The following is a 141581-nucleotide window of genomic DNA, read 5'->3' on the forward strand; positions in this document are numbered from 1 at the left end:
CCATCATGCAAAGACTTACAATGCTATGTCTCTCTTCTAAATAACAAGAAACAAGTTCAGACTTTAAATAATAATGAATTCCTAATAAAGAACTAAAATTAGCAAAATAAATTTTAAATGTAAGACCAAAAATACCTCTAGCCTTTAAGTAGTGCTTCCTATTTACCAGACTATTCATATAAATTACCCGAACAACAATACTAATCTTCTAGCTTCCTTTACAGATGAAGAAATGGGTATGGAAAGGTCAGATAACTTTCCCAAAGTCACACAAGAAGCAAAGTCAAAAAATGTGAGATTTGAACCCAGATTTAAATTTACCTTATACCTAACATCATTCTTCATTCTTTACAACACACGCCAGTTAAGAATGGGGACCTGAGCCAGATTCCACTCAAATCCCAGAGCTAACCTTAGGTTAATCATATTATTTCTCTGTGCCTCAATTTATTCATCTGTTAAATGGAGATAATAGTACATTCTCATACAATTGTTGAGACAAAGAAATGACTTAATGAACATATATAGACTTAACAAACATTAGCTGTTACCATTATTATCATTATTATTATAATTACCTCAAGGAGGTAATAATAACAAATAATTGTTCTTTTCAGAACCCCTTTAGTGTCTGTTCATTTTGTATTTCCTTCCTTACACCTTCTCAGTCATTACTGTTCGGTGCCCTAAAGAACGATGAGTATTCCAAAATTCTTATTGCTTTTATCAAATGTACTGAATTCCAGGGATTTCTTTCAGGACTCTTCTGATTTCTAAGACATAATACCCATTTGTATAAATTATCATACAAGTAAAAAGGGTTTTATATTAAAGAAATATAAAAGTCATTTCTCTGGTTCTAATTCTACTTGATTTTCTATAAATTTACTTGGATAGAATTATTAAATAACTACTAAAACATCTTATATAGAAAATTGTAGTATTCCCAAATGCCATCTGAAGTCTTTTCATTTTTTAAAAAAAAGAGTGTTAAGATTTTTCTAGATTCAGCTCAAACTAAAATTTTTCAGGGAGCATTGTATGAGTCCCGTCAGTTCTTTGAGGATCAAATAGAAATTAATCAATATAGTCCTTACAGTCTCATGAAGAATGTGGACCTCTACTACTGAGAACTAAGACAGTGAAGATCTATTTCAATTATAAACATTGACTAATAGGGATCAGTTCCAAAGTTTGTCATAAAATGTTCTCTGTAAAATGATTTCCATTATAACATTTGAAATATATTCCCACAGAAGGGAAAAAAAAAAAAAAAAACCCTCAATTTAAAACTTTTGGCAAAGACAGAGGTAAGATATGTCCCAAATCAAAAAACATTTTTGCTTTAAATATACTAACTGGCAATTTATTTTTCCTTTTGAAGATTGCGTATAATTTCCCACAATTTTTTTTTTCACCTTTACCATCCAAGTTTCCTCATTCAACAAACATTCACATTCATGGACCAAGTACTGCTATAGGTAGGATGAATACGGTTACATCCTTACCCTCTGGTAGATTGGGCAAAAATATTTCTCTTCTCCAACAGAATCACTGTCTACTTTGATACACTCCACTTCGATACACTCCAAATTCAAAATGTATCAACTTAAATACTTCAGACAGTAGGAAATGAATCAAATCTCTACTTGATTAATTTAGTATTTTAAAAACATACATCAAATTTGCATATAAAAAGGTATGTGGTATTTCAATTATATTCTTATGCATCTGGGGAAAGTTGTTCCTTTTCAGAATATAAGGTTTTCAATATTCAGTATAGATATTTATTATATAAAACCGGAGCCAGAGGGTAGGTTGGTAGAGCCATTATATATCCTGACATTTTCATGTTATTATCCACACATTCATTTACACACTCACGTACAATAATAAATGAATGTATTTCATTTTAAACCTAGGGTTTCAAATTCTTTTCCCATCTAGGTTACTAAAGAATATTGAGTAGAGTTCCCAATGCTATATATACAGTGGGTCCTTGTTGGTTATCTATTTTAAATATAGTAGTGTGTATATGTCAATACATGTATGTATATGTATAACTGAATCACTTGGCTGTACACCTGAAAATAACACAACATTGTAAATCAACTATACTCCAATATAAAATAAATAAAAATTTTTAAATGTAAAATAAAATCTAGGGTTAAACAGATTTAAATAATAGGGTAACAGTGCCACCTCGTGGACTCATAAAAATTGGATGCTTGTCATTTTCATTCCATTAAGTTTTGCATACACATAAGCTTATCTTTTCACTGATACAGGAATTAATAATATTTAGTGCCCTAGAGTAAATGTCTGACATCATGGAACATCTATAAAGTATATTATAGGGGGAAATAAAGAAAAACAAGTAAAGAGAATTTTAGCAAGTGATCATTTTCAACTTACGTTAATATGTCCAGTATAAAAGCATTAGATATTTTACAAATATTAGTTTATAAATACTATAAAACAGTAATAAGATCTTTCATTTTAATGTACTATATTTCTATATTATATATTAAATAATCTCTTGCATAAAGGCATGCAAGCCAAAAAAAATTTTTTAAGGCCTTATTAGTAAATAGATTAAACCAAAGACCAAGGATCGCAAGTCGTCTGAGAAGGGAAAAAAGAAAGTCAAGTTTTGAGATGTTAAATATTTAGTGAAACATGAATGCAGCATCTCACCAACAAGCACATTTCTACAACAAAGGCAGGCAATCACTCTTGAGGTGATGGAGGCCAATTTAAGATCACTGAACACCTGGCGACTCCAGTTTGTCATGCTAAACCATAAAAGGCTCAGCAGGTTGCTTGCTAAATCTCCCAATACGTGTTATAGACATTTCATGAAGTCATTTACTATAGTACCCCAGCTCCAAAATCTGACTCACCATCACCTCAAAACTCATTAGTCCTACTTACATTTCCAGTGTCCCTCACTCTGCTCATGTGTTATCATCCCTCTTCATCTAGCTTAAATTCCATGGCAAATCAACATAATCTCTCCCATTCATATGTTCCCTCTCCCTTTTGTCACTTTGTTTACTTTCTTGGCAAACCCCAACCTTAGTTATTTCCAACTCTCTGTCAGCTTTACACCTACACCTATGCAGCTGAGCTTGGTGTGGAGAAAATATACAATCGTGACTTTTTTTAATTTAAATCAATTTAAATTCATTATAAGAACTGAAGTGGACCCCTAAAGTGGCCCAGGAATCCTACTACATTTCCTAGTCTATTCACACTCTCTCCTATCTCCGCCTCTCTCCTCAAATACCCAACACTCCCTCCCTCATCCTCACTCTCAGTTGATGACTTTGCTTTCTATTACTCTGAAAAAAGGGAAAAAATTAACAGAAGAGACCATTCAAAAGTTCACACCAGCACATCATTCACTTACCAGTATCTGCACCCTGCTACTCCTGCTTCACTGGATGAAAAATTGCTTGAACTACCATTTAGACTAACTCCTACTTTGTGCACAAGATCCCACCTCATCAACCAAGACATTTACTAACTCTCTCCTGCATAACCAATTTTTTCATTTCTACTGGATATTTCCCATCAATACAAAAACACTTTACATTCTCCCATGCTTAAAAAATAACCCACCCTTGATCCTACATCGCTCTGAGGTACTGCCCCATTTCTCGTCCCCTTTATAGTAAAACTCCTCAGATGAGTCATCCAAATCCATTGTCACCAACTCTGCTCCTCCCATTCTCTCTGAAACTATTCTTTTTTTTAAAATTTATTTTATTGAAGTATAGTTGATTTACAATGCTGTGTTAGTTTCTGGTGTACAGCAAAGTGATCAGTTACATATATATATTTTTTCTTTTTCACATTCTTTTCCATTATGGTTTATCACAGGGTATTGAATATAGCTCCCTGTGCTATACAGTAGGACCTTGTTGTTTATCCATTCTATTTATAACAGTTTGCAGTTTGCATCTTCTAATCTCAATTCCCAATCCATCCCTCCACTGCCCCACTCCCCCTTGGCAACCATAAGTCTGTTCTCTGTATCTGTGAGTCTGTTTCTGTCTGAAATTATTCTTAACAAGGTCCCAAATGACCTCCACACAGCAAATCCAATAGTCATTTCTCAACTCCCATCTTACTTGTACCATGAACAGTTGATCATTCCCTCTTATTTAAAGAGCTTTCTTCTTGTCTCTCAGGATACCACACTTCTCATTACCTCACTTCTCAGTCCCCTTGGCTGGTTCCCAGTATTTTTCCTGTGGACCTGCCCAAGGGCTCAGTCTTTGATCCTATTTTCTATCTATACTTTGTCTCTTGGTATTAGCATCCCATCTCACGGCTTTAAGCACCGCCATGACAGCTCCCATATTTGTTTCTGCAGTCCAGACCTTTCCCCAGAACATACGCATATACTGAACTCCCCACTCAACAACTCTACTTGGATGTCTAAAAGGCGTCTCAAACTTAACACATACCAAACTATCTTCCTGAGTACTCCTCCCAGCAAACCTGCTACTCCTTAGTCATCTCCATCTCAGCAAATAATCAAAAAAGCTTGAAGCCATTTTTCTCATACCCCTTTTCCCTTTCTCTTATATCCTATATCCAATCTGTCCTCAAATACTATCAGTTCTACTGTAAAAATCTATTGAGAGTTGAATCGTTTATTTACTCCACTGGTACCACTAAGCCGACACTGTTCTCTCATTGTATTATTGCACCAGCTTAACTGGTTTACCTGCTCCAACCCTATTCCCCACCACTGTTCTGTCTCTCTTCTCAGTAGAGCTTCGAGAAAGAACATGTAAGTCCAAAGTCACATCATGTCATTCCTCTACTCAAAACTCTCCAGCGGTCACCGAGGTTACTCAAACAAACAAAATAAAACCTAAAAACCGTACGATGACTTATAAGGCCCTAGGTAGCCTATTACCTTTCTAACTTCACTTCCTATTTGCTTACCCCACTCCAGCCAAACTGGTCTCATTTCTGTTCCTTGACTACATCAAGTATATGAGTTATTGATTGCTGAATAACAAATTATCCCAAAATGTACTGACTTAAAACAACCTTATCTCACATGCTTTCTGTAGGTCAGGAATCCAGGTATAGCTTAGCTGGATGCTCTGCTTCAGCGTCTCTGACAGACTGCAATCAACAGCTGGGGCTGTAATCATCTCAAGGCTCGGCTTGTTAAAGATTCACTTCCAAGCTCACTTACCTGGCTGTTGACAGGATTCAGTGGCCTATTATTGGTCTGATAGCCCCAGTTCCTTAATGGACGTTGGCCAGAGGCCACTCTCTGTTCTTTGCCACACAGGCCTCTCCAGCATAGGAGCTTGCTTCATCAAAGCAAGCAATCCAAAGAGGCAAGAGAAAGAATGGGAGCAAGACACAGATCAGAGTCTTTTATAACCTAACCCCAGAAGTGACATCTCATCCCTTTGCCACTCCAGGGAAGGGGATTGCATAACGGAAGGAGTGACGTGAGGTGGGGATCATTAAGAGCCTTGTAAAATGCTGTCTACCACACAGGTTTGGTGCCACTCAGGAAGCACTGGTTGCATAGAACATTCTTCCACATATCAGCATGTTTCACTCCCTCACCTTCAAGCCTTTGACATAATGTCACCTTCTCAGTGATATCTTTTTAAAATTACAATTGCTACCCCCCAAACACTCCTCATCCCCTTCTTTATTTTTCTCCACAGCACTTACTGACTTTAATGTACCATATAATTTATTTATTGTGGTTGATTTCTATTTTGTCAACTTAGCTAAACTAGTACTGCATTTTCACTTCCTTCCTTGAAGAGTTCCAAGATAGCATGGACCACAGAGACATTCTGCCTGAGATTTGGTAGGTGGAAGTGACGCAGAAGTCCTATACTTTTATACGAGGAAGGCCAGTGCAGGGCACGAGGCAATGTTGCAGATCTTGCACATTTGTCACCTCTTCTGCCAGCACATCCTGTAGGTGTTGGGTAGCAGTCAGGTCCAAACCTTCAACTCCTGCCAGATCTTCTCTTCCAACTTCAGCAACTCTTGAGTCTGTGACAAAGGACTAGCTCCTTCTGCAGATCACCTCCATCATCAAAGTTGAACCCTGGGAACCAGGGAGAAATCAGCGCAGATTCCAGTCCAGTCTCGCGGGTTCCAGTTCATCCTTGCCAGTTTTCCTTGCTTCCTCCACTTGACAATTGTGATTTGACCTTTTGCTAGTACTTCTGCTCCTCTGATAGAACTCTAATATTCATTTATGTGTGTTTTCTGCCATTAAAACATAAGCTCTGTGAGTAAAAAGTATTGTCTGTTTTGTTTACTGCTCTTTCCCCAGTACCTAGAACAGGGCCTGGTACATAGTACAACTTTTTAAAACATAAGGCACAAGAATAAATATTAAGGGTGGCAAGAAAAGGAAAAGACTAATAGATGTTCTAGAAGAAAGGTTCCTGTAAAAATTAAAAACTGGAATGTGTCTTAATGGATGGATAGGTAGGAAATACAGTTTACACTATGAAATAGCATGAAAAAAATCGATATGAGCATGCTAAGTGTAACATACACTGTATGTTGTCCAGGGATGAGGAATTTGACCTGGGGAAGCCATTATCATTTCTGTAGCAAGTGACTAACCTGGAGAAAATGCTATTTCAGGAAATTTCTCTTCCAGGAATATACTCAGGTGATTGGAAAGGGAGAATCAGAAAAGTAGGGATACAAATCACACATGTTGTCTTAGATTACTAGTATGATAATAGAGAAAAGGAAAAGGTAAATATAAAAATAATTGTTAAAAGGTTATAACATGGCAACTGTAGAAATCATTAGTGCTGTTTATTGATATTTCTGATTCTCCTCCTAAACACATAGTAGGGTTCCATTTTCCCACCTTTTCGAAGTTATGCATGGCCATGAAACTTGCTTTAGTCCCAGAAATATGAAGCAACATGACAAGTGCCACTTCAAAATGGAAGACTTTAATAACAAGTGTGATTCTCTACCTTCCCTTCTCCCTTCATGTTGCCTAGAAATATTACAAATGGTGAAAGTTTCATTAGTCTGAGTCTCTAAATGGCCAAGAGCATTACAAGAAACAAACCTTTGTGGTTTTAAGCCACAAAGACTTTGGATTGTTCATAACTGCAACACAACCTCACCCATTCTGATTGTGGCAGTTTTAACTGGTGTTGACAAATATTTACATTCCCCTCTTTAAGAGATGGAGCTTAATTTCCCTCCCTTTTTGTGTGAGCTGAAGTTAATAACTCATTTCTAACAAGTGATGGCATGTAACTTCTCAGCCTAGGTCTGAGAAAAACATTAGGACTGTCTCTTGGATCACTCACTTTGGGGAAAACCAAACTGCTGTAACTTGAGGACACTCGAGCAGACCTATGGAGATCCACATGCTGAGGAGTTGAGGCCTCCTGCCAACTATTAGCATTAGCTTGCCAAGCTCAGGAGTGAGCCACCTTGGAAGAGGATCCTACAGCCCCAGGCAACATCCTGAATGCAACCTCAAGAGATACACTATGACAGCTTAGCTGCTCTTGGATTCCTGATCTGCAGAAATTGTACAAGATGATAAATGCTTACTGTCTTAATCCACCATGCTTTAGGCTAATTTGATACACAGCAATAGATAACAAATACATTGAATGATATAGAAACACACTAAAAATTGAACATTGAGGATAGAATGAAATCAAAGGTAACTCCTAGGCTTTGAGCTTTGAAAAGTCTGGAAAAATTGTGGTATCACTGACTGTAAGTTACTCAATTCCATTGTATTTTTGAGGCAAGGGCCATGTCTGCTCAATAAACATTTGCTGGAGTCTTGTAAATGTTTAACAACTGAAAAAAGTGTTCAGAACTGAAAAAAATATTCCACTACAGACAGGGGAGAGCTCTCATCTCCTCTTGTCTAGACACTATACTTCTATTACAATTTTGTTCCCAGTAGTATCACATTGCTAGTACACACCAACTGCAAGCTTAAGTTCCCAAAGTATTTTAAGATGAAAGTAAGCCCACAGGCGATTTCCTGACTATATTTCCTCCCACTTATCTCAACAGTCATATGAGAGATATGCAGTTATGCTACTTTTGTTTCCCTGATGATTACCATAGTTTCTACACTAAAACCCTAAAAGGAAAAAGGGAGAAGTAGTATAGTTGAAGAATGAGTATTCTATAATGAACGGTTTCAGTTCATGTATCAAATGCAGAATTGAAATATTTTCCAGCCATCGTTTTATCAGTCTAACAGCTTCACCTCACAGTCTACCTTTAAAATCCTTAAACTAACCTTTATTTACAATCAATTTTTAATCCTTCTATCTATTACCACATTATCTCTCCTGAGAACTCACTCTAAGCCTCAAAGATTTGGCTTGAACAGTGGCTAAATCTATTAGGTATGATCTCGGAATTCCCCCAAATTTAGAAATATTGCCATCTTAGCCACAAATTGCACACTAACAGTAGACAAAAACCATCACTAAAGCACCACTTGTTAAAATGAAAACAGACTATAAAGTTATGACTTTTATTAAGCTTTATTTTTAAACAGTTTCAGATTTACAGAAAAGTTGCAAAAGTGGTACATGGAGTTCCCAGACACCTGTCGTCCAACTTCCCCTATTGTTAACATCTTATAATACCGTGTACATCTGTCACAACTAAGAAACCAACACTGGCACATTACTATTAACTAAATTCCACACTTTATTCAAATTTCACCAGTTTTCCATTAATGTCCTTTTTCTGCTTGAGGATCCCAGCCAGGATACAACATTACATTTAGTCATTATGTCTCGTCTCCTCTGGTGTGACAGTTTCACAAACTTTGTTTTTCATGACCACAACAGTTTGAGTACAGTTCAGGGAATTAGTAGAACGTCCACCAATTTGATTTTGTCTGATGTTTTTCTCCTGAGTAGACTGGGGTTAGAGCTTTGCGTAAGAATAACACATAAGGAGGTGAAGTGTTCTTCTCATCACATCTTATCAGGGTACACACTATCAATATGACTTACCACTGATGTTGATATTGATTACCTGGCTTAGGTAGTATTTGCTAGATTTCTCTACTGTAAAGTTATGCTTTCCCCCTCTTGCCTTACCCTACCCTTTGAAAGCAAGTCACTAAGCACAGCCCATACTCAAGATGGTGTTGGGGTAGGAAAGGGGGATTAAACTTTATCTCCTGGAGAGAAGTGACTTTTTAAAATAAATATAAAATTTACTCAATTCTTGAAGTACATACTGAGTACCTCAAAGCATCTGCTAATGCAATTTAGTGCCCATTTAATGTGAATCACTCTGCTAGGCACTTCAAATAACAGTTAGAAACAGACCTGCATCATGAGGAGTTTACAATATAGTGAAGAAAATATACCACAAGAAAAATGCTAGTTAAGTACTATAATGCTAGTTAAGTCACAAAAAGGGAAAAATCAAATTCAGTTGGAGTTATGAAAAGTTTCATAGAACAAGAGATATTTAAGCAAAGTATTTAAAGCTGAGTATAATTTTGACAGATGGAAATTCAACAACCATTTATGATTTTTAAAATCTCAAAAAAGTGCGTATAGAGGGAATGTACCTCAATATAATAAAAGCCATATATATCAATCCCATACTTAATATCATACAGTGAAAAGCTAAAAACTTTTCATCTAATATCAGGAACAAGACAAGGATGCCCACTCTCACCACTTTTGTTCAACATAGTATTTGAAGTCCTAGTCAGAGCAAGTAGGCAAGAAAAAGAAATAAAAGGTATCCAAATTGGAGAGAAGTAAAACTGTCACTATTTTAGATGACATGATTTAATATATAGAAAACCCAAAGATTCCTCCAAAAAACTGTTAGAACTAATAAACGAATTCAGCAAAGTTGCAGAATACAAAATCAATATACAAAAATCTGTTACATTTCTATACGTTAATAACAAACTATTGGAAAAAGAAATTAAGAAAACAATCCCATTTACAATTGCATCAAAAGGAATAAAATACCTAGGAATAAATTCAACAAGGAGGTGAAAGACCTGTACACTGAAAACTATAATACACTGATGAAAGAAACTGAAGACACAAACAAATGGAAAGATTATCCACGCTCATGGATTGGAAGAATATTGTTATAACATCCATACTATGCAAAGCAATCTACAGATTCAATGCAATCCTTACCAAAATTCCAGTGGCATTTTTCACAGAAATAGAACAACAAACCTAAAATTTGTATGAAATCACAAAAGACCCCAAATAGCCAGAGCAACCTTGAGAAAGATGAACAAAGCTGAAAGCATCATGCGCCCTGATTTCAAACTATACTACAAAGCTCGAGTGATCAAAATAGCATGGTGTTGGCACAGAAAGAGACACATAGATCAACGGAACAGAATACAGATCCCAGAAATAAACCCACACATATGCAATGAGTTAATTTATGACACAGGAGCCAAGAATATACAATAGGGAAAGGACAGTCTCTTCAATAAATGGTGTTGGGAAAACTGGAAAACCACATGCAAAAGATTAAAAATAGGCCACTATCTTACACCATACACAAAAATGAACTCAAAATGGATTAAAGACTTGAATGTAAGACCTGAAACCATAAAACTCCTAGGAGAAAACATAGGTGGTAAGCTCCTTGACATCAGTCTTGGTGATGATTTTTTTTTTTTTTCAGTGCCATACAGCATGTGGGAACTTAGTTCCCTAACCAGAGGTTGAACACATGCCCCCTGCATTGGAAGCACATAGTTTTAACCACTAGACCACCAAGGAAGTCCCTTGAAGATGATTTTTTGAACCTGACCCCAAAAGTACAGGCAACAAAAGCAAAAATAAACAAGCAGGGCTACATCAAACTAACAAGTTTTGGCACAGCAAAGGAAACCATCAACAAAATGAAAAGGCAGCCTACTGAATGGGAGAAAATATTTGCAAATCATATATCCTGCTAAGGAGCTAATATCCAAAATATATAAAAACTCATACAACTCAATAGCAAAAACAAACAATCCAATTTAAAAAAAATGGGCAGAAGATCTAAATAGACATTTTTCCAAAGACATACAAACAGCCAAGAGGCACTTGAAAGGATGCTCAATGTCACTAATCATCAGGAAATGTACATCAAAAATATAATGAGATATCACCTCACACATGTTAGTATGGCTATTATCAAAAAGACAAGGAATAACAAGTGTTGGTAAGAATGTGGAGAAAAGGGAACCCTCATGCACTGTTGGTGGGAATGTAATTGGTGTGCAGCCACTATGGAGAACAGTATGAGGGTTCTTCAAACAAATTAAAAGTAGAACTAGAAGGTGATCCAGAAATTCCACTCCTTGGTATTTACTCAAAGAAAACAAAACACTAACTCAAAAAGATATATGCACCCCCATGTTCACTGCAGGGTTATTTTCAACAGCCAAGATATGGAAACAACCTAAGTGTCCACTGATGGATGAATGAAAAAAGAAGATGTGGTACACACACACACACACACACACACACACACACAAAGGAGTATTATTAAGCCATAAAAAAAGAATGAAATCTTGCCATTTGTGACAACATGGATGGATCTTGAGGGTATTATGCTAAATGCAGTACATTGGACAGAGAAAGACAAACACTGTATGATCTCACTTATATGTGGAATCAAAAAAACAACCACCACCCATAGACTCATAATATAAACTGCCAGTTATAAAATAAGTAACTCCTGGAGATGTACTATACAACATAGTGACTATAGTTAATAATAGTGTATTGCACATTTGAAAGTTACTAAGAGAGTAAATCTTAATTCTCACCGCAAGAAAAAAAAAATGTAACTATGTATGAGGATGGAGATTAACTAGACTTACTGTGGTGATCATTTCAAAATATATACAAATATCAGATCATTATGTTGTACACCTGAAACTAATCTGACATTATGTCAACTACAGGAAGAAAAAAAGAAAATAGATAGAAAGACATTCAAGATGAAGAAAAGAGCATAAACAAAATATGAGGGTTCTCTCTCTCTCTCCCTCTCTCATTCATCCAGTGTTTTAGCACTTTAACGCAACACATTCATCTTAAGATCTTCACTAAGTCTTACTAGGTTAGCATAAGTGAATGGTGTTAGGGGTTATATTGAGTCCCCCCGAAATTCATTATGCTTAAGTCCTAACCCCCCAGTACCTCAAAATATGACTATATTTGGAGAGAAGGTCTTTAAAAAAATAATTAAGGTTAAAAGAGGTCATTAGGACAATATGACCGGTGTCCTTGTAAGAAGATATTGTTATAGATAGGCACAGAGAGAAGAGGATGTGAAGAAACAGGCCCATCTACAGGCCAAGAAGAGGTCTCTGAAGAAACACACCTGTGGACACCTTGATCTCAGACTTCCAGTCTCCAAAATTATGAGAAAATAAATTACTGTTGTTTAAGACATCCTGTCTGTGGTATTTTGGTAGACCAGCCCTAGCAAAACAACACATGCTCAGTTAGAGATTCTAAATCAAATCTAATGTGGCAAAATTCCCCACTGTGATTTGTTATTTAAACCTTATTATTGAGTAGTTCTTTCCATTCACTAGTATCATGAAGAGAGTAAAGTAAGGTGAAGAAAGGAAAAAGTGAGCCTTAAAAACAACTTTAGTTCTTTCAAATTTTATGCCCTATAAACTTGTCCATTCCAACCCTAACCATAACAGAAATTTTTGCCCTAAATCCTTTCCCCTAGAAAAGTATGTAGTGTTCATGAAGCTTCACAGATCTCTCTTGTAGCACTTTATTCACCAGATCGCTTGATAACATTATCCCTGACAGCAACTGCTGCAACACAGGGCCCCAAATGGTCCACTACTAAGTAAAAGCTTCACCTCGATCCACCTTTTTGTCTCATACCGTAGGAAAATTAAAAGGGAAATAGAAAATAAATTTAAATGGCATTTAACAAGCACGTATCTAGGACTAAAAGTATTCCTAAACGTCTGTAACTCCCCTTTTAAAGAAATAGACCTACCATTTATTTAGCTGCACCCCCAAAGAAACGTACAGCAGGGAAGTTAAAACCCAGGTGTCCACTTGCAAGAGTCAACAGAAGCTCTGGAGCGGCTACATTGTGGACCACAAACCACGGGTCCGAAGGCAACACGGGAAACGTTCACACACGCATGTAAAAGGGTCTCCCGCACGCTCGTCCGGTCTAATACCCTTTCCTTTTCCTAATCTTGTGTTTACAAAATCATTTGGCAAGGCTTTCAGCAGAGTGCAAATACTCCTAAGAGATTAGACTCCCTCAAAACAAAACAAAAACTGATTGCAGACCACTGACACCTGCGCTTCAGGAACAGCAATGTCGGCGGAACACGGGAAGATACGGAGTTTTTTAGCAGAGAGACCAAAAAAAAAAAAGTCAGCTACTTCCATGAAAATCAACCAACCAAAAGGTTAAGAAGCAGAGAACTATCGAACCTGGTGCTTTGGTAACAAGGGTGACTTCTAAAGTAACTCTCTAACAAGACAGCCCTTCCGCCTTCTTCACTCAGCGGACGCGCGAGTCCTGCAAGATTTCCTGGTTTCGCGAGAACTTTTGGCAGCTCTGAATGCGCACGCATCAGAGTCGGAGGCCACGTGAGCAGCCCAGATCTAGCGCGGGGCGGGGCGAGGCGGGGTGGAGAAGCTTAGGAAGGGGAGGGGCCATCAGGAAGGCGGTGGCCAACGGATGGGGTGGAACCTCAGCGGAGCTGGGAGGGCGGGGCGGAGGGAGAAAGCGCGTAGGCCCCGCCCCTCGCGGCGCTTCCCCGGAATAGCGTCACCCGCTCTATAAGAGAGCGTGTGGCGAAGGATTCGGCCTTTTACATCCGGGAAGCGTCGAGTTTAGGTTAAGGTACGGCGTCGTGTTTCGTGCGCTAAAATACTTGAGACAGAACTTTTCGGCCAAGTTTAAAATGCAGGAGATGCAACAGTCTTGTAGAAGTAGATCGACGTCAGCTTGGAAAACCTCTAGGTTCAAACGCCTGAGTGGACTTAAATGTTCACTGATTCTCGGGGCAGCCACGTTCAGCCGGGGGCGCTGAGTCGGAAAACTAGCGCGCGTGGGCCGTGGGCCTTCCGGCAAAGTTTAAATGCAGCTGATGACTCCGGTGAAGAAGGTCATTAGTTCCGCTGTTGGTGTCATGTGGCCATCTTGAATCTACTCCGCCACTATTAAATAGTAACACCGCATCCTGATAACCCGCCAGTTTGATCCAGGTGGTGAGTAGTATCTGTAGTTGTCCTTGCTGGTCTTTTCTGGGATCGTGAATCTCCATGTATCTTTGGGACCTGTCAGCTGTGGCAGTCTCCCTTCCTAGCCATGGAAGAGCATATTCTTGTTTATTGGCAAAGCTGTCACCATTTAATTGGTATCAGATTCTGACTTGCACAAGTAACATTCTTCACTTTAAAAATCTGGAGGGTACTGGGTTATTGGGCAAACATCTAACTACTGTTCAAATGTTTTTAGGAAGCTGAGCTAATTGTTCCAATGGATGATGCAAAACATAACAAGGTACGTTCCTGTTTTATATATATATATATTTCTGAATCTGAAACCCTTAGTGCTAAGGATTTGGAAGGCTAAAATTGGCATATTTTGCTGGCATTTTGTAATTCAAGAGTAAATAGCCAACTGAATAGAAAGTAACCGAAGTAGCTGCTAAGACTCAGCACCATGAGGTAAGTACACAAATCAGAGTTTTATAAAGCTGGTTTTCTTCTCTTGCAGAAGTCAAGAAATCCAAAGCGATATGGGTGAAGTCTTACTTAGCATCCTGAAGTACACGGCCAAATGTGATTTTAAATCTCAAGTATGGTATTTAAATGGAGAATAAATAAGTGCTTCCTTGCTATATCAATAAAATGCTTGATTTGTACAGATGTCAGTGTTCCCTGACTGAATGACCAATAAGTGCAAAGGTAACTACAAGTAGTGAACAGGCTGTCTCCTGTTCCACTGTTGTGGAGCTCGAGTGGAAGTAACATGAATTAGTATTGTTGTGTAAGGTATTATTTGGGGAAAACTCTTATACGTAAAAACCAGTTTACCCCTGAGGAAGAGAGCAGGGTCATTTAATACCACACAGAAGATTAAGGAAACTGCACGGTGAAAAGCTATGCACTTTATTTCACAGATGTGCACTGAACACTTGCATCTTTAAAACTCACACTTAACATTTAACAAGAAAAAACATTAAGCTATAATAAAGGCATAGTTTATGAACCAAGCATTCTACCTCAAGGTTGAGCAAACTGCAGGCCATCTGTTAACTATCTGTTCTTTAAGTTTGCCAGTCTCTGGTCTAGTTAAAAAGCCAATATAAATGTTTGCATCAGCACTGTAGTTCAATTACAAGGATGGCCCATGAGAAACTTTCAGGAAGATAAATTTTCTGGTTTTTCCCAAGCCCTTGTGCGTGTGTGCACCGTCTATAGCTCTGTCATCTCTATATGTAAATGCAGTTTTTCCTTTATCAAAGTCATGAGTGTTTAGAAAACGTTTTAATGCTATTCTACTTGAACTGCATTGCAGTTCTGCAAAGTAGTAAACTATAAAGCACTTTCAGGTTAGCACCAGTTTTTTTACATAGCTCAGAATTTATAAAAGGGATGCAATATGATACAGAAGGGAAAGGGATGGGGGTGAAGTCCCTCCGTGGTGAGTTAGCCATTTAAGAGGATTACTTAAGCATTCTTAATCCTATAGTTTGCACTTCACCTTTTTTTTACTACCTGGGATTTTGGGAAGGACTCATGATACCTCTGATAAGGATTACTCAAGTATCCTGAGGGCTTAGCTTTTATATTTGGGCAAAGATTTTGTGCTGCTACCAAGAATGCCCTGTAGGATACATAATAAGCAGCTATCCCTTACTCCTTTGGGAAACAGCCAGAGGGAAAACTTACCTTTAGACAGGAGAACCGTGGGTTAGAGGGGTGGGAGGAGATGCTTTTGTCTGCATTGGGACTCTTCCTGTTCTGGAGTTTGGATTCAAAGCCTTTCAACAGCTGTCTCATCTTGGCCTCTGCCTGTTAACCCATTTGAAAACTAGAAATACTATAAAATCTTACCTACCTTTTATAAATTGTCAATGAGGTGCATAGCCACCTAGCACATAAGTGGTATATGGATTAAACATAACAGTTATTTTAGACTTTCCCATACTATTGACAGGGAAAGCATTTTTAAGTCTATTTTTATTAGATGGGACTGTATCAGGATAGTCTGCAGGTTTAAGTTAGTTACCAGAAAGTTGCAATAGGTGGCACTCTTAAATCATGGTCGGGAAAACAGTGTGATGCTAAGGAAAAAAACATTTTTGTTTTACCAAGCTGTAAATTTGAAGTGATTAAAAGTAATCAAGCAGATTGAATTAGGTTGTGCATTAAACAATTTGAAGGCATTCTTTATTATGTTATCAGGAATGCTGAATTGTGCTAACAACATACAAGGTAGCTAGAATGTTTTTCTCTTTAGTTGCCATAGTGCTTGGTACAAAGGCTTCATTCAGGAATGTATTGTGACAATGATATTCCTTTCCAGTCTGTTTATAATAGAATTCCTTTATCTTTTTTGGCCTTCAGTTTTCTCACGAAAGGCCAGAAAGATGTGGTCTGATTTTTTTTATCAGCCTAAGGAAAAAAATCTGAGCTTAAGAAATTACATGAACAGAAAACAATGCCACTCTTATTTTGAGTATAGTAAAGAGTATTTTCTTTGTGTGTCAAATGTAGGCTCTTTATATGAATATATACCATATTGATTCAGTTATAAAGGAGTTCTCAATCCAAATAAATGTAAAAACAGCCTGACTGCACAATCAATATACAAAAATCTCTGGAGAATGCTGAGAAATAGGCAGAGACAAGACTCATGAGAATAATGAATTTAGTGTCCATTAAACTAATTTGGGTAGGCGACAATGCTAAATAAGGATAATGATTACTACACTGAGGTATCTGTAACCAAAATGTTCACATCACACATTCTCAAGCAGCAAAGGGGTACACAGTTCTTATCACAACACGAAACACAGAAATACGGATCTCCACTCCCATTAGTTGGCATCTCTGGCTAAATGCCAATGTTGGAAGGTTTCCAACAGATTCTTTAAATATTATTTTCTTGAGGTTTCCATGAAGGATTACAGTTTGGTGACACTCTTTATCCAAGGTACAAAGGCTGAGACTTTGGTATAAACACCAGGGGAATCCTTGACTCCACAGCCATATCCCCAGGAGGTCACCCCATATACAACCCAGCTCTCTCCTGGCCGTTCACACATGAGTGGTCCTCCGCTGTCTCCCTGGCAGCTGTCCACACGTTTGTGTTCATGGAGGTTTCCAGCACAGAGCATCCTTCCTGTAAATCGACCCTTATAACGGTCTTCACAAAACCTCTTGGGAAGTAAGGGGATGGCTGCTTGTTGTAGAGTTCTTGAGTAGGCTCGTCCTATGCAGGCCAAATAATTGAATTAGATTCCAGGTAAAGATGGTAGCGAAAAGAGCTACATGTAACAGTTTAATGAACATTTAATAGCCCTATTAAAAAGCCCTATTGTGGCATTAGTGTAGTTTAAGTGAGTGATAACTATAAATGGTATTTTTTTTATTGTTTGCACTTAACCATACTCTAACCCTTCACTATTCTGTTTCTCAGTACTGCATTTTTTGAAGAATACTTTAGTAATGCTTACGGACTTGCCCAGTAGAAAAAGGTAACCTACAGAAAGCACATTTGTGCAGGCTTTAGAATTTGAATTCTCTATATTAAAACAGTGAGGGTGTATTCATGCTGGTTCTGTATTAGCAAGTCCACTGCTCTAGAACTCATCTACTTCACTGACTTTTGAGGATTAATTATAAATAACAATTCTATGTAAGCACATAAGGTGGCAATTACTATCCTCAAGAGAAACATGGTATTTCATAAAGATGATTCAGAAACAACGTTCTTACATAGAAACAGGCTGAAGTTTAACCACTTGTTAACGTATTCTATTTACTAGTAAGCCACTCATTCTCTGTTTAGTGGCTAAAATGTATAATTGATAGGTTCTCCATGATAGCCTTTTCTTGGATCTAAACTCCACATTATTCTCCAATCCAATTTACTCAACTGGAGTGATTCATCCATAATAAAACATTCCGTAAAATGTACTTTCTTTGTCATCTCTATTCAGATGTAGTGTGTAAAGGAAGGTGATTGATTCACTTCCCTGATGAAGTAATAATTCCAGCAGCTGTACTCCAGCCTTCAGTTTGGCTCACAGATCAGCATAGCGTCGTGAGAAGGCATGTACTCTGCCCTGATTCTATTATATCATCCAGGAAATGTTTCCACTTCTTAAGGTTTATCTCAGGATTGGTCGCAGAGCTTTTTCAGTACTGTATATCTGCTACAGATGTTCTACATTTTGCTGCTATGAAATAATGTAAGTTTAAAGCCCAGATTTAATGTAGCATGGGATAAAACGAAAACAAATACTTATATTTACTAAATATAACCTTATTGAAATTATCACCTGTAGAAATACTTATCTGATGTTCTTTTCAGTGTTAATTACTTTTAATGGAGAGCAGTCAACCCAATCATTTCTCCTTACTCAGTAGTCATTTGTGAGTCGAGCACCTAATCCAGGTGAGACCTAGATGTTTCGAAGACCATCCTGAGCAAGCACTAGCTGATGTTAACTCTAGCAAGACAATACAGAAAGCTGTTTGCCTGAGAAGAGCACAAGCTGAACACCATCCTGCTCGGGGACGGGGAGGTGGGAAGAATAGAAGGGGGTTGTGGAAGGAGAAACCCAAGTGAGCTGGATCCCTCCACTTGAACCTCAGCGGCTCTGATTTTTGTCTGTTCTTCATTTAGGAATTCTGCATAAGATTTACTTTGATAAAGGGCTCCATTACAAAGAAACCATCAAACACCAAAGCCCTTTGCTGGGGTAGCTACATCAAAGTCATTAGGAAAACTTTTTAAAATAGAGACAGCTAGGCCCAAGTCCTGAGTAGGATGGGAACCACAGTACCCTCAGGGTGTGAATCCAGATTACATGCATGCATCTCACACTTGGCGGAATTTCCAAACAACTAAGCCTGAACCCCCTTTAAGATTTTGCTACCCACTGTACACCCAGATGTATGGATAATCCCAGACACAAGCAGGTGCCCAGATTTTAGTTGTTTCTTTGGGTTATTTGTTACCTGTGTCTCCCCATCCTGTTATGTAACAGTTGGAGGCTGTTTTCTGTGGCCTCTCCCTCCGGAGTGGCAAACAGGCTGGCAGAACGTGGCTGCTGAATCTGGCACATTGTTCTTCTGGTCCTTGTAACCTAACCAGGGCGATGTCGTAGTCGCTGCTGTCTGGCCGATACTCCCGGTGGATCACGATCCGCTGAACTCCAATTTCTTCTTCAAACTCCTCCGGCACCAGAGTATGATAATCCCCAACCCGAACAGCATAGTTCCTAGTGCTGTTACCATACCTGGGAGGCAGAGAGAGCTAATGGGAGGCTTGTTTCAAGTGTTGTGAATTGGTAACTGTCAGCCAGGAAGGTTAACAGAGATGCTTGTAAGCCTTTCTTCCAAATCATTAATCCCTTTTATAAGTTTAACCTTCCTTTCCATTTCTCTGATCCCACTGCTCTCGGTCTCACACTCTAAACCCACTGTCATCACTTTTTTTCTTCATCCATTTCACTACTTAACCCAGGTTATCACCTAACTTTTCTGAGAAAGAGCAAATGTGGGAAGTAAGGGCTAATCACCAACCTGTCATTTCCCCACCATGAAAAAGGATCAAAACAGGAACAAATAGTACAGGGCAAAATTACCATCCTGTGTTTGCTGTCGTCATTTTTCTATCATTTCCAAGATTGTTAGTTCCACGAGGGCAGAAACTATGTCTGATTTAACTCTGTATCCCCCAAAGCACTTAGCACAATCCACTTTACTCCCCTTTTCTGTGAACTGAATACAAACCAAAACTATCTTCAGGGCAACATACATTCATTATATGCTCTCATCTCTTAAATCTTTGTTCAGACATCACCTCAGTAAGACCTACCTTGACATCTAAGATTGCAACCCACCCTTGCTTGTGCTCCCATCCCCCAGCACTCCCAATATCCTTAATCTGCTTTACTTTTCCTTTTTTATTATACACTACTTTCTAACAAATTATCTAATTTACTGTTTATTATATTTATTGTTCTGTCTTCGCCCTCCCCCGCTTGAACAAAAGGTACTCAAGGGCAGGGATCTTTGTGTTCACTGATGAATCTTACACATCGAGAATAGTGATGCCAGTTAAGTAGGAATGCAGCATATGTTTGCTGATTTAGTGAATGAATGAATGCTTATTTTTAATGAATGTGTCTTTTTTCCATAGGAACTATTCAATTAAAATAGAAATACTATATTTACTTGATTGACAGTTCTCAGCCTGTTTTTCAGCCAACATACCTTGATTCTGATACATCTGCCTAAAGCAGTTTCTCAACTTCAGCACTCGTGACATTTGGGACCAGATTATCATTTGGTGTAAGGGACTGTGCTGTGCATTGTAGGATGTTTAGAAGCATCCCTGGCCTCTATTCACTAGATGCCAGTAGCATGCACACTCGCATACACACACCCCAGTTTGACAACCAAAAATGTCTCCAGACGTTGCCAAATATTCCCTAGGGTGCAAATTGTCCCCACTTGAGAACCGCCGACCTAAAATACATCATCCAACCCACCTCCTGATACTTCCTCTTTCTCACTGAAGAGTATAGCACCTTGCTCACTTCCCCTCTATAGCTACTTAAAACATTCTCAATGACTTAATTCCCAGCACCTTTCCCTTTTAGTTCCGTAACCTCCTCACCTGCAGAGAGTGTTTTCTCTGCTTGATCTCAGCCCCCCAACTACAGCTCATACTCACCAAATATTACACATTTTTGAAATCTTGGTTTCAAGCATCTCATCTTGACAGTTTGACATCTCTACTCATAATTAAGTACCTCCTATCTTTACAGTTTTACAGCTCCATCCACAGCTCTTCACCCCCACTGGACTTCAATCTGTCAGCCCCACTAGTTTTTTCATGTCATTCTCACTCTGCCTATGACTTCTTACAAGGCTTGGATTCCATCATCACTCTTTTGCAAAAACTCTCAATCCTTCTTTCCCTGATCTGCCAAAACTCCAACTCTGGTTTCATCAACTCACCACCTCCTTTCCGCTAGCATCTGACTGTTCAAAGGGGAAAACATACTTTAACAGCTCTCACCTTAATTTTTTTTTTTTAATCAAAACTTCAATATCTTCCACTGGAAATGGGGCCTGTACTTGAATGTGAATTTAGAGAAGTGGTATTCAAAAACTGGAACTTTCTAGTGACTGCCTATTTGAAATAACCTTTCATTTATTCCTATAAAATTTCTGGAAGTTATAAGTTGCTCAAAGATTCTAATAGCCCTAAGTAGGTCTCTGACAACATTGCAATGTATAAAGTGATTTTCTTAACTATGTCAGCTCAAAAAACTGAACAATGCAACAAAGATGATTTAGCTTATACAACCACCTACTAGTGATCTGTGAAACTAATAATTTCCTGTGGTTCCTTGAAATTCTCCATTACCTTAAATTATCACATATCTTTAAAGTTCAGAAGGCTTTTCATATATTGTACCTAGAGACTATCTTCTTATGGGTTCCACTTCAAACTTTAAGTTTAGGATTATTTCATATCCTGAAACTCTAAAAAGTAATAGTCATGAAGAATAATCAGATATTTAAATAACTCTCACTTCTACTTTCTGCGTATTGATACTAATGTATTATAAAAATTCAATATGACTCATTAATATGTTCAGGTTTTAAAGCAAAATCCCAAGTGATTTATGTTTCTAACAAGAATAGCTGTCAACGCATCCTTGAAAGTGCTGCTGAAATGTTTCATATATCTTTGGAATGGAATTTAAGAAATTATCTCAAGCTTCACTGTCCAGTACAGTAGCCACATGTGGCTAATGAAGCGCTTGAAATGCAGTTGGTCCAAAATGAGATGTGCTAAAAGTACAAAAATATGCACAAGATTTCAAATATTTACTATGAAAAAAGAATATAAAATATATTGTTTCTCTAGATAATAAGACTATCAAATATCTCAATTTTATATCCTATTTTTGCAATGATATTTTAGATATACTGAGTTAAATGAAATATATCATTATATATAATGATATATATATATCAATATATCATTATATAACCAATATACATATGGGTGAAGTTAATTTCACCCATTTGGTTTTTTAATCTTTTAATGTGGCTACTAGAAAATTTAAACGTATATATATGATTTGTATTTGTGGCTCACGTTATATTTCTAGTAGATAGCACTGGTCTAGAGAAATACTATGGCATAAAGAAGGCATCCTATTTTTTAATTTTTCTTTAATGCAGTTTCTTGTGTTGCTTATAACTTTTAAGCTCGAGTTATGAGACATTCCCTTCATATGTCAACTTTTTATATTTAAGATAATTACATTACTGTTCAACCAAAAATAAAAAAAGTTTTATGGCAACAATATTTCCATTCTTTGAAAAAGAGCTGTGACACTTAGCTAAAATAATCCTTGCATCTAAACTGGCTATATAAATATATCCTACATTATCTAAAAATTGAGTCTTCAGCCAGTGAACAAAGAAACAGGACATTACTACAGCAAGGAAATTTATTTTTTAAATATCCCAGTTTTAAGGTCTTGGGAAATCTTGCCTTAATGCGTCACTTCATGCCTGGATTACTACAAATGGCCTTGCTGCTTCAAGTTTCAACTTTTTCAAGCCATCCTTCACATTGCAGCCAGAACAATGTTTCTATCTGATAATATAACTACTCTTCTGGATACCGTTCCAGATAGATACCCTTCACTGTCTACATAGTAAAGTTCAGATTCCTTAAATGATATACAAACCCATCCAAGAATGGCCCTTGTCCACCTCTCTGATACCACCCTCGTCCTCGTGTCTGTGTCCCTGTCATTCTGGCCGCTTGAAGAGGTATCTGACAAACCTGTCTTTATTCAGACTATTTGCAATATCATTCCCTCCACCCCTCATCCTAATATGGCAAAAACTGATTTTATCTTTCAAGTCTCAAGATCTTCTAGGAAGCTCTTCCTGCCCTCCCCGAAAGCTAGCCAATCCTTCTTTTGAACACTCCCAATAGCACTGTCAGAGCGTTTACAACAGCTTCTACAACTTGTTAAGATGTCAGGTCTCCCCAGTTAAAGGCTCCTTAAGTGTAAAGACCATGTCATGCTCACTTTTGTATCCTCAGCACCAAGCAAAGTGGTTTGCACAGAGAAAGCTCCTAATAAATATATGTTAAATGACTTCTTTTGGAAGACACGTTCTGTTCACATACATACACTCTGATCCCGAACTTACTGAAATGAGACCTCCTCTCACCAATTCCTATGTTATAACAACACCATCACAAAAGTTACTTTTTAAAAAAAGTCTCCACAAAGATCTAATGTTCTCATTAATACTGGCTGTTCATCAGAATCACCTGTACCACTTTTAAGAATACAAATGTCCAGGCCACACAAACTCTGAGAACATTAAATTAATAGGGCCGATGTAGGACCATGGGTGATCCAAATTCACAGTCAGTCTGGAGAACCACTGAACCAAAGACTTAAAGGCACGGGCATAACGCCCGCCTCTTCATGCCTGGAATTTCACTGGGTGAAGTGAGCATCCTAAGAGATGACTAACAGACTGCCATAACACAAACACGTACACATTCCATACTTATACTGTGTTCTCAGGTCAGGTAGATTTCAGCGGGTATTTTTGAGTATACTCCCAAATTAATATGCTCACCAAGCAGGAGTTGATATTAACCTGAGAATAAAAATAAAATATTTACCTGACAAGAAGGAAAAATGCATCATTCTTGTTAAAATGAAGTTCCTTATTAGAATCTATACTTTTAAAGTCGTCCTGATTTAAGAAATGGACCAGCTAAACCCAAGCAGTGATTCCCACACTCCTTTCACTCCAGTTATTCTTAGAATAGATTTATGCTTGGAATTTGAAGAGCATCCGACACAAGACTAGATTAGTTTTCTAACCAAATATTTGTCTTCCAGTGTCACCTCTCCTAGAGAGTGCGATTATATACTTCAGGGATAACACTTTGGCTGAGGTTACCAGTATGATTTTGGACTTTGAAATCATTTTCTATGGTTCTAGTATTCTCAAGAAAAATGTATCAAGGAATTCTTTTTCAATGCATTTTAAGGTCTTTCTAGTTGAGCTTTTGTTATTTTGATACACTTTATTCAAAAATGCTTCTAAAACAAACATTTCAGGTTTTGGCTGACACGCCATTCAGTTGTTTGCTTTGCTGAAATGCTTTCAACTCCCCCTCAAATAAAAATTGGATGAAATTCCTGGACAAGCTTGAGCAAGAGAGGATCTGAGACAGGGCAGTTAGTAAAATCCACTATTCCAATTTCTCTGAGATTCTGGAATTAAAATAAACTACAATTAAAATTTTCTAGAATTAGAAGAGTTAGTTCAGGTGACGGTCATTTTCTTTATGATAGTCATTTTCTTTCTTTATAGATTCATCTCTTCAAAAAGACAGTATTTTACATCAGCCTGTACACATCTGCTACTTCTAGAATCTTTTTTTCTCTGTTGTCTGGATGAAACTCAAAAAGTAGTTGACTGAAATTGCTTGTGTAAATGGTTCCAGTTGCTTATGGAGAAGAGACCTTCTCTGTAGAACCTCGCACTGTCCCTTACATACATGTCGTGTGTGTTCAGGAAATGGTTTTAGCATAGTTGATGGTATTGTATATATCACCAAAGACCATGTTCTTAAGAACTCTACCATATACTAGGTCATGGTGGAACATATGTTAAGTACCGCACACATTTTGTTCTTAAAAAGAAGTCCCATTAACTCTGTGGCTCATCTTTCTAATTATAATGTCTAATAATTTAGATATTTCTGATTTTCAGAGCAGCAATCTCTGACAATTTCCAGCTTCTTTGGTGATTCTAGGCAAAAAAGTCAGATAAAATCAGGTAAAGCTATATTCTTGATCAAATCAAATTTGCAGTAGAATTACAGAAATGAAAGAATCCTTGTTTTGGGTACATTCTTTCCTCCAAAGTGGTGTTTGTTATCAGAACAAGCAATTAAAAGAAATTAGTTTAACATTCAGGAATTTTTCTCTCAATTATATTGCCATACCACCATAGAGAGAGGGTCATTTTACAGTAGTTGTAGTAATGATTTAAAGTAGAAAATAGTGGGAGTTCACTGGCGGTCCAGTGGTTAGGACTCCATGCTTCCACTGCAGGGGGCAGGGGTTCGATCCCTGGTCGGGGAACTAAGATCCTGCAAGCCACATAGCGTGGCAAAAAAAAAAAAAAAAAAAAAAAAGTAGAAAATAGCAAAAGCAAGCAATTTATATTGTGTAAAATTCATAGGGCAACTGCAGAAAAACTTAATTTATCCAAGTTTCTGCTTCAAACTGCCAATGGGATACTGCATTCCAAAGTCTGTACTAACACTAGGAAAAATGTGAAAAATGGGATAGAAGGCCTTTAAATGGTGATTCACCAACTACCTCAGTTACCCTTGTTAACGTTGGCATAAAAGAATGTTTTGGACACCTCACAATACGTGAAAGCTATGGATGTAGAGCTGGATTACTAGAACTCTGTCAGCCTTCCAGTAAGGTACCCTCATCGTACAGAGACAACTCTATAGGAAATGAGTGTAACAGGATGGTGGACGTGAGTAACTGTGTTCTGATCTCATTATCCCCAGGCCATCATTCCTAGATTATTCTGATATAAGGATTACATAAAAGAGTGACTACTCTGTGAAGGCAAAACAAATAAACATAAAAAACTGTCATCCCATAGAATAAAGTAACACAGAGGTGATAGCAATCTATGCCTGTTGTTCAGAATGGCTGTTCAAGAGCACTGGCCTACATCATCACTGCAAGAATTAGGCACCAAAGGAGGCCCCATGAACAAGAAACTATCTTATATATTGAAGTCCAGTAGTTAAAGCAGCAGAGATACAAACAGAAAGGAAATGGGGGTGAGAGAGATAATTTCAAAATATGAAATCTAGGTCCCCTGCCAGTGGGTCTTAAGTTAGACTCCCAAGAAATCTAAAAGAAAGGTAACCTCTCAGAACCTGACCACATTGCTTCTGTACTACAGTATCTACAATTCCAGAGGAAAACTATTTTTTGCAAACTTCAGAGTTTCTGATGATTAAAGGAGGGTTGTTTTAATCCAAAGTCCCTGAACCCAGAAGACAAAATTTGGAGTTTGTTCTAATCACTGGTAACTGTCCTTATGGCTGTCAATAAACTTACTGTAATAAAGACGTGAGTTGTAGCCTCCTTGGGCACTTCAGAACAAGTCTATGAAATCCGGTAAAGGTTACAAACCAAGTCAGATGAATTTGTAACACCTTTGCAAAACAATTTCCTCCCTACTCACATTGAAAGAGTCTTGCGGTCTAGCCAAAGCACATCAAAAAGTTGCATATCATAATCTGCTCCTCTGTTTTTTAATCAGCTGTCTTTTATACCGCACAGATAATGGGAAGAAACTCAGAATGACGTATGGAAGGAGTTATCTGTTGATCTAGGTTTAAAATACCACCATCCTCTAAAGAGTCCAACATCCTTAAATATATCCACTACCTGGCAATCGAGCCCCCACTTTCATCCTGCATCCATCATTTAGGAGGGTCTAGTATGTGCCAAGTAATATACGAGACACTTGGTTTATAAACACAAATGAGACCATTACTGACTTGAAGCAATAATCTAGAAGGAGCAAGCCAAGGGAGGAATAATGACATGTAAACAAACAAACCCAAACATGTACCTAAAAAAAAAAAAAGACCTTTGAGGGAACTCAAAAGTCAGATCAAAGTTTTCAACCTCAAGTGGAATTTTTGGGCAATTTCCCGACTTTAATACTTTAAGCCTTGAACCCCTAAGTCTATAACTTTTAGCAGAGAAAGATTTACTTGAAAGAGAAGGAGTCTTGAACAAGAGGAGAAAAATCTAAATGGAACGTACTGAATTATTTTGCTTAGATTCTAAGCCCAAGACAGGCTTCTCCAGTTTCTCTGCAGTTTCCTACCTCATTTTTCTCCACTAGTCAGTGGGATAAAATCATCCTGAATTCTCTACTTTTGCTCATAATAATCTTTGATTCCTTTTTGTGAACCCCAACATAATAATAGACAACATTCATTTTGAATTTTACAGTTTATAGAATACTTTCACATACTTTGCAGATCATTTGTTCCTCACTGTAGAACGTTATTGCCTTCATTTTACAGATGAGAAAATTGAGGCTCCCAGAGGTTAAAATAATCTCCACAAAGTGAAACAATTAACAGTTGGAGGAGCTGGAACTGTAACCTTGGTCTTGACGGCCAGATCCAAGTCGCTGGTTACACAGTACCAAGTTCTACTGATTTCTATCAGGGTCTCTACCTTCTCTCCCTCCTTTTCTTTTTTACCTTCTATCTTTATTACAATAGCCTTATAACCAGTCTCCCTCCAGTTCCTACCACAGTGGGTTTAATCACTTGGTAACATGGACCAATTTGAGTCACTCCAGAAAAAGGCACAGAAGCATGTATGCAAATATTTTTCATATAATCTGAAGCTTGTTCACAGACCCCTAGATTAATAACTTTGCTTCCCCCCGCCACCCCAGATCTATCCCATACATCTCCTAAAACTCCTCTTTGATCATATTTCAAGGCTCAAAAACCTTTAGTGGTTTCCCACTGCCTAGTGAATGAAACAGAGATTCAGTACCCTGGCATTCCAGACCTTTCCTGCTTCTTTACTGTAAGTCCGCTATACAAATTCCAGATCCACGATCCTAATAACTGGCATCCTTCAAATATGCTTTCTTTCTCACCACTGTGCTCTCAACACGAAACGTTATCTACCTCCAGCCTCTACCAATACACGAATCCAGCCTGTCTGCTTGAACAGACTTCGTAACAGAGCTCACTCCTCCCACATACAGCCCATCCCAGCTTTGTCTTGTGTTAAAGAAATAAAAAGGAAACAACAGACCTCTTTCCTATGTTAAAATGAAAATTACCTCCCATTAGCATTTGTGGAATTTGAAGTGACAGGTAATGAATTTAATCTGATTCCACACACTCTCCCCTTTTCTGCTTGCCTTCCTTAGTGCACCATGTCACTTTTTCAGAGGATGGCACTCGGAACTGAGCAGTTTTCTCTGTTTGATAGCGACAGTGCTTTTGCCCCCGACAACAGCTTGAGCACAGGACAGAAGAGCAAGCAACTTGTTGTGTTGGCGCTGTTCTGTCAGGGCTGCCCAAGGCTGATTAACTTTGTGGGCAACCACATGGCATCACTGACTCTATTAAGGTTGCAGGATGCTAAAACCCATAAGGTCTTTTTCACGTGTGCTGCATTCAAGCCAGGTTTCCTGAACTAAAGGCAGCATTTTACTTCCTCTTTATTCCACATTACTTTTTATTAGAATCACCCTACCAATATTCTTTGCCACCATGGATCCTATCTTCTAACATATTACGTGTCCCTCCCAATCTCCTGGCATCAAAAAATATGATTAATTTATCATCAGTGTCCTGTTTCAGTTTAGTGATTAATATGTTGAATAGGGCAAGGATAAGTATCCTGTTAACTCCATTATATTCTTCCTCATCATCAGTCTTCAAAAGTCCAGACCACATTCTATTCTATCCAGGAGCAAGAGGGTCTTAATGTTTAATGTTCATGAGAATCATCAAAGATGCTTGATAAAAATGTAAACTCCTGGGTCTTAGCGCCAAAGATTCAGTAGATCTGGGATAGGGGCCCAGAAATCTAGATTTTTAATAAGCTGAATGTATTGGGTTGGCCAAAAGGTTCATTCGGGGTTTCCTGTAACATCTTACAGAAACACCCGAACGAACTTTTTGGCCAACCCAATACCTAATATTGTGGTGAAAAGACCACACTTTTAAAATGGTGCTCTAAACTTTTTTTGATCCTATATGTCTCCCTCCTCTGGGTTCCTATAGCTGCATTAAAAACTCATGGTACCAAGGGTCCTTCCTATCCGTCTTACTCTCCAAGATATTTCTAGCACATGGCACATTCCTGGGAACATTACAGGCTCAATAACTTTTTGTTAAGTTAATAAATGAATCTTTATTGTCTGTGCCATTCATGTAACACAGGACTATATTAAACCCACTGGTATATAGGTGAACTCTCAAACTCAATTATTACTGCAGAAATGACAAAGGCTATGTAAAATACAGATTTGTGTCTTCTGCAGCACCTTGAACATGGAATATTACTCCATAATATTTATCAAAATAGACAAGAGGAAGTGAATAGAGATTCTAGAAACAAAGATACATGAGAACTTGGCAAACAACACAGTTGACATAAATCAGCTGGTAAAGAATGGCATGTTTAATTTTAAAAAGTACTGGGAAAACTAACTATCCATAAAGAAAAATATAAAATTAGGTCCCTTCCTTATACCGTATACCATACACACACACACAAAAACTGTAAACAGATTAAAAATCTAAATAGGAAAAGCAAAATTGTAAATTTTTTTGTAAAAAACTACTATCTTCATATGGGGCTAAAGAAGAATTTTTAAAATAAGATATACAAAGCTTTTATACGACTTTAAAAATTGACACATTAAAATATATTAAAATTAAAACATCTTCATAAGAAAAAGACCTTAAACTAGTGAAAGGACATGCCCCAGATTGAGAAAAGTTATTTGTAACACATAATAACAAAGATTCTGCACAAAGAATATATCCAAAAAAATGTTTAAATCAATTACAAAAGACAATCGAATAGAAAAATAAGCAAAGGATGTGAACAAATAATTCATGAAAGAGGAAGACACTAATCAGGAAAATAGAATTAAAAAGAAATCCAAAAACTCTAAGACTGGCAAAAATTGAAAATGTTGATGGTATCAAGTTGGGGTAGGGATGTGAGGAAACAGGAACTTACACATTGCTCTGATATAAACTGATACAGTTACTTTAGAACGTAAGTTAGTAGTGTCTAGTAAAATTGAATGGCACCCATACTCCAGAACCCAGCACAATGCTCCCACATGTCTGTACCAATGAGACATGTAATGGATATCTAATGCAACATTGTTGTTTAATAATGAAAGAATGGAAACCACCTAACTAACCACCAGTAGGAGAATAAGTAAACTGAGGTTGGTTTCGTCTTACAATAGGAGTTAACACTCATATGGCAGTTAAAATCTACATGGATGGATTGTAAATACACAATGAGGCCATATATTTTCACAGATGAAAAAATACAAAACAAATTTTTGGTTGTAACAATTTTTCAACACTATGGTACATGTTTTACTTAAAACATTTTATGAGTATTTTTAAGTACACAGAATAATGAAACCCCTTGTACTCATCACCTTGATTCAATAACTATCAAAATTTGCTAAGCAATGGTATACATCTTTAAATACTAAAATTCATGCTGAGGAAATGGCCATTAGCCAGGGCCCACAAAAGAGCACAGGACAAGGAGAAAGAACCACTAGGTTCTAGTGCAGGTGCTGTCACCATAAGCAGTGTGACTCTGGCACACTGAATCTCTCTGCATGGCTTCCCCTCTGAACTGGGAAAACTTCAGATTGGGCTGATAAAATTCCTGGGACAAACGGAAATAATCAGGATGCAACCTGACAGGTACAAATAGAGAAATCTAAAAGACACAGAACAGCAAGAAGACCCAAAGATTCTAAAATTCAAATCAAAACACCAAGTCAAAACACTAAACCTGGACTCCCTATTCCTTACCATTCATAATCAAATAATCTGAGGTCTCTTCTAGCTATATGGGGATATGATTTCATCCTCAGATATGTCCTTGGGGGAAGCACTAACACAGCCGCCTCCCCTTCAAAAACCGATCTTGTCTTCTCCTTAACTCTAGAGTTTGCTTTAACACCAGGTAGCAAGTAACTTCCTGAGAGCTCTGTTTGCTCCTGATGTTACCCCCTCACTTCCACAGTGCCGCTGGTGGAGACAAGGAAGGCCTATAGCCTGGCTCTGACACCCCAAGTTTCTAGCACGCTGTAGAGCAGGAAGGGATTGGAAGAGCTGGCAAATAAGAGCCACACCGAGTTGTTTGGAAAGGCGGACACATACCTCTTGAAGCAGTGTGCTGCTGTAAGGACCCAGCAGCTACTCAGGAGTGTGGCCCCGCAAAGGAGTCTGCCGTCTCCATGGGATGACTTGAGCCGGAGGGACACTTGCCAAGGCCAACCACCCCTAAGAAGAAAGTAAGCCACTCATTAATATCCATAAAAGGCCGAAAGGCAAGGACAGTCATCCAGCAAAACAAGGACTTAGAAGGCTTGCAGGTGGGAGGAAAGAAGTAAAAAGGGGACTCTAGGATGTAGACTCCTTTCCTACTTTGAGAATGAATATTCCTACAACTTTGAGCAGACCACCCTGAAGACTTGCCTATAGCATCTGTATGCATCCCACCAAATTCTGACGTTCTTGGAAACAATCTGTGTCTTCTTTATATTTCATGATTTGAAGCATATTTTCTCCCTCACCTAAGCAGCCTGAAGAAGTTGTTTTTTGTTTTGGCTTCTGAAATCTTAGTTCCCCGACCAGGGACTGAACCCAGGCCACAGCAGAGAAAGCGCTGAGTCCTAACCACTGGACCGCCAGGGAGTTCCCCAGAAGAAGTATTTAATAAGCAAAGCACTGGTTTTCCACTAGTAAATTCAACAAATAAAAAAATTATATTAAAATGAGTCAAGTCCAAAACAAATATATTCTAAATTAAACGAATTTGTAGTTATACATTTTTTTCAGATTTCCTGTTAAATTAGTTTGTTTCTGCCACATAACTTTTCAGCAACCCATCTATCTCATAAATCAGGGGATAGTGATTTGAAGAACACGGTCTATATAAAGTGAATATAAGTCAAAGGACAGTGAAATTATCAGTGTAATCTGTATTTGAAGAACCTTTTTACCTTAAAGAATTTTTCCCACCAATGATCCGCTTCTGCCGACGGTGCAGTAATCTCAAACCACAAACAGATGAGAGAGACTCTGAAGCAGAAAGAGATTTTTAATTAAACTATCATATTGCTGATAGTGGGGTAAAGACACAAGTGACACATTCCCCTGATACTTCTTCCTCTGTTTTAAAGTGCTTTTTCTCTTCAAATTGTAGGCTATTTTTCTTATAATAAAAATTAAAATTTTTTAAAAATTTATTTATTTTATTTATATAAATTATTTATTTTTGGCTGCATTGGGTCTTCGTTGCTGCACATGGGCTTTCTGTAGTTGCGGCGAGCAGTGGCTATCGTTGCAGTGTGCAGGCTTCTCATTGCGGTGGCTTCTCTTGTTGTGGAGCGTGGGCTCTAGGCACGCGGGCTTCAGTAGTTGTGGCTCGTGGGCTCAGTAGTTGTGGTACATGGGCTTAGTTGCTCCGCAGCATGTGGGATCTTCCCGGACCAGGGATAGAACCTGTGTCCCCTGCATTGGCAGGCAGATTCTTAACCACTGTGCCACCAGGGAAGTCCTATCTTATAATAAAAATTAAAAGTTGTTTTCTCATGTAACCAAGGCAACAATAATTCACAAGTAGACAAGGAACTTTATGAGGTTTCCTACAATCAGCTCTGAAGAGGTTTCACAGGCTGCTGAATGATTTGGCCCTGTCTAGTATATCATCCTTGTGGTACCCACATCTCCTCCTCTGCTGATTATAGAGATTGTTCGGGAGTTCAGAAATATTAAATGAGAGAACTACAAAAGGCAACAATGCTCTGAATTATTTGATTTTCACAGACAACACTCTTCCAAGCCACATACACAAATATAACTCATAAGAGCAAAGCACATTCCCAGGATGAAATTCTGACATAAATTTACATTTACTCATATAGCATGTTAATATATGGAAAGGATTTACTAAGCCAATTTAAGTGGCAAATTGTATTTAAGGATATATATAGTCAAACTTCTCAAGATAACAGATTTCGGGCTTCCCTGGTGGCGCAGTGGTTGAGAATCCGCCTGCTAATGCAGGGGACACAGGTTCGAGCCCTGGTCTGGGAGGATCCCACATGCCGCGGAGCAACTGGGCCTGTGAGCCACAACTACTGAGCCTGCGCGTCTGGAGCCTGTGCTCCGCAACGAGAGGCAGCGACAGTGAGAGGCCTGTGCACCGCGACGAAGAGAGGCCCCCGCTCGCCACAACTGGAGAAAGCCCTCGCACAGAAACGAAGACTCAACACAGCCAAAAATAAATACATAAATAAATGTATTTATTTAAAAAAAAAAAAAAAGATAACAGATTTCTGTCAAGAGCATAAAAAAAAAAGAGTTAAACTAAAAATGTATGAAAAGGTAGTGTATAAAAGAAGAGTAAATAAACTATGACTAGCTTTAAAAATAATTTTAGAAAGTAGGAGAATATATATGGGGATACGCTGTTTCTTTGGTTAAGTACACGTGTATAAAGTATAGATATATACTGTTTTTCTATCTGTGTAAGAAGAGAAGGGTAGGAATTGTGCCAAGACCATGAAAGTCTAGTCAGCACTAATGTTCTTCCATAATAACCAGGTAGAAGGGAGCCCAATATGGAATCAGCACTAGTTATTTCTTCATGGAGAGAGAGGTTCAACAATGTGTACCAAGATCATTAATTTGCCAAAGGATCTCAGAGACATGCTGTCAAACCTTAATCCTCATCTCTTAGGATATGAGTCCTCTACATGACACTGCAAATTATAAGATACCAGAAGAACAGAAGTTTCCAGTAATGTTCCAAGTCAGGTCAATGTGTATAATGCCATGACAAGGAATGATGTAATACTAAGCAAGCAAAACTGGAAGTTTACATCATTCTGGGGCGAAGAACCAGATTGCAAGAAAGTAAAATCTATTTAAAGCCATAAAACCCACTATTATAAAAAAATTATAAAGTAAAATGAAATTCATTTATAAACGGATCCCATCAGATGACCAATAACCAATGGCTTGGGTTTGAATCACCTTATAGAAGTTATTAGGTCTTGAGCCTCCACACAAAGTCAACAGGTTAATAATAAACCAGATTCAGTAATCCAGCTGGTCTAAGATGAAATTTTTTTATTTCAGATATGGTAGCATTAAGACCATGGAAAGGTATCAAAATAAGCAGTGCTACACCTTTGGTGCTACACCATTAAAACAAATGTATTAGTAATGAAGAAATAAATATGGTATTTGATATTTTAAAATAGGTTTACATAGAAATATGGTAGAGCATTTTACAATTACTGAATTTTTATGCTTTTCTGCTACTTAAGAAATTGTCCATAATCCAAAGAATTAATTATGTTCACTTTGTAACTGCAGTTTAAATTATTGGAGGGAATTTAATAAATTAAATTATAGTCAATACTTAGGAAAAATTGGCTTACCAAATCATATTTATTTCAGGTAATATATATGTGTGTATATATATAATATATATATATATATATATAAAACAAAGCACAAAGGGTTATAAGTATTCTTCTCCACACTCAAAAGACCCTCAGATAGTGAAGAATCATATTAACAACATCCAATTTATTTATTGCATTGTCTTTAATGGTTATTAAAAGATGTTAGAAAAAGAGAATGCTCAGATATAGATGCACTTGATTTTAAGAAAATCTTAAGTATCAAAACCATGGATTCTTAATCCACATAAATAAATGACTGTTCTTTTCATAAAACATAACCATAGTTTTCTCCAAAAGAGCTAGTTTTCCCCCTTATTCATTTAAAGCAGTATTTGTTTCATAAAAATTAAACTCAGAGCTTTTAAGAACTCTTCTATTTATATATGTATGACACATCCATTACTGTATTATACTAGAAGATTACTTCTCATTTTCCTTACATTTTTATTTTTATTTAAATTTTATTTATTTATTTATTTGGTTGTACCGGGTCTTAGCTGCAGCAGGCGGTCTCCTTAGTTGCAGCTCACGGGCTCCCTAATTGCAGCAGGCGGGCTCCTCAGCTGCAGCTCGCAGACTCCTTAGTTGCGGCATGCGAACTCTTAGTTGCAGCATGCATGTGGGATCTAGTTCACTGACCAGAGATCGAACCCAGGCCCCCCACATTGGGAGCGCGGAGTCCCATCCACTGCGCCACCAGGGAAGTCCCCCCTTACTTTTTTAAATTTCAGAGAGTAGAATCTACAAAAGATAATTTTCTTTTTGCAATTAATTTTAAAAATTATCCCTGCTGTTTAAGATATTAATAAGAGTGGAAGAAGTGCCCTTCTCTGATTCATCTTTAAATTTTCATTTCTTCTTTTTATGAAGCAAATATAAATTCTGAATCTTCAAGAATACCAGCAAGTTTGATAGTTTTATTACAACCAGAGAAGGAACGGTTAGAAATGGCTAAGAATGTCAAAAGGGGACAATCTCAGAGATTACAAAATCCTGTAAATCCACTCCTGCCCCTGAACCCTGCTCTCCCTTGTGAGTCCCATCCAGTAAAGTTTGGCAAGAACCACTGCCTCTAAATACTAGCAGAAGAACAAGGGATTGAGTATATTCTTATGGAGGGGAGTTTCATTATCAAACTACTGCTTAGAATAATGAAGTGTGGCTTAGTATTCTTTGACTTCTATAGGGCCCAGAAGGTGACTTACCTTTATTACTGTTACCTGATGCTTTATTGCCAAAATAATCACAAATAACTCCTGCATCTTCACCATGGCGGCAGTTGTGTTTTCCGATATCTTGTTTGATACAGTCAGCCAGGGACCTCTCATTTCCTGTGCACTTCACATTATCCATGTGGATGGGTCCTTTTCCTTCCCCAAAATAAGCCATGGTTCTTGCTCTGGCAGGACCCCTGGAAACAGAGCATTCTTGAGGATGTGGAGAATCAGTCAAACATACAATTGAATAAATCACAACATATACCCTCATTCAATTATATTTCTTAACTCATACATTAAAACACTTATTTCATGACTCTGTCAAAAAAAAAAAAGCTTGAGAGGTAATAACTATACATTCTTTGTTTTCATGTCTCAGAACTTTTTGATTACATCTTAGCTCCTACTAAGAAAGTCACATTTAATGGCATGTCAAAAATTTATGGTAGTCTTAAACTCTAGTTTAATCAGGAAAAAAAATCATCTCAAAATTTTCTACTCCCTTCCAGAGCATAATACTCTCTTAAAATTGGTATAGTAAGACTTCCCTGGTGGTGTAGGGCTTAAGAATCTGCCTGCCAATGCAGGGGACACGGGTTTGAGCCCTGGTCTGGGAAGATCCCACATGCCGCGGAGCAACTAAGCCTGTGCGCCACAATTACTGAGCCTGTGCTCTAGAGCCTGCAAGCCACAACTCCTGAGCCTGCGTGCCACAACTACTGAAGCCTGCCTGCCTAAAGCCTGTGCTCCACAACAAGAGAAGCCACCTCAATGAGAAGCCCGCACACCACAACGAAGAGTAGCCCCCGCTCACCGCAACTAGAGAAAGCCCGCACGCAGCAATGAAGACCCAACACAGCCAAAAATAAATAAAAATTAATAAAAAAAGAAATTGGTATAATATTTCCAAGAAAATTACGAGAATTAAATAATTACCTAGGGAGCTAAGAATTTTTAAAGCCTACTTTAGAAGTACAAAAGCACAATTTTTAACTGAGAAAGAGAACACCAGGAATCATGAAGAGAAGGCAGACTTACTTTTGGTATATCACTTTTCTTTGGTTTCTGTTTTTTTAAATAATATATTACTTCTTTTTAAATATCCAAATACAAAATCTTTTTAGTGAAATATTTCAAACTAACACCATATTCAAAACTCAGTTCCTGCTAAATTAGTGACATAAGAATGGAAAAGTTTTAAAGTTTGAATTATAGGAAAATTATCCTTATAACCTCAAGTTAGGGAAAGACTTATTAAACAAGACACAGATGTATACCTTAAATTAAAAGATTGATAAATTCAACAAAAATTAAATTAAGAATGCCAGTTTACTAAAAACCACCCACAGGAAAGTGAAAAGATAAGTTTTAAAGTTGACGAATATACTTGCAATACATATATATATATTTATGTTGGTGGATGCATTCTCTAATAGAGGGACATAGCATACACTATACAAATAACTCTCAAATTTCATTTTAAAATAAAAAACCAACAACCCAATAGAAAAACAGGCAAAAGACAGGTTTTAAATCAAAAGAAACTGTCTTATTAAAAATGACTATTTGGACCAGATTTCTAACATTAAAATATTCTACTTAGTTAAGATAAGGTTATTATACTTTCCTTATAGTTATGCAAGGAACTCAGGCAAAGTAGTTTACTGATATGAATTATCTGAGGAATTTGCTTGAATAATCCTCTTTCAGCAATGAGACCTGACCTCACATGCTTGTAGTTGGCAGTACACTCATTTCAGAAATATACCCCGTCATTTCTTCTGTACTGATAACGGCTACTCTGACATAAATTGCAAATAAAAATAAGATTTAACCCATTAGAAATGCTTACAGTCATGGAAGATCAAACAGGTAACTCTAAAGTTACTCTTTTTTGAATCTGAATTGACATTTCTTCAAAGAAGATATACTCATGTCCAACAAGCACATGAAAAGATGCTCAGCATCACTGATTATCAGGGAAATGCAAATCAAAACCACAGTGAGACACCACTCACGCCTACTAGGATGGCCATTGTCAAAGAGATGGACAATAAAGAGTGTTGGTGAAAAAAATAAAGTTACTCTTTTTTAACATACAAAACTTTTAATAGTTGTATAAGTAATAAATGCTCATTGTATCAAGTTTGCAAAATAAAAGTATAAAAAAATCTCAACAACACACTGCTAGCATTTGGTACACATTTATGGGGAAAATATTGCATACTAACTACAATTTTTAATGGTTAAAAAAATTCATTGTACAGATTAGTGGATCTCAAACTAAGTGGGTGAGTCTTATGCAGGTGGTTCTGCATCAAAATTTAGTGTAGAAAAAAACAGAATTCATTTCCCTATTGTTGCACATTTATTTTAAGAATTTTAGACTTTTTTATAATTATATACATCCTTATACGTAAATCTTTGTGGGCAGCTTAGATTTCTTCCCAGAAGTGAAATTTTTATTCAACAGGTATAAACATTTTTTAAGATTCTGGATGTGTGTTGCTGAATACAGAACAAATCTTTGGAAAGCAAGTTATGCATTTAAAATATGTATAATTAAAATGTAACCATTTAAAGAAAAGGTATTTTTCTGTTTTACTTTGCATATCACAGTTCTGATGTGTCTGGAATTTATTTCTGTTTAGTATTAGTAAGGGATCTAGTTTTAGTTCTGTTGCTAAAGTAACTGTCCCAATAACTCTTCCTGCTGATTTAAAGGGCTTTTTTATTTACTTATTTATCATGCTTATAAGTACACAAGCCATTTCTTGGTCTTTATAGTTCAATAATTGGCTACACATTAGAATTACCTTTGGGTGCTTTTAAAATATAGCACCACCTGAACCCCACCTGATGTCAATTAAAGTAGAATTAAGACATCAAGTAAAATGGGAGTGGGGCGAGGCAGGGGTAATACTTTTTAAGTCCCAAAGTGATTTCAATGCACAGCCAAGGCTGTTAACCACTGCGGTAGTTGGTATCACTGACCTCTTTGCCTAGTCCTGTGCCAATATCCCATGGATCTGATTTCAGATAAATTTGGAAGTCCCCCTCCTCAACCAACACACACACCAAGAAAAACAAAAGATTTTTATGAGGATAGCATTTAATGTATAGATTAATTTCTATTTTGTCTTCCCATTCAGGGTTGTAGAGTATCACTTATGAAGTCTTCTAGCTTTTGTAAAGGTTTAGTTTTCTTCACACAGACCTCAATTCTTGTGAAGTTTATTCCTTGATTTTTTTTTTCAGTTTTGTACTTTCTATAAATGAGATTTTAAAAAATTTTCAATCTAGCATATAGGAACACTATTGCTTTTTTTTTTTTAATTTATTTAATTTATTTATTTATGGCTGTGTTGGGTCTTCGTTTCTGTGCGAGGGCTTTCTCTAGTTGCGGCAAGTGGGGGCCACTCTTCATCACGGTGCGCGGGCCTCTCATTATCGCGGCCTCTCTTGTTGCTGAGCACAGGCTCCAGATGCGCAGGCTCAGTAGTTGTGGCTCACGGACCTAGTTGCTCCGCGGCATGTGGGATCTTCCCAGCCCAGGGCTCGAACCCGTGTCCCCTGCATTGGCAGGCAGATTCTCAACCACTGCGCCACCAGGGAGGCCCACTATTGCTTTTTAAAAAATATTTATACTTCATACTGTTACATTAATAAACACTAGTTCTAGTGTCTTTCCAGTTGATTCTCTTGGGTTTTATAGGTGGACATCATATTATTCATATAACAATTCTGACTTTTTTTTCAATACCAATACCTCAATTCTTAATGATTAGTGGAAACTCCAGACAATATTGAGTCATTGCAGAAATAGCAGGCACCCTTATTTGTTCCTATTTCATGCTTGTTTGTGATATAAAGTTAAGGTAGTTTTATTTTATCCTCAGCTTCCTAAGAGATATGAGGAAGGAGTGTTGATTTTTATCATGTAACTTCTCAACATTATTAAGATGATCATATTTGTTTTCACTTATAGACAACAAACTAAAATACACCGATTGAATGCCTCAGTTGAACCACTCTCATATTCTTACAATAGACTCTCTTTGTGGGATATTGTTCTTTTAATACACTGTTGAATTAAATTTGCTAATGTTTTGTTTAGAATATTTAATGTAGATTCATGAGTTTTCTTTTGTGTATGTGTACTTATCTTGTCTAGTCTTGAAATCAAGTTATATTAGCCTCACAAAATGAATGGAAAGATTTTCATCATTTTTTTTTTTTTTTTTGCTCTACAATAATTTACATAACTCAGGAGTCATCTGTGTCTTAAAGATTGGTCAAAACTCTTGGTCAAAAAGTCAGAGTCACTTCTTCTGTCATCATTAATTTATTTGGCTTTTCTAGATGCTGAACATCACTAATTATTAGAGAAATGCAAATCAAAACTACAGTGAGGTACCACCTCACACCAGTCAGAATGGCCATCATTAAAAAGTCTACAAATAACAAATGCTGGAGAGGGTGTGGAGAAAAGGGAACCCTCCTACACTGTTGGTGGGAATGTAAGTTGGTACAGCCGCTATGGAAGACAGTATGGAGGTTCCTCAGAAAACTAAAAATAGAATTACCATATGATCCAGCAATCCCACTCCTGGGCATATACCCAGACAAAATTATAATTCAAAGAGATACATGCACCCCTATGTTCATAGCAGCACTGTTTGCAATAGCCAAAACATGGAAACAACCTAAATGTCCATCAACAGATGAATGGATAAAGAAGATGTGGTACATATATACAATGGAATACTACTCAGCCATAAAAAGAATGAAATAATGCCATCTGCAGCAACATGGATGCAACTAGAGGTTATCATACTAAGTGAAGTAAGTCAGAAAGAGAAAGACAAATATCATATGATATCACTTATATGTGGAATCTAAAATATGGCACAAATGAACCTATCTACAAAACAGAAACAGACTCACAGGCAAAGAGAACAGACTTGTGGTTCCCAAGGGGGAGGGCGGGGAGGGAGGGAGGGACTGGGAGTTTAGGATTAGCATATGTAAGCTATTATATATATGATGGATAAACAACAAGGTCCTACTGTATAGCACAGGGAACTATATACAATCTCCTGGGGAAAACCATAATGGAAAAGAATATAAAAGAAAAGAATATCTCTATGTGTATCACTGAGTCACTGTGCTGCACAGCAGAGATTTACACAACATTGTAAATCAACTACACTTCAATTTAAAAAAAAATTGGGCTTTCTATCTTTTGTATCAATTTTGATAATTATATTTTTGTTGAAAATGTACAGTTGCCTAGATAATTGTTCATTTCATCTAGATTTCCAAATTCATTAGCTAAAAGTAGTTCATAGTATTCTACAATTTTTAACCCTCTGTGTATCTGTGCTTATATTCCTTTTCTCTAATGTTTACTTGTATTCTCTCCTTTTTCTTAATCAGAATTGTCAGGAATTATTTTATTAATCTTTTTAAAAAATGGAAATAATTGCTGATATGTACATGTGTCATGTAGAGCAACTTAAAATTCAAATAGGAATACTTTGAAGAAACTTAAAAACTAATAGCATCCTGAAACTAATATCCCAGATGATTCCCATCAGTTTTGGGTGTGAGGATGAGTAGAGGTAGAAGGTAAATAACAGTATGCTAAATCTCTTGATGTTTTTCAGGAAGGAGAAGTTACAAATAATTTTTGAAATTGGTAAGAAAATATGCCAGTATGTTTGCTAAAAATTTTTTCAAATTTCTAGTAAAACAACAAGAATGCTGAAATTCCAGACAACTAGAGAAAGGAAAGAAAGAAAACTGGATTGCCTGCAAATCAAAAAACCAAAGATTACACAAAGAACAGACAATAAAGCATGATAAATAGCATAAAAGTAGATGACAGGTGGAAGTAAACATGTAGAAAATAAAATTAGACTCATTAAATAAAACAAAAGGATGATTCCTTAGCAATTTACCAATCAATGCACAAACTAAAGAGAATGCACCATTTTAGATATATCAACAAGTAGAATTAGAGAGCATTTTAACTAATGAAAGTACATAATTAAAGACATTTTCAATGATATAGTGAAATCTAATAAATTTTTCTTTGACTTTTTAAAAAATAATTAAGGACTGTGTCACCTACAGAGACTTCTCACTGGACTACAAGCATGCAGTAATTCATAGCTAAGAATTCCGATGAGACAATAGGCTCTAATACATTAGTCTTTAAACTGAGTATCAAGTGCTCCTGGGAGTAGGTGATGACTTTCCAAGGGATATAAGGACTTTATGGGAACTGATATGCAGATCATCAAAATCCACGTGTATTCTCTCCTAAAACTGGTCTTGCTAAAGTCAAGGTCAACTTCTCTTTCAAAATTTCCCTTTTCCCACTGAGCAAAACAAAGGCATGTCTTTCACTCATTCCAAAATCCAATCACAGTGCATTGCTCCAAGATTTAAAAGACTCTAAAGTGGCCAAAAGAACAATTCAAAATAAATTTTATCCAAGGACCAAAAACCCAACCCATCAGTCTAGGAAATGGAAGCTTTGGTCAACTTTTCTTTCCTATGTTTAATACTTATTTATCAAAATTTATTTTTTGTTGTTGTTGTTTTTAATTAGTTGTGTACTAGAAGTCATAAAATCCTGAGAGGAACTTGTTAGAAGAATTTAATTTCTCTCTTTCTCACTCTCTCCATGTGTGTACAAACACACACATTTTTAAAAACACAGGACATTAGGATTCTGTGGGGAAAGAAAATTTAAACTACAATTTCAAGGAGAAAAAGAAACTATGTAAAATTTGTGAAGGTCAAAAAAGAGCTTGCTCATGTGTTTTTTAAATGAATGACAGAGTATCAAAGCACTATATTTATATTTTATTGGATATAATTAAGAGTAAAGTAACTGTTCTATTTTTAAATGTCATATACAAATATGCCAGAAATTAAATCCTTTGCAGCTATTTAAATGTAAGATAAAAATTAGATATACTTAACTTTAGGTCTCTACTAAGACAATAGGGGTACATCATTTTTTAAATTCTTTTAAGGGATACTACTCTAATAAATACACAGTTCAAAAACAATGTCATATTGAAATATATGCTAATGGATTCACACAAAGTTCAAATAGAATGGAATTTCCATCATGGCTATTTAGTCTTTCTTAACGAGGCTAACTGATAGCAACACATTTCACATTCAACCCTCTAAAAACAATGTGCTCATATGCTAGACTTTGTCAGACATTATGTAATACATCATTAAAGAGTGCCTTTTACTTTCTGTTCACTCTAAGCATATCTATATTAGTTACCATTCACGTTCCTGGTTTTTGTTACTTCATTTCTGTTTCTCCCATTATGAAAAAGCTTTCTAATGTTATTTTGATTCTCAGTGTTTCCAAGGACTAATCCTCAAGTGTGATATAGCTGGCTGGGGGACAGGTCTCTGGAATTCTTATTAATAAAACTCAAGCCTTTTGACAGTTTCAAAGTTTTCTGGATTGACTTCTACAAATAAATTGCTTTATTAAAGACTTTTATTAATTCGAAGTAACATGGGGAAAAAAACTTTTATTAATTCAAAGTAACATTCTGTTCTAATCACATACCTATTTACAATTATATATATGTTTTATATGAAATTCCATCTCCCCTTGGTGAAAAATTATAAAAACATTCAAGTATATTTAGATTGATCAAATATCGAAATGATTTTCTTTTAAATACTATTTGATGGCAAATTGTAGCTTGTGCACTAGAAGATGTCTATCCAATTTGTCACAGTTACATTAAATTACTGAATTATGTGTTAAGAGGCTTTATTTTAAAAATAATTATGAAGTATGATCTTCCTTCAATGCTTTTCTTGATAATTGTTACAGAAATAGTATTGAAAATTGCTACAAACTTTGTTCACTTAATCTAGATTGCTCTTACCTAAATTCACCATTTGAGTTGAATGCAAAATGGACTAGATGATAAGTAAAAAGCAATGAAAAATTTAGAAAGAAATCAAAGTGAAAATGCATTGATGAATATTCTTACAAATTTTTTTCTCCTTAAACATGACTTAGACACACAATTCAAGGATCAAATTTGACTTTTTCTTTCATATTTTCCTTCATATTTCCAAAGGTAACACTAGGTTTCTTGGATCACCTCTACCAAAAAAATAAAAGTAAGCCAAAAAACCAGTCTCAAGCAGTATATACTTTAATGGCTGATTTTAGGTAAGGAAATTCACTGGGCATGTAATGTAAGAACAATAATGTATATATGGAGAACGAAATGTTAGAAATGTAGTGAGCAAAGGAAACTTAAATAGTTGACTGAATTCATCTAGGCATCTAATGTAGATGCTTCCTCCCTTCCTCTACTACCCCATATTTTGAAAGCTGAAAATATGTCACACACCACCAATTTTGAATACTGAAAATCTATATTACAAATAATGGACCCACTGACCATAGGACAACTGGAATTGCAACTAGGTCCAAAACTGAACCGTAAATTGAAGTAGTATCTGAGTAACCAAAAACAAACTCTGACTTAAAACTTTAGGGAAAAAAAAAAAAAAAAATTTTGAACTTTTATCAAAATAGAAATAATTTTAAAAATAAAAATGTATTCTGCATAGGGATAACCAGTTAAATTGATCAATATTTAAGATACACATAGATGTGTAATTAAGGATATATTTTAAAATCCAAACCACTATTAGTAATCCAATATAAACTAGGCAAATTATGTATATTAGCTTAAATTTCATGACCCTCTAAACTGTAACATGTTCCATATATTTGCAACTCCAAAATCAATCAGCCCTTTCACAGTCATTTGCAGACATGCGTAGAGTCTCAAAAAATTTGAGTTGCCCCGCTGAGGTCTCACAAGGAGATAAACTGCCTTTCTAGTTCAGCTCTCAAACTGGAAATAAGTGTCCTTTCTCACCTCATTTAGTGCCACATTTTTCGTGCTATAACTCATGCCTGAATGAAGCCCATTTAACACACTTATTTTCTCTCTAAGGAGTATCACAGCATTCCTTCATTCAAGAATGTTAGACAGCACTTCAGCAAAATTCTTGGGGACCATTTTAAACAGGGAAATCATCAACAAAAAGGTACAGAAATGGAAGAAAAAAAAAAGCACTAGGAGACTGCAAAAAGGGCAGTCGTTTGCAAGCACAAGAGCTAAAACAAGAAGGCAGAACATGGCTTGGTTCAACCTCAGCTCTAGAAGTAATGGCTCAGTATTTTCTAACTCGATGTTCACAGTAACTTTACAGAATGTAACTACTGCAAATAACAAGAACCAACTGTAATTTCAGTAACAGTAGAATCCCTTATAAGGCTACTGTCTTACGACATAAATCACAGAGAAAAGGTTAACATCTTTGGCTGACAGAAGCAGTAGTATGAATAGTCAAGAGTTATTAGACTATTTGTTACTAGATAAAAGCTACATTTCTTAAGTAACATAATGTATATTTCTTGTGAGAAAATAGAAAATTTTAAAGAGACTCTACTTCGTATTTCTTTATAATTCTGAATCAAATAAGCATGCTGCCAGTATTTTCAATTGAATCATAGAAGTTAATCTTAGGCAAGAACAAGGATAAAAAATCAGAAATTTTCATCAGATGAACATCCCAAATAGTTAGGTTTTCCTTACTTGTAGCCAAGCTGTCGACAGATCACAGTTGCGTCCTTATCAGTCCACCCATCATCACAAATTGTTCCCCACTGGCCATGGATAAAAACCTCCACTCGTCCTTCTTTCTTATTTTCTCCATCCATCAGTCTGATTGGAAAACCTAAGTCATGATTCAAAAGTATTAGAAAAGCCAAAACAAGTAAACTGATACTAAAGCATGAGAGACTTTATAAAGTACTATTTGTTTGTAAAAGGAGCTAAAAATCAGCTGGGCAATGAGAGAGAGAGAGAGAGAGAGAAGAGACGAGAGATACCAATTTTTTAAAAAACTGTATCTACTTCTGCAATATCTTCTGTAGCCTTGAAGTCAGAATGCTGATCTTGCTCAACTTTGTATTCCCAGCCCTTGGAGCGGTGCCTGGCGTTATAGTCTAGAGAGTACACGTAATAGCTGTTTCTTGAATAAATGAATATATATCACTGTAAAATCGTGGATTATTTTATTACCACTAACTTTTACTTAGTAAAAGACATTAACTTGGAGTTGTTTTTGTTCTACATCTACTCACTTATCCATGAACACACCTAGAAATTTATATTCCAAAGCTAGGATTTTTAGGAAGGATTTTTAGATATACCCTTGCATGCATGAGTAACTTGAATGATGGAAGAGGAAAAAAAAAAAAAAAAGGCAAGCACAAGGACAATTTCTATCTCAGCCCTCCTATTTACTATGGATTCCAAAGGAAGGGCTTAAATCATAAAAATTAAGATGTAAAAGTTGAGAAACTGACCTCTAGCAAATTGGGATTTATCTAAATTATGCAAATAAAGTGGTTTATAGAGTCTTTCACACATCTCTATCAACACCCATAAATATGGTTTTGTTTAATCAAAAGCCCTCACTATGGCTTGCATACTGCCAGGGGTTGAATTGTGAAGTCATTAGAGGGGGTTCTAATCCAATGTGTGCACAGAGATATACAGAAGGAAGACAGAGTGAAGAGACATAGGAGAAAATGGCCACCTGTAAGCCAAGGAGAGAGGTCTCGAACAGAACTTTCCCTCCCAGCCCTCAGAAGGACCCAACCTCTGTGGACAACCTCAGTTTTGGACTTCTAGATTCCAGAAGTGTGAGACAATAAAATATCTGTTGTTTAAGCCACCCAGTATGTGATACTTGATTACAGTAATATACATACTTTAGATTACCTAGTTACTAGAAGGGTCTCCAGCTTCGGGGCCCCTAAGATTGACTAATAAGGATTTAGGGAATACCATCAAACATAGTGAAATTAGCAGAACCAAGGAGGTGAAGTAAGCAGCTAATGAACAGAGTATCATTCTATATGTGTTTAAACCAACATATGTAATCACTAGACAACATTTGTTAACTGAAGGAAAATACTGATGGCAAGATGGACACATCCTACTTTGATTCCTCTGATTCTTCTTTGTTGCCCCCAGAGTTGCTGGCTCCCTAATTTCTGTCCCTGATCATACTTCATGGAACAGGCATCACAGTAGAATCAACACAGCAAAGTCAAAATCAACAAATGTTTGTGGAGTGCCTACTCTATGCACTGCTTACATTAGCTGAAAATCTTGGTGTTTTAGGTGTGTCACAAAACACAGTGTATTTGAAACTTAACATTTCTTATTATTGTATCTGAAATTTGGTGATTCTTTGCAAGAGGAGCAAGGCAAAAAAGTGATCCTCAACGAAAAAATTTAAACAGATGAAATTCTTAAAATTTTCAATTTTTACATTTTTTAGATCTTTGGTGCAAAATTAAGAAATCATATGTACATGGAATTAGACCTCCATATTCCACCCTAGTTGTTTTATGGGTAGCTTTTCACATACCGTAAAAATAAAAATGATAAAGTGTTTTTAAAGCCTAAGTTGCATACTTTATAAAAATAATAATACAATATTCTGAACCTAATTTTAGCCATCCATTTTATAAAATCACTGGATTTTCAATGCCTGAAGGGAAACTGAATGACATAAGCCATTCTATCAATACCACCACACCGCTTAAGTTCTATCTGTTATGGCAATAATAATATACATGTTTTATTTCTAAAATCTTAAATAAATATAAAATGCTTGGGAAAACTAAACAGTCCTGTGGGTATACAGCATCTTTAATTATATACCTCAAACTCTGATTACAGTAGAGTTTTCTTTATTTCAATTTTCCTGTAACACTGATTTAATACATTATCTTAAGAAAATAATATTTTTCCTAGAAAAAAAGATAAAATCTAGCATAAATGTAAATTAAAAATCAAACTTTGAGTAAGAGGCACTCTCACTGTGAAAGAAATCTCTGCTAAGATTTAATACTCTAAACTTTAGAATTAAAGCAGTATTAAAATGAGAAATCTACATATTGACCACCCCACAAATTTCCCCCAATTCACATAGGCATTAACTGCATTCTTACTAAAATTACTTTTACTGACCTAGAATATTGCTTTTGAGCATTCCATCTACCACACACCCAAAATTAGAAAGTGTCTATTGAACTACTACTAATTTTGAGAAAAGTTTCATTCACATTTAAAGTTAAGGTCCACAAGTTACCCTTCAAATAGTTGAAAACTCTAATAGTCTAACAGCTCTTATCACAGTGCCAAGGAAGTAAAAAATCTCAGTTGCTTTTAAAATGATGTTGTTTATACCACTATTCCATGATCTCCTTCTTTTTTCATTATGCAGTCCTTTTTGTTAAGTGGGAAAGTAATGATCTCTTTGGATGAATAAATGGTAATCTGATTCTATTCCAAAAGGATAATTTGGCTCAGATATAATGTCCTTTGGACAAATGAATGGTTAATAGACATATTACCAAAATTAGGACCAAAGAATTCATAATAATGATCCCATATTTTATTAATAATTATCACCCTCAGCTTTTTAAATTTTTAAAAAATATATCTATAATCCTAGAAAATTAAAGATTTTTAGGGGAACTGAAAGGATTAGATGTCCTAACTGTACGTGTATATTTAACCACACAGGTCTTCAGAGAACTCAGATTATAGTATTTTGTATTTATAATATTTCATCACCTGGAACACTGATGGACTGTGCCTGAACATATCACTCCATGATCCAAATACCCGCTATCTGGGGCTAAGAGGATCCAGTTCTAGCAAATAGGCTCTATCTCCCCCAACCACATGCAATCATTCATCACATAATCCTGGGAGAATCATAAATCCTTTATAAGAAGAAAGGAGCAAGGGAAAAGAATAAACAAAAAGAAACAAAATTGAAAATATGACCCATAAGGGATGGGGTAAAAGGCTGTATTTCTACCTGGTATAATGCTAGATTAGTGCAGTGAGTCACTATGATCTCACAGGATAGAGTACAATGAGGAATCAACCACGTACTTTGACAAACTTAAGTATACAAAACAGTTAATACTGTGGGATTCAACACGTTCCATTATTTTATAATGTGAAGATTCCAGCTTCACGGTCTCAAAACAGGAGGATACAAAAAGGGCTGATTCAAGCCTGAGGTGAAACTTAAGAACCACCTGTGGTTATTTTAACATCTATGCACCAAAAAATACATGTATAGATACAAATAGAGCTATGGTAGAGTCCTGGCATGTCTTTTGAATATGTCCCTCTATATTTTTCATTCATATTTATTCTGCCCTCCTTGTTGGATGTTAAGTCTGTCAAGGATATATAGTTATTTGCTCTCTGCTCACAAAAGGACCTTCATGTACAAATATTTAAGACTGTTAGATGAGCTAGGTACCTTTTATCCGACCGTAAGGCTGAAGAAATTTGGAACTAGGGAGTAATAAAGGACACTAATGGATTTTTAGTAACAGGGTATCTTAGAAAGATAGGTGGGCTATTTACTCCAATGAATCCACCTAGGAGCCCAGTGAGAAACTTGAAAGATCTAGGTTAGGACAGAGCAAAGGCTGGTTGGTAACCAATGATTGACAAGGTCTCAGGACTAAAGAAGAAATAAATCATGGAAGGTGGGAAAGAGAGCTATTGTTTTGTTCTGATTTATTTTTAATCCTTTCTCAAGTAGTTCATTAGAATTCAAGGTAAATGAGAAGCAGAATAGGTGACTAATCAGTTGGGGAATGGACACTGTGGCTTCTTTAATCCATCTTTCAGATACATGAGAAATTTAGGCTTACAGGTAAAGAAAAATTAGGAGTAGAAATTTATAACATTGGCAGAAAGACTCAAAAGACTATTTTTCTCTGAATGCAAATTATTAAAAATTAGAGCATTTGGGGAAACAGACAAAAAAAAAAAAAGCCAAAGATGAGAAATGCTTCACATTCCAGACCAGTGGATAGAGGTGCAGTGGCTACTGAAATACGGATACTCAAGAGCTGTGGCAGGACCTCACCCAGAGACGGTCTGTGTCCATCCCTGCCAGGGTAGCAGGAGATAGCAACATCTTCCCGATGGCTGCAGTCATGCCTTCCCCAGGGTCTCCGAGAACACTGAAGGAAACTGGTTTCCTTTCCTGAGCAGTTGACATCATCCAACCATATGGGCCCTGTGCTTTCTTCAAAGTGGTTTGCAGAGGCTTGTTTGCCATATCTGTGGCAATAAAATAAACACTGTGCATAGAACTTTTGTCTCTTGTTTCAAGGAACCACAAAACATAAAACAAACCACCTAATTAAGCGGCATGACTTCAGAGGGTAAGTATTTGTTCTTTCTCCTATCTTGAGAACTCAGTTCTCAGACCAGTGTTCCGCTCCATCACATATTTTGATCATCTTAACAATGTTGGTTAACTAATCCACTAGTTAACCAACAATGTTTGGTTAACTAGTGGAAAATTAATCCTTTTTTCCCAACCATTCTTGTGTTTTGTCTACAATTTAACCCACCAACCAGAGAGAACGCAGACAAAGAGATAAACCTCAAATTCCTGACCATGGAAATAACACAGTGGACCAGAAAGTAAGAACGTGTGTCTTATATCAGCCTCTGAAGAGCCATCAAAGCCCATTTGATTTCATTAGCTTCTCTAGGCCTCTTTGGGATCCTCTCTTCCAAAATAAAAAGTGTGTATTAGTTCAGTGATTTCTCAAGGACCATTTCCAAACCATGATGAAACTTGGATTTCAGCCCATCAAAATCAGATTAATGACAATGTTCTTAGCTTTTCATAACGTTACATAAATCTGATTTTTAAGATTTTTATAAATTATATTTGTGTTTTAATTAACTTCATTTGTAACACCGCACTACAAAAATTCCTAAATGTATTAATAGAAATAGGAAAGATCTGCAAAATTTAAAATTGATAACTAAGTCAGTCTCTACCTTCATTCATCCTCCCCTCAATTTTGTTTTCTTTTGTTCTGTAGAATACAAACAAACCTCCAGAAATTCCTGGGCTAAAAGATATTTGAAGTGTCTTTCAGTTCTCGGTCTATATAATTAAACTCTTACTCATAAATTTTATGTCAGTCACTTCCATCACTGAATGTTTTTATTATTTCTGTACTAAGAATATGAAGAGATCTTTCTGTTTGGAAGATGAATTTTCCTAATTGTTTCCCCATGAATTTTCCTAATTGTTTTACCATGCACTTATTTATTAAATTTATTTAACAAGATAAACATTTCAATAAATTAAAACAATTCAACTTTGAATGAGTCATTCTAAGACTTCTATTGTGCTGACTAATCAAATCTTAGATAGAAAAGTAATTATCCCGAATCCCATATTGCTATCACTTTCAACTTATACCATGTTTCCACAAAATGCATCAATCTGATTATCATCTGTCCATATCAACTATATAACAGACAGCAGATCATTTTACTTTAGGATTTCATTTGTATGAAGAAACCCAGAGTTCACCCTTTCTCATTCCAAAAGAGTATTCTCTTTCAGAAACTCCTCCATAAACTAAAATGTAAATGTAGCACATGCCTATTCTACCTTCTAACATAGTCATTTAGAACTTTTAACAAATATTGAGAACACTTTTAAAACCATTAAGTTCTGATACTCTGTATATGCAAGAAAAACTGAATGTATTTGTGAAACAAAATAAATAAAATATGGGAAAAAAATCAGTCACTCAATTGTTTTAATTAATAAGGAAAAATACGAAAATAGTAAATAATAGTATTTTTGAATCTTTCTAAGTTTGTGAAAACAGGATACAGTTCTCAGACTAACAGAGATTTACTCAGATGAAATGATATTTTTAAGTAATTCTTATTAATTAAACAACAATATTTATTTGGCTGGCATATCATACCCCTTGACCTGACAATTATATAATAATGACTGCACTGCCCATGAAAATTCAAAATATTAGTCAATAACATGCATCTATATCTTTATGATGTCATTATTTATAACAGGAAAAATTAAACTAATCTAAATATTAAGTAAATTATAGTATGAACATTCAATAGTTATTATGTTATTAAAAACTGTGACTGTGTAATAATATAAAAGTAAAAAACATGAATAGAAAAATTACATATCTACTACTAGAGCTGTTATAAAATTATACACACAAGTTATAATAATGATGGTGTAAGAATGGAAAAATTAGGGGTAGTTTTTTATTTTCTTTATTTTCCAAACTTTATCTAAAATTTTATATTACTTTTACAAACTTAAAAATATATGCTTAAACATGGTCATACCTAGCTTGAATGAAAGCATATTTTTAAGGTTTAATAAATATTTGCAATTAGCTCTATCTCAAGCTGAAATGAAATAATTTTGCTCGTTTTTTCAAGCATGAGACAATTACTTCAAGCATGACATAGAAGTATGGAAAACAAGAAAGAATGGGCATTCATGGGTTTCATTCAGATATTAGCTCAAAGGCATCATTTGCAGTTATTTCAACCAACTTAAGTCCTTACTCTGGAATGCATTATGTGTGTGACATGAAATATATTGCCCAAAGCGTGATACTCAGTTTTTAAGAGAGTGAGGTCAAGGGTGAGTTCTAAAGGTCATCTCATGACAAGAAAGCTGTTTTTCTCAAATAAAAGTGATAATTATCATCACATTCTGAGAAAGGAAATAATGTAATACCAAAGCATTTGACACTGGACTTCTCTGCAGTTTTAGATACAGTGACGTCAGTACTAACAACATCCAATAGTAGTGAAGCATCAGAATAAAACTGAGCACTCAAAGCATGCAGTCTTACTTGAACAGACACAATGAGACCTAAAAGTCATCCATGGCTCCATTATTCAAGAAGAGGGGTGGGACTTCCCTGGTGGCGCAGTGGCTAAGAATCCATCTGCCAGTGCAGGGGGCACGGGTTTGAGTCCTGGACCGGGAAGATCCCACATGCCGCGGAGCAACTAAGCCCGCGAGCCACAACTGCTGAGCCCACGTGCCACAACTACGGAAGTCCGCACGCCTAGAGCCTGTGCTCTGCAACAAGAGAAGCCACAGCAATAAGAAGCCCGCGCCCCACAACAAAGAGTAGCCCCCGCTCGCTGCAACTAGAGAAAAGCCCACGCTCAGCAACGAAGACCCAATGCAGCCAAATAAATAAATAAATTTATAAAAAAAAGAAGAGGGGTGGTGGCAGGAAAGGCAAATGAGATAAACAGCAAGATATGGTTATTCATCATCAAAGAAAATGTTATTGGTTTTTTTGTTGTTCAATTTCCATATAGAGAAGGTAGATAAGGTAGGTAGGAAGGTAGGTAGAATAGATAGGTAGATAATGATTGTGAACATGTATTTTTAGTATTATAGAAATTACAAGTAAGGATTACAAAATGAGACTCTTAAAAATATAACTTGGCATTTAGCTGCCTCCCGTCAATGGATCTTACTTAAATCCCAGCTGTCGGCAAACCACGTATGTACTCAGCTCAGTCCAGCCGTCGTCACAGACAGTGCCCCACTGTCCCCTGTAATACACCTCCAGGCGACCCTCATGGTTGCCTTTACCACCTGCAAGTCTGATGACCCCATCTGTGACAAGAAGGAGACATAGAGACTAAGCAAATAATTATCAAAAAAGGTAGAACAACATTTTAATTGCACGAGAAATATCACCCTACTCAGATCTCTCTCTAGGCCTTTCGTTAAACTTCCATTAGAACTGTGCTCAATGACCTGAGGTCACTGGATTGTTTCTGGAGTAAAAGTCATAACACATATCTGTCCTAACAAAATAGTCTTTCCTTTTTATTTGTACTCCTATTTCTAAGTAGAAAAACATATTCTGATATAACTCCAAAGTAGTTATTTAGATTTTTCCAGATTAAATAATATTTGGGAAATTTCCTATGGCTTCAATCTCCTTAAGTATGAGCAGTATTAGTCATTTAAATTTAAAAAGTTAAAAAAAATAGTAACTCGGAAATAGTTCAAAAATTTAACTGTGAATGAAAAATATTGCAATATGGAGACAGAAAAAGCTATTCTGGTTAAAGAGTGATCTATCATGTCAAGGTATTTATTATTCCTTGGGCATTCATAGGTTACAAAACTGGGGTTCATGTTTTCCCTTTGTTCTTTTATCAATAATACAAATCTGAATTTGAATCTCGTGAATTCAATGAATAATTAATTCCCAGAGAATTCCATAAAAAGCTTCTAAGCAGATACACAATACAATAAATTTATTCCCAAAAAAGTATATTAAAAAGCTATTTCCATCCAAAATAATCCAAACACCCCCCCCTCCACCAAATGAAACATAAATAATCGTGGGTAAAAGTCATACTTCTCATGACTTTCTGGGATCTTTTAAACTAAATGAAGGTCTCCTAGCAACAGAATCACTTACAAATGTAAAACTTCACTGTCTGCAAAGCACTGTTACACCTAGTATCTCATTTGACCATCTCAGCAACATTACAAGACTATCCTCATTTGAAAGAGGAAAAAATGGAGGATCAAGAGAATGAAGTGCTCTGGCTTACAATCTGGTATAAATTTTATATTTCTATTGTGTATAAATGTGTTATTCTAATAAAAACAACAGTGTGTATAGAACTATGTAAATAAAAAAGTAGAACTTCAGCATTTCACAGTCCCTCAGAAGTGTTTCACTTGATTTTTTTAAAGAAAGATTAAAGCCTCCAATTTTTTTCTTCAAGCTCTTTTTACTATAGAAACAACAGATTTGTGATGACCCAACTTCTCTTGCCTCTCCATTTCCCTCTTCTTCCCCGCAAACATATAAGTACATACACATACACTCATTTGCACTCAGAAATATCCTTCTTGCAACACAAGATATATCTTGACAAGCATGCTGTGATTTGGAATAGTCTGAATATTGAGCACAGCAAAGGTAACTTGGTTCTTTAATAGTGTGCTTTAATCAACAATCCCATCAATATGGTTTTACCAGCTACAAACACATTCCTAGAATCACGATAGGTTAATATATGAATGGACTAAATATAGAATTATAATACCTAACACATGAAATTTATCACTGCACACTGATTTTGACTATTAGGTACTATATATTGCAACAAGATCTTATTTTCTGACCTAGCTTTATAGGACTGTATAGCTTGCAACTGAAAAATTCAGAAATATCTATGAATAAGGAGATAGCATTTTAATATATCATTTGTATTACTTTTTTTTTTTAAGTTTTATTTGGGGGCTTTATTTGTAAGCTCATTTAGTAATATCAGCTAAATTGAGGAGAAGGGAAGGTAAGCCCAAATGGTGCTGGGGGCAAGAGTTGGTTAAGATTAACGGGGTGAAGCTCTTACCTGTTAGAGGGGTACAGGACACTCCAGCATCTTCTTTATGGCCACAATTATGCTCTCCCCAGGAACTCTTTGGACACTGCTCAATAGAAAGCTCATTCCCAGTGCAGCGTACTTCATCCAACATTACTGGGCCAGATCCTTCCCCAAAATATGCCTGATTCCATGCTTTGGCAATGCCGCTGAACAAACATAAGAACATAAGTCAGACCAAAGGTTGGTCTGACTTTTTTCTTTTGCCCCTGGCAAAGGTAAAGTTATGATTAATTCATAATTTCCCTTATCAATTCACTCCATAGGTCACACATGACTTGCTCTATTTCTTTTTTGTTTGCTTGTTTGTTGATCTTTATATTTTCAGCTATCACAAATCTTTCCAAGACTGCTAGTTACTCTCCAATATTTACTCCCCTTTTCTTCATTAGTAATGGAACCTCAGAGTTTTAGGAGGACAATGGCTACCCAGAATAAAGACCACATTTCCCACCCTCCCTTCCTTACAGTGAAGTTTATTTGTTTGTTTGTTTTAAAATATGCATAACATAAAATTTACCACTTTAACCATTTTTAAGTGTACAATTCAGTGGCACTAAGTACATTCACCTTGTTGTGCAACTATTACTAACATCCATCTCCAGAACTTTTTAATCATCCCAAATTGAAGCTCTGTACTCATTTTATATGACTAAGTTTTGACCAATAACATTTAGGTAAAAGTGTCATGTATCACTTCCAGGAAGTATCCTTGTCCCACTTCCTCCTTCCTGCTGACTGTTAGGCAGAGGTGATGGCTGGAGCTTGAGAAGCTATCTTGGTCCATAAGGTGCCACACTAAGAATGAAAGAACTGCAAGCAAGAAAGAGCCTGGGGCCCTGATGACTGTGGAACCACCATACTAGCCTTGAGCTATCTCTGGTCTCTTGAGAGAGAAGTAAACTCTTGTCTTGTTTAATCCACTGTTATCTTCAGTTCTCTGTTACTCATGGCCAAATATCTCTTCACTTAAATTTATTTGACTAAATTTACTTCTCCCACAATTCAACGTGGGAATTCATCTTCTAGAACCCCAGATTTAAATGAAGAAGATCACGATTGCCTAACAAAATGGTTAATGACTTCAGAAATTGCATCTTCAGTCCCTTTTAGCCTATTAATTTTTAGACTAGAGCATTTATACTTGCAGTTTATTTTTCAATGATTCTGCATCTATTCCCCATTATTTAAGTTGCCCTTTTCTTATAACATTATAACTATCTTAAGAATTTACAACCAAAACAAGAATATAATTTTTATATATGTAATTCAAATTTTACTGTCCAGAAATAAGGTTTTATTGGAACAAAGGCACACTGTTTCCCAACTTATTGTCTGTGGCTGCTTTTGCACTACACAAAAGCTCAGTTGAGTAGTTGGAAAGTCTAAAATACTCACTATCTGGCCCTTTACAGAAAAAGTTTGTTGACCCTCGCTCTAGAGGAAAGAGATTAATGAAAGCAAATATGGAAACTGATTTAGAGAACACTGAAAGTTGGAGAACAGAGGAGGAGGAGACAGGATGACTAATGCAGGTCATGGGGAAGCCAGATAGGAAAGCTTTGGAGAAAGGCAGATTAACAGCCTTCTTGGATCTTTGCCCTGGGATAAATGCTAGGAAAGAAAAAGATCTGTTAAAGAAAATTTCAGTGGGTATAATTCATTGAGCCAAGATTAGGTGCTATAAGAAAACCAGGGACCAATATGAGAGAATATAAAATTTGATCCTAAACTCATAACAGAAACAAAAAATAAACTCCAGATGGTTTAAAGACCTAAAGTGAAGGGAAGGGAAGGGAAGGGAAGGGAAGGGAAGGGAAGGGAAGGGAATGGAAGGGGAAGGGAGGGGAGGGGAGGGGAGGGGAGGGAAGGAGGAAGGAAGGAAGATGACTAAAAAGTTAATATAATGAAATAATAAGAACATAGTTCTTATAACCTTGGTAATAAGAGAATTTCCTGAGCAAGATAAAAAAAAAAAAAAACACCCAGAAGTCAGAAAACAAAGACTAAAAAAGTTAAATTTAATCACATATAAATTTGGACTACTGTATAGCAAAATACACCATAATCAGTCAAAAGGCAAACAAACTGGAGGATATATTTGTAAAACGTAACCACAATCAAAGAAAAAAAACACTCCTAGAAATAAATAATAACTTATTATTATCATAATGAAAGACAAACTGACCAACATAAACAGGGCAGGGGGCTTCCCTGGTGACCCAGTGGTTGACAATCTGCCTGCCAATGCAGGGGACACGGGTTCGAGCCCTGGTCTGGGAAGATCCCACATGCCACGGAGCAACTAGGCCCGTGAGCCACAACTACTGAGCCTGCGCATCCGGAGCCTGTGCTCTGCAACAAGAGAGGCTGCGATAGTGAGAGGCCCGCGCACCGCGATGAAGAGTGGCCCCCACTTGCCGCAACTAGAGAAAGCCCTTGCACAGAAACGAAGACCCAACACTGCCAAAAATAAATAAATAAATTAATTAATTAAAAAAAAAACAGGGCAAAGGAGAGGAACAGGCTATTTACAGAAGAAGAAATGCCCATGGCCACTGACCATATGGTAAGATGCTCAACCTTACAATGGTCAAATTAAAACAATAAGAATGCATTCTTACATATCCTTAATATCATTTTCATTAAATATTTAGGCTAAAAGTTTACAAACTAAAGCCTTTTTATTCCCCAGAAAAAAATAACAAACCAAGCCTAAAATATTCGTTAGTTGGGAGTGACTTGAGATGGGCTGGACAGAGTAACTGAAATATATTGTATTTCAAATATGTTAAAGATTATGTGATAGAGGTCCTAGGAAAAAGCAAAAGGCCTGATTAACTGCCTCTGAACTGTGTCCCTTCCTTAAGGGAGGACCCAGGATGGGAGAGCAGAAGCCCCAAACAGTGACTCTGGGGAAAGTCATCTATGTTATAATGCAGTCTTTTTTTCTTTTTCTTTTTTTTAAATATTTGGCTGCATTGGGTCTTCCTTGCTGCACCTAGGCTTTTCTCTAGTTGCAGCGAGCGGGGGCTACTCCGTTGCGGTGCGTGGGCTTCTCATTGCAGTGGCTTCTCTTGCTGCAGAGCATGGGCTCTAGGCGTGCGGGCTTCAGTAGTTGTGGCACACGGGCTCCATAGTTCTGGCTCGCAGGCTCTAGAGCACAGGCTCAGTAGTTGTGGCGCATGGGCTTAGCTGCTCCGCAGCATGTGGGATCTTCCCGGACCAGGGCTCGAACCCGTGTCCCCTGCATTGGCAGGCGGATTCTTAACCACTGTGCCACCAGGGAAGTCCTATAATGCAGTCTTAAAACAGCATTTGGGTGTTTTATTTTCTTCCTTATATATTTCCATATTTTCCATTGTTTACAAACATTATTTTAATGATCACAAAAATGTTTAATTAAAATAAACTAATCAGAAAAACTAATATAATAAATTCAAGAACCAGAAAAGAAACTTACTGGAAACTATGATGTAAAACAAACTAGGTTTCCTAGCTAATTTTTGAGTCTATTAAAATTAAGATTACAGTATTTATAAATACACACATTCCTTCAGCCAGTCACTAGTATTTCCTGGTGCCCTGGACTGTGCTGGCTCTCAGGGGAACACCAAAGAAATTGATGACTCTGCCCTTCAAGAGACGGTGCAATACTAGGGAAAGCAACATAAAACTCATGGGTTGTTAAATGCAAATAAGTGCTATGTGAATTCGATAAAGCTGTGTGTTCTCTGTCCTTCCTTTATGGAAATTATGTCCACACCAGCCCTGGCAGTTCATTTGTAGTAATAGTCCCAGTGTTACCTACTCTCTTACCCTCTGACCACAGAATAAATTTGTGGGGTTCTCTGATATAATACACTGATTTATTAGGTTATTTTCTGTAAAGCTGTTTGACCTACATAGCAGCAATCCCCAATAAACACTGAATTGATTCTATGTCTGATCTTTATTCAAAACATTCCTAAACCTACTTAGCTAATCTGACTGTATTCATATAAAGTTTGTTTGTTTTCCATAGAAAAAAAAAGCAAATAAATAGTACCATCTGACTAACTCAATCCCCAGGCTTAGCCACTACTTTGAATAGACACAATAGAGTTAGGCGATTCTATCGCACAAGATAATTACTTGTTAGGTTATAAAAGACTGGTCCTTTTACTGCAAATATCAGTTTGCGGCACTTGTAACATATGGATGAAAAAAGCTCATTTTTAATGATCAATAGCCTATATTTCTCCCTGGAAAACAACCCCCTCCATCTCTAATTATGATATTTGAAATACACGGAATGATTACTGCATGCCAGACACTGGTCTAACAGCTTTATATGTATTAACTCTTTTAATCCTCCCTACAACCCCATGATGTTATTATCCCTAATTACAAATGAGGAAACTGAGGTCGAGAAGTTAATAATTAGCCCAGCATTACACCACCATGAGATGGTAAGGCTTGTCTGGCTACAGAGCAGACCCTGAAACACTTGGCTTTCTTGCAGTCTCCTGGGGCATCTTCAGTAAGGTGGCTATGGCACCGCAAATACAGTCTGTCTAAAACATGTTCATCATTGTTTCTTCCTACAATTAACTTTTCTCTCTTGACTTACCTATTTCTTTCAGCCCTATATTCATATTTATTCTTATTAACACCTGTCTATTTTGCAAACAGTGTAACATGAAAGAAAAAAAATCCTACACTGGAAGCCATAAATCTCAAGATTCTGGCCCTCACTCACAGTATGATTTAGGGGCTTTGAGTAATCTCAGAGGGCCTAACTTTCTTATCTGTTATATAAGGCCTCTTTCCTGCTCAATAATTCCACATACCATTAATGTTTATAAAGTATTTTAGAAATTAATAAACAGTAAAATAAGAGAACAAAGAAACATTTTTAATTGTACCAGAAGAATTTTTATTCTGACCACTCAATAGTATGGTTCTATATGATAATTTTATAGCAAAAAAAAACCTAAGAAGAAAAAGTGTCAAAAAATTTTAAATTCTATGTAAATTATGGCATATCCACACAATAAAATATGATGTCACAGTTCTATGCTACGCTTTTAAGAGTTCTAAAAGAGATAGGAAATGCTTCAATGTTAAGTGCACAAAAAGAACTCCAATTAAAATGTCTCTACCTGAAACTTCACTGTGTACATATGCATTCTCAAGTTCAATTTTCTAACATCGGGCTGCCTCCTTTCCTGCTCCTCATCTTTCTCTGAGTTCTAGGCTAATCAAATTTAAGTATCTTAAGTCCAGTAATTCCTTTTGTGTTTTAGGAAGCTTGCCAGCTACCAAAATCTACAGACACCATTAAAAGGTGCGGGTCAACAAAGACAGCATCTCACAAAGAAATTGTAACTAGCACTCCAGAGAGGCATGGTGTAGTTTCCCTTTGGGAATTCGACAAGGCAAGTATGACTGAGATGAAATTTGCTTAAGAACAAATCATAAATTGAGATAAGCTATGATTATGCTGTCTGCTATCAAACTTGTAACATTAAAAATTATTTCATCTGAAAGTACTGTGTCTTTAAGTGAGCAAAACAAATTCTAGGAGACGAGCAGTTGCAGAATATTGCTTTGTTGCAAGCTTATGAGAGAAGTATAAAATCAAGGGAAAGAAAAGCAAACGAACAATGTCAGCTCGAGCCTAGAGTACTTATAATAAAAACAAATCTCCGCCATGCTGGATTGTTGGTTATTACATAGGCTTGTGGAGGATCTTTGCTGCCTTGAATATTTGAAGATATTTTTCCTTTTAATCACTTTTCTGAACACAAATCTCCTCATACAAAAGATAGCAGTGAGCCAATGCTTGAGAAAGATGTAAACACTTTACTCAACCCACGCATGTGTTCAACATTAATATAGTCTTCCTTGTGATTCTATCTCTGTATTCTTTCCATGTAGTAGACTACTGTTTGCAACACGGTCTTTGTTTAACAACAGTTTATATGAGTGAAAAAAAAAAATTTGGCTCTCAAGAAAGAACTCTACGTTAAAACATGAATTTTTAGAGTAACTATAAATGTAACTAAAATTTACAGTGTCATTTAAATTTTCTACACATTTTTCTAAGCAACAAAAGCTTGCCTTTTCCCACAGAAATATATAAATAATAATAAATGCCTTATACCTTAAATTTAGAGTAATCTATACTGCAACTTGTAATGTTAAATATGCTATTACTATGCCCTTAAAATTCTTGTATTTTTGGCAAAGACATTGATTTCTTAGTAAATAACATGAAAATCAATTAGCATACCACTGATACCATAATTGGAAACACAGTAAATACACATATACCCACATTAGAGTCTTTTAAAAATACGAAATTCATAGATACAGCTAACTAAATAGAAGTTCTAGATAGAGGAATGGTGTTTGATGATCTACCAAATGTCCAGCTTACTTTGAAATGTTTAATAACATTTTTCTTTGAATGTTTAATAACCTCTTTCAGCTATAACAGTCCCCAATTATAGTCAATGTATACTGTATACCTATTATGTGTGCTAACTGCTTTATAACCACTAAACTCTCTACATCAGGAAATGTGTTATAGATGAGGAAACTGCAACTAAGAGATATTCTGCAATTTTTCTTATCTCCAGAAATACAACTCAAATTCAGGTCTTTCTGAGTACAGGGCACATGCTCATAATCGTATGCTATGCTGACTCTGACACCATCTAAAATTTTGAGAAAAATTGGTCTTGAAATTGATACCCAGTCAGAACGTTTTGAAAATCTAGTCTCAAAATTTAATGACTAATAACAGTTTTTCTCAAAAAGAGCTAGTTGGCCCTATTCCTGACCCATCCAAAGAAAATGATCATACCAGTCAGATCATACACCACCAGTAATTATAAGCCCTATGGACACAGGACTTTGCATGCTTATTCCTTTCCCATGCATAAACTGTGAAAGAGCATTTAGGTTGCAGAATCAGTTACAGGGGGAAAATGTAACCTACAGTGAAGGATTAGGCTGATGCCACCTTAATCCAGTGCTTAACCTTATCCTTATCAGTGGGGAAAACCAGAGCTGTTCTGTGACTCCTAATGAGGTGCAAGATGAGAACATATCACCTGTGATGGTTTCTAGCCAAAATACTTGATTGATTTGATCTAATCAAGCTGTTGGACCTCACCTCCCATTTCAGGAGTTACAAGAACCAGAGGAGTAGGCTAAATGACACCAGGAGGAAGAAATGAGACAAATCCAGATGGTAGTTTAGTCTCCAAAACAACTGGCTTGGTTTTTGGTCTCTTCAACAAGACAGTGTCATGAAAAACAAGAGGCTGTTCTAGATTAAAAGAGATTTCAGGAACATAACATCCAGATGTACTGCAAGGTCCTGGACTAAATTCTGCTGTGGACAAACCATCTGTCAAGGACATGGTGGGAACAACTATAGGAATTTGAGTATGACAGGGTATTAGACAATTTAAGAATGATTACCATTTATATTAGTTGTGATAATGATAATTTGGCTATGTAGGACAATGTTCTTATTTTTAAGAGATGCACACTGAAGTATTTAGAGGTAAAATGTTGAAACGTCTTTATTTTGCTTTAAAATACTTCAATATTAACATACAGTTTTGAAAAATAGGGGGGTCAGCTGCCAAAACAATTGCAAAAAAATTACTGTAGATGGTTCAAGGTGCAAAATTCATGCTCTAGTGTCAAAGATTATGCTTAAATGGACAAAATGATACATGGACAGAGAAGCTTTAGAAGCCTCCACATCCACCCACCCCAACCTGCCACAACATGCTAAATAATTTTTTTTCTAATTTAAAGTAAAATATCAACTTTCAAAAGATTCCCTAATATAATTTTAGAGAAACTTTTAGGCTTGCTATATCAATGTTCAAAATCACTACAGACAGGGGTTAGAGGATCCAAAATTATAACATACTATTCCAAAATAATCACAACTAAAGCAACATTTAATGTTGGTTTTCATATTGCTGTTTTTATCGCACATGCTTCATTGCCATATCCTGCATAGGAATTATTTCCTTTCTACATTAATAAACATCCTTTGTTCTAAGCACATACCTCACAAATAAGGAGGCGAAGGTCAAAAGTTTAGACAGTATCTGGGGGAAAGGAATTGAACTTCAGTTAAAGCCTAACAACTAGTTTCATCATATGACTGGTAATTCGCTACAGCTGACAGTGTTAGTCATTACCTGGGAGTAATGTAAAGGCTCCTGATGAAAAGTGGTAAAAGGCTTAGATTCTTAGGGATATGAAATCAGCTGAATTCAGATACAAATAGGTTAGACCTAAGAGTACATAACCGTTCTCTTCAGGGAGCCTACAGCCTAATACAAAGATCAAAAGGTGGCTTTTTCCATTTGTTCAAAGAAATCTGCAATTTAAACACACCTACCTTTGGGTATGGAAATACTAAACTCAAAAATTCAAGCAAAACAAAACAAGAACAAGAAAGACCAACCTCAGGCCCAGCTGCCTGCAGACCACTTCTGCATCTGCATCATCCCACTGGTCGTCACAGACAGTCCCCCACTGACCCGCGTGGTAGACCTCCACTCGGCCCTCACGCGCACTGCTCCCCCCAGCAAGGCGTAGGACGGGGAACGCAGGGCCTGCACAACGTGAAATTAACAACAAAGTAAACCTACGGATTCACACTGGGCGAGAAGATCAGGTATAGTTTATTTCTTTGCCATTCTCTATAATTAAGTTATATTTATTAAGTGATATGGACATACCCACGCATGTCTAATATATTTTATGGTACTCTCTACCAATTAAAATACTCCAACTTGAATTATGCTCATATAAATAGCTCTCAAGAGGAAATAGTCTAAATTCACTTTCCCCCAAGGACCTCAGAAACCAGAAAAGACACACTCAAAACTGCAGTTATTGGAAACCCATTTGATTTTTACGGGGTTGCTGACACCATTGTGGTGGTGGCATTGGTTTTTTATTTACAGTAACTTGAGCATTACCAATATGTAATTATTAAGAATGGCACTTATGTCTATAAGATACTTGTTTTCAGCATAGAAATATTTTTACATTTGTAGAAATCAAGACAAAGTTAACATCTAACACATTATAACAAGTTGGTGGACATCACAACCCGCACCTTCAAAAAACAATATTGAGGGCTTCCCTGGTGGCGCAGTGGTTGAGAATCTGCCTGCCAATGCAGGGGACACGGGTTCGAGCCCTGGTCTGGGAAGATCCCACATGCCACGGAGCAACTAGGCCCGTGAGCCACAACTACTGAGCCTGCGCGTCTGGAGCCTGCGCATCTGGAGCCTGTACTCCGCAAAAAGAGAGCCCGCGATAGTGAGAGGCCCGCGCACCGCGATGAAGAGTGGCCCCCACTTGCCGCAACTAGAGAAAGCCCGCGCACAGAAACGAAGACCCAACACAGCCATAAATTAATTAATTAATTAATTAATTAATTTAAAAAAAAAAAACAATATTGAAAATTCATTTGGGTATGAATCAGTTCATACTCTGTGAAGAACCACCAGAGGCTTCTCACTGCAAATTCCGTATTGTAGTCTACAGTGCCCTTATCTAGCTTCGTCAGTTTCTGAATTTCTCTCTCCCTCTTTTTTTTTTTTTTTTAAATATTTATTTATTTATTTGGCTGCGCCAGGTCTCTCTTGTGGTGTGCGGGATCTTTTAGTTGTGGCATACGGGATCTAGTTCCCTGACCAGGGAACGAACCCGGGGCCCCTGCATTGGGAGCACGGAGCCTTAACCACTGGACCACCAGGGAAGTCCCTGAATTTCTCCCTCTTTATCCTGGTCTAGAATTGAGGACACAGGGAATGCCCTTCCCTTTTGCCCATGTACCTCAGATACCCAGCTATACAGAGGCATGTAATAAATATTTGTTGACTGAGTGGATTGGCAAGTGATAACTAAAAGCCTAGAAAGGATATCCCAAACAAGGAAAAATAATTAGCAATATCTGTTCATTCAATTCAGTTTATTAAACAGGTATTAGGCAGAAAGGCACTGCACAGACACTACCCTCAAGAAGTATACTGCCTCAGGACATGGACAACATGAGTACAGACGAGACAGCATCGAGAAGACCCTGCAGGGGTTCAGGTGCAAGGGCTGCTTGCTCACCAGTGGGGGTAATTAGAGAATCTCTTCTGAAGAAGTTGGTAGCTGAAGAGGGCCAAGACGATGGATGGGAGTTCAGAAGTCAGACATGGGGGAAGTGCAGTTCAGGCAAAACGAACAGTATGAACAAAAACATAGAAGCACAAAGCTGTATGTATTGGGGAAACAGTATGGCAGTCTAATTTTTCTGGAATAAAGGATGTGAGATGGTAAAAGATTCAGAACAGGCTGGGTCCCTATTAGGAAATTTAGTTGCGTCTTTTGCCAAATGCTCATCATTTATCCACATGAAATATGCTAATTCTTCCACAGTGTTAGTGGCGTCAATAAATGGTATTTGGACATTCATATTTATATTCAAATATCACACTCGAGGAGGGATTTAGAATAGTGAACATTTGCATCTACTCATATACTAATACTTGTAATATAGTTTTCTTACATAAGTCAACTAGCACTTGTAATTTGTAAAAGGATAAAAGACAGGTTTAATAAACATAACTGGTCTCAATATTGTATATTAGCTTCTCATAATGACTGATCACTGAATTATGCTAATAAACTTAAATTTGTGTGTTATTATGTTTATTTTTCCTTTAAGAAGCTTGGAAAATATAGAAAAAATGATGGAAAAAATGTATAAATTTCTTAAATTATTATATTCTCCTCTACCTCCCCTCCCCCCATCTCCATGGTAAGCTTGGAGAAAACAGAAAAAAAATTTTTTAAGAGGAAATTTAAAATCACCTACAACCTAGAAACATTATTGCATATTACCTTACATTTTTTTAAGGTCGTGTTTTACTTTAAAACATATAGTTTTTCCACTGGTTGTATAAGTAATTGTGAAAATATAGAGAAGCTCAAAGACAAAATTTAGTCAACATCTCACATCCTCCCAACAAATACACGCACACAAAAAAAGCATTTGAAAAAGATTTCAGTGAAGTAATTGACTCATATTTAACTTACGGATAAATAAAACTCCCAGATGTTTCATTTAGATTGCTATTTCCTATGTCCAGTACTCACACACGATCTTCTACTTTGTAAGCGTTGGAAAAGTACTAGATGCCAAGACGCCAAATGTAAATTCCAAACTAAAAGAATGTATTAAAAGTCCACCGCTATGCCTTAAGATGGACTCCATGTTTGCTGAGCTATTTGCTTTCACATTCTCATTTAATTTATCATAAAAGCATCTTTTTTCACTCTCACTTCTAATTTATCTCAACCTTCTATGTTTTATATATGCTTACAACCGACCTTAAATTTATCTTTGCAACCAGAGAATAAACAAGTGGATAGATCACAGAGAGTAGACTTAGTTTTCTTTTAAAGTAGATAGAGATCTTGGGAAAAAAAGATTGTTTTCAAGATTTTACTTACTTCACTACTTGAAAAATGTTAAACATATTTTATCAATTGGGTTGAACATAGAATACAAGCAATATCTACAAAACGCAGTGCACTGTTTAGCCCAATTCACAGCATCCCTGATGTAGCAATGTGTAAACACGTATTTGCCAAAAGTAGCATTACCCAAAGGTGGAGAGGCAAAGGAAGAAAAGGAAAAACTTACAAAATATCAAGATGTAACATGCAAAAAAAAAAAAAAAAAAAGATGTAACATGCACCTTGCCTACCCACAAAAGGATTGTAGCTCTCCGAGCACACACCTGTACCATATCCTATACCATTTCCACTGGTTCTTTCAGCCAATTCACAGGAATGACCCTAAATTGGGTCTCTGTATGTTTTGCAGTGGAAACTTTTCAATTCCTCCCCTGATACTTGCACTCAAACAGAAACCACTGCCCTGCGCTGGCTGCTGGCATTCTAAGACCTGGGACATCTGGTTAGGCTGCTGTCTCCAAGGAAAATGCAAAAGGGATACTGTGACAGTGTGGTAGCCTCAGGCTGTGGTCACACATTAAAACAACCATGGACCCCAGAAAACCCATCCGCCATTGTGAAAGGCAACTATTCCCTTCTCTGCTTCCTTTCTCATGAACATATGCATACCTGTATACTGAAACCATACTCTAATCACCTCATGCCTAGTATATGGTGCTTAGAAGGAGCCCTTATCCAAGGTAGCAATTTGTTTTATGAAATGTGCCATCTACAACTCAAAAGAGAACACTGGTACCATGATTCTATTCCATTCTATAAAGTGAAAATATTTTGTTGTAGTTGCTGTATTTTATATTTGGTTTCAAGATGATTTTTAACTTGATTCCATCCCAATTTTCCATTACTAAAATAACTGTTTTCATATACAGTATATAATATTTCTATAAGCAAATTAGATAAAACAGAAAATACGTAAAAAGTGAGGTCAAATGGAAAACTAATTGTTAGATGAAATCCTATTGAAGACTATTTAATTAGACTGTAGATAGACTATGATGATTCAGACTCAAGTCTGTATTTAAACTCTTTTAGGAAATGATTTAACTGAGACACTTTTATTATCTGGAATCATGCTGAAACCACAATAACAGGAAAGTAAGAGAATAAATATTTTGTTTTACCATGGGAAAAGCTACACGTGACAGCAGCTGCCATCTTCTGAGGACACGCCCCACCCTGCCAGATGTCTTTTTCACAAAGCAGTATATTTTCTTCATCTCCTCGGCAACGGACATTGCTCCAATAAATGGGAATAAGGCCCAGTCCAGAAAACGGGGTTTGTCTTGCTACTCCTTTACCTCTGTAAGTACAATGATCAAGGTTAGGTTTATCAAATGTAGGCTAATTTTTATCAAAGCACTAGGACTTTTAAAAATGGAAGAAATCAATAAAGACAGATATGGAAGAAAAAGAAAAACAATGCATTATGTAAATTTCAAGCAAATCAAAACATCAGATCAGAACTTGGATTGATTACCTATGGTAATCTTTTAAATTAATCTTGAATAACTAATGGTAGGCATGTGCCTTTACTATCTATGGCTGATTTTAGAAGAAAATAGGCAAATACTACAGATATAAATAAAAAGGGAGTCTGGGTGGCTTTGTGGAAGAAGAGTGTCATGTGGCCCAGTGGGACTTGGATTCTAGTCTGAACTCAGCTGCAAATCACTCTAAAGTCTCTCTAAGCTCCGCCTTCTGATATGTAAAAGAAGTCTGGATGCTTGAAGAGTCTTTCCTACTCCAATATTTCAGGCTCTTATTTTCAAAACGATTATTATTACCACGTCTAAGCAAGATAATATCAAGAGAGGCAATCCATTCACATTTTTTTAAACTTTATATATAGTATTTGCTAGCAAGACTTTGAAACCAATTAATAAGATAATAACCCATATAATCTACATATTTTTAACTCTGATATGTACAAAATTGGTATTATGTTTTTAAAAGATTAAATGCTTATCCAAATAACATGATAATCTCTAGAACTGTCTTCATGCAACAGCTTCCATTAACCAAACAGTAAATATTTGGGGTTTATCTAAAATATGAATATGTCTTAACAGCAATAGAGCTGGGTTGCCCTGCTCTTATTGTGCAATCCTTTTTTATTAATGGACTACTAAGAGATGATAGAAGGAATCAGATCAGCTTACCTGAAGTTTATGTTTGCAGAAAGATAGTTTACATTCTTTCATCAATCAAGAGACTAGTAACCTACCACTGTAATTCACATCTCCATTGCAATGTTCTTGTTTTATTTTTTTTTATTTTTTTTTAATTTTTAATGGAGTATAGTTGATTTACAATGTTGTGTTAGTTTCTGCCGTACAGCAGAGTGAATCAGTTATATATATATAAATATATCCACTCTTTTTTAGATTCTTTTCCCATATAGGTCATTACCGAGTATTGAGTAGAGTTCCCTGTGCTATACAAGGTCCTTATTAGTTACCTATTTTATATATAGTAATGTGTATATGTCCATCCCAGTCTCTCAATTTATCCCTCCCCCTTGTACCCCCTGGTAACCATAAGATTGTTTTCTACATCTGTAACTCTATTTCTGTTTTGTATTGTAAATAAGTTCATTTGTACTTTTTTTTGTTTTATGTCAGAATCTCATAGAAAATTTTATTCTACCCTGATTTTCAGGGGTAATAAAAGCACGGGTAGAAATGTACATAAAGGAAGATACTGACACCAGCCTACAAATTTGTTACATCTCCAGGCCGGCAAAAGAAAAAGCAGCAAGTCAACATTCTTCATGACTTGCCCACCTGCCAGTGACTGTTTACCAGACAAAATACTCATGGATAAAATCAGTAATTAACATCCTAAACACCATTAACACTTTGTAGTCTTTCCCCTTCTTCCTTCTTTTATCCTGATTTATTCCAACACTCATTTTTTAAGATTAGTTAACTAATCAAGTACATTAACCCTATTTGTTACGCTAATAGCATCAAAAGTCTGAACAAAACTTAAGCCCTCAAGGTTTGCCTTTACTAAATACTCATTCCCCACCTTCCTAGTGGGAAGACAGGAAGTTGGCAAATTAAAATTCTTACTGGGACTTCCCTAGTGGCGCAGTGGTTAAGAATCTGCCTGCCAATGCAGGGGACACGGGTTCGAGCCCTGTTCCAGGAAGATCCCACATGCCGCAAAGCAAATATGCCCGTGCGCCACAACTACTGAGCCTGTGCTCTAGAGTCCGCGAGCCACAACTACTGAGCCCGTGTGCCACAACTACTGAATCCCACTCGCTTAGAGCCCATGCTCCGCAACAAGAGAAGCCACCACAATGAGAGGGCTGTGCACCGCAACAAAGAGTAGCCCCCGTTTGCTGCAACTAGAGAAAAGCCCGCGTGCAGCAACGAAGACCCAAAGCAGCCAAAAATAAATAATTAATTAATTTAATTCTTACTGATTTGACTGGAGTTGACTAACCTTTTCATTTGTGTCATCACATTAGATATTACCACTGATTATTAATCCAAAATATTTGCAAATTGAAAACTTTTCTTTCAGTCCTTTTAACCTTCATAACAAGATCTTTTCCATGCTTTCTAAAGATCTCTGGTGATAAAGACCAAGAAAAATATAGGGCATGTATACTTAGAAAAAATAAATGAGACACAAAAACAGAACAATAAGAATAACAACAAAAACCAAAAACGTTTGTTCCAAAATGGAAACTTCTGCCCCTGGGAAACCCCTTGAAACGAGGCATAAAGGTGCAGGGCCTGGTGGGCATCAGCATACACCAATCTATTTTAAGAAGAGCGCCTACAGTCGTGGAAGGGCCGGCAGCTTCTCAGGACAGTGGATGCTGCCGGGGCTGAGGGAAGCTGCCATCTATTACAGGTCCTCCTCGGCACAGAAACCTATGTCCCAGGATATCACCCCTTACCCAGCACGGGACAAAAGCACGAGTGAACCTCACCTCCTTCACACACACAGAAATAGAATTTGTGGATGGCTCAAGGTAGAAAGTTAAAAGCAAATGATAGCAACCTCAGGCTGCACAGGCTGCTGAGAAAGTAAAACTCTTAGGACCAAATTCCTTGCTTCCTAGCACTGAACAATTACTTTGTTAAAGCCAAAGACCACAAGCTGCTTTGAACTTTGGACCACTTAGCATTTGCCCATTTCCTAGTCAGTAGGGCTAGTAACAAGTGAAGTGCATTTGTATGTAAAAGAACTCACTCCTTCCATTTGGGGACCTTTCTTTACATCTCTTCTGAGAAAAATGGGAGTGAGGAAAGTGAGGATGAGGAAGGAAGATGTAACCTCTCCACAGTAACGACGGGTGCCCAGCATTCCTCTCGGGTATCAGCAGACAGATTTGGTCAAGGATGGGCGAACTCACCCCAGCTGCAGCTGGTGACAAACAACCGATGCATCAGAGTCATCCCAATGGCTGCTACAGACTGTGCCCCAAACTCCATGTGCATATACTTCCACTGTGCCTTCAAACTCGTTTTTGCCACCATGAAGTCGGACTGACCCTAAAGTGGAGAAGAATCCCAAAATCCTTTAATAGCAAATAATCATTTGAACATACTGAACATACTGATAACATGATTTTTCCACTGAAGTGGTGAGAGATCTAGTCTCTCACTGTTCACAGCATGTGCTTCTTTCTTTCTTTTTTTTTTTTTGGGGGGGCTTCCAGCTTTTTTATTTTTCCCCTTTTACACAAAACAAAGTAGAAGAAATAATACAGGATTAAAACTGCAAAAGTAGTTAATTGGTAGAACACACATACACACAAAAATCTAGGAAGACAAGCTTATTTACAATGAGGAAACACATGTAAATTACGGTAGTTTGTATACGAAACATTAGAAAAGTCAAACATATGCTACATGGGTGCCACTGTTTACAGCAATATTGAAGGGGAGAAAACAACACTTATTTAGGAACAGATATACCACAAGGTCCAGGTTTTACAGCATCAGTGCAATAAATTCACAAAACTATATTACAGCTAGTTAATCAGTTTAAGAATTGTTCCCAAATATGTCACATTTCCAGCCCTCAGAGGTTCATTCCTACAGATTTCAACTACTCCATCTATGGGGACCAAAAGCAGCCAGTGTTACCATAAAATGAGAATCTTGAGGCTTACCTTTAAAGGCTTATTCTGGTCTTGAAAAACTAGTAGGATTTTCTACTGAAATGAATCTTGACTAAACACAGGATGAGTTTTGTTCTTTATTGGCTGGTCTTGGAGTGAAGGTCATAGACATGACTCTTAACCTATTCTGTACTTTAGTTTCAGTGAGCTGAAAATCTGAAATTAAAAGTATGCTAAAAATCCTAAATACCATCTTGCGTAAGCCTGCTACTAAAAAGCCCTTAAGGATGTACTAACTTCAAGTTTAAGTGCACGGGAACAAGAGTTCTAAGCCTGTCAGATTCCCCATTTGGGAGGAGGGATCAATGTTTCCAACAAATTGCTAAATTCTGCACAAGGGAGAAGCCAACACATACTAGGCCATGGAATTAGTTTCATTTTATTCCACGAGGATTCTTCTCCCACGGTATCAAGACAGAATGAGGAATGCATCTTAATTGGTCTCTTCATCATAAGTGGTAAACTTGGTTTGTATATTCATGAAGCCAGACAGTTGTTTAAGCAGAGTGTGGAAGCAGACAGTGGAACCAGCTTCCTGTACTCACAGACCACAGTCTTGTATCCAGCTAAAGCTAAGATCAACTTGAACAATTCTCCCAAGCCACTGTTAACTGTACTAAAGGATGAAGTTCACCACTATATTATTTTAAAAGTAAGAGTTCAATTAACCCTGGGTGAGAAAAACCAAGACAAGTGGTAATGATGAATGAGTTGTCCATATAAGGCCAGCTGATGACAACACACCCTTGAAGACACTGGGCATAAAGCCTTACTTGGCAATTCTGAGTTTCTACTAACTAAGGGCAGAATGAGGGACAGCAAAGAGCTACATCTGTAACATTTTAGCATCCAGACAGCATAACAGACACTGTCCCCAAGGACAATGTATACGCCATTAATCACACTGAATAAAGCAGATGTATTATTCATTTTTCTTTTCTTTTTGTTTGAGAAGCTTGTTTCTCTCTCTTTTGGCCATTCCAATGTACTTCGAGATGATTCCATGTTGGTTTAGTCCAGGAAGCAAGAGTAAGAAAGTCATTATCAGGTAGGTGAGAAGGAGGTTGTGGACTTGCTGTCCTACCCAAGCAACCGCAGCAAGAGAAATGATCATGGTCATGAAGTACATTTTAGGCTTTTCTTCCTTTAGCGTAAAGAGGCGTTTCCACCAGCCCACAGCTCTGCGTCGAGTTTTTACTAGATTGCTGCAAATTTCATGGAATCTCTGCTGTTGCTCAGTGGTCCATTTATTGGAGCCAAAAATTCTAGGCACTAGAATGGGAACAAGGTAGTCAGCCAAGCACAAAAACATAACAAAACAGGAAACACCTGACAGAATGGATGGATCTAGATAGTAGATAGTCAGAAACACCAAAGAAACCACACCCATGATGGCAGGTGGAAACCAGCCTCTTTCCCATCGGAGGACTTTATCTGCCATCAGCATCACTTCTCCCCATCCTTGCAGCTGCTCTTCCAGACTTGCAGTCTCTGCAGCCAGCAGGTTGGTGCTGCGATTATCTCCTTCCGCCGTTGTTCCCGAGGTGCCCCCTCAGCGAGCGCAAGACGCCCCCAAAACCCTGCCTTCCTCAGAGGCACTCACAACAACCCTAGCCTGCTTCTTTCTTTAAATGAGGATTTAGCAGGCTCTTTTTTTTTTTTTGGTAATTAACATCCTGATGTCAATGCTAATGATACTTTCTTTTATCTAGGCAAAGTCCAATTATGATTTTCAAAGGGAAAAATTGGAAAACTATGACTAATGGCTGATAATTGCATCCCAAGTATTAGATTACATTACATATTAAGTTCTTATCATTTATGGATCACTTTCCATCTTCACATGAGGTCATAGATTAAAAAAAAACAGAGAAACTAAATTCAATGTTCTGTTTATAAATTACCTGTTATTGGCTGTTATATCTTCCTTCTATCTGATTTGTTCTTCCACTAAAGAAGAATAAAATGCTTTTCCCCTTTTAGCCTCCAGCACTAGTCGTGACAAGTCTAAAGCTTATGTCTATAAGTTCAGAAAGATGTTAAGTGTTGAAAACATTGCCTAATGTTAGTCTTAGGGAAACTGCCGCTAGGTAGAGTAGTTTGGTGTAACTGAATGAATGGCCCTGGAACTTCACTTCCCCTTACATACCATCCCACTCAGCTGCTCCACAGTCCACCATTTGAGTCATTCTTTTCAGTCTTAAAAGAGTCAAAATTTAAATTCCAGCACCGCTGGGGAAAATAATATTTTAAGTCTTATCCCTTAAGTGTGGATCAAAGTGGTTACTAGACTTATCGTGGTGATCATTTCATAACGTATGCAACTACCCAATCACTATGCTGTACATCTGAAACTAACATAATATGATACATCAAATATATTTCAGTGTTTTTAAAGAAGTGTGGATCAAAGGCCTACATTTCTCTTCTCATTGGCATTGGTTTTCAGAGTGGGTACTGACAGGCAGCAATTGGGACACTTGCAGAGATAGAATCAAACTCAGACAACTTAAAAATTTCATAAAATTCTGTGAAAAGTCGCTTAGGATGGCCTTTATTTCATAGGTAAAGAAATTAAGAAATTAAATTCTACCAAAATTTTCTGGCATGTTTTGCATATTTCAAAGTCATTATGTATGGCTTTAGAATGATTTTCCGAAAACATCAGATTCACAAATCATCCATACATTTCATTTGCACCAGCCTAGTCATCTACCATTATTACTTTCCACATAGTCATCCTTAAAAAATGTAACTATTGGGCTTCCCTGGTGGCGCAGTGGTTGAGAATTCGCCTGCCAATGCAGGGGACATGGGTTCGAGCCCTGGTCCCAGAAGATCCCACATGCCGCGGAGCAACTAGGCCCGTGAGCCACAACTACTGAGCCTGCGCGTCTGGAGCCTGTGCTCCGCAACAGGAGAGGCCGCGATAGTGAGAGGCCCGCACACCGCGATGAAGAGTGGCCCCCGCTTGTCACAACTGGAGAAAGCCCTCGCACAGAAACGAAGACCCAACACAGCCATAAATTAAAAAAAAAAAAAAAAAAAAGAACTATTTAAGAGAAACATATCCTCTTTCTCATGACAAATACAAAGTGTCAATTAATTCAAACAAAAGGCAATAATAAATGGAGGCAAACACTGCCCTGCCAAATCCTGATTATTCAGGAGGGAACATGGGTGTGGGTCATTCATATGGCAGATAATCTAAAAATCATTCATATATTCTAAACTTCTTTAATTCAACCAAGCAAGAGGAAGCCCTAACTAGCTCGGGGAAAACTGTGAACTGCAGAATGTTTTTTTTTTTTTTTTTTTGCAGAATATTTTTAAAGAAATATGTCTGAAGAGTTTAACGAACTTTAATGATTTTTTTAATTACAGAATGTCTTCTATAGAGACCCACATAATATTATGCACAGTACAAATGCCAGCAGTTTATTTCAAAGAATTCATTTGTTCACCTGAAACAAATGTTTATTTGAAATGATATTTAATCTATTATCTGTTTATTAATTCCCCACCACCACCACCAAATTATTCATGTGAAAGCGGTGGAAGAAATTTCTAGTCATGAAAACAAACTGGAACTCTACTTATGCATGTTAAGCAATCATAATAAAATGTAAAATATTGCCTAAATCACTAAAAAACTATCAAGAAGAAATGATGCATGCATATCATCTAAATGATTAAGGCATCTACAAATGAGAAGGCGAAGACTCTGCATAAAGTATAATTGTTACCATAACATCATTATAATGAAAATGATAACACTGGAAATAATTTCCAGGCCAACTATCAGTTCCACCATCATTTCTCAGATGCTCCCAACATGCTGTGAAAGCCTGGATTCATTTAGCTGCATCTGCTATATGGCAAGAAAGGTGGAGTGCTCATCCAATTTTCCTTTAACAAATGAAGACAAATATTTGCAATTCTGGAAAGGCAATTTGCATGTCAATGACTAATTAATCCTCTATCAGAATCCATCCCCAACACCAACATCCCCAAGGCACACACCTTCCTAGCAGCGCCCCTCCACACAGTTTATCCTTTCCTTAAGGCCATAAAAATTTCCAAAATATTCTGAGTAATCATCTACCTTGAACTCAAAGTGAGTATTTCTTACTGGTATGTAATTCTGTGAAGTTCACAATTCTTCTAATAATTTTTTGAAAGAGGTTTTTAAAAAAAATATCAGGTTAATAATATGCCTAAAATAATAAAAGCATGAACACACAATTGACACTACGCACATTTAAGACAGGCAGTAGTTTTTGTTTGGTTTTCGTTTTACTTTGTTCTTGCTTCATTGATTCTCTTAGAATGGTTGAGATGGTTGAACTGTAATTCATTTCCCTTCATTTATGGATGTGTAAGCTATGGACCCAATCAACTGAGCAGATGCAGAGCCATGACCTCCTAGATTCCCACCCTTGCTATGGTCCCCTTGTCTCTCAATCTGAGCAAAGACCCTGTGATGTAATAAGCACCTTTCAATACCTCAGCTACCACTTTATGCATTCTGACATGTTGGTTTTCACCATTCTATTTGAAGTATTACACTAATCTACCAAACATTACATGGGGATAAACTAGCCAGGCAGAAGCATAAGACAGCCTGAAGAGTTTCTCTACACTGCACAACAGGAGAGAAGTAGCTTTCTGGTGATCTACATCTGAGGCTGATCCTCCAGTGGAGGCTGATTTGTCCCATCGGCTGTACAAATTTGTAGGAGAACTATACATTTGCACAAATTTATAGGTGCACAATTACAAGAGGAAATACCCTTAGCTCAATGGAAAAAAAAAAAAGAGAGAGAGCGAGCGAGAGAGAGGATGAAACAATAAAGCAATCCACAAAGCTCATAGCCTGGTAAACTCATTTCTATTGCTACCTTACTAATAATAAAGTTCTTCAGATAAATTCTAGACCAATTCTTTGGCGATATTGCTCCACTGTCACAGTCTCTTATTATCAAAAATTGATCCGTCCATCCTCCTTCGCTCACACTCTCCTACTCCAGCCCAGTACTTTGCGATGTTCCTCATAGTCTCTGCTAATGCCTCTGGGCCGCACCCCGGTGAATCCAGGGCTGCACAGTCTTAAAGTCTCTAATGTGCCAATTTGATGGAAAATATTCTATTCTAAGTATTCCTATTTTTAAAATGTGGTAATAACAATAATTTAAAAGTTGAAGTCTCAAACAGAGGTTTTAGGTCAACTATAATAAGCATTGCAAATTTATAGACTAAACCAGTAACAGAAGAAAGTCTGGAACTATGAAGCTATGCATGATGGCACGTCATGGAGAGGAGCCCAGAGTTCATGAAATGAATTGTTGCAAAAAACAACAACGACAACAACAAAAACCAGTCAGCTGTACCAGTCTGCTGCTATTACAGCTACCTAAAGGCAAAACGTGCCACTGCACAACAAAGGTAAGAATTCTACTATCTTAATTCCCTGCCAAAAATGTTGAGCTTGCTGTCATTTTAGTTTACTATTATTTTTCTTCTATGTAAATGTATCTCCAGTTTTATAAAGGAAAAGGAACATAAAAGATTTTTGTTACAGAAATTTGCTTTGTGGACAACTTTGCTAAAAAACAGGAATTCCTAAAACAAAGAGACATTCCAAGGGGTTCTCTTTAACCATGTTATCAGCCTCTCTCGATACAAGGTAATCTAGAGAAGGACAGCTAACTAGATTAAAATTGTCTTCACAAGTCTCATTGGTTTTATAGTTTTTAAGGCTATTGTGATGGGCTGAATACTATTCCCCCAAAAGATGTGGAAGTACTGACTTCCAGTGCCTATGAATACTTGTGACTTTATTTGGAAATAGGGTCTTTGCAGATGATCAAGATAAGATGAGATCATTAGGGAGGGCTCTAATCCAACATGACTATATTCTCATAAAAAGTAGAAATCTGGACAGAGCCACATATAGGGAGGACGCCACCTGAAGGTTGCAGCTAAGTTCCACAAGCCAAGGAACTATCAGAAGCTAGGAGACAGCCCTGGAACAGATCCTTCCCTAGTGCCTTGAGAGGAAGCATGGCTCTGCTGACACTGATCTTGGACTTCTAGTCTCCAGAACTGGGAAATAATAAGTTTCTTTGTTTAAGCCACTCAGTTTGTGGTACTCATTACAGCAGCCCTAGCAAACTAATGGAGCCATTATGGTATTACCCCTCCTTGGACAGCTGGCAAAACCTCCCTTCTCATACTCCATACTTCAAGGAGGCCTAACAGAAATATTAGGAAAGGAACCAAATAGGTCAGCTATCTTTGTTCTCTAAATCCAGTTCATTCCAAAATAAACCAAATGAAAAGACATGCCTATCTAGTTAACTCCTTAAAATATATTTATAGAATAGCACTCACTTGAAAACAAAGAAAAACAGCAAAAACAAAGATCCATCCCAGTAGTGTTTTCTGAATAGAATTAATAATAAATATTTTTAAAATCTTTTAAAGTCACAGTTTGATAAATGAGTAAAAGAAAATTAATGTTATCCCACAGATCCTTTCTCATCTATTACTGAACTTCAGAGAGGCACAAAATAATTAATTTTAGTCATTTCTATTGTTCTGGTGGAATCAGAAAGAATCCATGCTGGTGACATCAAGCTATTGTTCAGATCCTTGACAAAAAGTATACTTGAAGCTGAAAATGATGCAGAAATTTCAGTTTATGAACTATTTAAAAGAATAGAAAAAAGCCCATTACATGTTGGACAATTTAGTACACATATTTGACAATGAAACAATCTTTTGTCTTATACCAAAGGCAACACTGGAAAAATATACTAAATGATCATTTCCTATCTTAATTATAAAATACTGACAAAAAAATCACACTCCCTAGAAACAACTGAATTGGGCAGCAGTTAGCTGAATTTTTCAAGTACAGTAGGGGAGGTTACGTTAATTTTTATGTTTCTTTTTTCCTACACCTTATTTGATGGTACTGAGGTATTCTATTTTGTGTATGATTACATTTACCCATAACTGAAACCAGTTTAGCATTGCAAAATAGATTTTATTCAAATCATGCCATGTCAAAATGAAATCAAATCATCTTTTAACGTACGAAGCATTCCCCTGAACTATTACCCAACTGAACTATATTTGCCTCCATTAGTTCACATCTATAATTCATATTAATTGTTCATTTATTATTCATGTAGATACCTTTAGTACTGAGAAAAAATAGGAACTGGTCTGGTTCAAAATGAGAGCATATCCTCTGTAAGCAATTCTACCCATTTACAGTGGGCTTATTAGAAATGTATAAATCTTATCGATTATTTGTGGGTTTAAAACATTATATAATATTATATAAAAGAAGACTCTATGCAAGGTTAAGTTATGGTACACTAACAATACATGCATTTAAATAACTGGAGCAGAAAATTCCACAAATTGTTTGTCTCTGAACTATCCACACATAAACACATGGTAAGGGTATTACCATTTTATTGTACAACTCTGAATGATGAAATTAAACTACACTTAATAGTAATCGTGGCTGTCTCCCAAAGCACATATCACAGGAAAGGTAATAAAAATGCTTAGTGCTCTCCTGACATCTCAACCAGAGAGTGGCCATCCTCAACTAGAGGACACAGGTGATTTCTTATTCATCTTTGTAAATTCTGCCCCTAGTGTGAACTGTTTAATGAAATCTACTCTTGCCTTTCTACAAGAATCAGCATTTCTCAGTCTTTGTGTCTCTCTGGTGATCCTAATAAAAAGTATGAAACTGAATGTGCATACATGGCTTCTGGGGGCAAATCTCATTACTTTAGTGTTTTGCAAACAATAAAATTTTTATTAATATTGTGCTAATTTTCAGGAAGAGGAAGAAGAGGTGAGAGGAGGTGACTGCTCTGGAAAAGTTAGATGCAAAGGAGGCAAAAATCAACATTTCCTGATTTTCTAACAACAGCATGTCAACCATGTAGAAGGCAGTCTACAACAATTGTTCATATAGCGCACAACTAAACTCTCGTCTGCTATGCAGACTAAAGGGACAGGCTTCAGAGGATTTCTTTCTTTACAGGTTAATTCAAGGGGGAAAAAGTTTAAAAATTAGAATTAAACACTGTTTACCTAACAACTGAACCAAACTTCCATATTCTTAACACTGGAATTATTCATTGCAGACATAAATTGCTAGAGCTGCAAATAGCATCTTAAGTAAATATGCTCTACCAATTAAATCAATGTCTAAATGTTATTCATCTACATACGGCGAAAAAAATGCGTGAAGCGTTTCACAGTGTAATTTTTTACATTACTTATAACTATTTTCTAATTGCATTAAGCTTCCCCAATGCATGTTTTCCCCGCTATCCAAAAGTAGAATTTTCCTATGAAACCTTTTGTAAGCCAAAATGGCATAAAGCCAAGAAGCAACTAACCTTAGGACATATCTTGCTAAGAGATGCACAAAATAAATTGAGAAAAAGCACAGATGCTCACAGACACAGCTCAAAGCCTGGCAGCAGCCTGACGCTGAGATACTGAGCGTAGTTCCTGGAGAAGGAGCTTAGGGGCGCCACTCTCACTGCTCCGGGTGTGCGCTGCCTCTGTCATGGCTCACTGCAGAACAGACACTGAACGCTCTTTTCAATTTTCACCTTTCACCTTTTGCTCTTTCATAAGAGCAAAAATTCTCTTTGGATTTCTTTTCTAGCAGAAACAGGTACTAATGTAGGTCTTCTGTAAAAGTGAAGTGCATAAAGCAAACTTTCACGAAGCGGGGGATACCTGTATAAGGACTGTATGGTCAGGCCCCCCAAGACGGCAGTTCTCGGGCTCTCTGTACATCCCCCGCTCAACCAGCCCCTGCTTCACCTACACCCTACTCATGTGACTGACCTTCCCTCTTCATCATAGAGCCTAACAGTAAACGCCTACACACTTGCCCCAGCTCCAGCTAGAGACTGTTTTAATTTTTAGATCAGAACATCTCCACTATGATAGCTTATCAAAGGGGTGGTGAGGGGCTGTGCTCCCCTGCTGGTTTCCCTGGTAACCAATGAGCCAACCTGATGTCAATTCCCTCTGTAACTGGTAACCTCCCTCTCTATCCCCTCATCCCCCACCCTCACTCCTATTCCTCCCACCCTCCCAGCCCCCTACACACACACACACACACACAACACACACACATACACACACACACACCCGTAGCAAAGACTGCTGCCATGTGCTGCCCACCCCCTGCTGCACATGGTGGGATGTTGCTCCAGGACCTTACTTCAGAGATGTAAGATTCCCCCATCCATTAAACCATTGACGTCTCTGTCGCTGACTCTGGGCTCTTTCTTCGGTCAGGAGGCTGGGCAAGTACTGGGCTTGCAGGCCTGAGGGGTGTAGCCCAACAAGGACAAACCTCAACCACACTTCTTGGCAGACTCTGTTGGTTCTCCTCAATAACTATCTGCTTTCTCCCTGCCAGTATTGTCCCCATGTGTTCAGAGGTCAATCCTGACTAACCTAGGCAAGCATGGTAATTGCATTTTCCTTCCCAGATAGTGCCAGGAAGGTCTGGCCAATGAAATACGGGAGGAAATCTGTGGGGGAATTCTGGGAAGGCATCCTTGCATTTTCAATGGGACATACATGAAGAGGGGGCTCTATCATTCTTCTTCAAGTTGTTCTATCTCGATATGAAATCTGGAATAACAATTAGCCTAAGGATAAAAGCCACACTTTGAAAATAAAGGAATCAAGAGTAACAGAGAAATAGAGCTGTACCATGTTGGAGCCTGACTTCTTGTAATATGAACAACAAATCTTATTTCTTCAGTCATTTTGAATTAGGTTTTCTATTCTTTGCCACCAAAACCACCGTAACTGATCCAAGCCACACTCATACCCAAGTTCGTAATTATCATGTTTCCTCTTCCAAACTTTTCACAGCCATCCTTGTTTTCAGTTAGTCATAATGTATATAAATTTTGTATCCATATTTTCCCCTTAACATTATTGTGAGCATTTTTCCATTTTTTATAGACAATCTTTGTGATTATCACTTTAGGAGCTGCAGAGTATCCATCGAATAAAGAGATCTCTGGGTTATACCTTATTATTTGATATTTAGGTTTGCCTTCACAGTTATAAACCAAATTACTTTTGCAAAGGTTACCTTCACACACACACACACACACACACACACACACACACACACACACACACACACCCCAAGGACTGCATATATATGCAGAGAGAGAGAGTATTTGTGAGTCCAGGAAAATCACTCATAAAAGGCAGTAGTAAGTGGTTATCTAATTTTCTTCTTAAAAAAAAATTCACACTAGTAAAAAGTCAGATAATGCCCCAAATCAAAGTATTTTATATCTGCCTTAGCCTGAAAAGCAGAGTGAGCTCAATATTTAAAATCCAGCCAGGAAATGTATCAAATCTGTTATTGCTAATAAATGTTTTTCAGCACCTGCTACGTAGAATCAAGATGCAGCATTAAAAAAGTTTAAAAAGGGACTGCTTTCTACCAACTTTTTAAATTAACCTTCACTTCAAACACCAGATGGACTTCAAAGAGTACAGCCTGTATCATCCCACAAGTCCGCTATCTCTATTTGAATCAGGAGACTTGGGTGAACTAATCTGCATGACATGACAAAAACTCAGATCTATGAATCACTCTTTCTGGTAAAACTGAAACCATTCAACTCAGATTGGGACTTGAACCCACATGCTGGGACTCAAACCCGGCCAAAACCCAGACTGGGACTTGAACCCATGGTCTTTTAATTGAGATCACACACCTGGTCTCAGGACTTATTGAAGCTCAGGTTCTTGACGTCAAGTCGCAGAAAGAATTCAGTGAGAGACAAAGTAATAGATAAGAAGTGGATTTATTTAGAGAGAAACACATTCCACAGATAGAGTGTGGACCATCTCAGAAGGTGAGAGGCCCTGAAATATGGTGTGGTTAGTTTTTATGGGCTGGGTAATTTCATAGGCTAATGAGTGGGAGGATGGGATTTCCAGGAATTGGGCCACTGCCCACTTTTTGATCTTTGATCAGCCTCAGAACTGCCAAGGCACTGGTGGGTGTATCATTTAGCATGCTAATATATTACAGTGAGCATATAATGAGGCTCAAGGTCCACTGGAAGTGAAATCTTTCGCCATCTTGGACCTAGTTGGTTCTACCCAGTTTTTGTCATGTCCTATGGCTAACGTCATTCTTTTAAAGGTTGTGCCCTGCCCCTTCCCTCCTGTTTCAAAATCTCAATCATTAGAACATTATCATTTATTATACCTATTTTACCCGTCAGTCATCAGTCACCTATGGTTGAGTTCCGCTTGGCTGCTTGTAACAAAGAGGAGCTCCTAGCAGAGTGCAAGCAAGTTGCCCCACCTGCCACACCAACTGGAGACTGGAAAAGGGATCCCTCTTTCTAGTCAGGAAGCTCCAAATTATTGCAAGGTATTGTTGGGGGGAATCAGTTGCCTGTTAATTCTTCCTATAGAAATGTGAAAATAATCTGGCTCACATTCAGTTAATAATCATATTCTGGTGAACTAAGTTGTTATTACCCCACACTGGTCAAACAAAACCATTTTCTAAAACCACACAAAAAGTTACCATAGGCCTGCCTTATGCTTGATCCTAAATCTAGCAGGATTAAGTCACAGAATGGTAGACTCAGCTGACATGATCACCCACCGCTACACAGCTTAGGTGGGTTCTGACGCCCTCCCATGGTCTTCCCTGACTGTGACAAAGGGTCTTCAGCCTCCAAATCCCCTTGACTGCTCATTAGAAATGCACATTCCTGAGCCGAATTCCTTAGCTTACTTAATCAGGGTCTCTGAAGGCTAGAGCCCAGGTATCTGCATTTGAATAAGCCCCCAAGTGCGTGATTCTAAGGCTCATTGTAAGAACTAACTCCCAGGGCTGGTTCAGGGTGAATCCCCCAAATGATTCTTTATTACTAATTTGCAAGTTTCACACAACCCGGGCCCAGGCATCATCTTTCTTGTTCTCAGATATTTGAGCCACTGGAGTGTCCACGCCCTGCCCTGGCTCACCTGATATCCCCCTGCCACCCCTTCAACTTGGTTTCAACCAACTCTCCACCTCAGGGGCACCAACTTCCTCATTACTCTCCATGCGAACAAGTACATGACTCTGGCCTCCAGTTTATTTTTTAAAGGAGGGATTTCATTACAATAAATTTTCTTTCCTTTGGTCCTATTTTTTTTCTTTTTTTGGTTAAAAAAGAGAAAGAAAGAAAGAAAAGAAAAAGAAAACCCTGGATATTCTCAAGTCAGAAGAGACTGGAAATCATGTACATTGGACCAAACATAATTTCCTTTCTCTTTCTTTTTAAACTAGTCTTTAAACTACAAGAATAGGATCATTAGACAGTACAGATATTTCTACATGTTTATATAATTAAAGAATAAAATGAGCTGTGGAGTGAAATGTGCACTATCTTATAATGTTGCTATAAGAATTAAATGAGGGACTTCCCTGGTGGTCCAGTGGGTAAGACTCTGTGCTCCCAATGCAGGGGGTCCGGGTTCGATCCCTGGTCGGGGAACTAGAAACCACGTGCATGCTACAACTAAGAAGCCCACATGCCGCAACTAAAAAAAAAAAAAGATGCCGCATGCCACAACGAAGATCCCGTGTGCCACAACCAAGACCCGGCGCAGCCAAATAAATAAATAAATAATAATAAAAAAAAAAAGAATTAAATGAGAAAACTAACATATAAAATGCTTAGCTCAGCATCCAACAAAGAGTGAATGCTCAATAAATCCTACCTGTTATTATCAGGCTGGGGTGTTTTGGTACATGCTCAGTGCTGGGAAAGTCCTTTAAATAAATCTGTTTCAAAGCTGCCTTCCTACGGATAAGGAAACTAAAGCTCTGGGGGTTGAGTCTTACTCAACACTACATAGCTACTGGCAGAGCCAAAGCGGACACCAGTGTTTTCTAAAGCACAATTCCATATTCTTTTCACCACTCCATGACAGCTTTGTTCACACTCTTAACTGAAATGTGGAATGAAAAAAGTCATAGGTTCAGAATATGCCAGTCATTTTGAAGGTATGAGTTACATCCAATCAGAATGTGAGGAGTAAGTGACAGAATGGGTTATCAAGACTAAGCCTGTGAGAGTAATTAGATTCTTACATAGCCAGAAGATTGCTGTCCTGTTTTTTTTCTTTTTCTTTCTTTTTTTCTTGTGGGGGGGGCGGGGGGAGAATTTATCTCCCATCTTGAGTGGTTTCTTTTGTTTCTCTTGTGTTCAACCACTTTACTCCAGGAAGTACACACACTATTACACAGTGTTCAGAGTTCTGTCTAGTGATAATTGACTATGAACATAAAGGAATCACAAGGGGTGTGTTGCTGTTAGGTTTACATTTCTTTTCAACACAAGAGGGTGGGGAGAATCAATGAACAAGCTACTGTCCTCATTTGGAATATAAAGTGAAAAGAATTATGTGTCAGAAAGAGAACAATAGATCTACTGTTTTAACTCTGAGATCCATTTATTTATGTATATGTATATACAATAGGAAATATGAAATATAATAACAGAAAGATGAAAAAACTGTCAGTGTTTGCTAAACATGAGATTTTACTACAAATAATCTCTTACAGTAAATAGTGAAACAATGCTAGGGCTCTCTGCTTGATATCACCTCAAATTTTTTACAGCCACATTGGCATTCTGTCTGTGAAACACAAGTATAGCGATGACTTCATTCTCTAGGATAAAGAATAATTGATCTTAACCTTCCTATCACTTTCCTTTAACTCAAAGCACTAATGCAATTGAAGGCACAGATAAATAAAAATTTCTGAAGGGAAAGAATGGCCCTGTGAAAGTTAACCTCCAAATTACCTCCAAAAGGTACAAAGTACAACATATCTCAGAATCATAATCAGTGAAACCGCTGCCCCACAGCTTGAATGGAGAGCTGCCAAAAAAAGAATTTTTAAAGAAAATCCAAACTTTGAAGGACATGTAAGGTTTTTTTTTCCACAACTATTAAAGAAAAAAAAAAAAGCCCTAATGTTAAACAAAACACCAGCTCAAAACAAAGCACTGTTCAAAGGCCGATTATTCACTTACATTAAATCTATTAATGTGATGCTTTTATTACCACAAAATCAAAACATCTTACCAACTTTATCTCTTTACCAACTGATCCCGATTTTCCACAAACAACATATACAGCTGAATACTGGCACTCTTGAAAACCGCACTTGACTCTATCAAGTTGCTTCTTCCCTAAGATAGTCACTATTCCGATCTCTTTTCCCTTTCTTTTTTCTTCACTCACTGATGATATTTATCACACTGTGCCCCAGAACATGAACATCCTTTTGACAAGTCGTATTTTGGCCAGGAAATTTTGCCAAACTTTTTCAAATATATGTCAATGGTGGGAGTAAGGCAGAAATTTTACCACGTTTTCCCAAATCGGGTCGGGGGGGTGGGGGGAAGGTTATTGATTGTCATATTAGATTTAATATTTCCCTTTCCAAAACAAGTGATTAGAAACTATCTCCTCCTTTGCTTTGCCTCTTCTACGTAAATATGGTAACATTCTGAAGGCAAGATGATGCAGAAAACACACATCCTCCCAACGCATGCGCGCGCCCACACACACACACACACACACACACACACACACACACACACACACACACACACACACACACACACACACACACACGGCAAAGACAAGACCTTATCCAGGAACCCAGAGCGCAGCACTTTGCAGAGAAACTATCACCCCAAATAACCTTCACACACGAAGCCCGCCTTGCTAATTCAAAGTCAAGGTACCAAGGTACTTGGATGGTAACTCAGTGGCAGCCCACCATCACACTGAGCGAGGCAAACCCGCAATCCCACCCCCTCTCACTCTCTCTCTAGCTAGGAGAGGAACACCTAATGCCCTCGCCTAGCTAGGGTGGCTCCCCGCCAGTCCGGGTCGCCGCAGCTGCCCCGAGGCCACTCACCGTGTCTGCAGTCGCAGTAGCCCCAGTCCACCTTGCCGTGGGCAAGGTTCCCATAGAAGCACCAGGGTCTGCCCGCGCCGTCGGGGCTCCGGCAAAAGTTGTGGCGCTGCCCTCGCAGTTGAGCCCAGCCCGCCGGGGGCGACCGCTCGAGGAACGGTGGCACCTCTGCCCAGCGCAGACAAGAGGCGCCGAAGTCCGTCACGTTGACCCAGGGCTCGCCGGCGGGGCAGTCCCCGGCGCGCGGCCCGGGCGTGTGCCGGGCGTGGAGGGCGTGCAGGCGCGGGGCCCGGAGCGCCGCCGGGGGGCGCGGGACGCGCGGCACTGGCGTCCTCTGTGGACGCTGCTGGGTAGGAAGGTAATAAGGGTACTGGGGACCCGGAGGGGGCGAATGGCGATGGCGGTGGGGGAGGGGATAACTGAGGACCGGATCAAAGCTGACCACTCCGGGGAGCGCCCCGAAAATCAGAGCCACCGCGAAGCGGGCGAGCGTCATGGTGCCAGAGCAGCGGCGTTTGCTCCATACTCCCCCTGCTCCGCGGGTTCTGAAGGGTAGGCGAGGAGGGGGCGAGGGCGGGGCTGCGCGTCCCTGGAATCCCCTACTCGAGCCCCCTCCCGTCCCCCGCGCGCGGTCCGCCTTCCCCTCCCCACCTCGCCTCCCGCCGCGGAGCCCCGGCCGTGCCTCTGCTCCTGCGCCTCGGGAGCGATCGCGGGCGGGGAAATCTTGCGCTCCGCGGAGCCCCGCCTGGTGGAGAGGACCCGCCAAGAGAAGACGCGGACCCGGCGGACAGTGGCGGGGCCGGGGCCCCAGGTAGCCTGCAGTGACACGGCCCCGGGAACTCTGCCCCCTGGCTGCCGGCACGGGGCGCGCAGTCTCGCCCCGGAGCCGGACCTCCGCGCGGCCGCTGCCTGGCTCCCGGCTGTCAGCCCGCCCGGCCGGGTCGGACCAGCTGCTGGCACCGCTGCGGCCTCAGTGTGCCCGAGCCAAGCCCGAGGGTGCCAACGAGGGGGACGGTCTTGGCCGCTCCTTGCCAGCAGGCGACACCACTATAGTCCCGCGTCTGGCGGCTGCCAAGCCTGCCACCAGCCCCTGCAGCCATCTCTCCTCCACCCCCTTGCCGCGCCTCGTTTCCTCTATTCTGAAATCTTTGAAAGTGTGGATGGGTTTAGTTGCAACTCTCCCTTGATACGTCCCGGGGTGAAAGTTATCAAAGCCTACTTGGAATGCTGAAGCCATTTTCCAGAGCTGTGAGCTCCTCAAGGACAAGACCACGTTCCGTTCCGCTTTATATCCCAGTGCTTAACATCGTGTCCAACACTTATTAGGCTCCAGTAAACATTTGCTGAAATTAAATTCCTGAACCGACCCAGGGAAGGCAGCTTGAGCCTTTCTACTTCCTGCCACCCACTTTCCACCCGGTGCCCTGAACAACACCAGTTGTTTGGTTATTATTGGGATTCCGTGAGGCCCTCTTAATACCAAAGTTCCTTTCTAACCAGAGAAGACTTCATCCGTCCGGGTCTCCATCCGTCCGGGTCTCCATCCTATCCAAAACGGCCATCCCTCTAACACCTGCCTCGTTTTTGCCCGGCAAGGGACTTGAGTTAAGCCTACTCTCTCGCCTCTCCAAAGTGGGCTCTGCCTGCCGGCAATTTTGTAGCTGTTAGCTCGACCTTAGCAAAGCCCTTTCCACAGCTCCCCCTGCTTCCCGTCGCCCAAAAAAAAAAAAGTTGGTTTAGAATTTTTAAAAAATCACTGGAGCTGGACGTTTTAGGATTTCCCCTTTCAGTTGTTCCTGACTATGCCACTGAAGTTAAACAAGAAAAAGGAAGGCCGTAAAGAAGGCAATATTTTACTTTCTGGCATAATCGTGTTTCAGTGTGGGGTAGAACTACTGTCCCATAGTATATACTGCACTCTGAAGAAAACTTGAGCATGACTTAAACGTTTATTGTTAAAACCTAGATTTCAGTTAGAAACTGAATTAATTTCCTTCCCCCAGTTCTAATAATAATCTATCTTAGTTTAACCTTTTCGAATCATCTGTTTTCTTTTGTTTTTTAATTTTGTTCACTCCTATTAATGAAACATTTGATTTGACTTCAGAGAGAAGTGGGCAAGTGAATGATATTAGGAATCCAAGAATGTATTTATCAAATCTTTATTCAAGATGTTTTTACCCACTATTTCATTTTTTTTTTTTTTAACTAATAGTTTTCTGACTCCAAAAGCATAGTTAAAACTGTACTTGGGGAAGAGAGTGAAGGTAAAATCCTTCTCTGGGGGAGGTTGATTTACTTATTTTAGTAGGGTCGACAGAGTTCACCAATCACAGATTCTTGATATAATAGGTGACAATTCTAAAAGGAGTCACCCTTTTCCTTCAGACCTGGCTCTCCACCTTCTGCCACTCACATCATGGCCCAGGGAAGGCTCATCTTGGGATTCTGGTTGGCTTGCTTAGACCCTGCTGCCCTCCCTTCCCTGCACGGCTCCTACACCCATGCCTTTCACACTTCCTGGGGGTCTGGAGGCAGATCCAATTCTGACACACCTGTGTACCTTGGAGAGAGGAAAATAATGAGAAAGAAGTAGAAGAGAAGATGGTTGGAACTGAGCTCCAAAGAGGAGGGACCCTGGTCTGGCCTCTCTTCCAGCTCCCTATACACCTAAGAGGAGCTGAAGATTTTCCAAGGTCTACTTAACATTTAACAGATTATAAAGCTGACACATACAAAGTGGAGTTACCCACAGAAAATTCCACATCTGGATTTAATCGCTTCAATTTTAGAGCATATCTTTCTGAGAATATAAAATAGCATGTCTGTAATTGGACTGTGAAGTCAGGGGCCTCACTTTGGGTTTTGTCCTCTACTTTACAGGCAGAGTATGACTTAAACAGACCTGCTCTTTATATATTACTCCCCTCCTCTGCTAATCTCTTCTTTCATTTCTCCTCGCTGCTACCAACATGCAGATGTTTAGGATTTCCAATTCTCCCTCCCTCCTCCATCACATCATGTGTGTTGGGGGAAGTGGGAGAAGTCCCCTCCTTCCATCTCCATTAGGTGCCACCTAGCCACAACTCCCTCCTCAGACGCTCCTGACCCTCTATCACACACATCAGAGCCAAAGGAGAAGGGGAGGCAACTCAACTCCATTGTGTTACAACCGCAAGAACCCCACTGCCAGTTCTTTCTCTGCTTTCCAATCCCTTCAGCAGCAACAAAGGATCAAGGAGAGGGAACAGAAAGAAACAAGTGACATCTTGCAGGCATTTCCCATCACAACACTTAGAAAGCCCCACGAGGCCCCCCAATCTCTCTTGTCACCTCTGCAACCTCCAATTCCATCAAGCAACCTCGGAGACATGGGGCCCAAGAGTTCAACTCTCCCCAGCCTGTCAGCCTAAAACCTAAAACTGGAAGTGAAGAGGAGAGTCTCCCAGCCCATATCACAGCAGGGAGGAGGTGCAGCCTTGTGGGGTGGAGGTGGGGCACGAATACATGTGCATATCTGTACTTTCCTGTGGTGACTATGTTACGTAAGAGCATTTGATCTTATGGTGGTTTGGGGGGATCCTTTTACTTTACATACATGATGAGCTGAATAGTGTAGTTCGATTTAGAAATACAACCAATATATTGTACATTTTATTTTTACAGAGTTCCAGAACCAATACATCAAATAACTTTTGGAAAAGTTCCATGTACAATTTGGGTACTGCCGGTATTTGGAAAAGCTAAGAGCGTTCAGACATATGGCATAAAAGCAGTATTTACTTGGACAATTCCAAGTGCAAAAAAAAATTGTTAAGAGAACACTGAGCATTGCTCTATCACATAAAAGAAAAAATATATTAAATAATACCAATAATATAAGTCCCTGTCTAGGGACTGTGGGAAATTTAAAATTATAAGACATTATCAGGTCTTGGTGGCGGGGAATACAATAAAAGAACATATAGTATTTAGTTAAAAGTACAAGAAAATAAAAGAAAGATCCAGAAAATAAGAAATGAATTGCTAAATGAATGATACAGTGGTTTGGGCCAAGGGCCTGTGTTGGCAGGACGTCTCTGGCAGCAGAGGTAAAGTTTATACCTCTGCCTTGTATCAGCCACACTCTTCTTTGCCAGCCCTCCACCACGAAGATGTCTGAGGACCCACAATTGCAACAGCTGTTCTATATTTAACCATATATAACCATGTGTAAGGGCTGTTGACCTTACATACAGTGTCGAAGAGCAAAAGAAAAGTTCTGCTTGACTCATCGTATTCATAATGCTTCTAAGAGGCATTTTATCTCTATTTTTCTCATTTTTCAAAATGAAATTTTATAAAACTGAACACTTTTTTGTTTCCATTTTTTTTTTAATTAACTTATTTATTTTTGGCTGCATTGGGTCTTCGTTGCTGCGCGTGGGCTTTTCTTTAGTTGCGGCGAGCGGGGACTACTCTTAGTTGCAGTGCGTGGGCTTCTCATTGCAGTGGCTTATCTTTCTGCGGAGCACCAGCTTTAGGCACACAGGCTTCAGTAGTTGTGGCACGCAGGCTCAGTAGTTGTGGCTCACGGGCTCAGTAGTTGTAGCTCACGAGCTTAGTTGCTCCATGGCATGTGGGATCTTCCCAGACCAGGGCTTGAACCCGTTTTCGCCTACATTGGCAGGCGGACTCCTAACCACTGCGCCACCAGGGAAGCCCTCCATTTATTTTTAAAAACTCATCTAACCTTGGTGTAATCCCTATATGGAAATTAATTCTACAGATTCATTTCCAGGCTTACCCAAATTATACATACTGTATATGATGAATATAGATGTAAATATATAGATAGCTCCCAAAAACAGAAAAGAAAAAAGGTTAATTTGGCCTTGAAATCAAACTGGTGCTCACGCTGGCTCTAGCTCCTATTCACTGTGGGATCGTAGGCAAGTTCCCTTAGTGCTCTAAGCCAAAGGCTCAACATCTGTGAAAAAGGAAAGGCAATCCTGTTTGCAGGACAGATCTCTGGGAGGGGTAATTGAGACGATACATGTGAACTGTTGAACAGAGTACTCAGAAAGTGCCAACTGCAACATGGTCGATTTGCCTCAGTAACTGCCTTTGAATTCTATTTTTTTTCCTTTTTTAATTTATTTATTTTTGGCTATGTTGGGTCTTCGTTGCTGCGCACAGGCTTTCTCTAGTTGCAGAGAGCGGGGGCTACTCTTTGTTGCGGTGCGTGGGCTTCTCATTGCGGTGGCTTCTCTTGTTGCAGAGCACGGGCTCTAGGCACGCGGGCTTCAGTAGTTGCAGCACACAGGCTCAGTCGTTGTGGCTCGCGGGCTTAGTTGCTCTGCAGCATGTGGGATCTTTCCGGACCAGGACTTGAACCCACGTCCCCAGCATTGGCAGGCAGATTCTCAACCACTGCGCCACCAGGGAAGCCCTGCCTTTGAATTCTTAACCCCGCAAACTAAGTCACACTGTGAAAGCCTGCCTCAGTGAAGCAGGAAATCCCCTCCCTATCATGCTTCTGCCTCTTGCCGCACCCCATTTAAGAAGGATGACAGACATGCGGCTGCCCCAGCTCTGCTCACTTGAGTACTAGTTCTCGCTGATGGGCTTTCTCTCTCCTCCTCTCAACAGGTTTGGTCCCTGAAAGCCAATGAACTACTAGCTATTTTGAGTTAAAACACTTTTCGTGAGGAGTCTGCCTAAGGATAATGAGCGGTGTTCAAATCCCTCAGTTGCAGGTGGGCTGTGGCCACAGATGAAAAAAGTAAACAGATTGAAAGAAAAGCCTGGCTAGAACTGCTTGCCTGTGATCTGGGAAGCACAGAATCTTCGTGTTGAAAAGGACTTAGAGCTCCAACTTTCTGTCAAATGCAGGAATCCTTTTCAGAACCTCCTGACAAGTGGACTTCCAAGTATTTCTTGAAAACTATGGGTGGAGGAAATTTCTACTTGGAAGCCAGCACACTCCACCTCTAGAAAATCCAAATTGTTAGGAAAATCTCCCCATCTACTAAGCCAGAAGTTGCCTCCAGGTGGAAACATACTTTATCCAGCTATGATTCTGGTTCTACTCTCCTACTGATTTGGTGTCAGGGTCCAGCAGACCTGGGTTCAAATCCCTGTTAAATTATTCATTAGCTTCTTGACCTCCAGGGGGCACTAAAGACTCCTTTCTCGGCCCCTTCTTTTCACCTTCAAGAAAGAGACGTCCTGAGACTTCCCTGGTGGCGCAGCGATTAAGACTCCACGCTCCCAGTACAGGGGGCCTGGGTTCGATCCCTGGTCAGGGAACTAGATCCCACATGCGTTCCACAACCAAGAGTTTGCATGCCACAACTAAGGAGCTGGTAAGCTGCAATGCGACCAAGTGCAACCAAATAAATAAATAAACATTAAAAAAAAAAAAAGAAAGAGACGTCCCGATTGGGTTTGTGCAGATCCAAGAACAGCAATTGATTCACACTGCTAGACTCCCTTAATAGTATTATCATGGGAGATATAAATATAAGCCTGTATAAGCATAGACGATCAATGCCCTATTTTCCCTCCTTTTGCTTAGTGTTTTTTCTACCTCATCACTGAAATCTTAAGGACCATAAAGTTGAGATTTGGGCATAGGTTGAGGCAGAAAGGGAGGGAGAGAAGCTGTTTAGCTGTGTGGCCATTGGCCTACTACTAGGAAACTGCTTTGGGGTTTGGGATCAAAGCCTTCGCTAATTGTAAAAGTCCACATTTTCCTGGGCTTGCATCCTGTGCATAAACGCCCTCTGGGGAACTCATTGCCTGAGGATGGGGGGTGGGGGGTGGGGCCTGTGGGTGGGGGGGGTGGAGATGGGATTTAGGGATCCTGGCTTCCCGTCATCCATCAGTCACTGCTAACCTCTTCTAAAATATAGTTTGCCCGTCTGTAATATGGAGATAATTCTATTTTACAAAGTTGTAAGAATTAGAAGCAGTATGTTAAGTGCTGGATAATGAGCAAATGACTATCATTTAAGCATGTGAAGACAGTTACCAGGATAAGTGTGGCAGTAAACTGCAGCTCATAGAATTAAAAACAGTACCTCAGATATTATTTGACCATTGCAGATTTCAGTGGAAAAATAAAATGTCACCCTTCTTTCAAATACCACACTATGACTGCATTAACTTTTCCACAGCCACATAATTTCTGGCTCTTATACAACAAAGTTACCTAAACTCTTGTCAGTCTGACAAAATTCCCCATATCCTTTAAAGCCCTGTTCAAACTATGAAATCCTCCCTAACCAAATTCCGCTCTTGCAATATGTGTTAGCCTGGCATGCTGTACCCACAGAATTTCTACAATCACAATCACATTGTTGCAGACTTGTCTTCATTATAAAATCCCCAATGGAAAGAATTATGCATTCCATAGTGATTGGCCCTTAAATGGCAGCCAATAGGCAGTGGAGAATTATTCAGCACTAAGAAGAATTACTCAGCATGAAAAGACATGGAGGGATCTTAAATGCATATCACCTAAGTGAAAGAAGCCAATCTGAAAAGACTGTATACTACATGATTTCAACTGTATGACATTCTGGAAAAGGCAAAACTATTGAGACAGTAAAAAGATCAGTGGTTGCCAGTGGTTGAGGTGTGGGAACAGGAAGGAACAGGCAGAGCACAGAGAATTTTTAGGACAGTAACAATACTTTGTATGATACTATAATGATGGATACATGTCCTTATACATTTGTCCAAACACATAGAATGTGCGACACCAAGAGCAAACTGTAATGCAAACTATGGACTTTTGGTGATGATGATGTGTCAATGTAGGTTCATCAATTGTAGCAAATATAATCACTCTGGTGGGGTATGTTGATAATGGAGGAGGCTATGCATGAGTGGCGCAGAGGATATACGGGAAATCTGTGTACCTTCCCCTCAATTTTGCTGCAAACGTAAAACTGCTGTAAAAAATTTAATTTTTTTAAAATGTCAGCCAATAAACAGTAAACAAGTGAGATCCTCAAATAAAATGCAAACAAGCTTTTAAAATTTTTTAATAATATGGTAGTGTAGCGTCTACAAGAGATGTCACAAACTAGCAGCCAGCAAGATTGACATGCCATCCAGATATATCAATATTTTGTTTGGTAGAGAATCATTTTAATAATTGAACTTGATGCATTATTTAAAATCAGTACTCATCCATAAAATTATGGACTACCCGCCTCCCTTGTGTATCTGTTAGAAAGCTTTTGGCTGCAAGTAAAAAACACTTCAAATCAAACTGGCTTAAAATCAGGTATTTTAAAGAATTATATGATCTCATACAATAGGAAGTACCAACCAATCCGGGTTGATTGCTTCAGTGCCTAACCATGTCTTTGAGGTGCCAGGCTCTGTATCTCTCTACTTGGTCATCTTAGGGTTGGCTTCATCTTCAGACTGCCAGCAAAGAACAGGACATTACATCTAGATAGAGTCCATGTTCAGAAGAAGAAAAGAGACTTGTTCTTTCTGTGCCTCTTTTTCAGGAGTGAAGTAATCTTTCCCAGAAGCTTCTGAGGAGATTTCCCCTCACACCTTATAGGCCATTATTGGGTCACATGCCTGTTCCTGAAACATTCACTGACTGGAAGATAGACTTACTGTGATTAGCTTGAACTAATTATCTGGGAGCTTGGGAAGAGATCAACCTATGTATATCTTGAAAAATCAAAAGATCTGGCAACATTGCAACCCTAATTCCCACATGGCAACAAATGTCTATTGCTGTTTCCATCCTTAGACTTAGGGAACAGTCCTCAGTTCACCATGATCACTACCTGCCTGGACTTTTTGAGCATTTGAGTTTACTACACCTAGTTTATACTTTTTTATCTGGCAGGAGTTTTATGCTAAATTATGATATTTCATAGGTATTCCAGCCTATGGATTCTGGAGACTAATGATGAATGGGTAATTATGTTAGTATCTATAGCGACATAAGTTTTTGTCCCACAACTTAGTGGCTTAAAACAACAAGCATTTATTATCTCACGGAGTTTCTGGGAGTCAGGAATCTGCGAGTGGCTAAGCTGAGTGGTTCTGACTCAAGGTGTCTTATGAAGTTGCAGTCCAAGTGGTGATGGGGCTGCAGGCATCTGAAGACCTGGGTGGGCTAAAGGATCTGCTTCCAAGCTCACTCATAGGTTGTTGGCTGGAGGCCTCAGTTCATCACCACATGGAATTCTCTATAAGGCCACTCACAGCATGGTATTGACTTCCCCTGGGGCCCAGTGATCCAAGAGAGCAAGAGAGTGACCAAAACAGAAATCACAAAGACTCTTATAACCTAATCTCAGAACTGACATACCATCACTTCTGCCATATTCTATTGCTCAGTAGGTAAACTAACCCTGGTACAGTGCAGGACGGGTGTGAGTTCCAGGAGGTGGAGATCGCTGGGGGCCGTCTTTGAGGCTGGCTACCATAGTTACATTCTGCAAAATTGATCTGTTGACAGGGAATTTAAACAGATACTTATTTGTAGTGTGACTACATGAATTTTCCAAATGCTAAATATTTGGGGAGTGCATTGTCAATTAAACAATCACTTTACATGAAACATAGGGTCAGCTGTAAGTAAAGGTGTCTTAATTTCCCCAGAATTGCATCTCCCATGCTACATTATAAGCAGACTCAGTCTTGTTTTTTATCTGTTTGCAAGAAAAAAAAAAAGATTGTTTCAATGAATCAGGTATCTAGACTCCTAGTAAAAGACTCCCAAGTGTACCAGCTGCCTGATAAGACTTAATGTGTCAACCAGTCTGGAGTTATTAACATTTTAACAGGGACAAAAGAATGCATGGAATGGTCAAAGGAATTATGGGCTTTCAGGCATCCCCTGAGCTGAGTCCCAGGAGAGCAGGAATTTGGATAAGGAAGATGCCTCCTGCAATTGTATCACATGTAAGGCTGTCCATATTAGAATATTGCTAAAGAAAAAGGAAGATAAAACACAACAAAAATAGCCATGGTTTAATTTGATGAGAAGATTACAAACCTTTTCAGCTAAATTATATTCACCATCTGTAAAACAACACCGGGCATTTTGTAATGCAACAGAGTTTCTTATCTAAGAAATTAAGCTATGTACATTACTGTTGCTTTCCTACACACCCTCATTCAAAAAAAAAACAAAAACCCTAAAGCATCAAAAGGCTTATTTATGTATAACACTGCTATAACAACTGGAAACAAAATTTGCTAGTGGAACTGAAATCAGAAAGAATTTCTTTTCCCCCCACCCTTCCATGAAACAGTTACATTGTGAAGGATATTTTGCCCTCATTTGGGGACTGAAAGATAGATACAGTTTTGAAACAGAGACTCATTGGCAGTAATTATAGCTGAGTTGTGTAGTAAAACAAATTCAGGGCATTAAAAATATGATACTACTCTGTGGGCTTCCCTGGTGGCGCAGTGGTTAAGAATCTGCCTGCCAATGCAGGGGACACGGGTTCCAGCCCTGGTCCAGGAAGATCTCATATGCTGCAGAGCAACTAAGCCCGTGCGCCACAACTATTGAGCCCGCATGCCTAGAGCCTGTGCTCCCCAACAAGAGAAGCCACTGCAATGAGAAGCACGTGCACCACAACGAAGAGTAGACCCCGCTCGCTGCAACTAGAGGAAGCCCGCGTGCAGCAACGAAGAACCAACGCGGCCAAAAATAAATAAATTAAATAATAATAATAAATAAAAATAAAAATATGATGCTACTCTAGACTAGTCTTTATTTTTAGAAGGTTTAGAAAACCTCCACCCAGTGTACAAAGGCCCTACATAGGACTAAATGTTCCTTGCTATCAAATGGTCATCAGAAAAATGAAATAATGGTCACCAGAAAAATGAAATATGGTCAGAACAAGAAAAACAATACTTGGCACACAGTATCAGTTCTGTTGCAGCTAACAGCTGGGTCTAAGCAAAGGCAACTTTATGGAAGATGCTGGGTTCCATCTAGGAGCCTGAAATAAGACATGTTAATTAGTAAGTTTTTGTTCTGTGACAGAAGGCTGTTAATGTAATGGCATGTGTCTTGTGGAATGCTTGTCTTCAGAAATGCTTTAGGTAAATTATTTCAGAGACTCAACAATAACTTTGAATAATTTTAACCTTTGGAACTTAACTAGCTCAACAGGGCATATAATAATAAAGGCAGAAGGAAGAAACGTGTTAAGACATAGATCTCCTGAAGAGGTTAAAATGTTTTAAACCCTGAACATCAACACAAAAACCTGAACAATAACATCAGTTTTAAGATTATAGATAATGCCATGATTTTTATTTTTGATTGTGATACATAATAGTATGTGTAACTATAATTTGAAGCTATGATGTTATACTTTATAATTTTCTATATTCTTTCATTTTCAAAATGTTTGATAAATATTTAGAAAGAAAGAGCACAAAAAGTAATACAAGGATCTTTAATGTACACCCATTTAGTGGCATCCAAATGATCACTTAAAGATATACTAACTTTTTCATAATGAGGACTTTTACTCAAGTGGTTGGATGGATTTGTGCTCTCCTTAAGAAAGCTCTTGAGTGAGCTATTGGATCTTATTCATTTCCGGATCCTCATTACTTACTACAAGTTTCTCAATAAATATTTTTCACTGACTCTATCTCCAGTCTCTGATCTAGTTCTCTCTCTTTTTTTAAATTAATTTATTTTTTATTTTATTTTCTTTATTTTTGGCTGCATTGGGTCTTCGTTGCTGCATGCGGGCTTTTCTCTAGTTGCAGCGAGCGGGGGCTACTCTTCGTTGCGGTGCGCGGGCTTCTCATTGCGGTGGCTTCTCTTGTTGTGAAGCACAGACTCTTGGCGTGCGGGCTTCAGTAGTTGTAGCACATGGGCTTCAGTAGTTGTGGATCGTGGGCTCCAGAGCACAGGCTCAGTACTTGTGGCACACGGGCTTAGTTGCTCTGCGGCATGTGGGATCTTCCCGGACCAGGGCTCGAACCTGTGTCCCCTGCATTGGCAGGCAGATTCTTAACCACTGTGCCACCAGGGAAGCCCTTATCTCGTTCTCTTGATGGTCAGTGGCTTACCTTTGTGAGATGGTTGGCTGGAGTTAAATGCATTGAAGGCAGTGGAATGCAGAGTTTTTTCTCTGCAAATTAAATGGGTTTTATGGAAAATGTGTAAAAAATAAAACAAAGAAAACTGACTTTATTTAGAACATTTTATTTTGCTACAAATATGTATTTTCCCATTACATTTTCTTTTTGACTCCCTCAGAAAATGGATTGGATTAGCAATTCTAGAGGGATTGTAACCTACACAATTTGTAAGTGTCTGGAGATGAATTTGGAGCAACAAAAAAAATTTTTTTAAGTGCTTTTGGTGGTCACAGTAAATCATACAACTGCAAAATCAATCAGGGAACTCACACAACCACATTGTATTTCTCTTTTGCAAATACTGGAGAATGCTGAGATTTCACTGTTTTTGTATATAGCTTCACTCTAGCTCGCAGGGCTCGTGAAGTTGCAAGATATTAATCTTATAAACAATTCTGAATGAAAAATAAGTTGTCCTATTTAAATCAGCAAAAATGAACATATACTATGTTCAGGAAAAACAAATAAATGGATCTGATATTTTGGGAAGTTATAAAGTTGAAAAAAGAAATGTTATTTACAACACTGCTGTATTTAAAGAAAGAGATGGTATTAACAATGCTGCTGTAGATGGTCGCTGACTTAATGGTTCAACTTGATTTTTCGACTTTATGGCGGTGCAATATGCATTCAGTAGAAACCATACTTCAAATTTTGAACTTTGACCTTTTTCTGGGCTAGCGTTATATGGTATGATCTCATGATACTGGGTAGCAGCAGCTGCCACAGCTCCCAATCAGCCGCACGATCACAGCAGTAAACAAGAAACACACTTAACCATTCTGTCTCCACACAACCATTCTGTTTTTGACTTTCAGTACAGTATTCATATACATGCGCTATTCAACACTTTATTATAAAATAGGCTCTGTATAGAGCTGTGGGCTAATGTAAGTGTTCTGAGCACGTTTAAGGTAGCTGAGGCTAAGCTATGATATTCACTAGGTTTGATGTGTTCAATGCATTTTCGACATACGGTATTTTCAACTTACATTTATCGGGATATAACCCCAAGGTAAGTCAAGGAAGATCTGTGTTTCAAAGGGAAACTCTCATTCTGTACACCTGACTATTCCTAAACCTAAGTAACTCTGTAGGTGTTGAGAATTTTTATGATTGCTTACTTTTTATTTGCAAATAATAGAGCCGAGATTTTCTCTTTTTGTGTAACTCACTAAGTATCTACCATGATTTGTTCCAAACTGAACTGTGTTATGAATGCCAACTCAATCTTTAAATGAACTTTTTTTTAAAAATTATTTATTTATTTATTTTTTGGCCACGTTGGGTTTTCGATGCTGCTCGCGGGCTTTCTCTAGTTGCAGCGAGCAGGGCGTACTCTGTTGCAGTGCTCGGGCTTCTCATTGCAGTGGCTTCTCTTGTTGCAGAGCACTGGCTCTAGGTGCGCGGGCTTCAGCAGTTGTGGCTTATAGGCTTAGTTGCTCTGCGGCATGTGGGATCTTCCTGGACCAGGGATCAAACCCATGTCCCCTGCATTGGCAGGCGGATTCTTAACCACTGCGCCACGAGGGAAGTCCCTAAATGAACAATTAAGGAGCAAAGTATGAAGAAGAATTATAAATATAATTCTTTAATCTAATAAATTTAATCTAATAAATACTAGATTAAAAAGTACATACTTATTCCTTCAGAATTGTCTGCCTATTGAACACTCATATACAAAGTTTATGTCAGCAGCATAAAATTTATAGGCAGGAGAAAAGCCAAAGTAACTGTCTTGACATTCTAGGTTAAATAATGAGTTGACATTAATTGAACACTTATTATGCTCAAGTTCCTGTACTAACCACATTATCAACCATTCATTTAATACATATTTATTAATATTTCCTATAATATTTCCTAAATATTCCCTAATATTTCCTAAATTCCATAATATAGGCATTATTACCCCATTGAAAAGAGAAGAGGGGAGAAAACTGAGGCTTAGCAAGTTTAATTAACTTGTCTAAATCTACACAGGTTGTAAGCAACTAAGATAAAATCCCTAAGCAGGCCTTTAATGACTACATTATAGAAAAGTTTTTATTTTCAACTGAATTATCCTAATTGTTATCTTCAACTATAAATTTCAGTACAGACATTCAATTCACCATTTCTCAAAGGCAAAGCAAAGATCCAGGAGACTTCATTAAACTACAAAGCTATATTAAACTGAAGGCTTGAATCAGGCTTCAGTTAACTGCAGCTGTGCAGCCATAGAAAAGCAGATTTCAGGGACTTGACTTATTTGAGTTCAGGGACTGAATTTATCAGGTAGATCTTCACACTTTCGCAACAGCTGCATATATAGATCTGACCTGTTGAAAAGCTGAAAAATCAAATGAGAAGATTACAGCTGATGAGAGAACACTGCTTGCCACGGAACTGAGCTCCTGACCTGGTTAGCATTTTATCACATAGGTGAGTTTTAATGGCATAATTTGGCTGTTATCAGTGCATGCTCTTGACTCAGACAGCTTGGGTTCAAATCTGTCTCAGTAGCTTACTGTCAATTTGATCATTTGGGCAAGTTACATAACTTCTGTAAGCATTCTAAAATTGTTATGAGAATTAAGTGGGATAATTTTTGTAAAGCACTTATTTGGGTCTGGCTCTTTGAGAGAGAGAGAGGAAGCGATTAAAAGAGTATTACTCAAAGAGAAAGCGAGAAGTATTTAATTCATAAACTGCTCTTATTAAAAATAATTAAAACAGGCATGTGAGGGAGTTCCCTGGTGGTCTAATGATTAGGATTTGGAGCTTTCTGCCATGGCCCAGGTTCAATGCCTGGTCAGGGAACTGAGATCCCGCAAGCTGCACCATGCGGCCAAAAATAATAATAATAATAATAGGTATTTGAAAACTGCTATTCATTAACAAAAACATTTCTGAAGAAATTATATACTTAGTATCATATAAGGCAAGTTGCTTACTTCTTTTAGCTCAGTTTACTCATCTGTAAAATTAGGATAACTCTAATACTTACACTAGGGGCAATCATTCTTTGATGACTAAATAAAATAATGCAATAACAGCATAATACCTGGTATACAGTAAGTTCTGGATAAATGATGGCTATTAATATTATTGCTAAAATTATTATTCTTAAAAAACAAGTACAAAATAGGACATCTAAAGCTCAGGTGAGGGGAGATGAAAAGAACATTGGCTTTTCTGTACTACTTTCATTTGGATTTGGCCCCAGACTAGGCCACTAGACTGTCTTCTGAGGAAGGGGTAGGAGGGAACTTTGGACGTGGTTTAGAGAAGTCACAAGTTCAATAACAGTTAGACTCAGCCTGCCCAGGAGCCGGGTAAACATTAGGCTCCCTGGTCTAAAGTGGTTGATGCTTAAGAGCAAGTATAGCAATCTTCCGCCAAGTGAAAATACTGCTCCATAAACCTAAATGTTACCTGAAAGAACTCCTACACTTCTGTACTTAATTTTCTGTTAAGAAAGGAAAAATAGATTGCTGGTTTCTGGAAATTTTAAGGTGCTCACCCTAGGCTTCTGCCTGAATTCCTGAATAGTAACAGGCCAAAGGAATTGGAAGAAATTCCCTTTCCTCAAACTCTGATGGATAAAGCTTCCAAGGCTCCCATGCAGGCTGTACTTACCTTCTCCCTCCTTTCCCCAGGCCTCTTCCAACACAGACACTCTTTGAAAGGTACCTGTATCCTGGGCAAGTTTCTTTTTTTTTTTTTTTTAAACATCTTTATTGGAGTATAATTGCTTTACAATGTTGTGTTAGTTTCTGCTGTATAACAAAGTGAGTCAGCTATATGTATACATATATCCCCATATCCCCTCTTGCATCTCCCTCCCACCCTGTAGGGTGGTCTAATCCTAATCCTGCTACTTTACTTAATCCTGCTACTTTACCAAATTCATTGATTAGCTCTAGTAGTTTTCTGGTAGCATCTTCAGGATTCTCTCTGTTTGGTATCATGTAATCTGCAAACAGTGACAGCTTTACTTCTTCTTTTCCAATTTGGATTCCTTTTATTTCTTTTTCTTCTCTGATTGCTGTGGCTAAAACTTCCAAAACTATGTTGAATAATAGTGGTGAGAGTGGGCAACCTTGTCTTGTTCCTGATCTTAGCGGAATTACTTTCAGTTTTTCACCATTGAGAACGATGTTGGCTGTGGGTTTGTCATATATGGCCTTTATTATGTTGAGGTAAGTTCCCTCTATGCCTACTTACTGGAGGGTTGTTATAATAAATGCGTGTTGAATTTTGTCGAAAGCTTTCTCTGCATCTATTGAGATTATCATATGGTTTTTATCCTTCAACTTGTTAATATGGTGTATCACACTGATTGATTTGCATATATTGAAGAATCGTTGCATTCCTGGGGTAAACCCCACTTGATCATGGTGTATGATCCTTTTAATGTGCTGTTGGATTCTATTTGCTAGTATTTTGTTGAGGATTTTTACCTCTATGTTCATCAGTGATACTGGCCTGTTGTTTTCTTTTTTTGTGACATCTTTGGTTTTGGTATCAGGGTGATGGTGGCCTCGTAGAATGAGTTTGGGAGTGTTCCCCCCTCTGCTATATTTTGGAAGAGTTTAAGAAGGATAGGTGTTAGCTCTTCTCTAAATGTTTGATAGAAGTCACCTGTGAAGCCATCTGGTCCTGGGCTTTTGTTTGTTGGAAGATTTTTAATCATGGTTTCAATTTCAGTGCTTGTGATTGGTCTGTTTACATTTTCTATTTCTTCCTGGTTCAGTCTTGGAAGGTTGTGCTTTCCTAAGAATTTGTCCATTTCTTCCAGGCTGGATGACTTCTATTTGTTTCGAAAGGCTTAATGATACCACCTCAAGTTCAAGTCTTAGGTACAAAATTTCGGTCCAATTTTTGCTATAAATCTCATGGGAGAATATCAAGTATACGTTTTGTCTGATATTTATTACATATTCATATAAACATGAACAGACTTGATGCCAAGGAAGTAAAGCCACCTTCCCCCTACCAATCTCTCCTAGATATACTTTGCCAACCTTAATGTATATTTTATAAAAGTTCTCTATTGATCTCTTCCCTGAGACTATATATACAGCTAACCTACTGCATTCTCATGTGTCTTATTTTTCAAAAATACATAATCAATTTTTTAACTACCAAGTAGCATACCGAAATTAAACCAGGTGTTTTTATTTTTTTTAAATAAATTTTATTTATTTATTTTTGGCTGCGTTGGGTCTTTGTCACCATGCGCCGGCTTTCTCTAGCTCGGCGAGCGGGAGCTACTCTTCGTTGCGGTGCGCGGGCTTCTCATTGCAGTGGCTTCTCGTATTGCGGTGACTTCTCTTGTTGCTGAGCACGGGCTCTAGGCACACGGGCTTCAGTAGTTGTGGCTCGCAGGCTCTAGAGCACAGGCTTAGTAGTTGTGGCGCATGGGCTTAGTTGCTCCGTGGCATGTGGGATCTTCCCGGACCAGGACTTGAACCCGTGTCCCCTGCATTGGCAGGCGGATTCTTACCACTTTGCTGGGCAAATTTCTAATAGGTAACTTTTCCATCAGAAAAGGGGTGTGTTACAATTAAGGTGACCATTCATAAGTTGGATTTATTCATTTTTTCTTAACATTAGTAAACAAATTCTTCTTATCGTCACTGCTACATCTAAATAGGGGATACCGTATTGTCTGGTGGACAGCACATAGACTGTCAACCAAAGGATGTTATAGCAAATTCTCCTCAGCCATTCAATAGTTCAGACGTTTGCTAGTTTCTCTCCAAGTTGCATCTGGGGGTGACAGTGCCACCCCAGAGTGCTGTTGTGCAGGGATGTGAAAAATGCTGTGTTGGCTACTTCATGGCCACTCAACAGATGGTATGTTTTCTGTTTCATTTTTTTCCCCTTTGTCTAAGCTCAGTGTTTGTTCCATATTATTGAAAGGCTAACAGTTTTTTCCTGCCAAAGCATGTTGAATCAAGATGCAGTTTCACAATCCAGGCTGAAGTAGAACTGGTCAGGAAAAGTTGCTACAGATCCTCGAGAACATGCTAACCTTTAAAAAATCTCATCCAGTCTGTATTTGGGGCCCCAAAGTCCAGTAAATAATGTGTAGTTAATTAAAATCTCAGCTTCTTTGGGAAAGAAGTGAACTTTCTTTGCCTTTCAAATTGGTAGACAAAGGAATTCAGACCAAATTAAAGTGTTGTTAAGCCTTTGAAACATAAAACAAATGAAATATTACCTCTAAGGGCTAAATTATGCACTGATAATTTTTTGGGTTCTCACACAGGAGTTTTAACATTTTTACTTTATTAAAAATCTAAAGCACTTAGGCCATTAAATTTTACCTATGTAGTTTGTTGTTTAATGAAGGTATCAGTGGTAATCATCTCCATTTCCCTCTGGATTTCAAATACCAACTGTGGCAGCTACAACATTGTAGTTTGGGTTGATCACTGATCCTTACGTACTGCCAACAGCAGCAGTGAGGGTTTTGTCTTTCCTTCTGGAGCACACATTTGTAAACCAAAGCTTTCTGATATTGAGTGTCAACCAGGTTTTAGATCTTGTCTTTACTAGCATAGGGGTGCTACACCCAGGTTTACCCTCTTTTCTCTATATCCTCAAAAATGCTGTTTTAATGGAGTCTTACTTTTCCTGAGTCTTCTTGGGACCAAAATTGTCCTGTACTTTAATCTTCCTTTTAAATTCTCTTTGTGATTAAAAGGAACTGTTTCCTTGTGGCCTATTCTACTAATTTTGTCTTGGACTTTTTGTCCTTTGTTTACTTTCTTTGGCCACACTGTTTTTTGTTTTGTTTCTGTTTTTGTTTTTATTGTTGGTGTTGCTGATTTTGTCCTGCAGTGTATCAAGTTCATTGCTATTTCAGGCCTCTTGTACTTGTTACTCCCTCTTCAAAGAATGCCCCTCCTCTGGGTCTTCACAGGGCCACTCTTCAACTCTTAGATCTCAATCAAATCTACCTGCCCAGGTAGTCTCTGACCTCCGTACCTAAAACATTCGCCGTCAACCTCCCCCCAGGTCACTCTCCATCCCATTAAACTGTTCTCCTTCCTCCATAGCACCTACTACTATCTGAAGTGATCTTTGTCTTTTACTATGTTTGTTGTCTGACTCCACACGCTGGAAGGTCAGCTCCATATAAGGCAGGAACCTTGTCGTTTTTGCTCTCCACAAAACCCCTGGTGTTTTGCACAGTTCCCATAGAGGCTTCATGAATAATTTCTTGAAGGAATAGATGAATGAATCTATGACTGTCTTCATCTTCTTCTCCACCTATTTAATGTTGCCAAATAATCAAGGTCCAGGGACTTCCCTGGTGGCACAGTGGTTAAGAACCCGCCTGCCAATGCATGGGACACGGGTTCGATTCCTGGTCCGGGAAGACCCCACATGCTGAGGAGCAACTAAGCCCGTGCGCCACAAGTACTGAGCCTGTGTGCCACAACGAATGAAGCCCATGCACCTAGAGCCCATGCTTGGCAACAAGAGAAGCCACCACAATGAGAACACACGCACCACAACGAAGAGTAGCCCCCACTCGGCGCAACTAGAGAAAGCCCATGCGCAGCAACGAAGACCCAACGCAACCAACAATAAATAAATTAAATAAATAAATTTATTTAAAAAAAAATCAAGGTCCATTTTTTTCCCTACAAATACCCTTTCAGAGGACTCTAGTCCACAATGTTGATTAAAACAATGGCCTTCATTTTAATAGTATTAGACTACCTGTTAGAATTCCCCACCACTCTGCCCTAAGTTTCAATGGCTAGTCGACTCACCCGAATGATTGCCCTTGATTTAGGTTGGAATCGATCAGTTTTCATCCCAATCAGTTCTGGGAGACTGCTTGGTGAGTCTGTAACCCCTGAAGGCATTAGCCCAGGATTCTTAGCTCAGGATTCTCAAGACTGCCCCCAGACACTATTCCTACTCCAGACAGTAAATTTTAGGAAGAAGAGCAGTATAATCCCTACTTTTTCATACCACCCTGCTCAAGACGGTAAGGACCTCACCGAGGCCCATTCCAATATTGGTTGTTAACTGACAGCAAACCAAGTTAAGCCCTATATAAAATAGATAAGTTAAAAAGAAATAACTAAACCCTGTACTTCTTGTTTTTCCATATTCTTCACTTTGGGCACTCTCTGCCCTCTGTAGGAGTATGCCTCCTGAACGGGATCCCGGGGCCTGCTTTCCCAGGTCTGGCACTTTCCAGCTATTCGTACCCAGAGGTGTACAAGCTGCAAACTCTCCTCTCCCTGCAAGTCCCTTATCAAAAACACTGTCTTATGGACAACATCAGGCCCTCAGTGTTTGCCTGCTGTTGATTTGATACATTCCATTGTGCTAGACTCAAAGAACCCTCAGGGCCTCTTCTCCACCTCCAGCAATCTTAATTGTAGCTTTTTAAGATAACCATCCACTTTGGTGTGTCACCTAAAGGAATGAGAGAAGAGGTTAAAATTCTAGACCAGGTAAGAGGCGAAGGCAAGTAACAGGTTGAGACAGAGGCCTCTGATGAGTAGCTTGTTGAACAGCTCAGATTCTGCTGGGTATGTGGCCAACGACTTTCTCTCACAGCCTTCCCGAACTGGATAAAGAATCAACCTGAGCACATTCTTTGGGGAAAAAATAAAATGATCCACTTGATGATTTAGATTTTCTATGGTAATTTCTAAACATCTACATTCCCAATTGTTCTCCTTTCATTTTTTTCAGCCATTTTCCCCCTGAATGTTCTCTTTGTCTCTTCCCATGCCCATTTCTGTGATTTTTTTTTTCTCCATAGCTTACTCAGCCTGAAATTTTTCTCTCCCTGCCCTGTTTGTATTTTCCTCATTTCTATATAAGCTCTATCATAAAAAAAAAAAAAATCCCTCTTTTGGAATATGTTACATGTATAATGGACATACCAGCTCTGAAATTTTCCCCTCAGGAATGGAATAAAGGGAAAAACAGAAGGAAGAAAGATGAAAGAAGCCTGGATCAGTTTCTCATCTTCCTCCGTGGGGCAAAGGGAAAGACAGAATCCAGGCCCTCCCTCTCTACAAAAAACCTGCTAAACTTGGAGGTTTCTTCATCTCCCTTGTTGGATTGAAACCTTAATCATCTGTCTCAAGTCATTAGGCTACTAAATAATTATTTTGCCTTTTATTTATGCTCTACTCAATTAATATTATCATTATTAATATTGATCATCAGAAAAACAATGAAATTACCTATATTCTTGTTATTTAACCTTCTCTAATATCTAATTCAGTCATTAATTTTTTGCTATCATTAAAATAGGGTAGTGTAAAATATCAACATATTGAAAGATTAAGAAAACTATTGCATCTTTTAATTAAGCATCCAGTGGATATTTTACCATAATAGAAGAGAAATATAAGATTTTCTATAAAATTAATTAATTACAGTATAACTTTTCACACAAACAAAATGAAATTTACAATTTCAGCTTTTTGAATGAAACAAAACCTCTCTGAGATTTAAATTATAAAATATGAGTGGTGTGACTATAAGATTTTATCTCAACTTTTCTAGAAAGCATGAAAAAATGCAGCTGCATTTTTTACCACAGTAACATTACAATCACTAGGTCTGTTGAAATTACAATCAGGAAGAAGCCTTTTGTCTCCGTCTATGAATGAACTCTGTAGAGCTGCAGTGTATTTCTTCAAGCTATGGAGGATGGGCTTGTTGCTAAAGAGATTTAGGTTACTATTTAGTGAGGTTTAGTTAGTGTGATAATGAGGGCACCAGGGAGATTTTCAAAAAAAGTTGGGTTTTAAATAGACAACGTGAACTTAGCTGGGAAGCGGCAGACATCAAAAAACAGGAGCTAGTATTGTGTTCTAACAGCACAGTGGTGAAAGGTAGCAAGAAACGAATAATGAGCACAAATGTAAACCAATTCAACCCAGAGTGCCAAAACAGTACTCAAATTTCTCCTTTTAATTAAGGTATCAACTAAAAAGATAGGGAATCAGTTATTTTTTAGAAAAATAATGACTATGAATACATAAATAAATTCTAGTGGAGAAATCACATGCACTCTATTCTGACTTGTGGCTTTTTGTCTGCTTTTTGTTTTGTGCCATTTGGATAGTAACAGTTCCCATAACTTGATTAATTCCTAGCAGTGATAAATGAATTTAATATGCTATCTCAGTTTAATCAATCTATCTTGCATGATAGACATTTTACATGAGGATACCAAGGTTTAGTGAGGTTAAGTAATGTGCTGCACCTTAAGAGGTGACCCAGGTCTTATCAGATGCCAAAGCACTTGCCCTTCACCACTGCCCTGTGCAGCCTCTTGTGTTGGTAGCTTGCAGGCAGTGAGAAGGACACAAGATTTCTTCTGACTTTCAAACAGATATGTACAGTACTTTGTGAGCTCACTAGTGAAAAACTAAACCAAAGCAAAAATATGACAGCCCTAAGGTTTAAGAAAACCTAAACAAAGCCCATGGATTTCAGAGTCTGAGCTTTGTCTGGTTTCTTTGGTTGGTGATGAAATATGGTTGAACTTGTGAGCCTCTCAGAAAAATGGAGACATTAGTGGGAGAAAATATGCAAAACATGATAATCCCTTGAACTGTTGTTCTTATAAAATAGAGCCATCTCTTTCAGACAGCAATAAAATTAGTCATGACTTACACATTCTTTTTAAAATATATTAGAGTCCATTTAAAGTTCCAAAATGTGGTACTCAGCACAGAAATATAATAACAGATGTTATAACCTAATTAAGGGCTCTTCTCAGACATCTTTTATGGATAGTAGATTGGTACAGAGGCACATTAAAGCCTTTGAATAAAGTACTACACTGTCAACCTAGAGGATTTGGTGGAAAATAACTTCTGGAATTGATGTTTCAACTTCAACTATTCAATCCAAATTGATGTTTCAAACAAGTGACTTTCTAGTTAGTGAATATGTTTACAGATACTTTAATTCTTGCTTAATGCCTTGTTTCTACTCTACTCTAGAATTGATCACATTCCTGCAACTATTTGCCTACTCTCTCTCCCTCACTAGACTGTGAGCCATTGAGGTGCAGGTGCTGTGTGTGAAACCTCTTTGTATACCCAGGGCCTTGATAATGCCTAGTAACAAAATTTTTACTTTTTAAAGCACATACATAGAATGGAATTTCTCAGCCTCAACACTATTGACATTTTGGGTCATATAATCCTTAACTGGGGGATGTGGACTCTACCATACATCAGTGGTCCCCAACCTTTTTGGCACCAGGGGCCGGTTTCATGGAAGACAATTTTTCCACGAATGGGTTTGGGGGGTGTTGGGGGAGGATGGTTCAGGCGGTAATGCGAGTGATGGGGAGTGAGATGAAGCTTCGCTCCCTCGCCTGCTGCTCACCTCCTGCTCTGTGGACTGGTCTGCCGTCCGGGGGTTGGGGACCCCTGCCATAAATAGTAGGATCTATAATAGCACTCCTGACGTCTACTCACTAGATGCCAGTCGTCCCCAACCGCCTACCCAAAATATCTCCAGACATTGTCAAATGTCCCCTGGGGAGGGGGGAATCACCCCCAGTTGAAAACCACTGACGTGGAAGAATGCACACACATGCACAGATAAAAACATGATGCTTTTAATTTATTAATTCATTTTTTCAATTTTCTTTGTGTAGGCAACAAGTACACAGAACACAAGAATCAAAATTACAAAAGTATATATAGTAAAAGATAAATCTCTTTCCCTCTCCCATCTCCCGCCCAGTTTTTTGTATATTATTCTAGACCCTAGATGTCCAGTGGATGCCCCTAGCTACATGTGACTATTGTAAACGTAAGATGTGGCTTGTTCTAACTGAGATGTGCTAAGTATAAAATACACAATGGATTTCGAAGACAATATAGAAAGTGTAAAATATATCACTAATAACTGTTTTACATTTACATGTAAGAATGACAATATCTTGGATATATTAGATGAAATAAAATATGTAATTAAAATTAATTAATCTTTTAATAAAGCCATTTTACTATGGCTACTGGGAAATTCAAAATTACATCTGTGACTTACATTATATTTCTGTTGAACAGCACTTTAAAAGAAATATTCCATGGGGTTATAAACATATAAATATGTATATATAATGTTAAACTTAATACATATATATTGTTTTATTTTATACTTAGCATAAACATTGTGTATGGTACTTAGTAGATGCTCACTGATTGAATCAATAAGTAATCGAGTGATTATATGTATACATATACAGTTGACTCTTGAACAACATGGGGATTTAGTCCAAAATCTGTGTATAATTTATAGTTGGCCCTCCAAATATGCTGTTCCTCTGAATCTGAGGTTCCAAATCCCCAGATGAAACCAGCTTTGTACTGTGTAGTACTGTAGTATTTACTGTTGAAAAAAATCAGCATATAAGTGAACCCGAACAGTTCAAATCCATGTCATTCAAGGGTCAACTGTATAAATATTCACATACATACCTATCATATACATTTGTAGTGCTTTTTACATAGGACTTTCACATACCTCATTTTATCTGATCCTCATAACCTCATGATACAAATATTTTGTTATGATCCTCATTTATCTCATCTGTACAATGGGTATAATAATAATATTGTTTGAAAATTAAATGTATTTATATGAGAACTTAGAACAGTACCCATCAGATTACAATAACCATATATCATTATCCTTCTCTTCTTTGTTATCATTATTGTTTTTGTTGTTACTATTTTTTTTAAAGATGAGGAAACCAAACATCAGAGAGGATAATGCCCCTAGGTTACACATCTGGCAACATAGCTGCTCAAAACTGGAAGCTTGTGCTTTGACTTATAAATTCATGCACTCATCTCCATCTTATGCCGCCTCATTATATTCATTTAAAAAACACAAAAAAGAAAACATGTAGTGCCCAGATACTGTTTTTAAATTCCATTACCTTATAAAATGGACCAAGATCCTTGGAATATTGTTTATTTCAGGGACAGGATTAGGAAAGTACAAGCCTGAAATACTTTGATGTGTCAGTAAGGAAGTGCTCAAAAACTGTAGGTATATGGGATATTTGCATACATTTCTGAAACTTTTAGGTGAATTTCCAGTAATTCCAATTATTTCAAAATACAAAGTTTAAAAAATAACAAAAACAAAGGGGAAAATTTGTTTGGAATGTCAAAACACATATCTATGTAATTTATGGGTTAAAGAAGTTATAATGGGAGTTGATATTTAGGACTGAATGAAATGAATTTACGCATCTAAATTTGTGGAATACAGCCATGATGGTAGTTGGAAGGAATTACAAAACTTTAAAGGCATATATTAGAAATAACATAAATGTAATGGGACAAATTGATATTCTGTGCCTCCTGATGTGCTGCATTTGAGAAAGACATTATATCCTCTTTTTAGTATTTGTCAAAAATATTTCAACTGCATCTAATTGTGAGGAAACAATCAGACAAATTGAAATTGTGGACATTCTACAAAACACCTAGCCTGGATGCTTAAAAACGTCGGTCATGAAAGTCAAAGAAGAAAAACTCAGAACGCTCCTAGAGTTAAACAGGCTAGGGAAACCTATCACCTAAATGCAATGCCTGATCCTTGTTTGGGTCTTGAATTAAACAAACAAAAAAAGCTATAAAAATTATTTAGACAATTGGGGAAATTTGAATATAATATTACTACATAGAATTAAATTTCTTGATTGTGATAATGGTATTATGTTTGTGTAGAAGAGTATTTTTGTTCTGTAGGGGTGGCGTGTCATGACATCAGCAATGATTAGATAGATCGATAGATAGATAGATAGATAGATACAACAAATGTGGTAGATGTTACCACTTGGACTAAGGGATGAGTACCTGGTAGTTGGGTGTTAATTGTATTGTGAGTTTTTTTTCCATTGTTTCTGAAAGTTTGAAATTTAAGAAACATTTGTTAAGCACCATGTACTGAGAGTATAAAGATAAACAAGGATCTCTTCCCCAAGGAGATCCTAGTTTTGTGGAAGAGATGACATGATCAAATTGTTGTAGTATATGATGATAGATACATGAATATAGATGTAAAAAAATACACAGAAAATCAGGAGGGAATTTTGTTAATAAAAATTATATCATTATAGAAAATATCAAAAATAAAGAAAAACTTAGAAAATTAAAATTCTTATATGCTATTGTCCACAGATAATTTTGTTCACATTTTGCTGATTGGATTTCCTTCAATCCCTTTTCTATGCATTATAGATATCTTCCTTCCTTCTTTCCTTCCTTTCTCTCCTCTCTCTCCCTCTCTGTCTCATGCTCTCCAGATCTCTCTCTTTCCAGGATGAGGAGGATGGAAGTACTAAATTCAAGTCACATTGTATTTCCAGTTTTGTTCTCTGACTTTTCCAGTCCATTATATCATTGTAGAGTCTTTTCCTTGCCATTAAAATTTCTTTGAAACATCCATTTTAATGGCTGCATAGTATACAATTACATTGTTGAAGATTTTGACCATTTCCAAATATTGCCTATTATGAATAATTATAATAAGGAAATGATTCAGAGAAAAAGGGTCTGAATGGTGAAAGAAAATGTTACTGTTAGTTTGAAAATAGGTGAGCTTTTGACATACTCCTTTCACTCATTTTATAGCATAGCATGTAACCCTTATCTAATTTTCCAGTTAGTTTATAATCCTGTTATATACCTAAATGGTTTTACTGAATTAACTACTAGTGGCATTTTATATTGAAATAATAATATAACTTAATTAAGCTTATATATTAATATTAAATATTTGTAATAATGTGAAAGGATAGTTCTTCACTTGATTTTTCAACTTCTGAAAGAAAATTTTAATGTAAAATGCATTTCAAAGGAAACATTTTGTATTATTAAAAATAATTTGACTTATTTAAAATCCCCCTCCCTCTAACCTTCCCCCCCCCAAACTTCTCTACTGTGGGTTTTATCCCTTTAAATGGAAATGTCTTTGTACATTTATGTAAGTATATCTGAAAGATAAATTACCTGAAAGATTTAACAGTTAAAGATAATTTCACTTATCCTCTTGGGGAAAAACATAGTGTTGTTTGGAGAAGTTTAGAGAGGGAAACCACTCTCTTACACCATTTATGGGAAGTATAAATTGGTATAACTTTTTATTTTTTTTATTTTTTTTTATTTTTGGCTGTGTTGGGTCTTCTTTGCTGTGCGAGGGCTTTCTCCAGTTGCGACGAGTGGGGGCCACTCTTCATCGCGGTGCGCAGGCCTCTCACCGTCGCGGCCTCTCCCGTTGCGGAGCACAGGCTCCAGACGCGCAGGTTCAGTAGTTGTGGCTCACGGGCTCAGTCGCTCTGCGACATGTGGGATCCTCCCAGACCAGGGCTCGAACCCGTGTGCCCTGCATTGGCAGGCAGACTCCCAACCACTGCGCCACCAGGGAAGCCCGCTATAACTTTCTTATAGGACAACATATCAATACCATTAAAATTTTAAACGTGCGTAACCATGTTGCTATGGGCTGAAAGTTTGTGTTCCAACAAAACTCATATATTGAAATCCTAACCCCTAGAGGTGATGGTATTAGTAGGTGGGGCCTTTTGGGGTTGATGAGGTCATGAGGGTGGATCCCTCATGGATGGAATTAGTGCTTTTATAAAAGAGATCTTACTGAGCTCCCCAGCCGCTTCTGCCACATGAGGATACAATGAGAAGTCTGCACTCCAGAGAGAGCTGTCGCACTGATCTTGGACTTCTAGCCTCCAGAACCGTGAGCAATAAATTTCTGCTGTTTATAAGCCACCTAGTCTGTGGTATTTTATTATAGCAGCCCAAACGAAGTAAGATACATGCTCTTATTCTTAAGGTTGTCAAAACATATAGAGAGAACTTTTAATTGTCCTCAGGAGACAGAGAATAAGATGGATAATGAAAACATTAAAGTCCACTGATTTACACACAAGCTTCAGTCCCCCCCATCATTAAAGATTTTATTAAATCTTCTAAGAAATAGCAAAATGATGGATCACAGTGTGATCCTCTGCTGTACTCTACCCCCAAACTACTCTTAGTAGACATGCTGATTAGTGAAATGGCTAAGCAGTTAACAACAGTGAGACAGAGTAGAAACAAAATGCTTGTATAATCCCCTAAAAGGAAAATCAGCCACTAAATAATTAAGGTTTGACTATGCAGTAGATGTAAATTATGCCTAACAAATCCCTTCTGCTCAGCCCTTTCATTATATCATGTAAAATGGGTTGTATAGAGGAAGTCTTTCCACAAATGCTTCACAGTAGAGGATGTGCTAGAGTTTCAGTGGGGGCTCTAAATGAATTAAATGGTCTAAATACAGAGAAGAGAAAAAAAGATAATTAGAAAGATGCCAAAGGGGGGAAAGTGGCGGGGAAGAGGGGTGGTGTGATGAATTGGGAGATTGGGATTGACATATATACACTAATAACGTATAAAATAGATAACTAATAAGAACCTGCTGTCTAAAAAATAATAAAATTAAATTAAAAAAAAAAAGAAAGATGCCAAATGGTTGGCCAGGACTGAAGTCTCTAATATCTCTTGAGAGACTCCCTTTATGTTATCTTTATCCCTATAGAGAAATGGTAGCAAATGAAATAGACTAGCTACATCCACAGAAGGCATTTTACAATCACTCAAGTGTCCCTAAATGGCAACTTAGGTGAAATAAAGCTTTTTACCTCAGAGTCACAACTGACTATTTTCTTTTTTTAATTAATTAATTAATTAATTAATTAATTAATTTTTGGCTGAGTTGGGTCTTCATTGCTGTGCACGGGCTTTCTCTAGTTGCGGCAAGCGGGGGCTACTGTTGGTTGCGGTGTGCAGGCTTCTCATTGTTGCGGAGCACGGGCTCTAGGCACGCGGTCTTCAGTAGTTCTGTTGCATGGGCTCAGTAGTTGTGGCTTGCGGGCTCTAGAGAGCAGGCTCAGTAGTTGTGGCGCATGGGCTTAGTTGCTCCGCAGCATGTGGGATCTTCCTGGACTAGGGCTTGAACCCATGTCCCCTGCATTGGCAAGCAGATTCTTAACCACTGAGCCACCAGGGAAGCCTCACAACTCACTGTTTGCTTAATGAGCAGGGCTGCCTTTTGGGTCTTTATAGCTAGTCCTCCTACTTTGAATCTCTGAAGACATGAAATGTTCATTGTTAGCCCACTAACAATTTACTACTACATTTTCTAAAACTTTTACTTTCAATATATCCAAAATATTTTTACTTGTGTGCTGTGTGAGAGAGAGAGAGAGAGAGAGAAGAGGTGTGACAGTCCAGGAATGGGTCAGGAAGCTGGAAAAGTAAACTTACCTTAACTTCTAAGATCTATTTCCTCTAACATATGACGGATGTTTACATTCAAGATCCCAAAGTTTATGAGAAGAAATCAACATTGTCCTTTTTTTTTTTTAAATTTATGTATGTATGTATGTATGTATGTATGTATGTATGTATGTATTTATTTATGGCTGTGTTGGGTCTTCGTTTCTGTGCGAGGGCTTTCTCTAGTTGTGGCAAGCGGGGGCCACTCTTCATCACATTGCACGGGCCTCTCACTATCGTGGCCTCTCTTGTTGGGGAGCACAGGCTCCAGACACGCAGGCTCAGTAATTGCGGCTCACGGGGCCAGTTGCTCCGCGGCATGTGGGATCTTCCCAGACCAGGGCACGAACCCGTGTCCCCTGCATTAGCAGGCAGATTCTCGACCACTGCGCCACCAGGGAAGCCCAACATTGTCCTTTTGATATTACTTTTTATACCAGGATTCATGTCTTTTATGTTTAAAGGCAATTGCCAATTTAGATAAAATTTATTTTATAGATAGCATAGTGTCTGAAAATATTTCATCTTCTCATTAAACTATGACGTATTTTAACTTATAATTTTAGTTGTGATTCCTTGACTTAAAGTGTTACATACTTTTGGAGTGTAATTAATAACATCCAAACTCTGAGCAGCAGCAGGATCATTGACAACGTTCAGCATAAACAGTGAGGTTGATTTGTATATTTTAGACACTTGGTTAACTCCTAATTAAACATAGCAGTTTTAAATTGACCTAATTATTTACCTTTCAAAATCATTTCCTTTTACTCTACTATATCCAGCTTTATTTATTTTTTCTTAGAAATCAATCATTGCTATATTATCTTTCCTTTATCTTTAGCAGACTCAACATAAAAATTCAACAAAATTTACTGAGAGCCAGCTACACATTTTGCCTTGAGTAGGGAAAACTTCATATACTTCAGTTCTAGAAACTCCATTTTAAAGTGGAAATCCGTAAAGGAGTCTGCATGATCAAATTGGGGGTTACAATGTTATAACTTAAGTTATATTAAAGAACTTAGCATTTTAAAGGAAAATGTGTTATGAATATGTAACATTTGTAAACATGTTAAACCAGTAAAATTGGACCCTAAATTATGGAATTATGATTTGATTCTTGGAAGGGACTTTGTCAGTGTATCTAATTTAATTCCCTTATTTTACAAATGAAAAAACTGAGGTACAAACAAGTTAAATGATTCTTTCCAAAGCTATACAATTATATAGTGGCAACGATGGAGTTAGAAACCAAGATACCAGACTCCCAGTTTGATGCTCATTTCCGTGCCACATACTGACTCCCTGAATGACTAGTGTATAAATTATATTCCAAAAATCCATTAGCCTCAAAAATAAATGGAAGAATAGATGAATAACTAGATGCTGATATATTATAAAGATAGCATATAAAACATGGTTATTTACCTAATCAAACCAACTATGTTAGTAAAGTACATTAGATAGCAATGATTTGGGTTATGGCCATCTTAAAATTTAAAACTACTTTATAAATTTCTTGTGTTTCAGTAAACTTCTAGCAGCAAGAGGTAACAAGTTTTTAAATCAATCACTCGTTTTCAAAATAATAGCCTTTGTAACATCTTAGAGGAGTCAATAATATTTACTGAACATCTTTTCCTGTTGGGCCAGAGACTGTTCTAGGTGGTGGGGATGCAGTGGTTAAACAAGACAAAGAAAATATCTCCTTTTAGAGAACTTATATTCCAAGGAGTGTGCATGCATCGGTATGTATATGCATATGTGCGTGTGCATGCATGTGTGGTGGTAGGGCAAACAAAAACACAAAGAAGAAAATATCATAGAGTAACAAGGGCTGTGAAGAATAAATGATGCTGTAATAATAGCTGTAAGCTACTTTAGATTGGGTGGCCAATAAAGGATTCCAGAGGAATTGAGTCCTAAAGAAAAGAAAGGGCTAGTCAGAAAATACCTGGTGAAGAGTATCCTAAGGCAAAAAAACAAAAACTAGTGTAAAGGATTTCAATTGGGGATAAGGTTGGCACACTTAACAGTGAAAGAAGGAAAATAATAAAGATTAGAGCAGAGATAAGTAAAATAGAGACTAGAAAAACAATAGAGAAAATAAACAAAACCAAAAGTTGGATCTTTGAAAAGAGCAAAATTGACAAATCTTAAGCTAGATTGACAAAGGGAAAAACAGAGAAAAAACATAACTAAAATAAATAAAAATGGGATCATTACTACCAATTCTACAAAAATAAAAAGGCTTATGAGAGTTCTATGAACAATTGTATGCCAACAAATTAGATAACTTAGATGAAATGGATAAATTCCTAGAAACACAAACCCTACCAAGGCTGAAATATAAGAAAGAAATAGAAGATCTGAAGTGATCACTAACTGCTAACGAGATTGAATCAGCAATCAAAGTTCTCCTGACAAAGAAAAGCCCTGGACCATAGTTTCACTGGAGAATTCTAACAAACATTTAAAGAACTTAACACCACTGCTTCTCAAACACTTCCAAGAAATTGAAGAGGAGGGAACACTTTCTAACTCATTCTATCAGGCCAGCACTACCAAAGCCAAAGACACAGCAAGAAAAGAAAACTACAGACCAATATCCCTTATGAGCACTGAGGCAAAAATCCTCAACAAAATACAAGCAAACAGAATTCAGCAGCATATGAAAAAGATTTTACACCATGACCAAGTGGGATTTATTCCTAGAATGTAAGGCTAGTTCAACAAATCAATCAATGTAATACACCACATTAACAGAGTGAAGGAAAAAAACCACATGATCATCTCAATATATGCAAAAGAAAGCATTTGACAAAATTCAACACCCTTTCATGATTAAAAACAATACCTTAGACCTTCAAGATGGTGGAGGAGTAAGATGCGGAGATCACCTTCCCACCCACAAATACATCAAAAATATATCAACATGTGGAACAACTCCTGCAGAACACCTACTGAATGCTGGCAGAAGACCTCAGATGGGCTTCCCTGGTGGCGCAGTGGTTGAGAATCTGCCTGCCAATGCAGGGGACACGGGTTTGAGCCCTGGTCTGGGATGATCCCACATGCCGCGGAGCAACTAGGCCCGTGAGCCACAATTACTGAGCCTCTGTGTCTGGAGCCTGTGCTCCACAACAAGAGAGGCCGCGACAGTGAGAGGCCCACGCACCGTGATGACGAGTGGCCCCTGCTTGCCGCAACTAGAGAAAGCCCTTGCACAGAAACGAAGACCCAACACAGCCATAAATAAATAAAAATTAAAAAAAAAAAAAAGACCTCAGACTTCCCAAAAGGCAAGAAACTCCCCACGTACCTGCATAGGGCAAAAGAAAAAAGGAAAAACAGAGACAAAAAAATAGGGATGGGACCTGCACCAGTGGGAGGGAGCTGTGAAGGAGGAAAGGTTTCCACACACTAGGAAGCCCCTTCGCGGGCGGAGACTGCAGATGGCAGAGGGGGGGAGCCACGGAGGAGAGCACAGCAACAGGGGTGCGGAGGGCAAAGCGGAGAGATTCCCGCACAGAGGATCAGTGCCGACCAGCACTCACCAGCCCGAGAGGCTTGTCTGTTTTTTTTAATACATGTAAATTTTTTTCCGTTTTCTCTTTTTGTGAGAGTGTGTGTGTATGCTTCTTTGTGTGATTTTGTCTGTATAGCTTTGCTTTTGCCATTTGTCCTGGGTTTCTGTCTGTCCATTGTGTTTTGTTTTGTACAGTTTTTAGCGCTTGTTATCATTGGTGGATTTGTTTTTTGGTTTGGTTGCTCTCTTCTTTCTTTCTTTTTTATTTTTTTAATTTTTAACAATTAAAATTTTTTTTATTTTAGTAACTTTATTTATTTTATTTTATCTTTTTCTTCTTTCTTTCCTTCTTTTTTTTTCCCTCCCTTTTCTTCTGAGCCGTGTGGCTGACAGGGTGTTGGTGCTCTGGCCAGGTGTCAGGCCTGGGCCCCTCTGAGGTGGGAGAGCCGAGTTCAGGACATTGGTCCACCAGAGACCTCCCGGCCCCACTTAATATCTAACAGCGAAAGCTCTCCCAGAGATCTCCATCTCAGTGCTAAGACCCAGCTCCATTCAACGACCAGCAAGCTACAATGCTGGACACCCTATGCCAAACAACTAGCAAGACAGGAACACAACCCCACTCATTAGCAGAGAGGCTGCCTAAAATCATAATAAGTTCACAGACACCCCAAAACACACCACCGGACGTGGTCTTGCCCACCAGAAAGGCAAGATCCAGCCTCATCCACCAGAACACAGGCACCAGTCCCTTCCACCAGGAAGCCTACACAACCCATTGAACCAACCTTACCCACTGGGAGCAGACACCAAAAACAACGGGAACTACGAACCTGAAGCCTGTGAAAAGGAGACCCCAAACACAGTAAGTTAAGCAAAATGAGAAGACAGAGAAACACACAGCAGATGAAGGAGCAAGACAAAAACCCACCAGACCTAACAAATGAAGAGGAAATAGGCAGTCTACCTGAAAAAGAATTCAGAATAATGACAGTAAAGATGATCCAAAATCTTGGAAATAGAATGGAGAAAATACAAGAAACATTTAACAAGGACCTAGAAGAACTAAAGAGCAAACAAACAATGATGAACAACACAATAAATGCAATTAGAAACTCTCTAGAAGGAATCAATAGCAGAATAATTGAGGCAGAAGAATGGATAAATGACCTGGAAGATAAAATAGTGGAAACAACTACCACAGAGCAGAATAAAGAAAAAAGAATGAAAAGAATTGAGGACAGCTTCAGAGATCTCTGGGACAACATTAAACACACGAACGTTTGAATTATAGGGGTCCCAGAAGAAGAAGAGAAAAAAAAAAGGGACTGAGAAAATATTTGAAGAGATTATAGTTGAAAACTTCCCTAATAAGGGAAAAGAAATAGTCAATCAAGTCCAGGAAGCGCAGAGAGTCCCATACAGGATAAATCCAAGGAGAAACACGCCAAGACACATATTAATCAAACTATCAAAAATTAAATACAAAGAAAAAATATTAAAAGCAGCAAGGGAAAAGCAACAATTAACATACAAGGAATCCCCATAAGGTTAACAGCTGATCTTTCAGCAGAAACTCTGCAAGCCAGAAGGGAGTGGTAGGACATATTTAAAGTGATGAAAGGGAAAAACCTACAACCAAGATTACTCTACCCAGCAAGGATCTCATTCAGATTCTACAGAGAAATGAAAACTTTACAGGCAAGCAAAAGCTAAGAGAATTTAACACCACCAAACCAGCTCTACAACAAATGCTAAAGGAACTTCTCTAGGCAGGAAACACAAGAGAAGGAAAAGACTTACAATAACAAACTCAAAACAATTAAGAAAATGGTAATAGGAACATACATATTGATAACTACCTTAAATGTAAATGGATTAAATTAATGCAAATCAAAACTACAATGAGGTATCACCTCACACCAGTTAGAATGGGCATCATCAGAAAATCTACAAACAACAAATGCTGGAGAGGGTGTGGAGAAAAGGGAACCCTCTTGCACTGTTGGTGGGAATGTAAATTGATACAGCCACTATGGAGAACAGTATGGAGGTTCCTCAAAAAACTAAAAATAGAACTACCATACGACCCAGCAATCCCACTACTGGGCATATACCCAGAGAAAACCATAATTCAAAAAGACACATGCACCCCAATGTTCATTGCAGCACTATTTACAATAGCCAGGTCATGGAAGCAACCTAAATGCCCATCGACAGCCGAATGGATAAAGAAGATGTGGTACATATATACAATGGAATATTACTCAGCCATAAAAAGGAACAAAATTGGGTCATTTGTAGAGATGTGGATGAATCTAGAGACTGTCATACAGAGTGAAGTAAGTCGGAAAGAGAAAAACAAATATCGTATATTAATGCATATATGTGGAACCTAGAAAAATGGTACAGATGAACTGGTGTGCAGGGCAGAAATTGAGACACAGATGTAGAGAACAAACGTATGGACACCACGGGGGGAAAGTGGTGGGGGAGTTGGGGGTGGTGTGATGAATTGGGAGATTGGGATTGATATATATACACTGATATGTATAAAATGGATAACTAATAAGAACCTGCTGTATAAAAAAATAAATAAAATAAAATTCAAAAATTCAAAAACAAAACAAAACAATTGGGTTAATGACTGAAATAAAATTTCCTATAAACTAAAATTAACCTAATCAGTTTTATTAATGTCTAATTTTCTACATTTTGTTAACCATATTAGAAAAAAATTAATATTGCATGTAAAATTAATACTAAAACGCTATAAAAGCCATGTATAACTTTCCCTCAAATTTTTCCAGAGTAGGGAAAAATTGCAACTACTTGAAAGATTGATTGGATGAAATCAGCTATATAAATTGAGAAATGTGTCACAGATCGATTTATATTACAACAGTGTTTATTAAAAGATATTGACTAGGTATAGAAGACAAATTAAAGGTAAGAAAAGAACACTTCTATTGATCCAACTGAAGTACAGGTTACTACCACCAGTTTAGTCTTCAAAATTGGTACATACTGTTCCTAATAACACACTTTAAGGCAGTAAGATAGGTCTACTCTTATCTTAGAAAAAACCCTAGTGTTCTGAAGGGGTTAATAATATGTCTGAGGAAAAATAAAGTGCACATGGCCAAACACATTTGAGAAAGTCTGTATATTATAGTTTGCTCATCTGAGAAAGGGTATTTATTACTGTTTTCTCCTAGAAACATACAAATAATGGCAGCATATTAAAGACTCAGAAATCAAGCATCAAGTGTAACTTTGTTATTTCAGAACTTCTCACATTTATTTGATAAAGAGATTCATCTTTTTCCACCTCCAAACACTTCTGAATATCTCACAAAGATATCCTGCAGCATCCAGTTTGGGAAATGCAGACAGTCCAATCATTACCTACTCAGGGTTTCATCCAATTATCTTGGACATTAAAAGATTGAGCAGTTTGTAGATCATTGTTCTCAAATAACCTTGTCTCACCTGCAACGTAGTCTCCTTTTGTCCACCCCATTGTTACTCCAAGTGTCCTCTCCTGCTTGCCTGTCACCTTTCTATGCCTGCCCCATTACTAGCATCCATTAAATACTAATAAATCTAGACAGACATTGATGTCATGATTCCAAATATAAATCATTACTACTACTACTACTACTACTACTACTACTACTACTACCACTACTACTACTACTACTACTACTACTAGTAAGTAGTCTCCAGAGATTTTCCCTGAGTCTTCCCTACTCTTTGAAGGGCCATACAACTTATCATCTTTTATTCCTTCTTTCTGTATAAAAGAGGAGGTCTCACCATGTTCTAGAAGTAATCTTTTTTTCTTTTTTAAATAAATTTATTTATTTATTTTTGGCTGCATTGGGTCTTCATTGCTGTGCAGGCTTTCTCTAGTTGCGGTGAGCGGGGGCTACTCTTCGTTGTGGTGCATGGGCTTCTCATCGTGGTGGCTTCTGTTGTTGCAGAGCACGGGCTCTAGGGCGCATGGGCTTCAGTAGTTGTGGCATGCAGGCTCAGCAGTTGTGGCTCATGGACTCTAAAGCACAGACTCAGTAGTTGTGGCGCACGGGCTTAGTTGCTCCGTGGCATGTGGGATCTTCCTGGACCAGGGCTCGAACCCGTGTCCCCTGCATTGGCAGGCGGATTCTTAACCACTGCGCCACCAGGGAAGCCCTCTAGAACTAATCTTACCTCTGGAAGCTGGAAAAGAAGTTCTTTCTTTTGAAAAATTTCAAAGCATTAATTCAGAGCTTTCCAATTGGGTTGCTGGAGCACAAATAGGTGTTAAGTGTGTAGGAAATAGCTCCCCCTTCAGCTTCAGGGTGGTGGGGCAAGACCTACAGGGCAGGGCAGTTACCTCTGGCTACAAGCAGCTTCACAGGGCTTTCTCTGGGTGTTTTATAAATATTATCATATTTTATGTTGCCATGGCATGAAAAACATTGGAAAGAAGAACATTAATATGCTCAGAACATTTGTACACTGACCCACTTTTCAGTGATCTAGAAAACATGAAATCTTGAATAAGAATCACAAAATTCTGAAACAATAAGAAATATATATATATATAACATTATTAGGAATATTTTTGACAAGCTCCAAGACATTTTAGTAGAGATATTTAACTATGATTAAAGAATATTGTTTAAAATATTAATAATGAAAATCATATTATTTCTAAAACGTGAAAGAGTCATAGGAAAAGATGGTTATATTGAACACTTTCTATTTAACCAAGAAAAACATCCATGAAAGCTTCTAAATGAGGTTGGACTATCAAAAAGTAGCGCTCTTTGAATATTACAGTCCATAGAATTTAACCTTCATTTCATTATATAGAGGACATGGTTATGATTTATTAAGTACAATGTGGACAGAAGTGACACTATACCCAGAAGACATTAAAGAGTCTAAGATTAATACCAAGAATACCAAAGCAATTGAATAATGCAATATGCTAAGCATGACAGAGCAGCATCTACAAGCTATAATTTGTAGTATATTGTTCACACAAGAATAAATGATAGGGAAAATTTTATTGATGAATAAAAGGTTTAGTCAATGAGTATGTGGAATGAGATAATACCATCAGAAGAAAACAAACTGATGCTTTTTAAACTACTACCTGACAGATTACATGAAACTCAACAAAAGGCAAACTTTTTACAGAGTATTTTGCATTTTCCAGTTTACAGAGCAATGCTCTTTGAATACTAAAAAATCACATTTTCAAATTTCCACTCCTTTCCCAGATTGATTGCTGGAGGCAAATTTCAGATTAATTTCTAACACTTTTGATGGAGGAATATATTTAAAGCAAGAATTTATACTAATCAGATATCCATCTGTCTTCCACATAAGACCATACAAATCTTCCAAGAATCTGTTTTTAAACATGTGCATCCTTTTGCTGGGAACATTACTTATTCCTCTCCCAAATTAGGACAAACATGCTAATTATCCATGAGTCATATGGCTCTCAAATACACAGATTTCATTTTCTGCTATTATAAGTCCATGCAACACCCTTCTCATTTTATTTCATTATTCTTTCCCCTTTGTCCTACCCATTCTCATTTACATTGTCCTTCCCATCAGAGATGTTTACAATAGTATATTCAATATATGTCCTTAGGCATCTGAAAATATAACCCTGAGAAATAATATATTATTTTCTATGCATGTATGTTTTGAATGTACATAAATTGTTTTGCCCTATAGAATTCATTCTATATTTCTAAGATCTATCTGTATTGCTATACCTTAAAATGATTAACTACTTCTTATTGCTGTACTGTATTCCATTGCATGTATACACCACACATTCTGGTTTTTCATTTCTCTAGGGACAGATATCAAGGCTTCTTGTAACTTCTTGATAACACAAATAATGCAATGATATTAACCTCATAAATGTCCCCTTAAAAACTTGTACATAATATAAACCCAGAGGAAGGAATGATGTATACAAAATATATGGCTAATTAATTTCACTCAGTGTTATGAGTTTGCTCTCCCACCAATAGTGCATAAAGTTTCTCATGCCTCCTCATTCTAGCCAACACTTGGTATTAGCTGACTTTAAAATTTTTCCCAATACTATGTTGATTTAATTTGAATTTCTCTGACTTCATGTGAAGTTGAGCATCTCTTCATACACATTTTGGCTATTTAGAATTCCTCTTCCATGAATTGTCTATTTTTACTCCTGTCCAATTTTTGTTTCCCTGCCCTGCAGATTTTAGTAGTTCCTTATGTACTCTATTTGTTAATAATCAGTTTTCAGATTTAAATTTTGAAAACATCTTTTAATCTGCCACCAGCCAGTTAAGTATGTCTATCATGTCCTCTTCGTATAGAAATACTTAATCTTAATATGAACACATCCATCAATTTCTACCACCCACCCTTAAAGTTTATACTTTTTTAGTCTTTAAACATCCTTTCCCATCCTAAGTTCACAAAGATAGCCTCATATATTTTATTACTTTATATACTGCCTTTTATAATTAGGTTTTTAATCTATTTGGAATTTATTTCTGTATTTGGAGTGAGGTAAGAATCTAAATTTACTTTTCCCTATATATTGAGCCATATACTAAATAATTCCTCTTTTCCCCTCTGATTTGTGATGCTAATTTCTGCTACATTCCACATCCTCATATATAACAGGTGCTGTTCATTGCTTTTGTATTCTGTTGCATCTATTTTTTTTTATCTGTTCCTATACCAGTACAATACTGTTTTTATTGCTATGGTTTTATAAGATGTCTTAATATATCCAATAAGACAAGTTCCCTTTCTTTAGTCCGTTATTCTTCCATGCACGGAAACTATTTTTCTAGTTCCTCACAAAACCCTGCTAAAATTTTCATCAAAACTGCATTGAATTTATAAGTTCATTTATGGAGAATGATATTTTTACAGTGTAGTTTTTCCCATCCGTGAACATGTTACTTTTCCCTTTTTACCCAAATCTTATTTTATGTCATTTAATACAATTTGAAAAGTACCTTGTAAAGGATTAGTACTTCTTCATTAGGTTATATCTTATGTACTTTGTAGTTTTTGTTGCTAATGTGAGTGCAGCCATATTCTCCATACTTATTTCTAGTTGGGTGCTGCTGATACAGAAGACTGTTTTGATATTTACATGAAACCTAAATAAATTAGTATAAGTAAAATATTTATAAAGTTTCTTATATAGTACTTAGTAAGTGCTTACATGTTACTTAGTATTTGTTATTATTGTTGTTGTTGCCTATTATTGATCCTGCAACTGCACAATCTTTCTGAACTCTATTAGTTCTTTTTTTTTATAAATTTTAATTAATTAATTAATTTATTTATTTTTGGTTGCATTGGATCTTCGTTGCTGCACGCGGGCTTTCTCTAATTGCATCGAGTGGGGGCTACTCTTCGTTGCAGTGCACGGGCTTCTCATTGAGGTGGCTTCTCTTGTTGCAGAGCACAGGCTCTAGCAGAGTGGGCTTCAGTAGTTGTGGCACACGGGCTCAGTAGTTGTGGCCCACGGGCTGTAGAGCGCAGGCTCAGTATTTGTGGCGCATGGGCTTAGTTGCTCTGTGGCATGTGGGATCTTCCCAGACCAGGACTCGAACCTGTGTCCCCTGCATTGGCAGGTGGATTCCCAACCACTGTGCCACCAAGGAAGTCCCTCTCTTATTAGTTCTAATAGTTTGTCTATTGATTCAGTTAGGTCTTCTAATAGAAGATCACCCCATAATCTGCAGTGACAGTTACCCATTCTATCCTATCCTTATACATCCTACTTTTTTCTCGTCTTATTGTATTGGCTAAGAACTCCTCACTATGGGAGCTGTGATAACAAGCCTTTCTTCCCTGTTCATAATGTGTCATAATCTTTTCATAGGTTTTTGTTAAAAGCTTTTATCAAGTTAAAGAAAGTATCCTTCATTCCTAATTTTTTAACACTTAAAAATATCATAAATAAGTTTTAAACTTTACCAAATATTCTATCTGCATATGTTGAAGTAATTTTTTCCCCTTTAGGTCATTAATGTGCTAAATTGTATTGCTGTCTTTTCTGGTGATGAACATCCTTACATTTCTAGAATGAAATTTACATCACCATGTTTTATTTATTAAAACACTGTTGAACTCAATTAATATTTATTTAGGATTTCACATTTTGTTCATAAGTGAAATGGGCTAATAGATTATTTTCTTGTACTGACCTAATCTAGTATTGGTCGAAGATTATAATTAATAAGTTAATTTGAATTGAGACCTAAAATGAGTTGCACAGCTTTCCCTCATTTTCTTTTTTCTGGAACACTTTATATCAGTTGGAATTATTTTTACTTTGAAAGTTTTGAAGAACTCAAAAAATTATATGATCCTATGGATTAATTTTTCAATCTCATTCTAACCCTTTTATAACATGCAGAAACTGAAAGTAAAATCTACACATTTCAAATTCCCTGACAGAATTCTGAATGTGATTTAAGGTCTGGCAATAAGATTCACTCGTGGGAGATTTTGATTCAAGATTGAGTCACGTGGAAACAGGGTACAGTGCATTCATTTCTTTTTCTTCCAGTTTTGCTGGGATATAATTGACATACAGCACTGTAAGTTTAAGGTATACAGCATAATGATTCAACTTAAATACATCATGAAATGATGACCACAATAAGTTTAGTGACACCCATCATCTCATACAGATACAAAATTAAAGAAATAGAAAAAACTTTTTTTTCCTTGTGATAAGTCAGGATTTATTCTCTTAACAATTTTCATATATAACATATAGCAGTGTTAATTATGTTTATCATGTTGTACATTACGTCCCTAGTACTTATTTTATCTTATAGCTGTAATTTTGTACATTCATTTTTATGGTATAAATTTTGGTAGTGGTGGTACTAGACTAAAACCAGCAGTGCTGGCAACAAATTCCCGATCATAATAGTGGCCAGAGTTCTTCTCGTGGCTCAGTTCTGCTGGGTTTTGGAGATCATTCTTGAAAGCTCAGCCATAGTCTGTTACTTCAGTCTTTCCAACAATTCTGTGATTTATACATTCTTTAATAAACCCTTTACAGAGTATACTAGCTACAGTGTATTTGCTTAACTAAAATTAAGAAGCTTGACCATAAATTTTACTTAGACTGGAGACCTGGTGAATGATTAGAAATCTCTTTCATGGTTAGCACATTATCCAAGTTTTCTATTTCTTCTCAGGCAACTTTTTTTCCTGAAAATTATTTTTTTTATTTAGATTTTTGATATTATTGTTGTATAGTTCATAGTTTTTGTTGTTTTTAAAATCTCTATTATTTCTATAATTAATTCTCTTTTGGGGGTTAAATTTAATTTATTCTCTCTTTTATTTGGTTGATCAGCTTTGTCAGATATTTGTACTTTATCTCTTCAAAGAAATAGGTTTTGATTGTTTATCATCTCTATTGATTTCTTTCTTTCTTATTGATTTTTCCTCATTTGTATTATCTCCTCCCTTATTTCTGTATGTTTTCTATTGTTTCCTTTTCCAGTTCTTTGAGCTTAATTCTTGCTTTATTTTTCTCAATCTTTCTTGTTTTCTGATAAATGTATTTAAAGTTATTCATTCCCTAAAAGAGTTTTTAAATTTCCCTTAAATTTTTTCCTCTTCTTTTTAATCCAGGGGCTATTAATCATTTTTAGTTCCTAGACTTATAGGATTTTTTTCCAGACATCTTTTTAGTATTTATTCTTAATTAAATTGTTAAATGATGAAAGAAAATCTATATTTCATAGATTCTTTGAAATATATACAGCTATCTTTATGACTTAATTCCTGGTTAATTTTTGTGGGTGTTCCGTATGTATTTGAAAATAATATGTATACTCTGTTGAGTGTAAGATTCTACATCTTCATTTCTTCATTTCAGTTTATAAATCATGTTATAATTTTGTATAATTTTGATTTTTTTGAAAGCTTCTTCAATCAGTTTTTTTAGAGGGATGACAAAATCTCCAGCTTAAATTGACTTATGAATTTCTCTCAGTAGTGCTTTCTGTTTCCTTATATAATTCAAAGCCATAGTGTTTGTTGCTAATATATTCATATCATTATAGTTTACTGGTATATGATTATTTAAAGATTAATTTTAGCCTTAAATTCTATTTTGCTATCATGGCTTCTTTAAAGAGATTTGTTCATATTTACCTGATATCTCTTTTTCTATCCCTTAACATATGACCTTTATAAAATATTTCAGGTATGTTACTGAATTTTTTCCCACCACATAAAGCCACAGGAGGTCTTGCTTACAAACACCTTAAGGTCTACATTGTAAGTATATAGCTTCATAGAGAAAGATGAGATTACATGATAATTCTGAGCCAGACACAAAATCTACATTCTTCCAACATGTTCCAGATGCAAGCTTAGTTTCCAGTTTAGCAGTGGGCATATCAAAAGGTAAATGGGCAAAAGAGGTATTTATACTATCTTGGGCTGCCTGCTTTTAGAATAGGAGCAGAGGTCCTCCTCAGCTCAGTAATGCTTGTCTAAGGAATTTTTGGTTTCTTTGTTGCCTGACTGTACTTGGCCAAGCACTTAGATTGGAACAGGGATGGTCTTGTTTTGTCCATGTTGACAATAATAACATCTCAGTATCTATAGAATTATGGGAAACAGTGAGAATTTACCTTTTGGACTGAACCAAATACCATACCTGAAAAGACTCAGTTGCAGAGCTGATCTGTCACTGTGAGCAGAAGGCAATGGCATGGGACTTCCCTGGTGGCGCAGTGGTTAAGAATTTACCTGCCAGGGCTTCCCTGGTGGTGCAGTTGTTAAGAATACGCCTGCCAATGCAGGGACACGGGTTTGAGCCCTGATCTGGGAAGATTCCACATGCCGTGGAACAACTAAGCCCATGGTCACAACTACTGAGCACGCGTGCCATAACTACTGAAGCCCTCGCGCCTAGAGCCCGTGCTCCACAACAAGAGAAGCCACCACAGTGAGAAGCCCGTGCACTGCAACCAAGAGTAGCCCCCCTCGCTGCAACTAGAGAAAAGCCCACGCGCAGCAATGAAGACCCAAGGCAGCCAAAAATAAATAAATAAATTAATTAATTAATTTTTTTAAAAAATGCAACGGCATGACTTCTCATCATAACCTTGGAAATTTGCTTTGGGTTGGTCACTATGAGATCAACCCCTACCACTTTATGCTGGGGAACTTCTTTCAAGTTTCCCAGTCATCCTTGTCAAAAGGATGTTAAATACATAACAGCACTACACCACCAAATCATCCTTGATGAAAAACTTGTACATGTTTGATAGCTAGTCAGATATGATATGCCAGCTAGAGTTAACAGAGGACTTGAAATCCAGGTCATATTTCCAACCCTGGCAGAACCAGAGGTACTTCCATCTATGTCAACAACTTTATCCATGTATGCAGCCTTTCCAATGATATTCTTTAGCAGCTCCAGGGCTTCATTATTCTCTAGGACATTTAGAGAAAAACCCCTCATGCCCCGAATTGGCAGCATCTTTCCTTATTCCCCCTTGATGACATTCTTTTGTTTTGTTAGACCTCAGCCCTGGTGCATGTGGATTATCTGAAGTTTGCAGCACCGGTAGGGAAGGATTATGAAATGCTGCATTGTGAGCTTGTTGCTGGTGTAAGATCCATTCTTGAGCACACTGAAAACTGGAACTGACTAGATGACATCTGAATGGCCAGATAATGGTAATGAGATAGGAGAGGGAGCCCCTTTTTCAGCAGTTTCAGCCTTGACAGCAAGGGGAATGCCTAATTTGACAATTTTTCTATTTAAATTCCTTCTCAGTGCCAATTTGTCATCAGTTTGTCAATCTCCTATTCATAACACTCAGTCCCTTGTTTACTAGGCAGTCCCAATAGTTTCATTGATGCGTTTGACAGCTTTTGTGGCACTTTTCCTCATTGTTTCCCAGAGCTTGAGGGCCTTATATACACTGATTGACATGCTATTAGAAGAGCTCTGAAGAGAAATTTTCTGATATAAAGCTTAACCTCAACACCAAGCTTTCTAGGAGGCTTTGGCAATGATCTTGACAACAGATATGGTGAAGATCTGGCTGTAGGTTCTTGATGTCCAGTAATGAGGGAGGACAGTACTGCAGATTCCAATGAGGATACAAAGCTCACCCATGTATCTCTCTGAGAAAAAAAAGAGTCTCTTTTAGGAAATTTTTTTTTTTTTCAGAAATTGTTATGTTTTGAATCCAATCTGAACATTTCTGCCTTGTAATCTGTAAATTTAACCCACTGACATTGATTTAAATTATTGTAATATTTGGAATCTTTTCTGATCCCTTATTTAGAGTTTTGCAATTGCCATATCCTTTTCTTCTTTTCCTACTTCCCGTAGGATAATGCATATTATCTTTTGCTAATTTAAAAGTTATGTATTGTGTTATTTTTGTTCTTTATTATCTCTGCCTAAAACCCAAAGGGTTAGAATCAATTTTTCCTATAAATCGGTTAAGCTTATCAATAACTATGTCTTGCCTCAAACAAGATAAGGACCTTAGCATCAGCCCATTTCTTTCTGTTCTTCCCCAGCCCTTCACCAGGCCATATTGGTGCCATCTAGCATTTTTGTTCCGAATTGATATGAATATCTTTTAAATGTTTATTTTGTGTTCTTTTCCTTGAGTCAATGCTTAATCAACTTAATTGTTCAACTTTATTTTTTTTTTTTAAGATTTTTAGAAATTTCATGTAATGTCTAAAACATTTATATTAACATATTTCCATACAAATAACCCAATGAAAGTTTAGTATTAGTTGTTTTGTTTGTTTGTTTTTTTATACTGCAGGTTCTTATTAGGCATCAACCAACTTTAAATATAAATATAAATATATAGTTGTTTTCTCTAGGATTTATTTCTCTCTTGATGGAGTATTCCAAGAGTGCTCTCAAAGAAGAATTTTGAGGGATAAACTTTTGCCTCCTTGTATTATCAAGCCCTTACACACAAATGTAGTTTACCTACATTGTACAGCAGAAACTAACACAACATTGTAAAGCAATTATACCCCAATAAAGACGTTAAAAAAAAAGAAACTCGGGAAAAACCAACCAAACAAAATGTAGTTTACCTAGAAGTGAAAATCTAGGCTAAAAGTTGTTTTGCTAAAATCCTTTGAAAGAAAATATTACTACATTATCTTCCTGCATCTAGAGTTGCTAATGAAAGGTTGATGTCAATCTGATTTTTGTTTCTTTATAGGTGATATGCATTGTCTGTCAGAAATCTTCTAAAATGTTTTCTTTGTCTTTGATGTTGCAATGTGGATTGACCACTCCCCATCCCCACCCTTTCCATGATCTACCAGGCAATCCTATCCCTTAGGAGACCTTCTAACACCTTTACCAACCTGGGCACTGCTCTTTCCAGCAACTGTTTCCTTCAGCTGTAATTATCTGGCCAAAGAGTTGGGGTGAAGGGGATGAAGGGGTAGAATGAATGCTCAGGGCATAACCAGCTTGCCTGCATTAGCTGTTATATGCTACCACGTCATTACCCTGGGCTGGCCCTGAGCTGATGCCACTGTTTTCAGGCTCTGAAGAGGCAATGGGATGGGGAATAATTGGCCAGAACAATGTAGGAGAGAGAAAAGGGCAACTTTTCCTCCAACCAACTTCCATTCCTAATGCATAGCTCTCTTCATCTGTAGGTCACCATTCCCTGTCATCACCTCCTTCCTCTTCCAGACACATACACACAGCCTTTGTATCTCAAAAGAGGTAGACACAGCCTTAGAATAAAACTTTTGTAAATATCCTCAGATGATTCTTAGACACAGAGAAGTATTTAAACCTTTGGAGCATGGATCAAATTTATTTGCTCATGATTAAGCAAGTAATAATTGAGCTAGAGAGAGTGAGAGAATGCAGGCACAGGAGTATCTGAGACTGAGAGAAAATTAAATCAAGAGAGAGAGCAAGGTAGACCAAAATTCTGGGTAGGAAGTTTCCCAGAATGAGGTCCAAAGCATGTACCACTTGTGTATCCACCAGCTACTTTTATGGTGAAAGCAGGTGGACTTGCTGGGTCTATTTCCTTGAAGAACTGTAAAATTCATGAGAAGGGCAATGGCTGGCTTAGCTACTTTTGGTAGCTGTTCCCTGGCTCAGGTGTAAGGCCCCTAAATCATCAGAGAACAGGATCTAATCTTTAACCTCTCATCCAGAGTGTCAGATGGAAAGAAACTCTCAAAATAAAAGGAAGAATGGAATAAAGCCATTTTGAGGAGAGTTACATTATGTCTGTCCTAATGGCACAGACAGATGAGGAGTAGGGTGTGTCTTCAATTCAGGGAAGAACAGATGATCAGAGATCTGGTAATATAGGACCCACGAGGCCATTATCAGCAGCAGAAAGGGAGGCTGCTAAGAGAAGACTAAGAAGACTCAGATTGTAAATAGATCTAAGAGACATTTTGGGCACTTCTCGATCCTGAACAAAAGATTTAGGAGTTAGGTTCCCATGATTCTGCTGGTAGAATTGAATCAGAGAATTATTCTATTATTACTATTACTGTGACTGTACTTAGCCACTAACACTGTTCTACCTTCTCTCCTCTCCCACCAATCTACTTCTATCTTTCAGTTGAGAGAGACTCACAGAGTTTCTGATTAAATTAATGATATTCAGTATTTGTCATTTTACTGTGTTACCTATTTAACTACCCATCTATACAGAGAGATTATTTAACTATTATCTAGCCTTAAGAAAATTCACCAAAAATAAATATTTTTTAAAACAATGAAAGAATATTCAATAATGAAAAGTAGCCAAATAAAGATAAAGGAATAAAAAGCTCTCATCACATCACTCTTCAGTGGTATGCTAAAGGGTGGCATAATTTCTATTCATTTTTCAAGCCATTCTCCAAAAAGTTATTATTACTCTTTGATATGAAAAATTCATTGCTATGATTTCAGATTTCACATAGCAACTAGGCTTTAAAATATGATCACATGTCAAGTTTCCATGCAGTATGAAGAAAAATATCCATAGTTATTTTAAAAGAATATTAAAGTTTTAAAGGCTTAAACCCCTTTCCAAATATCTGCATGAGGCCAGATTTTCTTCATATACTTTAACCAAAACAACATATGACACCAAAATTAATTCAGGAAAAAATATAAGAATCCAGCCATTCGTTATTAAGTCAGACATTAAACAATTTTTCTATAATGTCAAACAATGCCACTCTTCTCAAAAAAAATCTTTTCTTTTGGAAAATATAGTTATTTTTCATAAAATATATTGTTTATGCTAACATATAGTGAAATAGTTATTTTAAAATTCTTAAGTTTTTCTCAGTCTTAATTTCTAATATTGTAAATAATGATTGCTATAATCCTCACAAACATAAATTGAGCTCGTTAAGGTCCTCAGTTTTAAGAGAGTAAAGGGATCCTTGACCAAACTCTTTGAGAACCACTGAATTATTTCATTCCCTTTGAATTACAGTTGAGGAACCTGGGATACAAAATGGTTAGATCACTTGATCCAAGTCATAAAGCTAGTTCATCTTCATGGATCCAGAATTTTAAAAGCCTACTTTAGGGCTTCCCTGGTGGTGCAGTGGTTGAGAGTCTGCCTGCTAATGCAGGGGACACGGGTTCGAGCCCTTGTCTGGGAGGATCCCACATGCCGCAGAGCAGCTGGGCCCATGAGCCACAATTACTGAGCCTGCGCGTCTGGAGCCTGTGCTCCGCAACAGGAGAGGCCACGATAGTGAGAGGCCCGTGCACCGCGATGAAGAGTGGCCCCCGCTTGCCACAACTAGAGAAAGCCCTCGCACAGAAAAGAAGACCCAACACAGCCATAAATAAATAAATAAATAAATAAATAAATAAGAAAAAAAGCCTACTTTACATTTATAAATAAAAATTCTAATTTTATAAATTAAATTACATTTGTTATTTTGCTGAATTCTATTACAATATTACTGCTAGTTATATTAAGGTGACTAAAAGACTCTTGACATTTTAAAATTCTTTTAAAAACTCTACACAATGCATTTTATGAAACTGTAGAATATATTTCAAGTTTCAGTTTCTTTGAAAATCCTTTCAGAATCAGACTTACATCTTGGATAAGTTGACAGTTTTTTTTTCTATCCCTGTGTTCTATTATTGTGTTGAGTTCCACAGGGTTTCAAGTAAATGAATACTAATAATATCAGAAAGTTTTTCCATTTCAAAATAAGGAATGTGTCTTCAATGTTCTAATTATATAGTAAACACACACATAAACTTTATAAAATTATAAGTTTATAAGATATATTTCACTGATTTTCTACTAAAGTTTTGAGGCTATCCTGAGATATCTAAGAGTCTTATTCTAAAAACACAATTTAAAATGATCCGAGACAATTTTTCAGCCTAGCTAAATTCCAAATTTATCTTTAGATTTAACTGCAACACAATCCCCAAAATTAATTTAACAGATGTAATATAATCTCACTAGTATCTCTAAGAATGTGGCATCCTTTGTGGCATAACTCTTTTGACGCCATTGTGTAATAAACGTGCTGTTCCACACAAATATAGACACAAAATCATACAGTACTTGGAATAAATAGAAACTGTTTTACATAGCATCTTGATGAGGTAAGCTTGTGTTATATCCTTTTAACACAGCAAGACACTAAGCCGTAAAGACCTGTTCAGACTTGCCTAGGTTAAATAATAGAATTACTGGTGAAGTCAAAGGATAAAAATTTCCATGGTTTCTGAAACTTGTGAAACACAATAACAGTATCCTGTCTTGCAGTTAGAATCAAGATATGTTTGAGTTATATATTGTTCTACATTTTTAATTTACTTCATGAAACATGAATAAAGGACATGACTTAGTGGTAGATAGCATGAGTTGAAATTATCAGAAACCAGAACTCACCTTCTTTGTTTCTGTAATTAATTAGAAACATTATATTATAAATAGTACTTTTTGAGGACATACTGAATCTACCAGTAGTCGAACACTCAAAAAGAAAATGGAAATATTAAACATTTAATAAATAGTATTTGAATGACCCCTATGTGCTTGATGTTTGAGATGTGGTGAATATGAAAGGCAAGGCCACTGCTCTGATAAAGGTGGGCCACTGCCCACCTTTAAGTGGGGGTAGATGAAGTAAACAAATAACTCCACCTGGTCAAGTGCAAAAAGATAATAATTGTGAAACAGAGTAATAACACAAAGTGATAAAAGAAACACAGACTTCATTCAATAAGGCCATCAGTGAAGGCACCTTGGAGCAGTTGACTGTGGAGAGACCTAATGAAGAAAAGCTAGTCCTACAAACATTGGAAGAGGGACCTGTAGATGCTGGGGCCAAAAGTAGGATGAAGCTTGTTGTATTTGAGAGACAAACAGAAAAGAGTTTGGCTGCAGTTTAGGGCACTAGGGTGAGGTGCAGAAAGATCAGAGGTTAGTATACTGGGGTGAGGTCAGAGATGGGCAGGCCAGATGAGGTAAGTTCTCATAGGCTGTAGCAGAATTTGGATTTCACTCTAAGCCTAATGGGAAACTTTTGGAGAATTTTAAGTTAAGGAATCACATGATCTAATTTACAGTTTTAAAATAGGGAAGAAAGGGAAGAAGGAAAATAAATTAAGTGAGTGATGATGGCGATTTGAACCTGGGAGATAGTTGTAAAAATGGAGAAAAAGTAGACATATTTAGGTTATATTTTAGGATTGTTTCTTACAGGATGTGCCAATAATTTGGACATGGGAAGTGAGGGAAAGAGAGGATGCTTATTTCCACACAAAAAGATGTTACCTATTACTTTATACCACAAGTACGATCCATAAAAATAAAATTTAGACTTCATCAAAATTAAAACTTTCACTCTGTGAAAGACTCTGTTAAGAGGACAAAAAGACAAGCTACAGATTGGGAGAAAAAAATTTGAAAACCATATATGCAACGAAGGACTAATATCTAGAACATACAAAGAACTCTTAAAACTCAACAGTAAAAAGCAAACAATCCAGTTAATAAGTGGGTAAGAGACATGAAGAGATATTTCACCAAAAAAGGTATGTAATGGCAAATAAAGAAATAAAATGATGTTCAACATCATTATTCATTAGGGAAGTGCAAATTAAAACCACGGGATGCTTTTAGTAACATCAGAAAGTTTTTTCATTTCAAAACAAGGAATGTGTCTGCAATGTTCTATGCTTCATCAAATTGCTATGTAAGCCATACTGTGTGTGTGTATGTATATAAAATATCAGAATAGGTAAAATAATAAATGCAGACAAGGATGTGGAGAAACTGGATCACTTATACATTGCTTGTGGGAATATAAAATGATACATATGCTCTGGAAAAGTCTGGCAGTTAAAAAGACAAAAACAAAAAAAAACTAAACATGCAGCTACCACATGACACAGTAATTGCACTCCAGGCATTTATCCCAAAGAAATGAAGATATATTCACACAAAAGTTCTCTTGGACAGCACTGCCCCAGACATTGAGGAGACATGTAAAAATTTTGAGCAGAGTTGGAAGTGATAAAATTATAATTTTCCACAAATCTCTGGGAAGAGTCTGATAGGCTGGAAACTGGTAGGGAAATTAGGATATCAATCAGGATATGTATCATCAGAAGTTGTGTTTGCAGAAATGAAGAATGGTGTGTGTGTGTGTGTGTGTGTGTGTGTGTGTGTGTGAGGGTTGAGGTCAAGGGTGGAACTACAGGCACAGAGTAGATAAGGAGGCTGAAGGAGAGGTAGAGTGCGTTTTATTTAGGAAAATGGGTGGATATTGATCCCATTCGCTGAAATAGGAAACACCTTAGGAGTAGAATTAAAAAATTATTTTTGAGAAGATGGGGGTGATTGACGAATTCAGGTTATATCCATGTTAACTTCGAGATTGTGAGGGACATTTTAGTAAGTTGGACAATAGGCAGTTGGATACATAGATTTGGAAGAGTCATTCTCAAGGAACTTAGGGGGAATGTATGGTGTCCCCTGCTCGACCAGCGCCTGCTGCACCTACACCCTACTCACATGACTGACCTTCCTTTGTACTTGCTCCAGGCCCCAGCTAGCGTTCTTATCAAAGGGGGGGAGGGGCATTCCCCTCTACTGGTTTCCCTGGTAACTAATGAGCCCACCTGACTTCTATTTCCCCTGTAACTGGTAATCTCCCTCCCTTCCCCACAGCGAAGACGGCCACCTTGTTCTGCCTGCCCTCCAACGCACACGGTGGGGTTTTGCTCCAGGACTTTGCTTCAGACGTGTGGTCTCCCCCATGCATTGGTGTCTCTGTTGCTGACTCTGGGCTCTTTCTTTAGTCTTGAAGCTGGGCAAGCACAGGACTTGTAGGCCTATGGGATGCAGCCCAACAGGGCAGATGCATTCATTGTTACGTAGATCTCTCATTACTTCCTTAAAATAAGTGCCTAGAAGTTAAATTGCTTTTTCAAAGAATATGAATTATATGTGGGGAATTTCTAAATTTCTTCTCCCCCTTCTCCCCACCACACACATTCCCTAGTGGTCCTTATGTTGCTGTGATGAACAAATGTTACTGATAGACATGTACAGTACTCCACAGGTGTGGTCTGGTATTTTAAAATTCATTGGTTGGGAGACAGATTTCAGAGTTATATCCCTTTCTTTGTGGAAACCCGGACAACCCTCTGCTGCATTCCAAAGGCTTTGTAAATACTAAAGGTAGTACACATTTGCATTTTCATCAGTACAGGTCCCAGGCAAGAAAACAGAAATCAAATAAGGAATTCTAAACAGACAGCATTTGCTATGGAGAAATGTTGACGGCTAGAAGAGCATAAAGGGGAAGGTGAGATTAAATCAGAAATTCCTAATGGCAGGAAGTGGCTACTAGTCCTAGAGCTGGTAGAACAGAGGGTGGAGGTGGTATTATCAGAGCCCAAGAGCAAATGCTCTTCTGAGGATGCCACGTGAGTGTAGGGAAAGGGAAAACAGGACCACCAAGGAGGGGTTGCTGCAGCTGGTGCTGGACTTCGTAAAGGGCACAGCCACTCCCCTGGATACCAGAAGCAGAGAGGAAGAGAACTAAGGAACTATAGCTTTCCCATGTTCCACCTTCTGATTTTCTGCCTGTGCAGAATTCTTGGCAGAATCTTACAGGAAGCCGTCTGACAAGAAAAGCTGGGAACTACAGTTTGCAAACTCACAGCCCAACCATCGTCACAGAGCAGAGTTTAGGTGAGTATGGGGCTTAAATACCACCAGCACCTGCACTACACTTTACCAGGAAAAACATTTTTTCCTCCTTTAGATAGTAAACTCCCTAAAGAAAAACTGACTGATTTGGTTTTTGGTCTTTGATAGACTCAAGGGTCCATCACAGTGTCTGCCGTATAAAATGCTCAATAAATACAATAAATTTTTGAGTGAACAAAATGTCTATTCACATCACTGATAAATGGTTCAAATCGGTACTCAACTTACCTGACTGGCAGGTGATGCAGCTGATTGTTAAAGAAACACACTTTAATTCGTATGTACAAATTACGATTGTCTTTTACAGTATAGGCCCCTTGGAAGTTAACATACTTTTTCCAACAGTGCTGCCATTACTCAAGGGATTTTTTAGGACTCCTCTTTTGAAATTGCCTTTCAGAGCTAGTTCTTGAGAAAGACATGACAATTAGTAAGAGCCTCGTCTGCCCACTTTTGGCCTAGCCTGACCCACCTGCTTTTGATCTGGAGGATTTAATACTATTTTCAAAAATTAAATCCTCTCTCAAAGAACAGAGCTGTTACTAATGTTGGTAAGTATGTGCCACAATTTCCAATTAAACTTGGGGCAACATGACGTCTTAGTCTACTTCTGCTACTTTGAATTTGGAATAAGATGACAAATATGGTGTATAATGGTAATAACTTAAGACTTTGGTCCTTGTTGCCTTCCTATGAAGAGAGGAGAATCATCACTGAGCCCCCCTGCCACAAGCAGGTAATTTCAGTAGGCTATTTGTTTTCATATCTCAGGGTTATTTCCAGCTAAGACAAATGCACAAGCACAAAAAGGGCCCCCGTAGCCTCTGACCTCTAGGACATGAACCAAGACATATTTTACTATCACCCTCCCACCTCTCTAAAGAATCCATGAAATGCATTATGGTAAAATAGGAAACTTCTCAAGGTCTAGTGAGTTGTGGAGAAGAGCACGGGCAGATGCAGTTGCTGTTCCCTGCCTCAAGTGGAAAGTGGTAATAAAAAGCTTAATGAACACTTGCATGGCGGGATGTGTTTGGCTGTTTATTCTTTCAATCTTCACAACTCTGTGAGGTAGGCACTCTTATCACTCCCATTTTACAAATGAGAAAACTAGAGGCTCACAGAGGTTGATTATCTAGCCAAGGCCACTCAGCTAGTAAACGACAGTCCAGGGTTC

General features: G+C 37.8%; 2 protein-coding genes, 1 long non-coding RNA gene and 1 other non-coding gene across 6 annotated transcripts; 2 read left to right on the forward strand and 2 right to left on the reverse strand.

Moving 5' to 3' along the window:
- The first annotated feature begins 13868 nt into the window (after positions 1–13868).
- LOC118895626 lies at positions 13869–18772 on the forward strand. Its single transcript, XR_005019982.1, has 5 exons — positions 13869–14282; positions 14533–14577; positions 14794–14984; positions 18248–18499; positions 18622–18772. It is a non-coding gene; the product is annotated as an uncharacterized LOC118895626 (long non-coding RNA).
- LOC118896207 lies at positions 14333–14463 on the forward strand. Its single transcript, XR_005020116.1, has one exon. It is a non-coding gene; the product is annotated as a small nucleolar RNA SNORA24 (small nucleolar RNA).
- PRSS12 (serine protease 12) lies at positions 16937–87798 on the reverse strand. Of its 3 annotated transcripts, XM_036852992.1 has the most exons (14): positions 87075–87798; positions 71264–71402; positions 68010–68188; positions 63809–63959; positions 55294–55472; positions 53386–53527; positions 49946–50142; positions 45559–45700; positions 35870–36075; positions 32190–32268; positions 31345–31467; positions 19272–19552; positions 18671–18760; positions 17409–17517 (listed from the first exon to the last, which is right to left on the reverse strand). In XM_036852992.1, exons 1-13 carry the CDS (start codon positions 87565–87567, stop codon positions 18678–18680), a joined length of 2394 nt encoding a protein of 797 aa, XP_036708887.1. In that variant the 5' UTR covers positions 87568–87798; the 3' UTR covers positions 17409–17517; positions 18671–18677. The 3 variants fall into 3 exon arrangements, with proteins under 3 accessions (XP_036708884.1, XP_036708887.1, XP_036708886.1); XM_036852989.1 differs by lacking the exon at positions 18671–18760 and having other exon boundaries at positions 16937–17517; positions 87075–87795; XM_036852991.1 differs by lacking the exon at positions 17409–17517 and having other exon boundaries at positions 18499–18760.
- On the reverse strand, positions 72893–73623 carry LOC118895625 (ADP-ribosylation factor-like protein 6-interacting protein 1). The gene has a single exon (XM_036852993.1). It carries the CDS (start codon positions 73479–73481, stop codon positions 72957–72959), a length of 525 nt encoding a protein of 174 aa, XP_036708888.1. The 5' UTR covers positions 73482–73623; the 3' UTR covers positions 72893–72956.
- Positions 87799–141581: the final 53783 nt, after the last annotated feature.

Source organism: Balaenoptera musculus, chromosome 5 (genome assembly GCF_009873245.2).
Source record: "Balaenoptera musculus isolate JJ_BM4_2016_0621 chromosome 5, mBalMus1.pri.v3, whole genome shotgun sequence".
NCBI lineage: Eukaryota > Metazoa > Chordata > Mammalia > Artiodactyla > Balaenopteridae > Balaenoptera > Balaenoptera musculus.

Coding starts and splice junctions, on each gene's coding strand:
- LOC118895625 (XM_036852993.1), bottom strand. CDS start 73,481: ATGCTGATGGCAGATAAAGTCCTCCGATGGGAAAGAGGCTGGTTTCCA.
- PRSS12 (XM_036852989.1), bottom strand. CDS start 87,567: ATGACGCTCGCCCGCTTCGCGGTGGCTCTGATTTTCGGGGCGCTCCCC. Junction 63,960..68,009: donor CACGTGTAGCTTTTCCCATG/GTAAAACAAAAT, acceptor CACGTTGTGCAG/GCCCTGCGTTCCCCGTCCTA. Junction 17,518..19,271: donor AACAGGATGGGGAGACACAG/GTAACAAATAAC, acceptor TGGCCTGCATAG/GACGAGCCTACTCAAGAACT.